Raw genomic sequence first — 124058 nt, 5'->3', positions numbered from 1 at the left:
TCCAAAGTCATATAATTGGGGCTGGGGTCAGATTTTTCACCACCCACCTCCTGGGTAATGAGAGTCACTCTGGGCTGGAAGGGGACAGCAGCAGGCCCAGGCAGGGGTCTGAAGGGGCTGGCTGGATGCCTCTAGGTCACCTTGCACCCCAGAATTCCTCCAGCATCCCCCTTTCCTCAGTGCAGCTCAGGCGGCTTGGCCTGGATCTTGGTGGGATTAGGGAGAGGGGGCGGAAGCCACACCTAGCTCCCATCCCATGGGGCCCGGCCCTTGGGGGCTCCTGGGTCTTTCTTCTCTGTGGGGCCCAAGGGGAAGGCTGGCCCAGGCTGCAGGATCTGGCAGGTTGGGGCAGGAGGGGGCAGAGCCGCCTGCCTGTGGGGCCCTTGGGGGAAGATTTGGGGTGGCATAGAATTCCCCGACTCAGGGCGGGGCCCAGAAGTGGGGTGGGGCACTTGCCACATGGCCTCCTGAGCATCTACAAACAGGACAATGAAGTTCCCAGGGTCTGGTGTCTCCCTGTGGACACACACACACACACACACACAGGCTCATCATTCCAGAAGTAGAAAGGGACCGAATGAAGAGGGGGCACCATCTCCACAGTCCAGAATGCTCCCTTCACACCTCCAGACAAAGCCTCCCACCCAGAACCCCTCCCATCATTAGCTTAACAGGCTCACATTAGGGGAAACGCCTCCTCCATTCTGGCCTCCTGGAATACCTGGGCCAAGACCCCTGACCCCATATAAGCTGTACCCCTGCACGAGGCTCAGCCCACCCCAGCTCATTTAGCATTCCTCTGCCCAAGCTTGGAAGGTCTTCCTGGTGGCCCCAGCCCTTTCTTTTGGTCCCTCTACCTGTGCACCGATGCCCTGGCCCTGAGCGAGCCAGTTTACCCAGGACAGCAGCCACCAGGGATGGGAGCTCTCCAAACTGCCAAGTGATCCTTTGTCATGCATGACAGGGAGGAGTGGGGTGACAGGGCCAGGGTAAGGCCAGGTCAAGTGGCACAGAGCGCGCACAGACACACACCGACACACACACACACACACACACACACACACATTTGCTCGTTCTTCAAACATTCATTGAGTGCCTGCTATGCCAGGTGTTGTTCTGGGCACTGGGGACACAGCAGAGAACAAGCCAGAAAAAAAGTCCCTTCCCTCCTGCAGCTGTCATCTATGGGGAAACACACACAATTAATAGATAGATAGGTATGAAGATATATATATATATATGTAGTCGACCCTTGAACAACATGGGTATGAACTGTGCAGGTCCACTTATATTTGGATTTTTTCAACAAATACTGTAAGTGTATTTTCTTTTCCTTATGATTTTTTAAAAATATATTTTATTGATTTTTTACAGAGAGGAAGGGAGAGAGACAGAGAGTCAGAAACATCGATGAGAAAGAAACATCGATCAGCTGCCTCCTGCACATCTCCTACCGGGGATGTGCCCGCAACCCAGGTACATGCCCTTGACCGGAATCGAATCTGGGACCTTTCAGTCCGCAGGCCGATGCTCTATCCACTGAACCAAACCGGTTTCGGCTCCTTATGATTTTTTAACATTTTTTCTCTAGCTTACTTTATTGTAAGAATACAGTATATTATATATAATATACAAAGTAGGTATTCACTGACATTTATATTATTGATAAGGCTTTTGATTAACAGTAGCCTATTAGTAGTTAAGTTTTGGGGGGAGTGGATTTTTCTACTGCACGGAGAGTTAGAGCCCCAACCCCCATGTTGTTCAAGGGCCAACTGTAGTATGCTGGGTAGTATGTGCTAGGGGGAGAAGAGAAGGGAGCAAAGGAAATGAGGTGTGAGGGGATAGAGGCTAGGTCAGGAAAGGACACCCTGAGGAGGAGGTGACATTTGAACAGACTTGTAGGAGGTGGAGGAGGAGCCATGCAGACACCTGGAGGAAAAGCTCAGGATGAAGGGACTGGCCAGTGCAAAGGCCCTGAGGCAGGAACTCACCTGGAGTATTTGAGAAACAGCCAAAGCCAGGAGACCAGTGTGATGGAAGGGGGAGGGGAGTGGAGTGGAAGAACTGAGTTTCAAATCTTTGCTCTCTGACTTTTTTAAAAAATATTTTTATTGATTTCAGAGAGGAAGGGAGAGGGAGAGAGAGAGATAGAAACATCAGTGATGACAGAGAATCATTGATCGGCTGCCTCCTGCATGTCCCCCACTGGGGATCGAGCCCACAAGCCAGGCATGTGCCCTTTAACCAGAATTGAACCCAGAACCCTTCGGTCCACAGGCCAATGCTCTATCCACTGAGCCAAACTGGCTAGGGCATGCTCCCTGACTTTCTAGCTGAATATCTCTGGCCAGTGATCATGCCTCTCTGAGCCTCAGTTTTTTTTATCTGTAAAATGGGCCTGAAAATGTACAGTTTGTAGTTGTTCCTAGGCTCTGAGGTGAGATGCTCTATGTGCTTTCTCGCTCAGGGCCTAGAGTGGGATAGGAACATAGCTACACCAGATACTTGCAGCCCAGCAGGCCTGGAATGGGGGCAAGCGGGCTGGGTCAAGAGACCCCAACAGACCCAGTCGCCTGGTAGGTCACCCTGGCTCACACACACAGGGCCGCCTGCCGGGCCCCATGGCAACGCTGCACACAGAGACATCAAACAGGCCCTGCCGAGGAAGTCTCACGTCACTGTGGTTAGAGTGGCTCCTCCCAGCCCATCCTGGCTGGCGGCTGTGCTCCTCCTTGCCAGTCAGGGCCCGTGCTCCCGCTCCCGTAGCCCTGGCGACAGGCTGTGTTATGGACTGAGCAGGGATCCCACCACCTGCCCCCTCACTAGGTCACCAGCCACTCCCCACATCCGGAGTAGGACCTTATGTGGTAGCCTCAGCTCACTGTCACTAAGCCTTCCATTCAACCACCCAGACTGGTGCAGCGCATCAGGAAAGCCCTGTCTGCCCATCTACAGAGGGCCAGAGGCGCAGGGACCTGGGGGGACCCCAGCCAGGTGCCTGAAATCCGCAGGGCAGAGTCAGGGTTTTGCCCAGGGGCACAGAAGGGTGACTCAGACAGGAATAGCCCCCAGGCCTGGCCCAGCCAACCAGGGGTGGTGGGGACTGACTCACCACCCACCCAACACCGATGACATCAGGGCCTCGCCGGCCACCCCAACTTGGCAGCAGGCCAGAATGGGGCGCCCAGGAGATGTCACAGGTAGTGGCCCTCTCCCCTCCGACTAGGGCTCGGCAGGCTCTGGGCGAAGGAGGATCCCTCCTGGGGTCTCGCCCCTCATCCCATCCCCCTTTTGCCCGGGGATTTCGGGCCCCAGCCCCTCTGACGTCACTGGGGTTACTATGGCAACTGGCCGAAGTTCCCAAATAAAATTACCGCGGGCGGGTTAAGTTTCCTAGGAGGCAGCAGACGGGTAAACAATGGCGGTGGCAGGCGGGGCGGCGAGGGGCCGTCTCACTCGGCTAGGACCCGGGGGTCCCCCAGGGCCAGGAGCAGGGTCCGGCTCCCCGCCCGAGACCCGAGGGCCCGCGAGCACCCAGGGGATGGTGCACAGCTGGGGGACAGCGAGGCCACCGACGAGATGGGCGGGAGATGGGGGGAGGGGGGCCTGGGAGGGGAGGCTGGGGCGGCAGGGAACAAAGCGGGGACCCGAGGCCGGGGATCCGCCCGGCGCGCACGCCGCCTCCCCCAGCCCACCGCCGGCCTCCAGTCCAGCTGTGGCTGCTCCCAGCTGCCTGACTCCCACATCTGGCAGGCCGCGCGCTCACTTCCTGTCGCCGGGCCGCCAGGAGGGAGGTAAAAATAACCCTCCCCCTCCCACTGCGGCGGGCGCCTTCGGCGGAGACTCCGGCCCGGAGGAGGGCGAGGCCGAGCCGCCGCCGGGGACCGGAGCCCCCGGAGGCCGCCTCCCGTTCCTCCCACTGCCTCTGGAGGAGGGGCGCCAGGGGTGGCACCGATCCCAGGCTGCGCGAGGGGCCTGGGGAGCCGACTGCACTGGGAAGCAAGGCCCCGAACGTGGGCCACCAGGAACCTAGGGACTCGGAGCGCCCCAGCCCCAGTCCCCACACCGCGCTGACCCACAAGCCTGGGGTCCCGTCAGGGGTCACTAACTCACTATACAGACAACCTCCCCCCCCCCAAAAAAAAAAACAAACACCTCTCCGGGCCTCGGCTCACCCATCTATAAAATGGGGATGGCAGTATCCCCTTCCAAGTGCATTTGCTCAATCCTATTGAGCTATCATTTCCACCCCATCCCTGGGGGGGTCCTGAGGCCCCGAGTACTATTGCCAGGTAAAATACAGGCACCCAGTTAAATTTGATTTTCAGATAACAAATTATTTTTAGTACAAGTATCCATGCAGTATTTGGGACATACTTACACTAAATATTTTTTCACTTGTTCTATATCTGAAAATCAAATTTCACTGGGTCTCCTGCATTTTTATTTGCTAAATCTGGCAACCATATCCCTAGGCCACCATCAGCTCCGGCCCGGAAATGCTCCGACAGACAGCTCCCTGGTCCCCTTCCTTCAGGCTTTACCCTTCCACCCATTCTCCAGAGAAAGCCAGTTACATTCATGCACATCCTCCGTCCACCGTGCACTGTGGAAAGCCACCTCCTGGGCCACAAGGCCCTTCTTGTCAGGTCTCTACTTCCTCTCCAACCTCTTTCACATCCACCTGAGCATCCTTCAGGTCCTGGGGCACCACTTCCTCCAGGAAGCCTTCCTTACCTGCCACCATGACCCTCTGATTTTAGACTCTCCAGGAGAGTCTGTCCTCTTCTGTCTCCCTATTCAGCCATGTGAGTGAATTACTCAATCATTTGAATAAAATGAACATTTCTTTTTTTGGTTAATCCTCACCCGAGGATATTTTTTCCATTGACTTTTAGAGAGTGGAAGGGAGGGGTAGAAACAGAGAAACACCGATGTGAGACACTAGTTGCCTCTCGCAGGCACCGAGGTACATGCCCTTGTCCACAATCAAACCTGAGACCCTTCAGTCCGCAGGCTGACACTCTATCCACTGAGCTGGCAACTTCCTTGATGGAGGCCAGGTGAAGGGGGCACATCTTCTGGCCCACCAAGCCCTGGTGCTGGTCCCCGCTCTTTTCCCCACCCCACAGGGTCTGAGGCCCTGGGCTGGCCCTCCTGTGGCCCCCTTAAGGGGTCCTGTGGGCAGCTCGGAGGTGACTATTATGGGGTCCTGGGGGGCCTAGAGTGAAGGGGGACCTCACAGTCTGACAAAGGGCTTGTCATGCCTCTGGAGGGCACAGGCTTCAGCTCCTTTGTCAACAGCCAAAGGCGCCCACTGGGTCCGCACCCTTATACGCCCGGCCAAGCTCCCTCACGGACTTGCCGTTCAGACCCACACGGGGCACGCCCATGGATATGACCATCGCCAAGACGGGAGCTGCACATGGCCCAGACGGGTATGGGAGCCGTCACCCTGCCTGGTTTTAAGTGTGGTGCTCCGCCTCCTTTGGCAAAGGAGTTTGCCTCTCCGTTACTCAGTTTCTCCATCTGTAAACCAGGAATAATACCCGTGAAAGGTCAGGGGGCAAGTGTGAACATGAACACCCATAGGTACACACGTGCAGAACAGGCTGGGACGGAAGGCGCTCCTTGTTGGCTCCTTTGAAGGTGAAAAGCCAAAATCCCCATCACAGCCCTGTGATCGCCTCACCTCAGCAGGTCGTTCCCCCACATCCATCTAGGAGAGTTGGCCCAGCTTCTCAGGGTTCCTCTCACCCCACAGCGAGGGCCCTATGCTGCTGTCCCCTCGCCCTGCGCTGGCCTCCGGAGAGCCAGGAGGGGATCTGGCTTGGCGAGCGACACCCTGTGTTCTCCCCATTGCACCACAGCTGTCTCCTTCACCCTCATCTCTGTGCCCACCGAAACGACAGGCCTGGTCTGAGTCCCTACTCTGGGGAAGGCCACCGGGTCCCGGAGCCTCTTGCCGCTCCCATCCGGCTGGAGGCTCGAACCTGGGTCCTTTCGCGCCGCCGGGCCGCCCTGCCCGGCGGCGGTTGCTAGGCAACGCGCTGTTTGTTGGCGTGGGGGGCGGGGCCGGCGCGCGGTGACTCACAGCTGCGTGATGCGGTGGGCGCCGCGCCCGGCAGCCTGGCGGGCGTCCCGAATCCAGCCGGCCCGGCGGCTGGAGGGGCCCGGTGGCGGGGGCGCTCCAGCTCCCAAGTGGGCGTCGAGGCCCGTGGGGAAGCGGCGGACAAAGCCCGGGCTCCCGGGTTCCGGGGCTCCGTTTGAACCCCCGCCCGGCCTCTCCCTCCGGTTCTGAGACTTAGCCTCAGGGAGCTGGCTGCTCCTCGGGGAGATGGGCGCGCATTGCGTGCTGCAGGAGCCCTTCACTGGGGCGCCGGGCAGTCGGCATTGCGATCCAGGTACACGCGGGGCAGCAGCTCCTGCTTGCCCCGACTCTGAGTTTGATCTCCAGCGTCTTTGGGCAAACGCCATAGCCTCGCCGAGCGTCAGTTTCCCTGTCTGCTGAAAGGAGGCGGCAACGGCGCCCTGCCTCTCAGGTGGTTTGAAGATTCTGTGAATCAATAGTGAGACGAGCAATGCCTGTCACAGCTGAGCACCAGGGCTCTGCCCCCCACCAAAGAGGGGGGGAGTGTGGGAAGTTTTATCCCTGGTCCGAACCCTATAGAGCAAGGAGGGCAGGCAGGGCGGTCGCCCCTGGAAATGGGTGCGGGTCATAGGACCATGGAAGGGTGGCATGCACGTGGCTTCCGAGGCCTTGTCCTGAAGCCGGGTCTGGCAGCACCTGCTGCGGGCGAGCGGCGGGAGGGGGAGGGAGGCCTGGCCGTGAGTCACCACCCAGCAATGAGGCCTGAGTCACGCAGGGCGGGGTCCCCCCCGCAACCCCCCCAGCCATTCCCACAAAGGTCCTTTGAGAAGAGCTCTGAACTGCCCATCCCAGCCCTTAGGCCCTCTGCGGGGTGGGCTGTGGGTCCAAGGTCCTGCTGGGCTGCTTGGCGCTGGCCTGCTTCCGCCATGTCTGTGAAAAGTCACCACGAGCAGCCCAGCGTCCCCAGGGAGGGGGCTTCCAGGCAGCCTGAGTCACTGGGGGCCGGCAGAGGGTCACACGCATGCAGTGGGCAAATTGAGTCAGGCAGCCCGGGAAGCCAGGCAGGCGGGGGCCCCTGGAATCAGGCTTTGTAGACGCCCCAGAAAGAGCCACCATTCTTCCCATCGGGAGCCTGCCACTCCTGCAGCGACTGCTGACAAGAAAAAAGGCGCGGTGTGGGGCGGGGGCTCAACTGGCCACCTCTCCCTGGCTTTCCCACCCCTCCTCGCCTACCCCGGGGCCTTCTCCCCATCTTAGCTGTCCCTCTTTTTTTCCTTGTTTTGTTAATCCTCACTGGAGGATATTTTTTCCATTTATTTTAGACAGAATGGAAGGGAGAGGGAGGGGGAGAGGGGAGAGAGAGAGAGAAACATTGATGTGAGAGAGCCACAACAATTGGTTGCCTTCCCCACGAGTGGTGCAACCCAGGTAAGTGCTCTTGACCTGAATGAAACCCAAGACCCTTGGGTTGGAGGAGCAACGCCCCAACCATTGAGTCACACAGGCCAGGGCTTAGCTGTCCCTCTTGAGCTTGGTGTGGAAGGGACAGCAGGGTGGGCACCAGGAGAGTAAGGCCGGGCCGCAAAACTTAGGTCTGCACCAAAACAGTAGTCAGGATTAAGTATTTTATAACAGCTTTATTGAGATAAAATTTACATACCATATAACTGACCTACTTAAAATACAGAATTCAATGTTTTTAGTATATTCAGAGTTGTGCAACCATCCCCACAATCAATTTTTTGAATATATATATATATTTTATTGATTACAGAGAGGAAGGGAGAGGGAGAGAGATAGAAACATCAATGATGAGAGAGAATCATCCATCGGTTGCCTCCTGCATGCCCCCTACTGGAGATCAAAACCCAGGCATGTGCCCTTGACTGGAATTGAACATGGCACCCTTCAGTCCACAGGCTGACGCTCTATCCACTGAGCCAAACCGGCCAGGGCCCCATAATCAATTTTAAAAGCGTTTTCATCACCCCCCGCCAAAAGAAAAACCTGGTATCCACTGATGTTCACTCCCCATATTCCCCATTGTCCCCCAACCCCTGGCACCCCTAATCCACTTTGTCTCTATGTATGAATGGACTCGTACAATGTGCCTTATGACTAGCTTCATTTACGTTTCAAGGTTCATTCATGTGGTGGCCTGTCTCATTATTTCATTCCTTTTTATTGCCAAATAATATACACCCCACATTTTAAAAAATCCATTCATTAGTGAATAGATGTTTGGGTTGTTTCCTTTTTGGGGCTAATATGAATAATGCTGCTGTGAACATTCCGGTACAAGTTTTTATAGGGGAGATTCCATATTATTTGAGTGCAATGTTTTCGAAAATCAAAATTATTGCGAAAAATCCAGATTGAACAAAATATCAAGTTTTTAAATAAAGGCAGGATTTGAGAGGGCTGGGATTAGGGAGAGGTGAATGAGGTGAGTCATACAAACGCAAAATCAGGTTCTGTCTAGACCTGCACATTCCAGTGAATTTGTCACATGGCTACCGAGCACTCAAAATGTGGCTCGTCCAAATTGAGAGATGTTGTAAGTATACATTTTTTTAAAAGAATGTGAAATCTCTCATTGATACTTTTTATCTTGATTGCATGTTGTAATGAGGCTATTTTGGATACAGTGGGGGTAAGTCAAATATTAATATTTGTTTTACCTCTTACTTTCTACTTTTTTTTTTAAATGCATTTATTTGAGCAAAAAGGAGCTGGAGCTTGGGAAACAGATTTGGGTAGCAACCTAAATTGTGTTTCCTACTTTTCACTTTTTTAAAAAATATAGTTTTGATTTCAGAGAGGAAGGGAGAGGGAGAAAGAGAGAGAAATATCAATGATGAGAGACAATCATTGATCGGCTCCCTCCTGCACGCCCCCTACTGGGGGTCCAGCCCACAACCCGGGCATGTGCCCCTGACTGGAATCAAACTCGGGACCCTTAGTCAGAAGGCCAACGCTCTATCCACTGAGCCAAACCAGCTAGGGCTCTACTTTTCACTTTTAAAAATTTATTATTATTGATTTGAGAGAGAGAAACATCGATTTATTGTTCCACTTATTTATGATTCATTGGTTGCTGCTTGTATGTGCCCTGACTGGAGATAGAACCCACAACCGGGCACATCAGGATGGCACTCTAACCCAGTGGTCGGCAAACTCATTAGTCAACAGAGCCAAATATCAACAGCACAACGATTGAAATTTCTTTTGAGATCCAATTTTTTTAAACTTACACTATAAAGGTAGGTACATTGTTATTAACTTAATTAGGGTACTCCTAAGGCTTAGGAAGAGCCACACTCAAGGGGCCAAAGAGCCGCGTGTGGCTCGAGAGCCGCAGTTTGCCGACCACGGCTCTAACCAATTGAGCTACCTGGCCAGGGCCATCTATCTTTTACTTTTTAAAATGTGGCTACTGCCCTGACCGGTTTGGCTCAGTGGATAGAGCGTCAGCCTGAGGACTCAAGGGTCCCAGGTTCGATTCCAGTCAAGGGCATGTACCTTGGTTGTGGGCACATCCCCAGCTGGGGGTGTGCAGGAGGTGCTGATCGATGTTCCTCTCTCATCGGTGTTTTCAACTCTCTATCTCCCTTCCTCTCTATAAAAAAATCAATAAAGTACATTTTTTAAAATGTGGCTACTAAAAATTTTTTTAAATGATTTTATTGACTTTAGAGAGAGAGGAAGGGGGAGAGAGAGAAGCATGATGAGAAAGAAACATGGATCAGTTGCCTCCTGCACACACCCAACTGGGGATTAAGCCCCAAACCTGGGCATGTGCCCTGACTGGGAATCAAACCAGTGACCTCGTGGTGCATGGGATGGCACTCAACCACTGAGCCACACCAGCCAGGGCTCTTTTTACTTCTTCTTCTTCTTCTTCTTCTTCTTCTTTTTTTAATACATTTCACTGATTTCTACAGAGAGGAAGGGAGAGGGACAGAGAGCTAGAAACATCAATCAGCTGCCTCCAGCACACCCCCCACTGGGGATGTGCCGGCAACCAAGGTACATGCCCCTGACTGGAATTGAACCCGGGACCCTTCAGTCCGCAGGCCGACGCTCTATCCCTGAGCCAAACCAGTCAGGGCTACTTTTTTTTTTTTTATGTGTGTGTGTGTGTGTTTTTTTTTCTATATTGATTAAGGTATTACATATGTGTCTTTATTCCCCCATTGCTCCCACCACCCCCCTGCTCATGCCCTCACCCCCCTGGTGTCTGTGTCCATTGGTTATGCTTATATGCATGCATAGAAATCCTTTGGTTGATCTCTCCCCCTTACCCCTACCCTCCCTACTAAAAGATTTTTAAATGACACACATGGCGGCTGGCATTTCTGGTTCATGATGACTTCTGGAGCGTGCTGTGCTAGGCTCGCTGCCTCTGTTCCCTTCTTCCCCATGTTCTCCTCAGGTGGCCACGTGACCCCACCACTGGCACCAAGCTGTCCAGTCAGACCCCCTTTCTCAATCATTGCTGCCCTCAACCTTTATGTAGTATCTGCCGCCTCTGCCCACTTCCTCCTTGGCCTTGGGACACTGTGTTCTCCTAATGGCCCTCCCCCTCCTCAGGCTTTTTAAAAAATCAAATGCCTCTCAAATGCTATTCTCAGGGGGCACAGCTTTGGCCACCACGTTCTGATGACCCCCCTCTCCAAACATCTACTCCCTGGTGTCCCACAGGTGCCTCCAAGTCAGCCTGCCTCACCTTTCCTCCTCGGTTCCTCAGCCCCCACATGTGGTCCGTCTCTGAGACCTGTAAGCCCTACTTCCTGAAGCTGTTCATGCCTACCTGTCCCCCAAGTTCCTGCCCTTCTCTTCTGGACAGCCACACTGGTCTCCCCACTTGCCCTCAGTGGCTGCCAAGACCCTCACCTCCTCCAGAAGCTTTCTCTGATTACACCCTATCCCCCAGACTGTTCCCCATGCCTCCCCTGTACACTCTCATGCTTCTGGCTCTCAGCCCTGAATGCTCTTCATTGCACTCAACGAGCTATGTGACGGCCCCCATCAGACAGTGACTGGCAGGTGCCACGCCTACTTTGTTCCCCAGCGTGCCAGGAACATGGTCGTTATCAATAGGTTGATGCCATGAATATTGTCCGAGGCTCTGCTCTCGGTGAATAATAGTGATCAGGACAAAGCCTCCTGCTCTTGCCCTGGCCAGTTTGGCTAGGTGGACAGAGCGTCGGCCTGTGGACTAAGGGGTCCCAGGTTTGATTCCGGTCAAGGGCACATGCCTGGGTTGCAGGCTAGGTCCCTGGTGGGGGGTGTGCAGGAGGCAGCTGATCAAAGACTCTCATCATTAATGTTTCTATTTCTCCCTTTCCCTTCCTCTCTGAAAGCAATAAAAATATATTTTTAAAAAAACAAAAAAGCTTCCTGCTCTGGAGGAGCTGACATGTGAGTAGAGGAGACAGACAAGAAACAAGATATGCAATCAAATATATATAGTGTGGTCAAAGGCAATAGGGCAATGGAAAAAAATAAAGCAAGAAGGTACAACTTTAAATGGGGGGCGGGTCTCACTGAGGAGGTGATATCTTTTTTTTTTTTTTAAATATATTTCATTGATTTTTTACAGAGAGGAAGGGAGAAGGAGAGTTAGAAACATCGATGGGAGAGAAACATCGATCAGCTGCCTCCTGCACACCTCCCACTGGGGATGTGCCCGCAACCAAGGTACATGCCCTTGACCAGAATCGAACCTGGGACCCCTCAGTCCACAGGCTGACGCTCTATCCACTGAGCCAAACCGGCTAGGGCAGGAGGTGATATCTGAGCAGAGACCTGAAGGAAGTGAGGGAGGCAGCCATGTGGGTATCTGAGGGAAGAGAGTCCCTGTTAGAACAGCCAGTGCAAAAGCGCTGAGGTTAGGCTGCGAACGCCTGGTGTGTCTGAGGGACAATGAGCAAGTCCATGTGGTTGGAACAGAGTGAGTGAGAGAGTAGAGGAGGTGAGGGCAGGGAGTGAATGGGTAAAGGGCAGGGTTGTGGGGAGGACTTGAGCTTTCGGAGTGAGTGACATTGGAGCCGGGGAAGATTCTGAGCAGAGGAAGGACGCCTTCTGGCGAGGTTGTTCCCAGAGGCCCTCGCATTCGCTGTGGGGAGCAGGCTGTGTGAGGTTGAGGCCGGAAGGGCATGGAAGTGGTAACTGCACTGGTCCAGGAAAGCTGATGGGGGCTTGGAACAGGGTGGAGGCCCGGAGAGGGGACCATTTAGATTCCTTAGAAGAGACAGTAACTGAGTTTGTTCATGGATTGCATTTGTTAAGAAAGGTTTTGGGCCTGGCAGGTGTGGCTCAGTGGTTGAGCATCGTCCCATGCACCAAGAGGTTGCTGGTTCGATTCCGGGTCAGGGCACCTGCCCGGGTTGGGGTTGTGGTCTTGATCCCCAGTTCAGGGGGTGCAGGAGGCAGCTGATGGATGTTTCTATCTCTCCCTCCCTCCCCCTCCCTTCCTCTTTCTGTAAAAATCAATAAAAAACCTTTTTTTAAAAAGGAAACATATGTAATACTCTTTGTAATACTTTAAGCAATAAAAAAATTTAAAAAAAAAACATTAAAAAAAAGAAGGAGAAAAAGAAAAAAGGTTTTGGCCCCGGCAGCTGGAAGGCTGGAGCTGCCATTTCCGGAGCCGGGAAGATGGCTGGAGAGGCTGGTTTGTGGTTGAAGGAATGAGCTTTCAGCCCGGAGCCTCACATTGTCCTGAAGTGTCCCTGCCCAGACTCCAGTGGGCTGCGGAGGAAGGGGGCCTCACAGCCTGGGCCCTGCCTGCCTGAGGTTTCTCCGAGTGTGCAAACTACAAACACATCTGGACACGCACAGGCCCCAGGACCCAGCACACCCACCCGTGGTCACCGTCTTGGGGGCTTCGGGGGCTTCGGCTCTGGTTGACAGAACTGAGAAGGGCCTTTGGTTCACATACCCGCAGGGCCACCATCTGGGTCCCTAAGGGGACCCCAGAGGGGACTGGAGGTGACACAGGGCTGGAGCTCGCTAGGGGAGAGGTTCAGGAAGAGCCGCTGCTGAGTCACAGCGGTGGGTCCCCTATGAGTCAGCACTGGCAGGGGCCCCAGGGACTGGGGGCTGGGGCGAGCAGTTCCCACGCCCAAAGGAACCAGGCTGCTGGGGCAGCGGGGGAAGCCCTCCGGTCCCGGGCTAGGCTCAGAGGGGATAGTCCGAGGACTCGGGTTTGGAGCACTGACCACTGGGCGGGGCTCCAGAAATTCTCTCTCCTAGTCTGACCCGGTTCAGGAATGCAGAGGCTGCCCACCCAGCCGATGTGTTGCAGCAGTAAGGAGCTGAGCTAGACGGTACGAGGCACCTCGTGCGAGTGAGGCGTTTGTGGGGACATTCGTTCTAGGGGATTCTATTTAAGAAGAGCTCCTTCCTTCTGGGGCCGGTGCATTTGGGCAGTGGACATTCCAGCCTGGGGGTCCAGGCAGCGTCCTCAGCTTCTGTGCTGTGGCGGGGGTGGCGGGAGGAAGAGGGAGCGGAGAGGCTGTCCGCCCCCACAGCGGGGAGGAAGGACTCTGGCGTTTGCTGCCCCCTGCTGGTAGCCGTGGGAAGCACAGTGGACAGAAGAGACGGCGGAGTGTTTTTTTGTGTTTTTTTTTTTCAGGCCCATCCAAGAGCGAAGATGCGGAAAGGCCTCGCACAGAATCCCAGCTTTCAGGCTGTGCCACCTTGGGCAAGGGTGTGCCACCCTCTGGGCCTCACTTGTCCACTTCGTTGGGCTGCTGGGCAAGAGTCCAAGATGACTGGGAATGAATGAATGTAGTATATTCCAGAGCAACCCCCTTTCCCTTTTCAGTTTGAAGGGAGAAGGCACAGGAGGAACAATAACCCTGACCCCACCCAAGGAGGCTCAATTACTATTTACTCCCATCCTCTCCCTTACAGCTACCCCCCCCCTCCAGAAATTATACTCCATTTTTTTGGGGGGGGGGGTGTTAGGTACAGAGTAAGGCTGGACCCTAGTCTGGGGTCCTGGGCCCATCATTCTCCTAGGCCAGCTGGCTTTCTGGGCTGAGACCTGAAGGAAGGGAGCAGGGCATATAGGGAAAGCGGGCTTGTCAAGGAGAAAGTGAGGCAGGACTGTGGTGAGGGGGTTGAACCGAAGAGACACAGCCAGGTGGAGCATGACCAGGCTCCCCACAAAGGTTTAAAGCTGGGTTTAGGGGGAGGGGCTCAACAGCTTCTTTGACCCTCCGCCCCCCCTCAGCTGGGGGAAGGAGATGAACAGAATGAGAAATCCCACAACTCAGCCCTAGCCAATGGGAGGCCCTGCCTGGCACCACGGTCTGCTGTGAGGTGACCTCCCTCCACCAGCCTGTGGTGTAGGCAGGGCCTGTGTGTGTGTGTTGGGAAGTATGTGGGAGAATCTGTATGTGGTTCCCTGAATGGAATGTCTGCCAGTGTAGGAACCCTGCTGTGTTTCTGTGCACCTTGTGTATGTGAATGTGGGCTCAGAATAAGCGTCTCTGATTGATCAGGAGAGCCCCAAGTCATGGACAAGTGCCTAGTGCGCCTCCTGTGTGTGGCCTGTGCACCGGGCCAGTGCGTGCCTACTCGATGGTCCCAGGTACATGTCCCCAAGCGTCCTTTTGTGTGTATTAGCAAAGAGCCCTGTGGACCTGAGGTTTTGTGGGTGTGAGTATTGGTTCTTTGAATTCTAGGTGCTTCTGCCCTTGAACATGAGTGGTTGTGCATATGTTTGTGTGTCTGTGAACTTTGTGGGTCTGCGTGTGCCCCTGAGACTGTGCCTGGCATGTCTCTATGGGTGTGTTCCTGTTCTGTGTACTAGTATACTAGTATATCCACATGTTGTGTCTATGTATGTTGGGGTATTGTATGTCCAGGTGTTCCCAAGACTGTGCATCTGGTGGGTGGGAGGTATGTGGATTCAATGTATATCCCTTTGTGTCTGTGTATCTCGTGTGTGCTGTGTGGGCATCTACGTGTCTGTGACCATTCCTGTGAGTCTGTGTATGTGTGCGTCAGTGTTTTCTGCACGTGCCCCTGGATTCCTCTCTGTACATTTCAGTTCTGAGGTCCTTCCTCCTGCCCCTTGGATGTAGTGTCTGTATCTTGCACGTGTATGCTTGCCCTTAATGTGTGTGGCTTGGTTTTATGGACATTCCCGTGTAATCAGTGCCTCAGTGCCCCTGCATGTCCCGCCACGCCCTCCCGTGAGTGTGCGTCTCACAGCCCCTTGCATGCCCTTCCCTGTGTTTGAGGTCTGCGTGCCTTTGTGCGCCTGTGCTCCCCATTCGCTTTAGAGGCCCGGGTGCGTCCCGGTCCTTGCCTGTGCCCGTTTGCGCCCCCGTGTCCCCTGCGCGGGCCCCAGGAGCTGCGTCCTGGCGCCCCGTGGGCATCCCCGCGTGCGTCCCGGTGCGCCTGGCGGGAAGACTCAGAGCGCACACGGCCGCGGCTGGTGGACCCACCGCCCGACGCGGTGCAGGGAGGAGGGCGGGGGCGGCGGCGGCGGGGAGCGCGGGCACGTCACCGAGACAGACTGGCGGGCGGGCCGGCGGGAGGCGGTGGCCCCGGGTTCGAGCCGGCGCCGGAGCCCCGCGAACGCCTCCCCCTGCCCGGGGCCTGGGAAGCCCCCGCCCAGCCCCGGAGCCGCCGACATGCAATTTCCCGTGCCGGAGTCTTGGCTCGGGGGGGCTTTTCCGGGCGGGTTTTGGAAACAAGAGGGGACACGCGGCGGCGGCCCAAAGCGAGGTGAGCGCGGGCGCCGGGCGGGCCGGGGGCTGCCCGCGGGTTCGGGGCGCGGCGGGGCGGGGAGGAGGTGGGACCGGGCCGCAGCCCCCTGGCGCACCTGCTGCCGGCCCGGGGCGGGGGTCCCGGCCTCTGCGGCCCGGCCCTCCATTGTTGCGGCGGCTGGGGAAGGGGGGCGGGGAGGCCCCAGCGGCATCTCTGCTTGCCTTCCCCGAGCAGGGGCTCGGAGAGGACTGGACCCCCCCGCCGCCCCGCAGGGGGAGAGGCACTCAGGTCCCCGCGCCGGGGTCGCCCGCGGTGGGGGGAGGGCCGGCGAGGTGCCCCCGAAGGGAGGGGACGCACGGTGAGGGGCGTAGGGACCTCGGGCCGCCTGACACCTGACCGCCCGGAGGCCCGGAGACAGGGCGGGGGCGAGCTTTGTTCTTGGGGACGCGGAGCGCGTGGGGATCTCGCAGATGCGGGGCTGGTAGAGGCTCCGTCCCAGCGCGCGCGTTGGCTCGGGAGGGCGCCCGGGCCAAGTTCATGGGCGCGCGGGCCTGCGCGGACCCTGCGGAGACCGACCCCCGCGGGGGCCCTGCTCGGGCCTGGCTGCGGCCACGGCGGGGCTGCGGCGGCCTCCTCGTGCTCCCGGCCAGTCTGTCAGTACCGGCGGTGGCTGCAGGGTATTTACTGGGGCCAAGGTTTGCTAACAGGAACACGCCCTCCAAAACTGGCCCTAAAAAGGAAAAATGGCCCCGAATCCCCTGCTGGGGAGTCCTTTTAAAGCGACAGGGACCCTTTCCCGGGAACGGCCCTAGAAGGCCTGCTGGGGGTGGAGGATGGGAAGACCTCTCTCTCATGGACTGATGGGAGCTGTGAAGTACCCCCACACCCCTGGACAGCCCACAGATGCATGTACAGGGCCACAGTTATATTCCCACATCACTGATGAAGAACCCCAAATTCACACACTCCACACGGACAGGACATACAGCATCCTCATTACTCACAACACCTGCAGGAACGCTGATACACACATGCACACACACATCACCCACAATAACACTGCCACATGGGCGCACACATCACCCAGCGATGGGACATCCTGTGAAAACACTGCCACATAGGAAAATGCAGCCACCCCTGACGGTGGCCGTGGCATAGGCACGGCCTTGCATATAACACACTTCTCTACCACACACACAGACACTGGGATGGGCACCCACCGCTGTCACCCAGGATGTACAGACATACAGCATCCCCATCCTCAGATCAACTGCAGATGTTACACACCCTGACAGAAGTACAGACAGACACATAGACATGGACATGCATGTGCCTGCCCAAGCAAAGACACACCCACAGCCACCCAGTCATCCAGGCAACCTGACACACACACACACACACACACACAGATGGTACCAGGACTGTACAGATGCTGATATCAGGTTATATTAATCTAGACAGACACACAGATAACATAGCAACACATGCTGACACCTGGTTGCCCATGGTAAAACGATCCTCCTAGACACCCATTATGACACTGTCACCCACAAACAGATCTGAACCTTCCAATAATACCTACACCCATAGTCACCTACCCTAACACTTGGTTATACACCTGGACACCTGCAATAATACACACAGACAGAGACAGTAACATATGCACCATGACACACACAGATCTACAGGGAAAATGACACAGGGACACTCAGAAATCCAGTCACCTGGATGGCCATAATTCCAGTGCCTGTTTAGTGAGCATCTGTTATGTACCAGGCACCATTCTAGTGCTGGCGTACAAGAATCAAAACCCCTGCCTCTTAGAGCTGACATTTTAGTAAGAGAGGTAAGGGGCCCAACAGTTGGATGACACACAAACTACAGTCACCCTCAGGGACACTAACATATGCCAGACACCCATGTACACTGGCTCACACATCGACCTGCAATTACCCACAATTAGCCTGACACGCACTCAGTCACACAGACATCCATACACAAATAAGCCCCCAGGAGCATCAACACACGCCTGATATACACACAACTGGCACAAGAGACAGCTGCTCATTATCTCACACACACACACACACACACACACACACACGCGGATTTACAGACACCCATAGACATCCAGAATTGCCCACCTGAATAGCTTGGACCCCAAAACCAGGGCAGCTCCCCAGTAACAGGCCCATAGGCAGCTGCTGCCTGTGTTTTCAGATTGAACCCACCTGACCTAGACACAGGGTTGCCCCGCACCCAGAGTCACAGAAGCGCCTAAATTTCCCATCAACCGGCCCCAGGCCCTAACCCTGGAGAAGAGGCTTCTTGCCTACCCCAGCCCCGGTGGGCTTGGGGAAGAAGTTGGGCTCCTGGCCCTCTGGCCACCCCAGGTCTGGGTGAGACAGACGAGCCCTTTGTCTGAGGACCCCGCATGAAAAGGCCTGAGCAGCCAGAGGAAGCCGGGGCTGGCCTGGCGATGGCAGAGTGGGAACCTGAGAGACCATGCAGCTGTGAGGGAAAAGAGGAGCCCCCTGCCCGCCGTCTACACAGTCTGGGCCATCAGCCGGACCCCACTTGGGAACCCCCATGTGTGCTGTCACCGTACCCTCATAAGGGGCTCTTTGTCTGCCAGGCCCTGACTGCCTCCTCCCCCATGTTCCCCACAGGTCCATGCACACACACAAGGACATACGCACACTGCACACCGGGACACACACAGGGACACATATGCATGACATACATACAGAGACACTCCCCCTTCTTCAACTTGATGGCAGAGCTGCCTCCATCCATCACCCTCTCAGCTCAGACCCTGACCCCCAGACCTGCACCAGCTGCCCTGCCTTCCTGGAGCTCAGGGTGGGGGTGGGGGTGGGCCTTGGGCCAGTGTGGCTTCTGGAAGGCTCCCCTCACCCCACTCATTCCCAGCCCCCCCCCCCCCCCCCCCAGGTGTGGCAGGGCTGGGGGTTCCAGCAAGAAGAGGAATGAGGGTCAAAATGGCCTGAAGGGCACCCCTGCCTTGCACCAGGGCCTATGGCTGGGAGTGGGAGGAGGCAGCTCCACCCACCCTGCTGGGCTTCAAAGTCAGATGGAGGCCCGATGGGCCCTCCAGAAGGTCTCAGGACACTCGGCAGAGGAACAGTCGGCGCCCACCCCCCACGGTCCAAGTCCAGACAGTGAGACGCAGACGTTGAGGGGGGCAGGCGGACACACAGATCAGGTGTAAAGGGCCAGACAACCACAGGCGGACCCAGACAGCCAGGAACAGGAGCGCTCGCAGAGCGGGAGACCCGGTCAGATACAGGCCGGCCAGGGCACGGGCAGACCCAGACGGGCAGACCCAGACGGACACGGAGGGCGAGGGCGGGAAGCTTCGCAGACCACCGCAGACAAAGGGAGACCTACCGGGGCAGGCCCCAGATAACTCCTCCCCACAGGACGGGGCGCGGCTGGGCTCCTCCCGCCCCGCCCCTCGGCCCGGAGCCACGCCCACCAGCCAGCCCCGCCTTCCTGATGGCCGGGACCTGCCTGTCCCGGCCGATTTGGGGGAAACCCCTTGCAGGGACCTCCCTCTTTGGTAGGTCAAGATCAGTGAGTGCCCTTAGAGCGTCCTTCTGATAAGCCAAGGCTGTGGGTCCCATCTCCCATCAGGGCACATACAAGAAGCACCCAGTGAATGCGTAAGTGGAGCAATAAATCGATGTTTCTCCTGCTCTCTATCAAATCAATTTAAAAACCAACAATTTTACTTAAAAAATAAAAGACCAGTGCCCTCAGGGAAGCCAGGGGAGAGAAGGCACAGGGTGTCTCAGGGGACCCTCAGTGTGGTCAGACCTTTGTATGTGGTCTGATGACCTCGCATTCTAGCTTCATGGTCACCAAGAACAAAGCTTTTGAGGAACCTCAACAGTTGTTACCAGACTCTCAGAGCATCACCTTCCTCATCGGTAAAATGAGTATCCTAATAATAGGGTGATTTATGTAAACAATTATTATTATTATTATTATTATTACTATCTGCCCTCCCAACCCCCCCCCCCCCCCCCCCCCGCCCCAGGGTTCTAGGCATTCCCTCGTTAGGACTACCATCCCCAAGGCAGGAGAAAAGGGGAGGAGCCCGGGCCGCGGCCCACCCACCCCTGAATGGGGTCCTGATGGCTGGGCGGATGGGCCCCTAGGAGGCCCCCCACCTAGCGCTCCCGACAGGGGTGCGAACTTGACTGGACCCCGGCCTGGACGAGAGGCCCGGCTTAGGGGAAAGGGCTTCATGCGTTGGGGAAATTTCATGGGCGAGTCTTGCGGGGGTCGGGCTCCTAGGGGCTCCAGTTTGGGGGCAGGTCCTGTCGGGGCGGAACTTAAGGGGGTTGGGCTCCAACGGGGCGGCCTTGGCGATTCCTAGGATCACAGTCCATGGGAGTCTGGGCAGAAGGGTTTCAGAGGAGGGTCCTAGGGGCGGGCCTCTGTGACCTTGGCCCCCCCCTGGGGCCCACAAAATGTGGGGTGCCACAAGGGTTAGGCTCAGAGGGCGGGGCCTGGGAGGAGGCCTTTAGGGGAGCTGGGCTCTTTGAGGACCTGCTTAGGCGGCAGGTTTTATGGGTTTGAGTTTGGTGGGGGGCTCCATGGGAATCTATATGGGCGGGCTTTAGAAGGAGGGACCTAGGGACTGGCAATATGTGGGGGCCTTAAGGGGGCGAGTCTCCTAGGGAAGGATCTGGGTGGGGTCTCGAGGGAGGGGTTTGAGGGGCTGTGCTGGCTCAGGTCAACTACATCAGGGACATTTCAGGGTCCCTTCAAACTTGGCATATTCGGGGTCCTGATCCTCCTTAGGATATGTCAAGGGGTTCCTTGGGGCGCCACCTTCCCCCGAGTGAAATGGGAGGGGACAGGAAATTTGAAGAAACCTCTCCAGGGCGTCCTCACAGTCTGTGGACCCAGGTGGCGGCACCAGCTCCCTAGAGACTGCGCCTGGGGGCACCGGAGGGATGGGCACCCAACTGTGCGCGGCCCCTGGAGGGAAGGACTGGAAGCCCTTTCTACCGGGAGGAAATGAGGAGGGGGCAGCATCTTGCTGCAGTTGGAGTCCAAGTAGCTGTTTGCCCGCAGTGCGTTACATCACCGAGGGCCAGAGTTCAGATGCCTTGAGACCCTGCAGGAGGGCTCCAGGCGTCCCCTGACATCCTCTCCTTCTCCCCTGTCCAGTGGGCAAGTGGGCAAGTAGGCCAAAGGGCGGGCCTGCATTTGCAAAGTGAAGGATGATGACCCCCAGGGTTTGTTGTGATTCATAAACAATTGTGCCCAGGAACACAGTGAGGCTTGTGGAAGGTATACATTGTATTAAAATGACTTGTTTATCTCTCTGTTGAATGATGCTCCTTCCCAGCTCCACTAGGAATAGTGCCCCCTGGCCTCAGTCTTCCACACTGACAAATGGGCCACATCTGCACCATCTTAAGGCCCTTTTGAGAATGATGTGAGTACATGCATGGAGCAGGGAGCCCAGCATCCGGTATTGCCACATCCATGTAGCAAAACTACATAAACATCTACTGTTACAACTAGTTATATTAATGTCATGCGTTTCCAGGTCATGGAACAGACAGTTGGCACCTACTGTTTGCTTACTTAATGAGTCAATAGGTCCCTCCCTCCCTCACCTCTCTGGTTCCTTGCACCCCACCCTCTACTCTGGGACACCCCACCACCACCACCACCACCACCACCACCAAGAAGTTGCCAAGGGCTTGGGGGAACATTCAACCTGTCGGTGAGTTTGGGCAGCTCAGGCAAACCATCGACCGTTGAGTGGACCCCGAGGCCTGGAAGTGCCGTCCAGCCATCGTGACCCCCCACCTTCCAGATCTGGGGGGCTGGGTCCTACCTGATCACATCCCCTCCTTTAGGCCACAGAGAAAGTCACAATCAACATTCATTGTTGTCGGTGGGTTGTGAGGACGGAGGCCAGACCCACCGAGGGATGAATGTCACTGTGGCTGGGCCACACACAGCCTGAGGGGCGTGGGCTGGGGGACAAGACCCACCATGGGTTCCCCCCAAATTGCTCAGCCTGTACCTTGCCCTGACCGCAGCCTCTCACCACTTGGGAGGGCTGGGGTCTGGGGTCCTAGTGGACACGAGCTGGATTTGGGGAGGAAATCCTGGAGGGGGAGGGGCTGGACAGCTAAAAACCCTTCTGGAAGGGGGTGGTGGGCTCTGCTCCGAGGCTCCATAGACGCTTCTTGGAAGAATAAGTGAATGGGGCCTCTTCTCGGTGTCCAAATCCTGGGCTCAGCTTTCTCACCCTCCTTGTCCACACCCTCCATCGCCCACCTAGCACCTTGGTGCTGCTGATAACTCCCCCTGCATGTCTGTGCCCCACCCGCTGACTCCTGGGCACACTCCATCCTCCTGAGACTGACTGAGGTATCATTTGAGGGAGGGAAGATCAAGACAGGTGAGTGCTGCAGGTCCTCCCATTAGCCCAACCTGGCCTCTGCTCTCCCCAACCTCCCCATTTCACCCCCTCACCACCCCAGGGACAGAACAGGCTGCCTGGCCAGCACCTAGCCTTGGGGGCTCCAATAAGTAGATGGGGGAAGGCAGACTTTTGTGTTAGTCTTTGTGAATAGCCCTAGGGGCAGGTGGCTTCATACCTCAGTTTGTTCATCCATTAAGTGGGGGACAATAGGTGTGAAAACACCCCAAGGCAGACCAGAGCTGGGGGCCGAGGGCCAGATACCATCCCCCTTCCAGGGACATCTGGAGAATCTGCAGGTGTCCCCCGCCCCCCCATTCCCCAAAGGCCCAGGGGCACCTGGCCCTTCCCCCAGTCCAGGGGAAGGAAGAAAGCAATGACTAAGTTACAGGTTAAGTCAATGCTTGTCTTGAGGGCGGGGCTTCCAATACTACCCACCCACCCACCCCAAACCCTGTGGGGCAGGGTGGCAGGTCTCCTCAAAGGAGGGGTTGGGGTAGCCCTCCAAACACCCTCTGGGTGGGGTATGTGGCTCTAAATTGCAGGTGCCCCTTGCAGACTGTGTCCTGTATCCCCCTTGCCCCACTCAGAGACCGAACATCTCCTTGGCAGGTGCATTTACAGGGAGCAGCAGCTAGCCCCCCTGTGACAATGAGAAGTCTCCCACAGGCGATTCCTCCCCCTTCACAATCCCTTGGAGGTATGAGGAGGGAACTGACAGCCCAGACTCCTAGGCTCCAGAGAGGGGAAGGGAGGGGCAGGGAGGAAGTGGAGAAGGACGAGCTTGAGGCAGGCAGGGTTTCTCCTCTCTCTGCCCAGCCATGGGGACCTTCGACCTGTGGACAGATTACCTGGGTTTGGCACGTCTGGTGGGGGCTCTGCGTGGGGAAGAAGAGCCTGAGACCAGGCTGGACCCCCAGCCAGAACCAGTGCCAGCACCAGGGGATCCGAGGTTCAGCCCAGAACCCTCACCAGCTCCAGAACGCTTGTGCTCTTTCTGCAAACACAACGGCGAGTCCCGGGCCATCTACCAGTCCCACGTGCTCAAGGACGAGGCGGGCCGGGTGCTGTGCCCCATCCTTCGAGACTACGTGTGCCCCCAGTGCGGTGCCACTAGAGATCGAGCCCACACCCGCCGCTTCTGCCCGCTCACCGGCCAAGGCTACACCTCTGTCTACAGCTACACCACCCGCAACTCTGCAGGCAAGAAGTTGGCTCGGTCTGACAAGGCGAGGACACAGGACTCCAGTCACCGTAGAGGAGGAGGAGCCAGTGCAGGTGGCTGGGGAAGTCCACTGTGAAGGGGGCATGCCTTTGTTAAGTGGGATTAACCCCAGTACCCACCTCATAGGGTTGGGGTAGAGAATCTGCGTAGGAACCTTAGTATTCTAGAACTGTTGCCCAGGTGGGTCAGCTGGGGCTTGACTTTGCTCTGCAGTCTTGGGAAAGGGACTCTCCCTCTCTGGGCCCTTGGGGGAAATGCCATCCTTTCCCAGGCACAGGCGACCTGGCATGGAAGCCTTGGGGATTAGCAAGCAGTGGGATCTGGGGATAGGCACAGCAAGGGCTTGACAGTGGGTAGCTCTGAGGAGCTGTGTGCTCTGAGAGAAGTTGCTCAGACTCTCTGAACCCTAGCTTCCTTATTTCTTACTCATTTGCTAATAGTTTGTGTGCCTGTTCTATGCCAAGTGCTGGGCTGGGCTAGTGGTGGGCAAGATAGATGGAAGAGCAGCAGTTAAAACACAGGGTGATAGGCACTGAATGAGGGAGTCTAGAGAAAGTACCTGATCCAGATAAGGGGACTCAGGAGGGCTTCCTGGAGGAAGGGACCTCAGGAAGCCTGATTCAGTTTGGTGGAGAGTTGGAAGTGTGGCCAGGCATTGGGGCTTGTTCAGGAACTTAGGGATGGGGAGTGTGTGATTGTGTGGTGGAGGGGGAGGTGTCAGAGACTTGGGGACAAGCCGAAGGGCCTGTAGGGCCTTGTGGGTCACATTAAAGAGCTTGGACTTGGGCAGCAGGGACCCACAGAAGTGGCAAGACCAGGTATGCGTGTTAAGAGTGTGGCTAAGCGGGTGGACCTAGGGGTGGATTTGAGAGTGGTGAAAGCAGCTGGTTTTCCAGGCAGAGGTGTCCGAGGCAGGTAAGAGGGAATGGCCCAGGGCCCAGGGAAAGGTCAGGCTGGAGGGGAGTTTGCTATGTGGGGGCAGCCCCGTACAGCAACGGGGGCTGTAGCTTAGGCGCGAGCTGCCCTGGAGCCTCCCCAAGGTCCAAGCTCAGTCTCCTCACCTGCATGGCCCCCCACTCTGATCTTGCTCATCAAATGTGGGTCTCACTTCACAAGTTTGTTTGGGATGAGGCCTGAGCAGCTGCATTTCTAAGCAGCTCCCCAGGAGGTGGCCACGCTGCCAGGCCACAGACCATGCAGGCTTTGAGTAGCTTGGGCTTCAATGACAGCAGTTATCAGAAGAGATGCAAAAGACCTCAGCTCCAGTGGGGTTTTAAGGACAGATCCATTTCAGCGACTTTCTGGGGTAGTCAGCCAACAGAGGGGGTTCTTTTTTAAAAAAATTATTGATTTTAGAGAGAGGAAGGCAGAGTGAGAGAGACAAAAAAGAAACATCAATGTGAGAGAGAAACATCGACTGGTTGCCTCCTGCACACACCCCAACTGGGGGTCAAACCCACAACCTGGCTGGACCCCCAGCCAGGAATGGAACCCACCACCCTTTGGTGTATGTGGGGACCCTCCAACCAACCGAGCCACACTGGCCAGGGCACGGGAAGGGGTTCTGATGGGTACGCGGGTGGGGACTGCCTCCCATCAGACTGAGCTCCTTGAGCATGGTGAGCGGGAAGGAGGATCCCCAGCCTGTCCCCGCAGCTGCAAAGTGAACATTTTGAAAGAGCGAGCTTGCCTCCAGGAGAAGACAGTATCCCTGTGCGGTTCAGTGAGGTCCAATTTGGTGGCAGGAAGCTGAGGTGACACATGAGATGATGGTGTCAGAATCTTCCTTTTCCCCCTTAATTCTGAGGGAACAGGAACACACCTCCCAGGGTATGGAGTGAAGGGTGAGGGAGACATCCCTGGCGCAAAAGGGCTGCGGGACGCCGGCCTCCCTGGTAACACTCTAGGTATCGCAAATACGGGGTCCCCAGGCCCTACGGCCACGAGGGGGCAGCACCGCAGGACGGAGTGGGGGTTTTTGCACTGTGTCCGTTTCTGGGTCTCATCTGGGCTTGACTTGGTCTAGGAATGTGATTTGGATGCTGTTCCATAACCAGCCTCTGGGTGGCGCCAGAGCCCTGGCTGCCTTGAACTGGTACTTTGGCCACATGAATCATCGCCTATTATTGTTTTTCTCCTCCCCCCTCCGCTTTTGAAACTCAGGTTCCAAAGGTGCCAGGAAGTCGTCGGGACCTTCGCCCTCTTCCTGCTGCCCCTCCAATTCTGCCTAGAGGGCAGATGTGGGGAGGACGCCCGGGATGCGGTCTTCCCCAAGCCTGGGGACTCCTTGAAGGCTGGATTTTAGGGAAGATGCATCAGGCAAGGACCCTCCCCTGAGCCCCTCCCCCAGCCTGGGCCTTGAATAAGGGAGCAGCGCCTGGAAACACGCCAAAAGAGCCCTGTGAGGAAGGAGGTGGCCCTGGGACAACCTGCCCTCCCTCCCCAACCCTGGGCGCCCAGTCAGCTCTCAATAAATGCTATGAATGGATCAGTGGTCAGATGAGGCTGGTCTTGAGACAGGTTAGTGGGAACAGCTTCCGAGGGGCTGGGGCACCTCTTTTCTCTCCTGGCTGTTAGTCTGCACATGTTCCCGTGATTCCCACTTTTCCCGACTGCTATTTGGATTTCAGTTCACCCCGAGGCTCTGGGGGAGCAGAGAAATGGGAGTGGGCACCATAGGGTGGCTGTGGGGCTTTGAGAGGTGGCTCCTTTCCTGGCACTTCTGGGCATGACTTCTGCTGCTGGCATATTTGGGACTTTTTCTGATGTTTTCAAATGCCCTTTCAGCCACCCATAACATATTGACATGCCAAATAGGTGGAATCTCACACGCTGGGGGTGAGGGCCTGCTATGGGGGTAGAAATGGACAATTAGACCAAGCCTCCCTCACCCCCATTGTCCTCGCCAAGGAGGCCCTCAGTGAATGTTTTCCATCACACCACAATGCCCCCGTGACTTGGGCCATGGAGTCAATATACCAAGCCCTTCTGGGTGGGGGCAAGAATGGGACTATGTTGACTATGCTCTGGGGGGTCAGCTAGTTGAGGCCTTGCCCAGGGGTACTAGGAGGTAATCTGGATCTGCTTGGGCAAGAGCAGGAGATACAAAGCCCTCCCCACCCAGGGACTGTGATCCAGCTCTCCTGGGAAGGGGCTGTGCTCAGAGGAACACCTACCCCTGACTGTCTCCTCCATCACCGGAGGTTGTTTCCCTGGCAGGTGGCAAGTGTCCATCCACATTTCCCTAAGTCAGGATGCTGACCCCATCCCCAACCCACATGGTCTTTCTCCCAGGGATGGGTGGAGGCAGGATTTGGACTTTGCAGGTCCACTCTGCCCTTGAACTGGAACCTGGGGCCACCCAGGAGAGTCTGGGATGGGAGCCTGCCCTTGAAGACAGCCTGCTGCCTAGGCTTGGAGGGGGAGAATGGAGGACAAAAACACCACAGAGGGCAGTCCAAAGGGTCTTCAAATTGAGTTGGGGACACAACATCCCAGGCACTGCCAGCTGCCGCGTACTGCCAAGGGCAGAGCTCCTAGGGCTTGGACACACTGGACAAACCGGCATGTCCTGGCAGGGTCAAGGAAGGAGAGGTGAAAGGGGACCCTGATCTGACTTGCTCCCCTCCTGAATAGTCTCCGAGGGTGTAGGCAGTGGGAGGGGTGCTCTGCCATGGCCCTAGGAGTCTGGATGAGGGAGTCACTGGCAGAGCCACTAATAAAGGGACAGGTCTGGTCCACCTGGTGGTGACCAATTTAATAGAAATAGCTTTTGTTCTGAGAAATGGGTTTGATGACAGTGTCTGGGGCTGCTTCTGATGCTACCTTGGGGCTGTGGTCAGGCTTGTGGGGGATGAGGTGTGCAGTCACCCCTCCTTGACATCCTGTCTTAATAACAACCCCCCAGGACTGCCTCCTTCCAGTCTGGGGCTTCAAAGCAGCTTGTCTCATGGAGAACAGACAGGGCCACTGAGCACTGGAAAAAAACACCTCTCCAGGTGAGTCCTGTGGGCTCACTGCCTCACAGGTGCTGGTGTGGGTGCCTCAGTGGGCCCACACAGCCACCCGCTCCCAGGGAATCCCACACACTTGGAACTCGTGCGGACACCCTGACCTGTGTCCCAGCAATAGCCCTACTTGCCTTCCTAGGGAGGATGAGAAGCAAAAGGAGAAAGAGGCAGTTAGGTTTGTGGGCCGAATATCAAGGAACCCAAAGGCTTCAACCTTCAAACAGCAGGTCCGGGGCTTTGCTAGGGAATCATTTATTAGTGCTCTTCCCAAAATAAATACAATGGAAATCCAGAGAGAGACAAACGCACAACCAACAAAGGGGGCCCTTTTTCCTCCAGGAAAGAAACAAATTCTGAACCTGCCATAACCTCAGCTAAGGAGCCAAAATTTGCAAACCCAGATAAACATCTGGGTGGCTCTGGGCCCTGCTCCTGGGGCCCCAGCCCGCCTCCACTTCCCCCTGCAGCCTCAGCCTCTCGGGGAGCAGGTTCCCTCCCCATACAGACTCCAGAGGGCTGCTGTGGACTCCAGTGGGGCCTCCAGGGTTTCCCAGGGAGGCTGACTTCCAGGTCGGCTAAAGGGCAGTTTCTGGGGCCCACTAGGACCCGCTGGAGCATCTTGGGGGTAACAAAGTACCAGGGGTAACAAAATACCAGGAGCAACATCAGGGACTGAAGGCTTTCCGGGGTCTGCAGGGGGATTGTTGACAGCTCTGTGGCCGGAACATCAGGCACTTCTGGGGCCAGGGTTTGAACAAAACATACATCCATGGGAGGGGTAAGCCCTGCACACAGTCCCCCAGCTTCCCCATTCAGAAGCATCTACAAATCCCGCCAGGGTTGCTCCCCTTGAGGGAGAGCCCTAGCCCCCTTTGATGTGTAGGGCATGGGGGCTTTCCCTGCAGGCTTTGCCTTCCGGTAGTTGAGGCGCTTGAATGCTTCCAGGTCCCGGTGGACATTCATGATCAGCCGGCTGTAGGAAAATGCTGGTTTGACTATGAAGCAGAGCAAGACACACCCACACTCCTGCTTGCACATTCTCACAGAGGCTCACACACTCTCAGACACACATGCACAATCAGAATCAACCTGTTACAGAGTGGACCACGGACTGTCCCAGGCCCTCTCTAGAACCTAACAAGTCTGTAAAGGATGAATCTATGACGTAATAGGTGAGAGCCCAGGAGGAGTGACACTTTTTGGAGGCCCTTTGATGGGAGGTCTGGGCGGCTGTAGGGGGCCTCCTTCTTGCTGCCACACTGGTTTTCCTATCCCACTGCCTGTCCTATCCACCCCTCTTACTTCAGGTTGGAGAGTTCAATAATGAGGCCGCGCATGGTATCTGTTGCGTCCTCCATCCTGGTGGCTTCACGGGGCTTGATCCCCTTGTGGGCACTGGAGGGAAAGGAAGATAAGAGGCCTGACCTCAGCAGGCAGCTCCACCAAACACCATTCTGGGGGCTTTCGCTGGGCCTTCAGCTGTCTGCTTTCCCAGATATTAAGCTACTGCGGGCAGAGCTCTGATGGCCAACCCATCTGGATCGATTGCCAAAAGCACACCCAGAATCCAGCCACCTCTCCCCACCAGTCTCCCCAGGCCCCCAGCTCCTACGCCTACAGCTTGTCTCCCATGCAGTATGGGGTGGAGGGCTGTGAAAATGGTCACTGCACCATCTGCTGGCCCCTCCAGACCCCATCCCCTCCCTCTCGTCCCTGCCCTCCCTCCAGCCACAAGATGAATTCCTGGCCTTTCCCTGAGCACCTCTTAGGGCTCTGGAATGTTCTCTCCCAAATGTCTCCTTCTTGAGGGGGGTTGGGGAAATACTTTCCTGATCACCGAGTTAAAATTTCAACCTCTTCCCCACTGACTTTTTCTCCCTAACACTCTGCCATCTGCTTATCTAATTTGCTCCTCTCACCCTGCCTGCCCCACCCAATGTGCAGTAGATGGTGGCTTCATGTTTTGTCCTGTCCCACGCTGCCTGCCCAGTGCCCAGTGCCCAGTGCCCAGAGCAGTTTCTGGAAGAGCCGGCACTGGATGGTGTTAACCTCTATGGGAGGGGTGGATGTGCCACAGCACCCACTGTATCTAACGTGTGGCCTGCGGGTGCTGGCAGAGGGTCGTCCTCCTGGCTTCCAGTCAACAGCTTTCCCCAAATCATACCAGACCCTGGCATGGCAACACCTCCTAGTCTTTCACTGCAGGATCTCTGTTCTGCTCCACCTGCTGCTGTCACCCAAGATGGCTGGCTGACCTGGGCCTTAGCTTCTTTTGGGTCTTACTCACCATGGGCCATCACCCCAGGCCCTGCCCTGGGGGTCTTCCAGATGTCAATGTGGGGTCACATCACCCAGCAAGGATATCAGACTCAGACACGATTCTCCCTCCTCTTTGCTCAAACAATGGTGGGGCCATTTTGACTGAATGGCCTCTGGTACTTGTGCAGGGTGTGTGTGTGTGTGTGTGTGTGTGTGTATCACTAGTACAACAGGTACTAGTGACAAAGCTTATGCAAGGGAAGAAGGCAAAACATGCTACCTTATCCCTGGAGGAGGAGAGGGGGAGGAGGGGGGGGAGGGAAAGAAAAACTCACCCAGGGCTGCACCCCTAGTCCCTCCTCCACACTTGCTAGACAGAAACAGAAGCTTGGCCATAAATAATTGATAAGGCACCGCCTCTGCAGAGAGGCCTGTAACAGGAGAGGATGGCCACCCAGTGCTTTCCCCGGCAGGGCCGGGAGAAAGGACTGGAGGGAGATGACAGACTGTGAGAGCCTCTGGAGTAAGGGGAGAGGACACCCTCGTCCCACACACGCACACTCCTCAGGTGGAGGGACAGTGCACCCAGTGGCCTGCCCTGGGGCACAGAGCCAAGTGGGAAGTGAGGAGACAAACCAGGTCAGACCCTGGAGGGCCCACCCTGGGCCAGAACTGGGACCGCCCAAGATCGGCCCGGTCAAGGTTCTTAGCCGTTTCACTCTGAGGAGATTCAGGGAAAGTTCTGGACCTTTTCTCCAGAAAAATGCACACACTGAATTCAAACAACGCACAGAACCAGGGGCACCATCAGGGGTCCAGGGAGAGATGCTTGTTTGGGTGCTGATGGCTGGTGACCAGTTCTCCACCTGTGGGGAGCCGGGGACACACGCAGTTTGAAGGACAGGGCTCAGCTGCCTTACTGGATTGAGGAAAGCGAGGCCCAGTGAGGGAGAGCCAGGCCCCCTCATCAGCAAAATGGGAGCTCACAGGGCTGGGGCGGGGGGTGGAGATCATGGCAGCTCAGTGCCAGGAAGGCAGTGACACTCCCTCTCTAAAGGGAAGACCCCCTAGATGAGGGTCCTGGGGTGGCCTCCCACCGGGCCTACCTTGGCTGAGACTCGATGAGGGGGCCTCCTTCGGTACTCAGGCTGGTGCCAGGCCAGCAAGGGCCCACCCCGCTCCCTGCAGGAAACTGGAAAGAGAGCACACGTGTGAATAGTTACCCTGCACAGGAAAGGAAAGGAAAGTCACACAGGAAACGTCTGTGCCCCTGGGCCACGGCAGGAATACCGAGGCTGGAACTCCTGGAGGAAAAGTGGTTAGACCTGGGGGCCACCAGCTGGGCTGCTCTTGCCATCACCCCTCAGAAAGAGAGCAGACAGGGAACCACGGGGCCTGACCCTGCTGCCCTCTCCTGGGCCTGCACCTTCCAACAAGCTGCCCTATGCCTGGGGGGCTCCATCCACACATTCTCTGTGCATCCTGCAGTAGAAAGGCACAGAGAGGGCCCCTCGGTGCAGTGACTGTAGCAAGGTGGGCATCAGTGTTGAAGGGAAGAGGTCAGCCAGATAAGCCACACATTTTATGTCAGGAAAAGATCTTGCAAATCTATTGCAAAGGAAAAATTCATAATTAATAGGGGAGAGAGCCAAATAACTGGGAGAAGCTTAAGTCTCTAAATATCGACAGTGGTTTAATTTTTGTGGAAAATGTCAGGCTCAATCATGGGGTGACATGTGTCCCATGGAAAGAGGAAAGAGGCCAGGGGTGGGGGTGGGGGGCAGCAGCTAGCCCAGAGCCTCTTTTAAGGAGACCGAAGTCTTGGGGTTGGAAAGGGGCCTGTTCTAGGGACATCCTCTCCCCTGATGGGGTGGGGACAGGGTGAAGGGTTGAGCTACACTAGCAAAGAAGTACCTGAAAAACTGCCTGTAGCCAGTGGTTCTCACCTGGGGATGACTCCATCCCCAGGAGACACTTCACAATGTCTGGGGACATTCTTGGTTGTCACGACTGGGGAAGAAGGTGCTACTGGCATCTGGGTGGAGGCCAGAGATGCTACTCAACATGCTACAGAGCACAGGACAGTCCCCACCACCAGAACGAGCTGGCCCTGAAGGCCAGCAGTGCCAGTTGGGGTCTCTGCTGTAGACAATAATACAGTGTCTTCCAGCATCTGGCTATTTCATGCAGGCAACTCTGACTTAAAAGACCACATATTCACCAAACTCATTGCACTGTTCCTGGCCATGGGAATATTCTCTCACCCACCAGGATTGTGTAAATGTCGGTCACAACAAAAGTGTTCCTGAACATGCCAGGGTCAGAGCTGTAAGCCCCTGAAAGGGACCTGGGACTCAGCTTTGATGCTCCTTTGATGCAGCGGTGTACGGAGGCTCCACAGCTCTGGGGTGAGTTCATGTCCCAAGGGAGCTGTTGTAGAAGAAAACACCAGTTCCTGTGAGGGGACCTGGGTTTGAAGCTGGTCAGTCACCGCTGTGTAACCTCTGAGTCTCTGAGTGGCTTCACCTGATGCGGCGCCCACCACCATACCTGGTGAGGCTGCCCTCCCTCCATCTGTGCTGCACCTAAGTGTCCCTGCCCACCTGGCCTTCCTGCCAAGGGCTATCAGAATCTTCCCATGAGAATTTGCTTGTGGCTGGGTCACCCCAACTTGTTCAGGAACGCCCAATATCTAAACGAAACTTGTCTGGGCGTTGGCAGCCTTGTCAAGGCAGCGCCTACTCCCCTGGAGCACCTGTCAGGTCTGACCACCTGGCTGTCTGCCCAGGTCCCCCCCCCCCCCCCCCCCCCCCCCCACTGCTGACTCCCAAGTGCGCAGTCACTGGCAGCCTGTCCGGAAGGGCTCGCTCTTTTGCCTGCTGGCTGCCACCAAATGTCCCACCTGCTTCCCCAGCTTTCTCCCTTAGCCACTGCCCAAGAGGCCAGAGACTGGGAGTAACTTAGACGGCATTTCCTTCCGAGTGAGGAGTTTGCACTTTTCAAGAAACAAGGCTCCAATTCTAAAATTTCAGCTGTTCCCAGGAGATCGTGTTCCAACTCTGCACTGTGACCTACTTTCCATGATCTTGCTCATCTGGTGATCATGAGACAGGTGCAGGAGGAGCCAGGGCCGGGCGGCCCAGGGAGGGCCAGGTCTGAAATCACCTCACAGGTGAGCACTGTGGAGGGCCAAAATGCAGTGGAGACCACATATGCTCAACCCAGTCACTCTCCCTTCGCCCTCAGAACAGCTGGCTTTCTTCAGCTGGGCACCCGATGAGATCCTGTGCTTGTTTTGGAGCTGTGTCACATGCAGACTCTATAAGTTCCAAAATGAAAAGGTACAAAAATGCTCACTCTGGCCCTAGCTGGTTTGGCTCAGTGGATATAGAGTGTTGGCCTGTGGACTGAAGGGTCCCAGGTTCAATTCCGGTCAGGGGTGATTCTGGTCAGAGGCGGGCTCGATCCCCAGTGGGCGTGCAGAAGGCAGCCAATCAGTGATTTTCTCGCATCATTGATGTTTCTATCTCTCCCTTCTTCTCTGCAGTCAATAAAAATATATATATTTTAAAAATTCTCACTCTGGGAGAGGTAGGCGGGAAGAGTGCTACTGAAAACCTCAGGGGGGCAGGGACCATGTAGGCTCTTGACAAGTATGTATTAAATACATTTTTTGGGGAAAAAATCATAACAGGGACAGCTGAAAAAACAGGCCATCGTTTGTAAAGGGAGTTGGACTCCACATTCTGGGATGGGGTGGCTGAGGCATAGCTGTAGAATCAGGACAATCCGGATGCAGACCCAGGCTCCTCCCCTCCTGGCTGTGTCACCTCTGGCAGGTGCCCAACCCAGTGTGTGGAAAGAGAACCGAGAACCACCTACCTCTCAGAGCACCACTGCAAAGCACTTAGCCCAGGCTCAGGTGTGCCACCAGCCAGGGACATGGAGCCTACCCTGGGAGCAGGGCTCAAGCAAGCCTGCTGCCTTCCCTGACAGGTGAACGCCAGGGCTGGCAGAGGCTCATTGGGCAGCTTTCCCACTGCCTGTCATGCAGGCAGCCCCCAGCATAAAATCAAAATTCCATACATATGTTTGGCACAGGCCCCTCATAGAAAAGCAGGTCTTTCTTTCTGGAAAATCACAGACTCCACACATCCACTGAAGTTGCAACTCAGACCCCCTAGACTCGTCTGCCATATAAACAGACTACCACACGCCCCATCTTCCCCCACCATTGGGTGGTTTGGACGAGAGCCTGTGGATACTGGCACCTGTTCTGGGATGGTCTGGCTGTAACTTAAAAGGAAGCTCTTACCTGCTCAGGTGGGGCTTCTAAGTTGAGGGCTTCCAGGGCATCCTGTATCTGGCTGTCTGGCAGGAAGTCGAGTTCCAAGGCGGCCTGGTCTGCAGGGTCAGGATGCTTGGGCTGGCCTGCTGGGCCTGCAGGGGCATCTGGGCTGCCCTGGTGGGCCCTGGCATCCGGGGGAGGACCAACCACTGTTTCTCTGTGCAATGGTGGAACAGAGGCTCCAAGGGACGGACTGAACCCCCCAAAGTCTTGTTCATGGCTCTGGCCACCTAATTCGGCTGCCTTTTCACCTGAGGGCTGTGACAACAAAGACAGCGTACACACACCTCCCAGCCCTTCTTGATCCAGGTCTGGTACCTGTGTCTGACCAACAACTGGGTCAATTTCCGAGGCTACAGGACTGGAACATCCAGCACCTATTGAGGGCTCTTGGGTCTCATGAGCCAGAACCAGGGAGGCTGCAGGGCCCCTGGAGACATCACCAGGGGAGTCGGCCTCCCACCCTTCCTCTCCTCTGCTTTCTGTAGTCTCCCCAGCGAGAGGCAGGCCTGTGAGCAGGGCCCCGCTATGGCCTCCATCAGGGGCCTTCCCGCTGGGAGAGGCAGGTGCCTGGGTGTTAGCCTTCTCATCTGGCCCCATCAACTCCAGAGCCCTCTGTTCTGACTTGGTGGGGTCTGTGACCACATCTGTGATGACACTGATCCTAAGGGAGGAGTGTCTGGGGCTGCTACAGCTCCCTCCTGCTTCCTTGCCAACCCTGCTGAGTATCTGCAGGGGGTCAGGTGGGGCCTGGGCTGCAGATCCAGGCTCTGAGCCCTGAGTGACCAGGCCTAGGATGCTGTCTCCTTTCTCCTGGTCAGTCCCTGTTCCCCCTTGGACACCTTCCTCCTGTGGGACTCCTTGGTCTAGCTCCTTCTCCTCAGCACCACTGCTTGGCAGATGCCCTTTCTGGCTGAGATCATCTGGAATCCTACCCCCCTCTGTGCTTCCAGCATCTGGCAAATTGGTCCCTTGTTTCAATAGACAGTCCTGGCTGGCACTCTCTGAAACCAAGGGCACCATCCCCCATTCTGAAGAAATGTCATAGGAGACCTCAGGCTGAGAATCCCCCCTGCTGGACACAGGTGTTACAGCGTTTTGGACACTGTGCTCGGAGTGGGTGCCATCTGTTTGCGTCCGGTCTCCTGGCTCCCAGGCCTCCAAGATAGTGAGCTCTGGGGACTCCTGCCATGACTGGCTTCCTGCCTGCTGGGCACTGGGCTCTGGTGGTGTCTCCTGTGTAGAGAGAAAGACTCAGCCTCAGGCCTTCAATAACCAACCACTCTGAAGATTTTTCTAGTTGTTACTGCCCCTGTACAAAGTCTCAGACGCTGTGCAGACCACTGAAGGGATCAGTACAGTAATTCCCTCTTATCCATGGGGGATGCATTCCAAGACCAGTGGATGCCTGAAACTGCAGATAGTACTGAACCCTGTAAATACTATGTTTTTTCCTATAAATACATGCCTATGATAAAGTTATATTTTAAATTAGACACCATAAGAGATTAACAACAATAATTAATGATAAAATAGGACAATTATAACAGTATACTGTAATAAAAGTTATATGAATGGCTTTGAGGCCATTACTGAGTAAAATAAAGGTCACGTGAATACAAACACTGTGATACCACAGCAGTCAATCTGATAACGCAGACAGCTACTGAGTGACTCATGGGAAGGGAGCATATGCAGGGTGGAGCCACTGGACAAAGGGATGATTCATGTCCCAGGCAGGACGGTGTGAGATTTCATCACATTACTCAGGACGGCATGCAATTTAAAACTTATGAATTGTTTATTTCTGGATTTTCTATTTAATATTTTTTTGGAAGTGGTTGACCACAGGTTAACTAAAACCATGGACAGTGAAAGCACGGAAAAGGGGGGACTACTTACTAGTACACGGCAGAGCTTTGTGCCAGAGGCTGGAGGGTAACCGGAAGCCCAGGAATCCTTCCTTCCCACATTCCCTTCTCCCCACCAGGCATGTGGAGATCAAGGACATACTAGTAAAACTCAAGGGGGTCTGTGGATGACACTAATGTCAATTGCCTGGCCTGGAGATGAACCATACTTATGTAAGAGTCACCACTTGGGAAACTCGGGGAGGAAATACAGGGCTTCTCTGTGCTGTTTTGTTGTTAAATTGTGGTATGATGCACACAATGTAAGATTCACCATCTTAACCATGTTTTGTTGTTGTTGATCATCACCTGAGGAGGATATTTTTCCATTGATTTTTAGAGAGTGGAAGAGAGGGGGAGAGACAGAGAGAGAGAAACATCAATATTAGAGACATATCAATTGGTTGCCTCCCACATGAGCCCCAATCGGGGCTGGGGATCAAGCCTGCAACTGAGGTATGTGCCCTTGACCGGAATCGAACCCAGGACCCTTCGGTCAGTGGGTCAATGCTCTAGTCACTGAGCAAAACCAGCTAGGGCACTATCTTAACCATTTTTAAGTGCACAGTTCAGTGGCATTAAGTAAATTCACACTCGCATGCAACCATCATCATCACCCATCCCCAGAACTCTTCACCTTGTACAATTGAAGTTCTATCCCCATTAAACACTAAGTCCCCATCCCCCTCTCTCCAGCCCCTCATGGCCTCCACACTACTGTCGTTAGAAGTTTGACTAATCTAGGGACCTTATGTAAGGGGAATTGTATGACATTTGTTGCCTTGTGACTGGCTTATTTTGTTAGCATAATGTCCCCAGGTTCATCTGTGTTGTAGCATGCAGCAGTATATCCTTCCTTTGTAAGGGTGAATAATATTCCATTGAGTGGATATGCAACATTCTGTTTATCCCATTCATTCATCCATCAATGGGTCCATACTGTTTTTTGCAACTTCCTATAAATCTCTAATTATTTCAAGATAAACTGTTTAAAAGGTGGGAGATGACCAGAGCAGGCTCAGAGAGTATGGTTCCAGCTGGGACATAGATGGAGTACCATCCTTAGGTAGATGGCAGCTCGATCCTTCTAGGTGCTCAAGCCTAAACCTGTGGAGTCACTGCAGCCCAGATTGCCCCTGACTGTAGATGCATGTATCTGACATTCCCACCTGGCATTTCCTGGTCACCTCCAATGTGACACAACCAACACCAGCTCCTGAGCATCCCCTCAGAGTCTCCCTGTCTCAACTAGCAGCAACTCCATCCTTCAAGCTATTCAGCCCCTAACAATGGAGTCAACCCAATATCTCCCTTCCTTTCACCCCCATGCCATCATCTCTCCCTTCAAATTGAACTGCAAATAAATTCGATACCTAGGGACTGAGGTTTGCATCCAGGATGCCTACAGAGAGCAGCTGCTCCCCCGCTTCTTTTGTAGTTATCAGTGCTGGGAGGGGAGACACCTTCTCAATAACCTTTCCACACAGTAGGGCAAATATTTCTAGGAGAGGGTCTGCATTGCAAATGTCAGACCACTGAAGGTCACAGCATGTCTATAGGGCTTCAATGAAGCCACCGGCCACCAGACCGCTGAGTTACATACAGCCTTTTCAGCATCAACAGCAAAGCTATCACCCCTACTTTTTTTTAAATTAAACTTTTTGTAAGATCATTGCAAATTCTTGTGCAGTTGTGAGAAATAATGTGAAAAGATCCTTTGTGCTCCTCACCCGGTTTGCCCCAATGGTAACATCTTATATAACCAAAGTACAGTATCACAACCAGGGTGTTGAAATTGATCAAGTCCCCCACCTTATTCGGCTCTCCCATTCGAGTATGTGTATTAAGTTCTATACGGTTCTCTCACTGGTGGAGGCTGTGTATCCACTCTGAGAGTTAAGATATTGAAAAGTTGCAAAACAAAGATTCCTGGTACTGCCATTTGCAGCCACACTCACTTCTCTCCCATGTTGTGACCTCCCCGCCCCTCCCCCTGCCTCGTATCCAACTGCTGGCAACCTCTAGTCCACCCTACATGTCTATGATCTTTGTCATTTCAATAATGTTCTGTAAATGGAACCCTATAGCAAATAACCTTTTGGGACTGGCTATTCCTACTCCATGTAATGCTCTGCAGATCCATCCATGTGGTTGCCTGTGTCACTACTTTGCTCCTTTTTTTATTGTTGAGTTGTGTTCACGGTGTAGACAGACCATGGTTTGTTCAACCATTCACCAGTTGAAAGATATCAAGGGTGTTCCCAACTAAGGCTGGTTACAAACGCAGTTGCTGGCATTCCCACCACTCACTTGTTCTGGGGCCTGTGTTACCAGACAGTGTCAGCGCTGGAGCTCACAGTGGCAAGGATAAGAGAGCACACTGTGAGACCCCCCACAGCCCCAACTTGCCCAAAAGCTACTGAGAAGCAAAGGAGTTCAGGGACAGAACATGGGCTGCCTTTCTGAGTTTTCTTTTTTAATCCTCACCGGAGGTTATGTTTTTATTGATTTTTAGAGAGGGAGGGAAGGAGGGAGGGAGGGAGAGAGAGAGAAAGAGAGGAAACATGATCAGTTGCTTTCTGCATGGCATGCACCCTGACAGGGGATGAACCCACAAACTAGGTATGTGCCCTGACTGGGAATTGAACCTGCAATCTTTTGGTGTTTGGGATGACACTCCAACCAACTGAGCAGCAACTGGTCAGGATTGCCTTTCTGAGTTTTCTAATTTTCACGCAATGTGGGCAAGAGGGCTCTTGGCTCCAGCACTCTGATATGGGCACAGCTGTCCTGAGTACCTCTCACAGGCCTGGGAGCTGCCTGCATAGCACCTGCAGTCCAGAGACATCTGTAGTGCAATGTGCTGAAAATGGGGTGTGGAGAGGTGCAGATCTAGCCATTACCAAAAACAAAAACAAAACCAAGGTTAAACTCAGCTGCCAAGGCTTGGCCAAGAAGCTGCCCATCTATGGGGCTCAGCCTGCTGATTTTAGGGTCTTACCAAGCTAAAGGCCCCACTCCCGAGGTCCTCTTCCCTCGTAGCAGCTAGTCTTGTCACTGCCTTCTTGGGTTTTGCAAACTGCGGGACAAACCTCCTGTCTGAGTTCTGTACCTGATACAACAAGAACAAAGCAGCAATAAATATAAGGGAAGAATGAGGTCTAAGAAAGAAAACAAATACCAAAACCGGTTTCATTCTTGTCTCAAACCTGGCCTATGCCCTCTAGCCCCAGGGCAAACAGCCCATTGGCCACGAGGATGAACAGAGGCAGGAGCTCCAGCCTAAGGGAGGCGGCTGCTTTCTGCTCACAGGGGAAGCTACAGAACAGGCTCACCTGGGAAGGAGGAAAGGGGATTGGCTCCTTTTCTGGTTGCGAGAGGCTCCTGGAAGGAGCTCCAGCTTCCTTGTCCAGAGAGCTGGGTGGAGAAAGACAAAACAAGAGGTTCTGAAATCACCCAAGACTTTCAGTGCACCTAGTGGGACAGAGAATGAAGTCCAAGGGCAAAGCAGTGCTCAGAGTCTCCCAGAAGGGAGGACCTGGAGCACCTTCTTGCTGAGAGAGGGTGGGATGGAGGGGAGCAGTGAGCTAGGGAACATTTGACTCTAAGAAGGGTGCGGAGTCCCACATCTAGAATCGAAGCTGCCTGCTGTGGCAGCACTTCACCCTTATAATCCCAGGAATCGGCTCCTCAGGTAAGAACAGGAATTCTCATTTGCACTGACACTCCTGCCTCCAACTCTGCAAATTCTAAGGGAATTTGTAGATATGAGAAACACAGTGTCAAAAGAAACAGGAGTATTCTTAATTGCCAAAACGTGATGGCCTCCAGTACGTAAATGAAATGGTACAACCAGAAAATGGAATATTATTCAGCACTAAAAAGAACTGAGCCCTGGCCAAGTGGGTCAGTTGGTTGGAGTGTCGTCCTATGCACGAAAGGTTTTGGGTTCGATTCCCAGTTCGGGCACATATCTGAGTTACAGGTTTGATCCCCAGTAGGGGCATGTATGGGAGGCAACCAATCAATGTTTCTCTTTCTCCCTTCCTCTTTCTCTCAAATCAACAAACATATTCTCTGGTGAGGATAAAATAAATAAAATAAAATAAATGAGCTATCAAGCCATGAAAAGACATAGAGGAAACTTAAATGCACATTACTAAGAGAAAGAAGCCAATTTGAAAGGCCACATATTGTATGATTCCAACTACATGAAATTCTATAAAAGGCAAACTATGGAGAAGTAAAAAGACCAGTGGTGCCCTAGCCGGTTTGCTCAGTGGATAGCGCGTAGGCCTGTGGACTGAAGGGTACCGGGTTCAATTCTGGTCAAGGGCATATGCCCAGGTTGCGGGCTCGATCCCCAGTAGGGGGCGTGCAGGAGACAGCTGATCCATGACTCTCTCTCATCATTGACGTTTCTCTCTCTCTCTCCCTCTCCTTTTCTCTCTGAAATCAATAAAAATATATTATATATATTAAAAAAAGACCAGTAGTTGCCAGGATCAGGGGGAGAGATGAACAGTCTCTCAGAGCACAGGGGATTTTTAGGGCAGTGAAAATACTCTGTATGATACTATAGTGGTAGATACATGTCTTTATACATTTGTCCAAACCCATAGGATGTATACCAAGAGTGAACACTAAAGTAAACTATATACTTTGGTTGATGATATGTCAGTGTAGGTTCATCTTTGGTTAAAAAAATAAAAAGTACTATTCTGGTGAGTGATGGTGATAATGGGGGAGGCTATGCATGTGTGAGGCAAGGGGTATGTGAGGAATTTCTGTCTTCCTCTCAAATCTTTGTAAACCAAAGTGCTCTGAAATTTTTTTGTTTACATTCTCATCTGAGGATATGTTTTTTATTGATTTGACAGAGAGAGAGAGAGAGAGAGAGAGAGAGAGAGATATCAATCGGTTGCCTCCCATACATGCCCTGACAGGATTGAACCTGCAGCCTAGGTATGTGCTCTGACCAGGAATCAAACCTGCAACCTTTGTTGGCATATGGGACGATGCTCCAATCAACTGAGCCATCCGGCCAGGGCTAAAAATAAAATCTTTTAAAAAACATTGGTGAGACTATGTTTATCTTATATAATAAAACCTTAATATGCAAATCAACAGAACAGTGGAATGACCAGTCACTATGATGAGCACTGACCACCAGGGGGCAGATGCTCAACGCAAGAGCTTCCCCCTGGTGGTCAGTGCCTGGGGGAGCGCCGCTCAGCCAGAAGCCAGGCTCACAGCTGGAGAGTGCAGCAGCTCACAGCTGGCAAGTGCAGTGGTGGTGGTGGGAGCCTCTCCTGCTTCCACTGCAGGCGGGCGGTAAGGAGCGAGGGGTCCCGGACTGCGAGAGGGCTCAGACTGGGCTGAGGGAACCCCACAGTGCACAAAATTTCGTGCACCGGGCCTTTAGTATTATAATAATTGTGGAGATATACATGTATAATTTTTTAAAAAAAGACCAAAATCTGGAACCAAAATTTCATATGATTTCAACTCTGGAAGTGGAACAGGAAGAAGCATGAAGATATGCTAATGGGCTTGAATTGTGCCAGCAGAGGTTCCAGAGACAGAGTAAGTCTAGATACTGATAGTAGGAGTCTGTTCTGAGCCACCTACCTGGAGGCCTCCTGTCCTGATTCCTCCCCACTCCGCTCTGTAGAGGGAACAGGTCCTGAACTGCCTTTTGACTCTTCAGGATGACCCAAAGGGCCAAACTGGAAACTCTGAGGGTCCCCGTCAGGGTCTCCGAGCCTTGGGTGCTTTGGGGGTTTTGGTGGACGAATTCCTTCTCCTGGTTTAGAGAAAAGGAAGACAATGGGGTAGAGGATGCCAGGAGCATGCACTTCCATGGCTGACAACCAAACCTGGAGAGGCCACTGCTGCAGTGTGAGCAGGCTTGTTCCAAGGACAGGAAACCACTGCTCTGACACTTGCCTGGAAAGCGAGAGATGGGACGGAACCTTATCCAGGTGGGACCTAGGAGCTTATGTGGCTACGGGACTCCAAAGCTTTTTACCTGTGGACTGGTCATGATTGAGGCTGAATCCTGAGTTGGCCTGATTTGGCTCTAAACCACAGAAGACAAAACCCAGCTGACTGCTTTTCTGGGGAAGTGGTGAGAGGTGTGTACTGGCTCCTTTGGTCTCAGCTCAAACATCCCTGCAGAGGGGCCATTCCCTAACTTTTCTATAGAGCATTCCCTGTCAGGCCCATGCTGTTTTTGTTGACTTCAAAGCTTTTCTGCAAGAATCAATGTACTGGGTCCTTTCTGTCTTGCCCACTACAACGTGCTCCATGCAAGGAGTGGCCTTGTCTATCTCACTCTCTGCTGAGTCTCAAGTGCCCAGAAGAGCATCTAGTGATCAATAAATACTTGGTAGATGATTGAATAAACATGTAGAAAATACACATCACTTTCCAGGAAATGCAGATACAACTACATGGTGTACCACTCTAGTTTTCTGTGATGCCTGAAAATATCCACCCTGGGAAAACTTGGACCCAGAGTGATTAAGCGCTAAGGAACTGATGTCTCAGCTGCCACTTATTTCCTTGTATCTCTGCAATACCTTCTCCGTCACTGAGAGCAATTTAGAGCCTAAAGGTACTTTTAAAAATATATAGATTTTATTAATTTTCACAGAGAGGAAGGGAGAGGGATAGAGAGAAACATTGATGAGACAGAAACATCGATTAGCTACCTCTTGCACGCCCCCTACTGGGGATTGAGCCCAAAACCAAGGTACATGCCCTTGACTGGAATCGAAACTGGGACCCTTCAGTCCACGGGCCAATGTTCTATCCACTGAGCTAAACCGGTTAGGGCCTAAAGGTATTTATTAACATCTCTTTGTTGGATAAAAGAAACTCCCTTACACATAAATTGCCAATTGTTGCTGGTTTGTGAAACGTCCCCAAATCTGGGCCCAACTGAATCATTTATTTAATGAACAAATAATAATGGTTGACTCTGGTGAGCTCCAGGACAGACACTGTCCTAAGAACTTGGGTGTGTTATGATAAAACTTCAAGGTAGGGTCCTGTTCTGCCCATTTTACACATGAGAAAGCACAGGTACAGAAGGCCACGGAATCCAGAACGGGATCCAGGCACCCAACTCCAAAGTCTGCACACTTAAGTGTACTTCGGCATTTACTGAGTGCCTACTATGTACCGTGCTTCTGACCAGGCAGTGAAGACAAAAGGACAAACCAGACATAGGCCTGATCTTCCTGGAGTTCAGTCACGTAGACCCTTTCCAACCTCAGCTCCTTACACCCACTGACATAAACCCATTGAATAAGCCCCCACCCCCTTTCTCCCAATGCCAATTGCTAGGGTCCACCTCAGCATTCACTCAACTGTGTGCACTCCACTCGACCACAGCAACTTTCCTATAATTTCTTCTAATTCTGTTATGGTTCGTGTGTGCCCATTCAGAACTATAACCCACTGCTGTGTATTTGATTAGCTCTCTCCATGAGAAGCATTTTTCTTTTTTTTCTTGACTTGACCTTGAAGGTGTGGAGGGGAGGCACTAAGTCTGCTGTACCTTTTGATCTCGTGCTTGATCTGCCTCTTCTCAGGTGCCCACCCCAATGCTGCACACAGAGCAACGCTCCAATGAGTTTCTTACACAAACATATTCCTACCTTGTGGTCTGCCAGAAAACACAAAATACAGCAGCTTCATTTATTTGTTTTTTTTAAGATGCCCAAACACTAGCTTTCTTTGCTAATCTAATGGACATTTATACCAAATAAGAAGCAAAAATATCAACAGAAGTGAAGAGCCTCTCATTTCCTTCCTGTGATCTGTTCCCACAGGACTAATATAAGAAAAAACTAAGGCAGAACCTTGTTTTCAACACCAAAGGCCAAAAAGATGTTGGAAGGGAAAGGGCTCCTTTCACCATCTGCCAGAATTGTCTTCCTCTCTCCCCACCCCATCCAAGGCATACAGAAACAGCTGGGCCAACCCCGGGGTTCAATGAGCTGGGGGTCCACAGCCAAGAGAGGCCCCAAATGACTTGCTGTGGGTGGGCTTGGCTGTCCCCAGCTTCCCCCTCTGAGGTCAGAGAAATTCTCATGTCCCAAGCAGCCTATTGCTCATCTCTACACAAAATATTTCAATCTGTTGATAATTTATTTTTGGTCCCACATTTTGAGAGGAAAAAAAATGAATGTTACTCTCCAACTTCATTAAGCACTAAGTAAAGAAGTTATTGTTAAACTTTTAAGAAATTTGAGTTACCTTAGACAATAGACAGCGAAATCAAACTATGCTATGTAATACTTGTGTTTAATGAGGAAATTTTATATGTATATGGACAAGTGAAGATGGTCCCAATATACCATGAAGTAAAAAACAAAGGTTGGCCCTAATCGGTTTGGCTCAGTGGATAGAGCATCGGCCTGCGAACTGAAGGGTCCCAGGTTCGATTCCAGTCAAGGGCATGTACCTTGGTTGCAGGCACATCCCCAGTTGGGGGTGTGCAGGAGGCAGCTGATCAATGTTTTTCTCTCATCGATGTTTCTAACTCTCTATTCCTCTCCCTTCCTCTCTGTTAAAAAATCAATAAAATATATATTTTTAAAAAGGTTGCATATCAATGTGCGATGACGCTATCTATATATATAAAAGCCTAATATTTTAAGTGTCCGACCATACGACTGTTCTACCAGTCACTATGACATGCACTGACCACCGGGGGCAGACACTCCGATAGGTAGGTTAGCTTGCTGCTGGGGTCCAGTTGATCAGGACTGGGCAAGATGGGCTGGACATGCCTTGGAGCCCTCCCGTGGTTCCTCTCTAGCCTATAAAATATTTCTTCTAACTAATTTCCTTTCAATGTGCACAAATATGTGCACCGGGCCTCTAGTTTCCCAATAAAAACACTATATTTTTGTATGTGAAGGAAAAGTTTGGAAGAAGTAGTATACTCAGGTTCATTTCCTGTTTTTTTGTTTTTTTTTTTACTTTTTTAATGTTTTAAATTTTTATTGATTTCAGAGAGGAAGGGAGAGGGAGAGACAGAAACATCAATGATGAGAGAGAATCATTGATTAGCTGCCTTCTGCATGCTCCACAGTGGGGATCGAGCCCACAACCTGGGCATGTGCCCTTGACCGGAATTGAACCGGGGACCCTTCAGTCCACAGGCTGATGCTCTATCTACTGAGTAAAACCGGCTAGGGCCTATTTGTTGTTGTTTTTAAATCCTCACCTAAGGATATATGTTTTTGATTTTTAGAGAGAGAAGAAGGGGGAGGGGAAGAGAGAAAGAGAGAGAGAGAAACACTGGTTGCCTCTCATACCAGCCCAGTTTGATCTGGGGATCAAACCACAACCAGGATTTGAACCCTCAACTTTTTGGTGTAGGGGACAACACTCCTATCAACTGAGTTACCTGGCCAGGACATTTCCTATTTTTATTTTTATTTTTGTTTGTTTTTTAAATGCTGTACTATATGATTGATCCTTGGCCTGTGGTTTTGCTGGATGTTAACATAGGGGAATAAAGTCTGGAAGGACAATCATAATAGTAGCATATATTTGCGTATTACCTAGGGTCTCTTCTTGGTGCATTACAAACACTAATCCAGCCCTGGCCGGTGTGGCTCGGTGGATAGAGCATCGGCCCTGGCACTGAAGGGTGGTAGGTTCAATTCCTGGTCAAGGACAGCACTTGGGTTGCAGGTTTGATATTCAGCCCAGTCAGGGGCAGGTGTGGGAGGCAACCAATCCATGTGCCCCTCTCACATCAATGTTTCTCCCCCCTCCCTCTGCTCACTCCCTTCCACTCTCTCTAAAAATCAATGGAAAAAAATATCCTAAGGATATTTTGTAAGGATAACAAAAGTAAACAACAAATACTAATCCACATCTGAGCTCTCAGGCAGGTTCTTTACCTTATCACCACTGACATCTGAGGTTGGATCGCTCTGTGTTGTGGGGGCTGTCGTGCACATCCTATGACTTTGAGCAGCATCCTGGCCTAGACCCACTAAACGCCAGGACCACCCCTCCCACACACACCAACTGTGAAAACCCAAAATGTCTCTAGACATCGCCAACTTCCTCTGCAGGGCAAATGCCTCCCCCCACCAGGCTGAGAATCACTGTTCTAAAGAAAAGGAGAGGCGCTCTATGACCCCCTCGTTGCAGAAGGGGGAAAGTGAGGCATGCAGCACGTCACCTGCCCCACACGGAGCAGCAGAGCGGGCGGAACGCAGGGTTTTGGTCTGACTGTGAAGCGCGTAGCCACACACCAGAGGGCCTTGCAACACGCCACGCTCACGCTCCGTTCAGGAACAGTCTCTGGCGTGGGCTTGCATGGGGGTTGCACCCCTGCCACAAAGCCGGGGGCCCTGCCCCCCCCCCTCCCGGCTGTAGAACCCGCCAGAGGCTGGAGGAAGCCCAAAGCTTTCACTTTCCACTGGATGCACTCTTCCATCATTTATACTTTTTTTTACCAGCAGGTATTAAATTATTTTTTTTAAAGGAGCTTGGTGTGGTCACTTTAGCATCTCCGCAATTAATAAGCCCAAATTCCTACGAAGAGCAGAAAGGGCCATAAAGAGATCAACTTGAATATCCAGATACCTGGGGTCCGCAGCTTCTTCCGCTTACTCATGTTATCCCTCCCTGAGAAACCTGAAAATGAGCAGAATTCCATCGTTACAAGCAGTCCCTGCCCCCGATGCAGACGCAGGGCCATGGGCTGAGGGGAGAAGCCACCCCATCCCCCATCTTGGCCCGCGGGCCGCCTGCCCTGAGGGGTCAGTTGGGCCCCCGGAGGACGCAGGTGGGAGTCGCGGCCCCCGGCCAGGCCTGGTGGGGAGGAGCTCAAACCTCCTCCGCTGCGGAGGGCACCGAGGGAGCTGCCGGGCTGCCCAGGGTCACCGAGGGAGCTGCCGGGCTGCCCAGGGTCGGGGCGCGCCTGGAGGGACCGGGAGGGACGACCTCAGTGGGATTTCTCCGGCCGCCTGTGTGCCGCTCCTCCCTCCGGCCCGGTCTCCGGAACCTTCTAGAAAAGCTGTTTTCAACCTGTGGGTCGCGACCCCTTTGGCGGTCGAACGACCCTTTCACAGGGGTCGCCTAAGACCACCCTGCATATCAGATATTTACATTACGCTTCATAACAGTAGCAACATTACAGTTATGAAGTAGCAACGAAAATGATTTTATGGTTGGGTCACAACATGAGGAACTGTATTTAAAGGGCCGTATTTAGAATCTAGAGACACGCGAGGGCTTTGGGGGGGATCCTGGGAGTCCTTCAGAGTCACCAGGTGACTTCAGAGGGGCCTTGGGGGGCGCTTCAAGGGCTGGACGTGGGGCCTTCGGGGGGCGCTGGGCCTTGAGGGGACGGGAGCGACTACAGGGCAATTCCTTCCACCCTCGGGGTCCGGATGAGCCCAAACTGACCTGAGCCAGAGAAGTTGTTGAGAAACCTCTGTCCTTATCAGGAACTGGGAAGGTCTGCCTGGAGCGGGTGGGGGACACCTAGGTTAAATTATATGCGTGAAATATTCTGGAGAAAATAAAAGATAATCTGGTCCCTCTCAGAGGCCGGGCAGCCCTCCGGGAGGGTCTGGAGCTGAAGGGCCAGGAGGCCTGAGGCCCGAGGCTTGTGGAATGGCTTCTGGCAACTAGGCCCACACTAACCCACGGCGGCCACCGAAATGTGAGGAACGCCCAGACCCAGACCGCCGCGCGGGGCGAAGTGAACCCTGCGGCCACGGCCACCCTCACGCCTGAGCGCGCTCTACCTCTTTCCCGCGCACTGCGAGGCCCAGTCCCGCGCATGCGCGGCGCCAGCTTCGGCCGCTCACACCCACTCACGCCCCGCCTCTTTCCCGGACCACTCGTGGCACCACCCACCGCCCCGCAACGCGCACGCGCGCTTACGCACTGACTTTCGGGAGTTGTAGTTTCAATGCGGCGGGCCCCGCAAGTCCAGTGGCCGCGCTCCGGTGCCGCGGTGCCCAAGGGACGAGGCGGAAGTAGGGTGACCACCCCAGGGACCGCGGACGCTGGGTCGGCGGTCGCGGGGCGCCGGCGAGGGGCGCAGGGCTCTGGAAGGGCGCGTGCGCGGCCATAGGCCCCGGGGGAGGAGGCAGGGCAAGGCCAGGCGAGGGGGCCGTGGTCTGGGCATCTAGCTTGGAAGATGCACAAGAGGAAGGGAACCCCGGGACCCCCGGGCCGAGGCGCCGCCGCCGCCCGCCAGGTGAGTCTGTACCCCGCGGCCCCGCCGAAGGAACCGTCCCCACCCCTCAGGGAACCTGATCTCCACCCCCCAGGTGAGCTACGGTCCCCGCCCCCCAAGTGCGGTTCGACCCCCCAAAGTGCGGCCTACTGGACCTGGCTCCCCAGCTCCTGGCGCCCCGCCCTAGCTCAGGGCCACCTGTTGCCACACAGCCCCAGTAGGGGAGGGGAAGGCCTCGACTTGGGATACGGACAGGTACTGCTCCCCTGACCGGAGCAGCTTTGAACCCTCCCATCAGCCAGGCCAGGTCAGACTCTTTTTATCCCCATTATAAGGATGAGGACACCGAGGCCCAGAAAGGTAAAGACACCTGGCCAAGGTCATGGGGATTAACAGGTTGGCCAGAGCTAAGTGCAAATCCAGAGCTGCTGCCGTGAGCCCACAGGACTGTGGCTGGGTCCCTTCTCCTGCTCTCCCATCTCCTCTGTCCCAGGCACCCGAGAGTTTGATTTTTCTCAGCTTTGTTGGAAGGAACCCAGGACATTGCTTAGTACCCAGGTGTTAGAGTCTGGCCAACCTGAAGTTCCCTCCTAACCCCTGCACATTGGATACTTGGCCTCACAGCTCTCAGCCTCAGTTTCCTTGTCTGTAAAACGGAGGCCCTAAGAGTCCCTGTGTCATAGGACAGGTGTGAAAATTCATTGGAATAGTTTATGGTAAGTGCTAGAACATAGCACTCAGTAAATATTATTGTCATTGTTCATAGTATTAGAAGGAGCCATACATAATTGCCAATATTGGGTCATTTTTGATCCACAGAAAGGGCAGTTTTGTATAGTTCATTCTAATATTATCATGTCAAGATGGGTCATTAACCAGGATAGGATAGGATAGGATAGGATAGGAAAGGAAAGGAAAGGATAGGAAAATGGTCTGTTACATAGCAAAGACCCCACTTTCAAAGTCGTGTTACTGTCAGGGCTTCTATTTACTTTTTATTTTATTTTTTTTAATCCTCATCTGAGGGTATTTTTCCACTGATTTTTAGAGAGAGTGGAAGAGAGAGGGAAAGACAGAGAGAAATATCAATGTGAGAGAAACACATCGATTGGTTGCCTCCTGCACGAGCCCCTACCAGGGCCCGAGTAGGGAGGAGCCTGCAACCGAGGTATGTGCCCTTGACCAAAATCGAACCCGGGACCTTTCGGTCCACAGGCCGATGCTCTAGCCACTGAGCCAAACCGGCTAGGGCAGGGCTTCCTGCATGACCCCCTCTGCTGAGGATGCTGGAAGGAAAAGCCCAGGTGTGCAGAATGGCTGTGCTTTGGGCAGGGTGTGAGGCCTGTTTTCCCTACTGATTTCTGCAAGCAGCAAATCTTGGGTGTGGACTCGGAGCAGGGAACTGGGTCTCTCCGAGTGCCCTTTGCCCCATGTTGATCTATGCCAGGGGACCTGGCCATCTTGAGACACCTGTTGCATTCTGGGCCTGTTCCAGACTTCTGACACTCCCCAGGGAAATGGCTTTTGCCACAAGGCCTGGGCTCCCTTCCTCCCAAGGGGACCCTGGGTCAATCATGGCTAGGCGTGGTGCATCCCAAGGTCTGACTGGACTCTTTTCTGTTCCCACAGCTGGGTCTGCTGGTTGATCTCTCCCCGGATGGCCTGATGATCCCTGAGGATGGAGTTAACCATGAGGAACTGGAGGCTGAGTTCTTGGCTTTGGTTGGGGGCCAGCCTCAAACCCTGGAGAAGCTCCGAGGCAAAGGTGAGGCTCTCAGTCCATCCCTGGAACATTTACCGAGCTCCACTGTGGGCCAGGCTCAGAGCTGGGTGCTGGGAAGACGGGGGAAAGGAGACAGAGAAAGTCCCTGCCCTCCTGAAACCCACAGGTCTGGGTTAAAGGTTAAGCTACCAACTCTGTACCCAGAGTGAGGGTTCAATCCCAGCTCAGCCACTTACTGGCTGTGACTTCATGAGTCCCAGCACCTGTGTGGGCCTCAGTTTCCCCATTTATAAAATGGGAATAAACCTCACTTACAGGAATTAATCGCCTAGTGTTCTTAAAGCACTTAACACAGGTCCTGGTGAGTCGTCCAACCCACTGTCCCATGGTCGGGGCTGCTATGGGGGAAGCACAGAGCATTGGAAGACACCTATGAACTGGGAGGGGATTCTTGGAGGAGGCACGCATAATGGGGAGGGCCACCTGAAGAGGTGGGGAGCACTTCTGGGAGGAGTCACAGCACATGCAAATGCCTTGGGGGAGATGGTATTGGGCAGAGGATTCTAAAGTGGTCCAGTGGGGCTGGAGCCCAGACAGCAGACATAGCCTTTACACTTTTTTTTTTTTTTTTAAATATTTTTTATTGATTTTTTATAGAGAGGAAGGGAGAGAGATAGAGAGTTAGAAACATCGATGAGAGAGAAACATCGATCAGCCGCCTCCCGCACATCCCCCACTGGGGATGCGCCCGCAACCCAGGTACATGCCCTCGACCGGAATCGAACCTGGGACCTTTCAGTCCGCAGGCCGACGCTCTATCCACTGAGCCAAACCGGTTTCGGCCCTTTACACTTTTTAGCTAATTCAATTGATCCTCATTATCATAAATTCTTTTTTTTTTTTTAATATATTTTATTGATTTTCTACAGAGAGGAAGGGAGAGAGAGAGAGAGTTAGAAACATCGATGAGAGAGGAACATCGATCAGCTGCCTCCTGCACATCTCCCACTGGGGATGTGCCCGCAACCCAGGTACATGCCCTTGACCGGAATCGAACCTGGGACCCTTCAGTCCGCAAGCCGATGCTCCATCCACTGAGCCAAACCGGTTTCGGCCATTATCATAAATTCTGTAATTGTGAATTCATCTACTGGCTAATTCTTGGACATACACAGAGCCACAAAAAGTTTGAGTCACCCAACTTGCCCAGTGTCGCACAGTGAGAAAGTTCCAGAGCCAGTGTTTGAACTCAGGCTTCATAAGGAAGGGATAAGGCTGGTGAGGTCTTGGGAGCGGGATTGTGCCGGCTGGATCTAGAGCAGTGGGTGCCATGGAAGTGCCAGGAGGGAGACATGCTGCCCCATTGCCTGCTACCCTATTCTCTGGGGCTGTGGGTGACTGGGATGGGAGGCTGGGGACTCTTGAAGGATCCCGGTCCACCTGGCGCCTCCCCCTGCTGCCAGGTCCCTTGCCCATGGAGGCCATTGAGAAGATGGCCAGCTTGTGCATGAGAGACCCGGATGAGGAGGAGGAGGAGGTGACAGACGAGGAGGATGTGGAAGCTGATGATGACCTGCTGGTGAGTGTCCAGAGTGGGGTAGGAGGGTTCCTCCCAGTGTTGCCCCATCCATTGGGCCCCATGCAAGCCTCTGGCCTTGTGTCCCTGCAGGCGGAACTTAATGAGGTCCTTGGGGAGGAGCAGAAGACTTCGGAATCCCACCCTCCTGTGGCCCAGGTATATCTCTGACAACTCTGTTCCCTATAGCCCGGGGTTCAAGGCTTTCCCTTGAACCGCTTAGCCATGTGACCTCAGGCAGATGATGGGACACTTCTGAGCCCCAGTTCTCTATACTAGGAAAGGGTATGATCATTTCTGTCCCTCCCAGGTGGGGGCAACTGGCCCAGGGGTGACATGGCTGGTGTGCAGTAGGCCCTCAACCAAGGACACCTTCAGGGTGGGCCGAGTTGGGTCACCACCCACCCACGCCATGCCCCTGGCCCCTCCCACAGCCAAAAGCCACAGCCCCCAGCCCAGGGTTGGAGGCCACCTTGCAGGAGAGGCTGGCCCTCTACCAGACAGCGATTGAAAGTGCTAGGCAAGCCGGAGACAGTGCCAAGGTGCGGCGCTATGAGCGGGGACTTAAGGTGAGTGGGCAGACAGGAGGGTGCTGGGACCCCACCACTGCCCCTGCACTCAGCTCTGTGCTCTTCCCAAACCCACATTTACACCTTCTTCCAGACACTGGAAAACCTGCTGGCCTCCGTCCGGAAGGGCAATGCCATTGACGAAGAGGACATCCCACCACCCGTTGCTGTGGGGAAGGGCCCAGCAGCCACCTCGAGCCACACTCCTGCACCCACCCTGCCAGGCTCTATGAACCTGCCGGCCCCAGAACCCAGGGTCCCAGTGGAGGGCCCTCCTTCCACTGCCCCAGCCTCGTCACTGGGCTTGGCTAAGCCCCAGCTGCCCCCAGGTAGGCTGGGAGCAGGGATGTTGACATGGGCTGTCGGAGGATATATTCAGTGGTTGGCCCCTCTATGAGGGTTTAGGCCAGTGATGGCGAACCTATGATACGCGTGTCAGAAGTGACACGCGAACTCATTTTTTTGGTTGATTTTTCTTTGTTAAATGGCATTTAAATATATAAAATAAATATCAAAAATATAAATCTTTGTTTTACTATGGTTGCAAATATAAAAAAATTTCTATATGTGACACGGCACCAGAGTTAAGTTAGGGTTTTTCAAAATGCTGACACGCCGAGCTCAAAAGGTTTGCCGTCACTGGTTTAGGCCCTGTACTGGTTGCTCGATATTATAAACACTTCTTCCTTTCCGAGGTCTGCATGCCTCTGCAGTTCATGAATACCTTTTTTTCGTGTGTGGTGGTAGTAAAATATATATCACATACCATGTGCCATTTTAATCGTAATTCAGTGTAATTAAGTAGCGTTACGCAACCATCACCTCAATTTTCCAAACTTCACCCCAAACCGAAACTCTGTCCCCATTAAACACTAACTCCCCATCTCCATCTCCCTCCCCCAGCTCCTAGTGACCTCTATTCTGCTTTCTGTCTATGAATTTGCTCTTCTAGATATTTCATATAAGTAGAACCATACACTATTTGTCCTTTGCTGTCTGGTTTCTTTCACTCCGGATAACATTGCAGTTTGTATCAGAACTTGATTCCTTTTTAGGGCTGAATAACATTCCCACATACAGAGTTTTAAGTGGATAATTCTCAAGCACTCAGCTTGTCTGTCTTTTCTACTAAAACTCACCTGGCTGGAGGATCCACCTACCTGGAGGTTTTTCTTCTCAACCTCCCCGTCTGGGGTCGCCCTCCTTCCACTATAGGAAAGGAGTACACAACCTCTCCCTTCTAGAACCTGAACTCTGGGCTCTGCTCCAGGGGCGAACGCTCCCAGATAGGAACCAATCAGATGGTATAAAAGGATGGCCTGGGGTTGAGAATGTGAACATGGGGTCTTTAATTCCTTCAGTGGCCAGGCTGGTCTCTAAGACATTGTTTTTGGTGAAGGACTATTGGAAATTGTCACCTGGAATTCTTGGTTGAAAGCACCCCAAATTTTTCACGATGGGGTTTTTGGCATATAGGTTGGCAGGGGTTAGGAGAATTGGGGTGTGATGTGGCAATAACAAGACTCTGTCTCTTCCCATCTATTTTTTGGTGTGAAGCAGGTTTCTCTACACTTTAAAAAAGGAAAAAATAAAGTAGGAAAGGAATGAATGGGAATCAGGAGCTAAATGTTAGGAGGTGGATCCAGCCTTTACTGTGTCAGCAAGAGGTACCTTGCCAATAAAATTTTACCCTTGGTTTGTAAAGGTATTTATCAGAAAGCTAGAGGTATTTATACTACGCTCAATTACGTGCTAAATATAATTGTAACAGTAATTCAACCCCAGGAGAAAATTTTTTAATGCCGAGAGAGATTTGCGATAATAAATCAATCAAATATCAAGGTGTTTAGGTTCAACCTGTACACACCTTCTCAGGCGAGTGCCCTCAATCTTAAAGCCCTGGGTCCAGTTGTCAGTATGGAAAAGCACAACCCAGGCTGTTTCCCAGGTGTTTCTAGGATTTGTGGTCACTGGGTGGTGTATCTGTTGTGCTTTGTTTTTTGTTGTTGTTTGTTTTGTAAATATATTTTTATTTATTTCAGAGAGGAAAGAGAGAGAGAGATAGAAACATCAATGATAAGAGATAATCATCGATCGGCTGCCTCCTGCATGCCCCACAGGGGATCCAGCCTGCAACCTGGGCATGTGCCCTGACCAGAATCGAACGGTGACCTCCTGCTTCATAGGTCGACGCTCAACCACTGAGCCACGCCAGCTGGGTTTGTGCTTTGGTTTTTTATACCAACAACTTACCGATTACTTTCAATCTAGAGATACTTCCTCTGAAAACATATTCAGCCTATTATTTGAAACTAACTAAATTGCTGTTTAAAAAGCAGTTTAGCCCTGGCTGGTTTGGCTTAGTGGATAGAGCCTTGGCCTGTGGACTGAAAGGTCCCGGGTTCGATTCCAGTCAAAGGGCACATGCCTGGGTTGCTGGCTTGATCCCCAGTGGGGGGCGTGCAGGAGGTGGCCCATCGATGATTCTCTCTCATAATTGATTTCTCCTTCTCCCGTCCTCTCTGAAATCAATTAAAATATCTTTAAAAAAATAAATAAAAGCAGTTTAATCCTCTGTTTCCCAACTTTACCAACTCACCACATAAGTGTGTTTTGGTTACAAATGTATGATAGATAGGGTGGTCAAAAAAGGCTCTCAAGTCCCCACATAGGTAATGTTAGGATTAAATTCTGTGGGGGGCGTGGATAGAAAGAAGAGAAGAAGTATGAAATTTCCAACTGCTAAAAGCGAACCCTGGTAAATGTTTTATAAGTAAATGTTGGTATATACTCAAAAGAATTGAAAGCAGAGACATGAAGAGATATTTGCACACCCATGTTCATAGCAGCATGATTAAAAGGTAGAAGCAACCCAAGTGTCTATTGGTAGATGGATGGATAAACAAAACACTATATCTGTACAATGAAGTATTATGCAGCCTTAAAAAGGAAGGACATTCTTGCCCTGGCCAGGTGGCTCTGTTGGTTGGAGTGTCACATCATACACCAAAAGGTGGCAGGTTCGACTGGGGTCAGGGCCCATACCTAGGTTGCAAGTTTGATCCCTGGTTGGGCCACATATGGGAGGCAACTGATGGATGTTTCTCTCTCCTTCTCTCCCTCTCCCCACCTCCATCCCCCGCCCCCTTCCCTCTCCCTCTCTCTATAAAAATCAGTAAAAAAATACCCTCAGGTGAGGATTTAAAAAGTAAAGTAAAATAAATAAAAAAGGACATGCTAACACATGCTACAATGTGGATGAACCTTTTGGATGTTATGCTGGATGAAATAAGCCAGTCATGTAAGAATAAATACTGTCTGATTCTACTTATGTGAGGAATCAAATTCATAGAGACAGAATGGTGGGTGCCAGGGTTTGGGAGAGGAGGAATGGGGAGTTAGTGTTTAATGGGGACAGAATTTCACTTTGGAAAGATGGAAATGTTCTGTTCTGTGGATGGATGGTGGTGATGGCTGCACGACAAATGGATGCACTTAATGCCACTGAACTGTATACTTGGAAATGGTTAAGATGGTGGATTTTGCCTTATTTGTATTCTGTCATATTTTTAAAAAATTAAAAAGTGGATATTGATGAGTTCCAAATCACCATAGTACAGTGGTTCTCAACCTCTGGCCCTTTAAATACAGTTCCTCATGTTGTGACCCGACCATAAAATTATTTTCATTGCTACTTCATAACTGTAATGTTGCTACTGTTATGAAAGGTAATGTAAATATCTGATATGCAGAGTGGTCTTAGGCGACCCCTGTGAAAGGGTCGTTCTACCGCCAAAGGGGTCATGACCCACAGGTTGAGAATTGCTGCCATAGTAGTTAAAATATGTTAGGCTTAAAAGAGTGGTGCAATGCTTTTCTTTTTCGAATGTAAATATTTGCAAGATACTGGGAATGACAACGTTAGCCACTTTTGAAACCTAAGATGAAAAAATTTTAGATGTCAGCTTAAAAATGCTTAACGGTACATCAAATTTTCCAAAAAATTTGGGGCACAAAACAGCAATGGCTCTGGAGCCTGCTAGGCCTAAGCTGAGTCCCCACCATGCTGTGTGACCTTGGGGAGACAGCATCCCCTCTCTGAGCCTCAGTTCTCACATCTATAAAATGAGCCTAAGAACAGTTTTTGCTGTGAGGATAGAAATGGTCTGTGTGCTCTTCTCCCTGCCAGGTCCCTGCAGCACTGGCCCCTTGGCTCAGTTGCAGAGCCGCCAACGTGAGTACAAGCTGGCCGCCCTTCATGCCAAGCAGCAGGGAGATACCTCCGCTGCCACCAGATACTTCCGTGTGGCCAAGGTGTGTCCAGACTGAACGACAGTGTCGTATGGAAAGGACGGGATGCTTCCAACATTACATGGTGGCAAAGAACGTGGGCTCTAGAGTCAGACTCACCTAAATTCGAATTCTGGCTTGATCAGTCCCTAGGTGTCATTTGTGGCACCGCTTAAAACCTTGGTTTACCCTTCCTGTGAAATGGTCCTAAGTGTGAGAAGAGGCTTAAGAAAGGAGGGACAAAGGAAGGGGCAGAACTGGGAGTCCTCTGTCACATGGCAGGGCATGGAGGCTCCCCACAGGGACCTGGCTCCAGCTCCAGCCGCTCCTGACCCCCTTCCTTCTCACAGAGCTTTGATGCTGTCTTGGAGGCCCTGAGCCGCGGGGAGCCTGTGGATTTGTCCCGCTTGCCCCCTCCACCTGGTAAGGACCCCACCTGCCCACCTTCCAGGACTATTGGAGGCTTCCACTGACTTCCTGATATTGCCGCCCCTTTTGGTCAGGCTCGGAGACCCGCTCAGGCCACACCAGCCTGGGGGTAGGGGCGGCCACAAGCAAGCCCCTCATTGCACTGGACTTCTCTGCCCCCAGACCAGCTGCCCCAAGACCCACCATCACCGCCACCGCAGCCTCCGGCTCCCACCACGGTGCCGTCCACACCAGGTAGGCTCCTGGGACTTTGGGCGGGCAGGCGGGCCAGGGCAAGACACTCCCCTTCCTCCCCTTCCAAGACTCTTAACCCTGCCCCCACCCTCATTGGGCCCAGAGGTTCCCCCACCCCCAAGGACTCTCCTGGAAGCACTGGAACAGCGGATGGAGCGATACCACGTGGCCGCAGCCCAGGCTAAGACCAAAGGGGACCAGCGGAAGGCTCGCATGCATGAGCGCATTGTCAAGGTGGATGGGGGCTGAGTGGGTGGGTGGGTGGGCAGCACCTGGAGACCGTGCCAAGGGAATCCTAATACCTGTGTCCCCCACAGCAATACCAAGATGCCATTCGAGCCCACAAGGCTGGCCGAGCTGTGGATGTTGCTGAACTGCCAGTGCCCCCAGGTAGGCCCTGCCCCTCCCTCCAGCCTCTGAGCCTTTGCAGGTGCTATTCCTTCTGACTGTACAGGCTCAGGAAGTTGATTGCGACACATTCAGGAATTCTGCAAGCTTCTTAGGCAATTGGTAGCTTAAAATCAGTATAGTTGGCGTGTTTACACCTTGGAACTTGGCCAACACTAAAAATCAGGGGGTTTTATTTGAAGAGCCTGTTGGCTAGCCCACTGCTGTCTGATCTTTCCTTTTCTTCTTTGTTTGACTCACTCCTCCCTAGTCATCAGCTCTTCAGCTTTATAGATACCTACTCAACCTCCCATTACCCCTCCCCCCCCTCCCCCCAGTGAGTTGGAGGCCTCCTTTGGGTTCTCAGAGCTGCCTGTGCATCTCTGCTGAGAGCAATGATCTCTCTGCACTTTGGCCCCCCAGGAGTCCCCCCAGGCCCAGGACCAACCCTTGCACCCAACACAGCACCTTACAGTGTTGCTTGTTGGAGTCAGGTCCAGGGTCAGGCGAGAGGAGCCAAGAGACAAGAGGGAGGTTGACATGGTCTGGTGTCTACACCAAACCACTAGCATCTTCTTCCTGCATTTAAAGTGGATTCAAAGACCCAAGGCTCCTTTGGATCGGGTGGAACCCACCTCTCCACCATTATGGCACAGGTTTCTCTCTCCTGACCGGGCTCTGACTGGCCTCCCAGGCTTTCTCCCTATCCAGGGCCTAGAGGCCTCCGAGTCCACCCAGCCGAGCCTGGTGGGGGTCCTGGAGACTGCTATGAAGCTGGCAAACCAGGACGAAGGCCCAGAAGACGAAGAGGATGAGGAGCCTAAGAAGGTATGAGGGGCTGGGTTCTTGGGGTGAGGCAGGGAGTGATAGCAAAGTAAATCCTGACAATCCCAATCTTGAGCTAGAACAGCAGTTCTCAACCTGTGGGTCGCGACCCCTTTGGGGGTCAAACGACCCTTTCACAGGGGTTGCCTAAGACCATCGGAAAACACATACATAATTACATATTGTTTTTGTGATTAATCACTATGCTTTAATTATGTTCAATTTGTAACAATGAAAATACATCCTGCATATCAGATATTTAAATTACGATTCATAACAGTAGCAAAATTACAGTTATGAAGTAGCAACGAAAATAATTTTATGGTTGGGGGTCACCACAACATGAGGAACTGTATTAAAGGGTGGTGGCATTAGGAAGGTTGAGAACCACTGAGCTGGAAAAAACTGGCCTCGTTTCTTGGCCCCACCACTTCCTGATCATGTGGCCATGGGCAAGTCATTTTGTTCTCTGGGCCTCAGTCTCCTCTTCTATAAAGTGGGCATAGTCCTAGTCCCTATCTTTCAAAGCTGTTGCAAAGATTCAAGGAGAACAGGACTGTATGTTGTATTTAGTGCTGAGGAAACAGAAATTAAGCTGGTCACTATTGTCAGTGTCAGGCCCTGACTACTTGGGGAGTGGCCTCATCATAGGTGCTGGAAAAGCTCTGACTTTCTCTCTGTCCTCGGCAGCCCAACAGCCCTGCGGCCCCCACAGCCCAGCCCAAAGCCCCACCCTCAAAGGCACCCCAACCAGGATCCACCTCAGCAGCTAAAGCAGCCCCCAAAGGCACATCCAACAGAGGTAGGTGCCCCCTCCCCACCCTGCCTGTCACCGGGCCACAGGCTGGGCAGCACCCACAGATGCCCCTGTGCCCACAGCTCAGCAGCAGTTGGCCTTTCTGGAGGGCCGAAAAAAGCAGCTTTTGCAGGCTGCATTGCGAGCCAAGCAGAAGAACGACGTGGAGGGAGCCAAGATGCACTTGCGCCAGGCCAAGGGGCTGGAGCCCATGCTGGAGGCCTCACGCAACGGGCTGCCTGTGGATATCACCAAGGTGAAACCTCTGGGCCGGCTAGACCTTCCCAGGTGCTCATCTGTTGGGCTATGGCCAAAAGCAGCCATGTGACTTGGAATATATTAGTCAGGATGCAGATTAAGCTGCTGTAACAAACAGGCTCTTCCTAAGAGACTGGTTAAACAAGACAGATGCTTATGTTTCTTGTATGTAACACTCAGGGTGCTCTGGGCTCTGAAAGATAAAGCCCTTTAGAGCCCAGGTTCTTTCCATTTTGTTGTTCTGCTGCATCTGAGGAGGTTGTCATTGTGCATGTGGTCCAAGTGGACCACTAATCTGTCTGCATCCCGTCCATGGGAAGTCATGAGGGAGGAAAATTGCAGGCCAAGAAGTTTCCTCTAAAGGAAGTGGCATGGAATTGTCATCACTACTGCTCACCTCCCATTGCCCAGAACTGAGTCACATGGCTGCACCTAGCTGCAAGGGAAGCTGAGACATGTCTCTTGCGGGGCGGCCATGTACCCAGTCAGAACTCCATTATTAGGGAAGAGGGTATGGATCAGATTTGGGGGAAGTAGTTAATATATTTGCCACTTTGGTCAGGACCATACACCTCTCTCTAGCATCACTTTTTTCTCTGGGGAAGGAAGCAGGGACAGGGGCCAAAGCAGTGGTCAGGGAAGGCCTCTCCAAAAAGAGATTAGGGCAGGCCCCTCTCCATGAGCCTTGTCTTTCCCAGGTGCCACCCGCCCCTGTCAACAAGGATGACTTCACCCTGGTCCAGCGGCCTGGCCCTGGTCTGTCTCAGGATTCTATCCGGCGCTATGGTGAACTCACCAAGCTCATAAGGCAGCAGCATGAGGTGAGCGGGCCCCAGGACTGGGTCAGCAGGGCTCCCCCAGGCTCATGGCCCCTCAACCTTCCCTTCACTGTCTTCTGCCTCACCAGATGTGTCTGAACCATTCTAACCAGTTCACTCACTTGGGCAACATTGCCGAAACCAGCAAGTAAGTGCCCCCATGCCCACCTCTGCCTGATGTGTGCACCCCCAGCCTGCCCCTGGGACCAGGGATCTGAGCAGAGCCCTCTTATGGCAGATTTGAGAATCTAGCAGAGGACTGTAAGCGGAGCATGGAGACTCTGAAGCAGGCCTTCGCCCGGGGTCTCCCCACGCCCTCTGCCCGCTTTGAGCAGAGAACCTTCAGCGTCATCAAGTAAGGCCCCAATGGCCCCTGGCCCAGATGCCCCTTTGAGGATGGGTTTGCCCTCCCCAGAAGCCGGTGGAGGACTTGCCTCTGGAGGAGAGTTTGGGTGGGTGGTGGGAGCATAGCACACTCAAGGGTCCTGAGACAGGCATGAGGTGTGAGTGAAGGATGGCAAGTGAGGGGGTGTTAACAGTGACACCCCGTGGAAACAGTGCAGAGGTGTGTCCTGTCAGGGGCCCGTGGGATGGCAGTTGATGGTCCTGCTTCAGTTAAGTGTTCCCACACCTGGATAGTTGCGGTAATTGCTCCCCTTATAGAAGTTAGGTGCAACCTCTGGGGTAACCTAGGAGAACCACCTAGGAAAATCCACACCGTTTACCCTGGCTTTCCCACGTCTGCATGGCCTGGCTCCTAGTCATTTCCTTTCTGTCTGTTGTCCCTAGTTGGCTCACCTCCTGCCACACAGACCTCTTTTTGGTCCCTCAGACACACCAACCATGTTCCCACCCAGGGCCTTCACCCCAGCGGTGTGCCCTGCCCAGACTGTGTTCCCCATTAGCATCTCCATGAAGCAGCTCTATGCAGCAGCTTCTTGACATTCAGCATCACCTATGATGTCACCTGAGGGGCCCTCCTGAGCACATTTCAGTCTTTCCCCTATTTTAATTCTTTGCAGAGTTGCTTTATTTCTTTATTCATTGGGCATTTTTCCACTCAGTCAGCTCAGGTTCCATGAGCACAGAGATGGGTCTCATTTACTTCTGTATCCCCAGCATCAAGACCAGCGTGATCAAGAACACAGGCTGGCACATAGTAGGGCCTCCAGAAATATTGTTAAATGAAGGGAAGGTCCCCAAGCCATGAGGTCAGACTGGCACTTAGTAGGTACTCAAGTAATGCCAAATGAAGAGAAGGCCTATAGCAGCTAGGGCACTGGCTGGCACATAGTAGGTACTCAAGTGATGCCAAATGAAGAGAAGGCCTATAGCAGCTAGGGCACTGGCTGGCACATAGTAGGAGCCTCCTGAAATACTGTTAAATGAAGAGAAGGTGCCACAGCAGTGAGGCCACTGACATGCAAAGCAGGTACTAAATAAATGTGTGCAAACTAAAGAAAATACCCAAAAGTTAGTCGTTGGCAGAATTGGACAGAGAACTCTAGTTTGTCTAATTCTAAAACTGGAGCTCAGGAGCTGAGACACCCCCAAAGGCAGTGCGGGGTTCCCTACCCGTGCTGAAGGAAAAGGTGGGGGGGCAGTGAGGTTGAGGTTCCTCTGTCTCCCCACCTGCCCTCCTGGAAGGATCTTCCCAGACCTCAGCAGCAATGACATGCTCCTGTTCATCGTGAAGTGCATCAACTTGCCCACACCTCCAGGTGAGGGGGCGCCAGGCAGGGGTCAGGGCTCTGGGGACCACCTCTGCCCAGCTGTGACCTTTGTTTGTCCACAGGGCTGTCCCCTGGTGATCTGGATGTCTTCGTTCGGTTCGATTTCCCCTATCCCAATGTGGTATGTGGAGAGCCAGAGAGAGATGGGCTCGAGCCCCATCAGGATGGGAAGTGGGTTGGGCAGGGGTCCCAGGCCAGGCCCCAGGCCCTGAGCTTGCCTGCCCCTTGACTGGTCCCAGGAAGAAGCTCAGAAAGACAAGACCAGCGTGATCAAGAATACAGACTCCCCTGGTAATTCATGGACAACAGGTACCCCCTGCCCTCTGCAGAAATAACACGAGACGATAGCTGACCCCTCCCTCCTTCCCTGGGCAGAGTTCAAGGAGCAGTTCAAACTCTGCATCAACCGCAGCCACCGAGGCTTCCGAAGGGCGATCCAGACCAAAGGCATCAAGTTCGAAGTGGTCCATAAGGGGTGAGCTGGGGGGTCAGGCACTGCATGGGCTCTGAGGGAGGGGAAGCTACCCTGGGCCAACCGTCCTGTGTCCCCTCACATACATAGGGGCCTGTTCAAGACCGACCGGGTCCTGGGCACAGCCCAGCTGAAGCTGGATGCCTTGGAGACAGCATGTGAGGTCCGGGAGATCCTTGAGGTAAGAGGTGACATTAATGCAGTGTTCCATTATGGCCACGTCATCATTAACAGTACTCAGATGCTCCCTGCCCTGAGCCTCCCAAGGGTCCTCTCTGCTGACCCAGCCCCTCCCCTGGGAGTCGAAGACCTCCTGACTCCCAGCCCCTAATACTTCCAGCACCTGTTCCATTATGACCAGCTGGTATCTCAGTCTCACCCATGGGCTCATATTTTGGAAATCACCTTGGTTCTCCCTGATCCCAGCCCTGGGACTCCAGCCGCTGCCTGCTTCCCAGCAGCCTCCCCTTATGCCCACCCAGGTCCTGGATGGTCGCCGGCCCACAGGGGGACGGCTAGAAGTGATGGTCCGGATTCGAGAGCCACTGACAGCCCAGCAGTTGGAGACAGTGACTGAGAGATGGCTGGTCATTGACCCCGTGCCAGCAGCTGTGCCCACAGTGAGACCCCCGCCCAGCAGCAACCCCAGGGCGGGAGGCTGGGTAAAAGGGGAGCCAAGACTCACAACACTGGTTTTGTCCTCTGAAGCAGGTTGCTGGGCCTAAAGGGAAGGCTCCTCTCATGCCTGCCCCTGCAAGGGAGCCAGGAAACAGGTAGGTGGCTGAGCCAGGCCGTGCTGGAAAGAGCCCCTCTCTTCCCATCTCAGTCCTTCCTGGACAATATCTCATCAGGCACGAATTGGAGCATGTCCTTCCCCCCTTTAAAACCTTTCCTGGCTCCCTTTCTGGAGGATCCAGTTTAAACTCCTCAGCTTGAGTGTTAAGGTCTTTTTGATCTGACCATTGTGAATACTAGTATATCCAGCCTTCTCTCCCCCACTTCCTCCTGTTGGTTCATGGCTATGCCTAGTTTTCACTGTCCTCTTGGCGTCTATGTTACAATGCCCGGAGCACCTCTACCTCTACACTTGTTCCCTATTCTTCTGCCCAACTCTGACTCCTATGGGTCCCAAATCGGCTGTCATCTCCAGGAAGCCCTCTCTGACTGCCTGGCACAGCCATTGCAGTGGCCTGTGTATACAGTTGCCTGAGTGAACATCATTGCCACTAGGGTGTAGGCTGAGCAACATTGTGGTGGGCCTGACTTGTTTCCTAGTACCTAATGTGTCAAATTAATGGAGTCAGGGATGAGGGGTCCTTGTAGACCCTCATGCCTATCCCCACCCCATAGATCTGCCCGGCCCCTGCATAGCCTTAGCGTGCTGGCCTTCGACCAAGAGCGTCTGGAGCGGAAGGTGAGTGCCCACCCACTGGGCTTGGTGGGGCAGGATTGTGGGGTCTGCAGGCTCAAGCAGGGCCCTCTCAGCCCCCTTTGTACCCCATTCCCTCAGATCCTGGCCCTCAGGCAGGCACGGCGGCCAGTGCCCCCGGAGGTGGCCCAGCAGTACCAGGACATCATGCATCGCAGCCAGTGGCAGAGGGCACAGCTGGAGCAGGGGGGCCCAGGCATCCGGCGAGGTGGGGGCTCAGGGACAGGCACAGGGGGGAGGGGCAGTGGCAGTGGCCCCATTCTGACCCCCTCCCACCCTCAGAATACATGGCCCAGCTGGAGCATCAGCTGCAGTTCTACACAGAGGCTGCTCGGCGCCTAGGCAACGAGGGCAGCAGGGTGAGCCGGGTGGAGTTCGGGTGGTCACTGGGGGACTGGGGCTGCCAGGGGCTTCCCACTGACTACCCTTTGGATCCCCAGGAAGCTGCAAAGGAGGCGCTCTACAGGCGGAACCTGGTTGAGAATGAGGTGAGCAGCTCAAGTGTTGGGGTGGGGGTGGGCAGCTGTGGCCATGGCCCCCCTGACCCCTGTGGACTTCTGCAGCTGCAGCGGCTCCGCAGGTGAGGGGCCAACGGGGCTGGCCGCCCTGGAGATCTGGGAGCAGGCTCCTCCCTGGTGCCGGGAGGAGCTGACATGGCCACGGCTTCCGACCAGACAAGCAGACAATCAGCGGACAATCGGTTCTGGATGGATTCGTCCCCTGCTGGGCCCACCCAGCCTGGCCAGAGCCTCCCTGGCAGGGGGCATCAGGGATGGTGCCTACCAGCCAGCCTGTGCCCCTGGCCTGTTCCGGAGGTGGAAGAGTGGCTAGGACCAAGCCCTGAGAGCCCCTGTAAGCACTTTACTCCCTGTCCCTCCCCAGCCTTAATCCTTAAGCCCTCCCACACCCAAAGAAGCCTCTGAGAGCAGCCAGAACCTGGCTGGCTCCCCAGAGGGGTGCCCTGGCCCAGCTAGGCCCCAGGGTTGACACACAGAATAAACAGCCAGGGCCACTCCCGGCTCTCCATCTTGCCTTTGTTTCTTGCCCTCAGTGGCCGCTTTGGGTCTTCCCCCCCACATACCTTCCCCAGGGGTAGTAGAAGGGAAGGTGCCTGGCGGGAGGAGTGTCCGCAAAGGATGTGTTCTTGCAAGTGAAAGCCCATGCATCTGTTGGGGGTCTGGCTGCCTGAGGGCGCCTGCCCTACCATGCATTTACTCTTCACGTATAAACCCAGATATGCCCAGTGGCCTTGGGTATATCTGGGTTTAGAGGTGTGGTCAGGCCATACGTGGTGGTGCTTGGTGACCCATGGGGTTCTCAGGGCCTCAGAATCCAGCCCTGCCACTCATTAGCCACGGGACCTGGACCAAATTGCCTGATCCACTTAGCATCCTACAGCCTGAGTTTCCCCCACTGGATATAGGGATGGTGAGAGCCCTTCCTGTCCCACAACGTGAAGGGCACCTGATTGGTGGTGAGTGCTCGAAAGAATTAGGCTTTATTGTTGCTGTCTCCATCTGTGCGGGACCTGGCCAGCAGGGTCACCTGATGTGTGAGCTGCATGGCTCGGTCCCTCCCTCCGTGTGAGGTGCTCCAGCCTTTTAGCCAGCACTGGTCAGGTGGGCTTAGCCCGGAGGCCTGGGAGAGATGGGTTGAGGCCCCAGGTGGGTACTGTCTCCTTAGTCCACAGCCCGGCCGAACCCCTTAGGTCAGGGGCACCCTGCCCGTGGCTGCCGTGATGCCGTGGATGGCAGCTGGATCAGGACCTGCTCAGGGTTACCCGTCGTGTCCACCATGCACAGGTGTGGGAGGCCCAGAAAGGCCTCAGGTGCAATGCTGGTCATGTGAAGCCTGTTGGCCCTGAACCAAGAGGCAAGCATGAGGGCAGGTGCAAGGGAAGGGGCCATAACCACCCTGACCCGCTGGGCCTACTGAGGTCCCCACAGCCCACCATGGCCCTCCCTGCCCATGTGGACCTGCCCGGCTGCCCTGAGGGCACCTGAGGAAGAGGGCGCGCAGGCTGGGTGTGCTGAGGAAGGCTTCGGGGCCCACGTGGCTGATGCGGTTGCTCTGCAGGTGCAGCTCCTCAAGGGCCTCGGGCAGGTCGGGAGGCACGAAGGACAGCTGGTTGTGGCTGAGGTCCAGCACCTGGGCAGGTGGGCAGAGACGCCCCATGATGGCTCTAGGCCCCGGGTCATCTGCTCAGCTAAGCCCCAAACCACTCTCCTCCCCTGCATGCCCAGCCCAGTCCTGCCCCTTCTCCTGGCCCTTTTCGAGGCTGCTGAAATCCTCCCCTTGGCAGAGGTAAACTGAGTCCTTTCTGGGGCAGGCCCTGTTATAGATGCTAGGGGCACAGACAAGTTCCCACCTACTGTGGGAGAGACTGATTCAATTAGCCATTCATGGAGATGGCACTTAATCCACATTCTCATGCCCTTCTAACACTGTCGTTTACTTATGTTTGTTATTGATTGCTTTCTCCCTAGGCAGGGCGTTTATGCCAGAGCCAGGAGCTGTCACTGTGGCCCCCCCAGAACAGTGCCTGACACTCACAGATGCTTTAAACTCTGGGATTAATAGTGGTGAGGAGCTAGAGGCCACGGTGTTTACTGAGGTGATAGAGGGGGTGTCTCAGAGGACTAGGGGGCAGGGACAGCACAGCCAAAGGCCTGGAAGCTGAATCTGTCTTATTTACCCCAGGGCTAGCCCCCCATGGGGGGCTCTTTTTGTGGTATCATCCAAGGGCCTTGTAGAGGAGGACCTGGGCTAGCAGGGGATGGAAGGGCCATGGGGACAGTCAGCGTGGCTAACCAGCCAACCTCTGACCTGGAGGGCCTGCAGCTCATGCCAGGTGCCAGGCTCAATGTCGCCCACTCGGAGTCGGTTATGTGCCAGGCTGAGCTCTCGCAGCTGGTCCAGGCCGGCCAGTGGCTCGGGCTCTAGAGCCCGCAACTGGTTGCGCTGCAGCCGCAGGGTGTGCAGGCCAGTGGGTAGACCAGAGGGCACCCGAGTCAGCTGGTTGCCGGCCAGGTCAAGGCTGCGTAGGGCACGCAGCCGGCGGAAGGCCCGATGGTGCACGCGGGCACTGACCAGGTGGTTGTAAGCCAGGTTGAGCTCGGCCAGGCGTGGTGTGGCTGCCAAGTCTCGGGCACCCAGTGCGGCCACACGGTTGTGGGGCAGCACCAGGGACCGCAGGCGTCGGGGCAGCGCCAGGGGCACACGCTCCAGCCTGTTCCCATAGACATGCAGCGTGTGCAGGCCCCGCAGAGGCCGCAGCGCCCCTGCCGGCAGCCCTGCTGCCCCCAGCCGGTTGTGCTGGAGCAGCAGGTAGCACAGTCCCCGTGCCCCACGAAGCCGGGCTGCCTCCACCTGCTGGATGTGGTTCCGGCCCAGGTGCAGCACGGTCAGGGTGCGAGGCAGGCCGGCAGGCACCGCGGCCAGCTGATTGTGGGACAGGTCCAGGTACTCCAGGCGGTGCAGTTTGCTGGTGGGAGAGGGGACTGGCGTCGGTCTGGGCACCCGGCCTCGTGGACCAGGTGGTCTTGGGTGGAGGGCAGAAGGGCTGACGAGTGGTACTGAGATGTCAGCTGGAAATTCCAACTTTGGGGTGGTGAGTTGAGAGATCTGGGTGGGAGGTGAACTTGGGGTGATCAAGGCAGGTTCTGGCCTGAGGGTTAGAGGTGGGGATGACCAGGACGGAATTCTGGGTCCAGATCTGCATGCGGCAGCTGTGATGTTGGATAACAAGATGGGAGCACAAGGTAGTTGGTAGTGAGGGTGGCTCCGGTGCTGGGCTGAGCTGGTGCACAGTGAGTGCTCACCAATGAGGCCGTGGGGTAGGAGTGATGCACAGGAGAGGACAGAGGGTGGCGGCCCCAGGCTCTGAATCCTCAGCCCCTACTCCCAGCACAAAGCTGTACCCCATCCCACCTGTCCCAAGCCCCACCTGAAGGTGGTGGCATCCAGGCCACTGTCTGTCAGCTGGTTATGTTGGAGGTAGAGCTCACGGAGGTGGGTCTGGCGGCTCAGGGCTCCTCGGGGTACCTTGGAGATGAGGTTGTTCTGGGAAGGGAGGAGAGAGTGAAGCGCAGGGTCCGGAATAGAGGGCAGTGGAGAGCCACAGAAGGCTCTTGAGTAAGGGAGTGATGGAGGAGGAGCTGACTTTAGCAAGGCTGCTCAGAGCACTTGTGACCCACTTGTGCCAGTGGTGGAGACTCAGAGAAAGATACTGCTGACAGCTGGAATTTTAAGGGGACAGAGGGGTCTTCCAGGAGAGAGGTAAAGGGGGTCGGGTGGCAGGGGGTGAGGGGGGGAGGTAAAGTGAAGGAGGGGCACCTGCAGGTGGAGCCGCTCCAGAGAGGGTGGCAGGCTGGGCGGCAGGTAGCTGAGCCGGTTGTTGGAGAGGCTAAGGGTGGTGACAGCCTCAGAGCCGTGGAAGGCATCGGGGGGCAGGCCGGCGTTGCTCAGGTGGTTGTTGTGGAGGTACACGGACCTGAGGGGAGCCAGGCTGCGGCCACCCCCAGGCTCCCCACCACTCCCCTCTGCACCCCAGCTCAGGGCTGCCTTCAGTGTGCGTGAGAGTGTGTGTGTGTGTGTGTGTGTGTGTTTCTCCAGACAGAGCATCCAGGGTCCTGTCTCCCCCAGACCCCCCATGGCAGGCTCATGACCTCCCTCAGACCCAGGGGAGGGGTGGCCTAGGCATGCCTGAGGCCTGGAGGGCCCCAGATGGACCAGGGGCTACCTGAGCGCCGGCTTCTCCCCAAAGGTGAGTGGGAAGATCTCCGTCACTTGGTTGGCAGCCAGATCCGCTACTCGGAGGGAACGAGGCAGAAACTGGGGGGCCACCGAGAGCTGTGGGAGCACAGTGTGCTGGTCCTGGTAGCACCTTCCAGCCCCTGCTGTTCCCTCTCTGCACTCTGCTGTGTGACTGGCTGGGGTGGGGTGGGGAGTTGGGTGGGCAGCTCACCTTGTTGTGGGCCACGTAGAAATGCTGCAGCTGGGTGAGGGACTCAAAGGCCTCGTCGGGCAGGCCTGGGAGCAGAGTGGGTATTGAGGGGACCCCAGGCCTGGGAGAGGGGAGGGGGCAGGGGGAGTCTGTGCTCCCAGCTGCCCCAGGGCTCCTGGCCTGGGACTGGCAGAGGCTCCTCCAGGCACCCCCTCCCAGTCCACAAAAGCCGCAGCCCCCCCCTCCCCACCCCCATCCCCTGAGTTTCCATCCTGCTCAGCAAAGGGCAGTTCTGGGAAGTGCCGCAGAGCTGCCCACAGACCCAGCGTGGGGGAGGGAGAGGGCTGCTGGGGCCAAGCCAGGGAGGGCAGCCTCCTGTGTTCCCCCTCACCCTCAGAGGAGATGAGATTGTTGTGCAGATTGAGGGTTCGAAGACCACTGAGGCGGGACAGCTCATTGTAGGGGAGCTCCTGCAGCTGGTTGTTCTGGGGAGGGGCATTCACACCCCTGACCCGGATGACCCTGAGCCCTCAACAAAAGCCCCCAGCCCTGGTTCTCAGCTTCCCATCAGCCTAAGCAGGAGAGCCCCAACACCCCATTGCCCCCAGAGTTGATCCCAAATGCCTCATCACCCCTTAGCCAAAAGCACTTTAATCCGAAATACCCCATCCACCCCTATAGTTGACTCCTGACACCCATCACCTTCACCCCAGACAACCCCATAACTGTCAAGATTTTGACTCCCTGACACCCCCAAACTCTCAGCCCCTCCCACATCCAATATCTATACCCCACCTCCAGCACCAGGGCCAACTTCCATCAGTGCCAATACCCACACGCCCACTGCCTCACCCCTGCATAAGGACCCCACACCGTCACTCAATTCCAGCACTTCCCATGCTCGTCCCACTTCACCCCACCCTGTAATGTCCCCCCCTCACCTGCAGGGAGAGGTGCTGAGCCTCCCTGGTGATGTTGTGGGGGAACAGCCACAGGTCCAGGCCATCGCAGTCCACGGTGTCAGCCCGGGGGCAGGAGCAGCGCAGGGGGCAGGCCCGGGGCGGGGGCTGCGAGCTCTCCCCCATGTGGGGGAAAGCAGGGTCCTCCATGCCGGGGGTAGTTGGGGGGCCCAGCAGCAGCAGGAGCAGCAGCAGCAGGCTCAGCCGCTGGGAGTGGAGGGACAGGTCAGGGTGTAGCCAGGTTGGGCACCCTGTCGCCATGGTGACAGGAGCATCCCAGGCCGGCCTCACCCTCATACCTTCCCCCACCCCACCTCACCATAGCCAGCCCCAGTTCAGCTGTCTTGCCCGAACTGCCGACCAGGGCTTCCTAATGGAAACCAGGCGGTCACCTCCTGGAGCCTCTGCTGTGGCCGCCACCGCCCCCCATCTCCTGGCACAGGCCACCCTCCCTGCAGGCTGTTCCCCCGGGGCTCAAGAGCGCTGGCCTACCCCCTTGCCTGCTTTGGGGAGGGTGGGTGGGCTGATGGATGGGGTGGGGAGAAAAGGCCAGCCTGTCCTCTTGGCTCCCCACCCCCACCCCCCCAGCTCTGCTTGCGTAACCTCCGCCAGCTTGGGCCGGGCTACGGGAGCAAGGAATGTTTGGGGGAAAGCTAAGATTCACCCTGTCTGGTATTTGGGCCAACCACAGGAGTAGGGGTGGAGGCAAAGGAGTGGGGGATGCTTCAGGCCACAGAAGGGTCCCCAAGGACCTGAGGCTGGCGGGGAGGGGTCAGGGCAGGCCTGGGCTCAGCCTGCTAAGCCCAGACACCAACCTGGAGGCTCTCAGCCAGGCCTGCTCTCCGGGCTCCTCCCCCCACCAGCTGGCCTCACTGGCAGTCACACCCCTCCTCACCCAAAATGGCCACAGCCGCCGCTGCCTGGAAGGAAATTACACGTGTGGAGGCACCAGCCTGGCGGTTAAGGATGTGCACTCAGGGCCAGCCTGCCTGGGCTTGAACCTGGGCTCGGGCTCCTCTCTGGGGCTCGGTTTCCCACTCTGCAGTGGAGGAAAGGTGGCCTCACCTCCCAGGATGGGTGTGAGGGTTAAGGGAGGGCATGCCTATGAAGTGGGAAGACAGTCCCCGCACATGGTGTGTGCCACCGGGTGAGGCAGGCAGGCAGCAGCAGAGCAAGGACGATGGGCCAGGTGCAGAAGGCCACCAGGGCAGGACACCAGGAGCCCGGCAACGGGCAAAACTGGGACAACAAGGACCTCCCCCAGGATAAGCTTCCTCCCCTGGCGTCGCGGGTTAGATCCCCTGACCTTTCATATTGCTGGCCAGAGACTTGGACCTTCCCTTGACCTTTCCTCCCCTGACGCGTTGCCAGTTACGTGGTAGACCCCTTTGGAGGAGGAGCAAGGGATCAAAGAATGGCCTCATGCGACTCCCATGCGGGCCCTTGCACAACCTCCCCCATAAGCATTAACCCCCAGGGATAACATCTGGATCTCAGTTGTGTCTCAGCCCCAGGCCCAGAAAAGCAGCAAGGCCAGGTGGGGTGACACCATGGCTGACTTTAGGACCAGCTGCCAGGAGTAATGACTCCCTCCCCTGGCACCGACCAATAGAGACCATGACCCTGAAAGGACACACCTGGAAAAGCTGGTGAATATTCTCATTGAGATCTTCCCCTGAGACCTCCCCTAAGATCCCTGCCTTTGGAGAGGGGAGAAAAGGCCCAGGCAGAGGACCCAGCTCACCTCTATCCCACACTCTCCACCGCGCCTGTGCCTTCCCCCCCCTCCCCCCCCCAGCACCACGCCCTTTCTCTGGAACACACCTGCACCTCCCCGCTCCTTACCCCAGGCACATGCATCCTTGCTTGCTTCCTCCTAAGTTCCTAGGGCCCTTCTTTAACCTCTGTAACTTGTTTCCTGCGCCCATGTAGCCCAGCTGGCTCACTTCTTCCACAGCTCACTTCTTCTACCTCTGTCACTTTCTAAATAAACTTCTGCTTGTATTTGAGTCTTGGCTCTGAATGCTTTCTTAACCAGAACTCAACTACTGAGGTGACTGAACTGAGGTCCAATTGCTGGTAACATTCTGGTGCCATTTTGCCGCAAATAGTCTGGTCCCTGAGACATGCCACTTACCAGTGGGGTGACTTCAGACAAGTTATTTTTCTGCCCCAACCCCAGCTTTCCCACACCTAAAATGAGGGTTGTCACAGGCAAAACCAGTAACACACAGATGTTCTAAGACCACATCTGACCCTCCCAAGCCCTCAGCGGCTGAGGCGATGGCTGCATGAAGGGCATGAAGGAGGTAGGGATCCCTGGAAGCAGAGCTTGAGACAAGGATTGTGTGTGTGTTTGTCTCGGAAAAGGAAGCTTCAGGGAAGCGGGAAGGTGACAGAAAGAAGGAAGGAAGGGAGCAGTCAATAATAAGTTATCACTGGGGTTATCAACTTGCCTGGATCTTGCCAGTCTTAGCACTCAAAGTCCTGTTACCCAGAAAACCTTTAGTCCTGGGCAAACTGGGGTGATTGGTTGCTATTGTTATCAACACATTCCCGCCATAGACAACTGGGGGCTCACTCCCACTGGGGAACACTAGGAGATTGTGTAGGACACACACCTGAGAGTCACCCACCTGAGGGCAATGGAACTGGGATATTGATCCTGTACTTCCCTCCATCTATCACTGATGGAGGGCTGCCCCCGAGGGGCCTGAATTCTGCTGCACTTTGGATAGAGCAGGCTCTAGTCCTAAAGAGATACAGGTGCCTGATGGTGAGGCCCGAGGGCATGAAAGGCCCCAGATAGCACCTGCTAGGAGGCTATGGGGTCCAGCCATGGGGAGTTGGCAGTGAAGTGCATCAGGTGGGTGGTAAGAAGGGAGCAAGATGTAGGAGAACCCTGGCTAGTGTTGCTCAGTGGTTGGAGCATCAGCCCAAGCACCAATAGGTCTCAGGTTCAATTCCCTGTCAAGAGCATGTACCTGGGTTTCAGGTTTGCTCCCCCCCCCACACCCCCCCATGTAAGGGCATGTGCAGGAGGCAACTGGTCGGCCAATGTGTCTCTCTCACATCAATGTTTCTTCTCTCTCTCTCTCTCTCCCCTCCCACCTCTGGTTTAACAACAAAAAAGACATGGGAGAATGGTGGAAAGAGAGGGTCTCTGTATTATTATTCTTCCTTCCACAAAGAAGGAAACTTAAACCCAAAGAGGTAGTCATTTGCCCACATTTCTGAGGACTGTGTAGCCTTGTGTATGGGGACCTCAGGCTGGGGCAGGTCTTAGCCTTAACCAGAGAGAACAACAAACCTCACTCCAAGTTCTCCATGTGGGACTGATGGCCACTAGTTGGAACATTGTGTAGCAGAATAATATAGCCAGTCCCAGTGAGCTACTGAGCTATCACCGCATGGATCCTGGTCCCAGGGAAGCAGCAATGCCAGCCAAGCTGTTTGAGTTTCTGGCAGGCCTCCTTCATTTGCTAAGTACGGAGAACCCAAACCAAACTAACTAATGCAAACAACATTTATTGACTCATGAACAAAATATTGGGGGAGAGGTTCTTCAGGTATAGTTGAATCCAGGGGCTCAAATGATATCTTACTATGGATTCTCTCTCTACCTCTCTGCTCACCAGCAGGCCGCTCTGTGTGATCCAGCTTTAGTTCAGATGAAAGCGACAAGCTTGAATTTCAATGGCCTAGCTTTGGTCACCTGTCCATCTGGAACCAGTACCTGTAGCCAGAAGGATAGAATGTGTGATTGGTTAGGAACCTTACCAACCTATATAATAAAAGCCTAATATGCAAATTGACCGAACGGTGGAATGACTGGTCGCTATGACACTCACTGAACACCAGAGGGCAGACGCTCAATGCAGGAGCTGACTCCAGGTGGTCAGTGCACTCCCACAGGGGGAATGCCCCTCATCCAGAAGCCAGGTTCACAGGAGGCGAGTACAGCAGCAGTGGCGAGGGGTCCCAGATTGTGAGAGTCCCGGGCTGAGAGAGGGCACAGGCTGCGCTGAGGGATGCCCCCCGCCCCACCTCCCCACCCAGTGCACGAATCTCGTGCACCGGGCCTCTAGTTAATCTTTTTTTTTTTTCTCCCGCCCCCCGCCCCCCACCCGGGCCACTCTCGCTCACCTGCACACTCTCTCATTTCTAGTTAATCTTATAAATAACCCACTGGGCTTATCTCCCTGGAACAAACTCCTCTTCCTTTACTCAACCCAGTCCAGCCCAATTGTGTCCTGCCCGGTCCTGCCTTGCCCAGCTAAGCAGGGAGTTCTGTAGGGAAAGAGATGTAGTGTGGTCAACTAAATATTGATCCTGGAACAATTAGCATTTAGTATGCCTTTATGAAATGCATGCAGAATTGTCTGTATGTGTGGGAAGATTTGCATGGGAAGGGGGTGTTAATGTCTCACTTCACCTTAGGCACTGATCTAAGAGTAGGAAGGACTGTTGAATCAGGGGCAGCTATTGCAGCAATCTGATCTCATTTTTGTTGCAGTGAGGCTGGGGGTGGGGGGAGTGTTGATGTAGGAGGGAGCAAGAGGCTGATGGGAAGTGTAGTCTTCCAATTAGAATAGAAAAGGAGAGGTCAATTCAGAACCAGTTAATGACCTTAAGGCTGACCTTTGGCACACCCCTGCTTATCCTCTGATGGCATCCAACCTTAAGACACGGGGTAAGACCCAACCTCTTAATCAGCCTTCATCCAGCCGATAAGCCTTATAGGATCTGGACCCAATCCATAAAATCACTGAAATTTAGCTGGGCATAGGCTGCCTGGAATAAAAGAATTACATTTCTGCCCTAGCTAGTTTGGCTCGTGGATAGAGCGTCAGCCTGCGGACTGAAGGGTCCCGGGTTCGATTCTGGTCAAGGGCACATGCCCAGAGTTGTGGGCTCAATCCCCAGTGGGGGGCGTGCAGGAGGCAGCTGATCAATAATTCTCTCTCATCATTGATGTTTCTATCTCTCTTTCCCTCTCCCTTTCTCTCTGAATCAATAATATACGTATATATAAAATAGTTCTCTTAAAAAATAAAGAATTACATTTCCCAGCCTCCCTTGTAGCTAGGTGTGGGCTCTAAGCAGAAGTGGTATGGACAACTTTGAAGAAAAGGGATGCCTTTATCCTTCCTACTGAACATAGATGTGATGGCTGGAACTCCATTAGCCATTTGGGCCATGACATCAACCTGGGAATAAAGGCCTTGAATGATGGAGCAATAAGATAGAAGCAACCTGAGTCTCACATACCATGGGAAGCTATGTCATCCTTGGACTAACCAGTGTTTTGATCACCACCTATTTACCCTGTTGGTGAAGGAGGGATCACATGCCCTAAACAGTACAAAATAGCCAAACACATGACATCTAACACTGGATAGATGAGATCATTATCAGTTTATTAGTTACATATACTCACAGCTCAGGGGAGAACACTGCACACCATGCAAAGACAAGTGGAGGTGGTACACTCTGAAGCAGAGTTGAGAAGCAGGGACTGTGGGAGGCAAGCTTTGTAGTGACAAAAGGGTTGGGTGACCTCTGCTTCCCAAGGCAGGATGTGATTGGTTCTTCAGGATTATTTCTCAGGCTAGCAGAGAGGTGAAAGCCACTAGGTTGAGTACCAGATGGGATGAAGCTGGTCTGGCTGAGAGAGGAACTAACCATGTGGGGAGACTTTCCCACTGATTGAGGGGGAATGTCTGATAAAAGTAAGGAAACTCATGGTTAGGGCTTTGGAGCCCTGTGAGGCTCAATGCACACCGAATGTGAGGCCTCTCAGCTCGCCCCAGTCATCTTGAGCATGAGAGGAATCCGATCTGACATCTCTCTTGTTTAAGCCACTGTTTCTCTTTTTAAAAAAAAAAACAAAAAAAAACCCGGAATCTAATCCTAATGGATACAGGGGATAGCCACAGAGTTGAGAGTTGAAGCCACAGCATGGATGACATTACTCAAGGAGAAAGGATAGAATGAAAAGGGAGACCCTTGAGGAATGCTGATGCTCAAGAGGAGGGTGGAAAAGATCAGGCGAGGGCCATGGAGATGGAGCACAAGAAAGAGATGAGGAACCTGAAAGTATCTGGTAAAACTGAAAATGTACCTGTCATGTACTTGGGATGGTTAATTGTATATATCAAATAATAAAAGCGTAATATGCAAAATGACCGAATGACCAAACAGCAGAATGACCATCCGGACGACCATGCTATGACACCCACTGGCGCCAGGCCAGCCAAGGTGGGTGCCATGTGATTGGTTGGGGGGCCTTGCCATCGCCTCACGATTGCCCTGCAGAGGGAGGCCCAGGCCACCGGCCAATCAATCGGGGGGCTCCACAATTGCCTCAAAGTGGGAGGCCCAGGCCACCCTCTGTGGGGCAATCAATCTGGAGGCTCCGTGGAATCAGGGAACTGGGGAGAAGGGGTGTGTGTGTGGTGGCAAACATGGGGAATGCCAGGCCAAGGTGGGTATGGGTGGGGGGCGGGGCTGGGGCTGCAAAAGCCAGGGCTGTGAAGCCAGCATCCAGGGGAAGGAAGGCCTACACTTGCACAAATTTCGTGCATCGGGCCTCCAGTTATATTATAAAATTACTAGAGGCCCAGTGCATGACATTTGTGCAGTTGTGTGGGGGGGTTTCCTTCAGCCCGGCCTGAGCCCTTTTGCAGTTCAGGAGCCATCCGGGGATCTCTGACTGATGGCTTAGGCCCGCTCTCACAGGGAGTGGGCCTAAGCCGGCAGTTGGACATCCTTAGTGCTGCTGACAAGGCGGGAGAGGCTCCTGCCACCGCCACTGCGCTTGCCAGCCTTGTGCCAGTTTCTGGCTGAGTGGCACTCCCCCTGTGGGAGCGCGCTGACCACCAGGGGGCAGCTCCTGCATTGAGCGTCTGCCCCCTGGTGGTCAGTGCGCATCATAGCGACCAGTGAATCTGCCATTCAGTCGATTTGCATATTATTCTTTTATTATATAGGATATTGGGTCACAGGGTACCCGGATTAAACATTATTTTTGGGTATGTCTGGATGAGATTAGCATTTGAATCAGTAGACTCAGTAGGCTGTCCCCCCAATGTGGATGGGCATCATCCAATCCATCGAGGGCCTGAGTAGAACAAAAAGTGGAGGAAGGAGAAATTCACTCCCTTTTCCTTCCTGCCTGCCTGCTGAGCGGGGACATGGTCTTCTCCTGCCTTCAGACTGGGATTTATACCATTGGTTCCCCTGGTTCTCAGGCCTTCAGGCTTGAAGTGGAATTACACCACCAGCTTTCCTGGGTTTCCAGCTTGCAGACAGCAGATCCTGGGACATATTATGTTGTAATAAACTCATCATAAGCTGAAAATATTATAGGTCGAAAATGCATTTAATACACCTTACCTGCCAAACATCATAGCTTAGCCTGGCCTACCTTGCATGTGCTCAGAACACTAACATTAGCCTATAGTAGGGCAAAACCATCTCACTGCCACTAAACATCACAACAGAGTATTGTACCACATACCACCAGACCGGGAAAAGATCAAAATTCAAAATCTGAAGTCCAGTTCCTACTGAATGCATGTTGCTTTCGCGCCATCATGAAGTTGAAAAATCATATGCTGAACTATCATAAGTCAGGGACCATCTGTATATATCTCACTGGTTCTGTTTCACATGTGTATTAGGCAGGCGAGATCATTCTGTCTAACAAAAGACCCCAAAGGTCAGTGCCTGACATTAGAGTCTGTCGTCCATATGACACAATCACCACAGATCGGCAGGGTTTCCGAGCCACATAGGCACCAGTTGGACAGAGGCTGGAGCAGCCTCCGCAGCTGCTGGTGCAGTGGGAGAGACAGAGGAGACTCCCACGTCAGCTTCAGTGTTTCCAGCCGGAAGTCCCACACAACCCTTCCGCCGTTTCATTGGCCAGGTCACGGACACGTGGTCCTGCCTGACCACAAGGGATAGAGACGTGAAGGCATGGGGTTTGGGAGGAGCAGGTGGAATATTTGGAGTATTACTCTCTGTGACACTCAAGGACCAGCAATCTAGTCTTTCTGGAAAAACTTTTACATAGCCTCCAACAGATATTTACAAGGATGTGCCTCCAGCCTCACTTATTAGAGTGAAAATTCTCTCTTGCCCTATATCCCACGGCTCACAATTTCACTTCATGATCAATGAACATGCGTTGAGTAAGCAAATGAAAAAAAAAAAAAGTCCCATAAGAGGGGAATAGAATGTGTCCTATGAAAATAATAAAGAACCAGCTCTAGGCTGTACAAGGGATTTGATTTACACATATTGTGTTAGTTTCCTCAGGCTGTCGTAATAAATGACCACAGACTGGGTGCCTTAAACCAGCAGACACGTATTCGTTTCAGAAGTTTAAGGTGTGTTTTATTTGTGAAGGCTAGAAGTCCAAAGTCAAGGTGTTGGCAGAGCTGGTTCTTTCTGGAGGCGCGTTCCTTGCTTCTCTTCCAGTTTCTGGTGGCTGCTGGCAATTAGTGATGTTCCTGGGCTTGTGGCTGTTACTCCAAACTCTGCCTCAGTTTTCATGAGGCCTTTTCCTGTGTGTGTGTGTGTGTGTGTGTGTGTGTGTGTGTGTATTTCCTCTTCTGTCTCTTATAAAGACATTGGTCATTGGATATAGGGCCTAAGTGGTTAATCCAGAAAAATCTCATCTCAAGATCTTTAACTTAATTACATCTTCCCCCCCCCAATAAGGTCATATTTACATGTGTTGGGGGTTAGGACATCAGCATCTCTTTTTGTGGGTTGCCATTCAAACCACAACATTGGTTGATCTGAGTAGAGCTCATCTTAGGAGGAAAAAAAAAGTTACAGAGTGAGGCTAACAATTTTGATTATTTTTATAAGTTAAAAAAGATATTGGGTGTCTCTGGGGGAAGAACTGAGTGGCTGGGGCTGGGTGCACAGTGGGGCTTGCCATCATATATCCGTGTGTATCTGTTGAATTAAAAAACTTGATTGAGGTATACAGGACATACAATAAAATGAAAATATTTAATACTTATTAAATAGTAAAATATTTGATATTTAAATGAATCAAAACTCATCATTCCAAAACTCCACATGTATGTACCCACAAAACCATCAGCATAATTGTGATAGTGAAAATTGTCAGCCTTTTCTCCATCCACTTCACCCCCAACCCCAAGAAAATAGCTGGATGCCTTGGCTGGTTTTGCTCAGTGGTTAGAGCCTCGTCCTGCAGACTGAAGGGTCCCGGGTTCAATTCCAGTCAAGGGCACATGCCCACATTGCTGGCTCAATCCCCACTGGGGGTCGTGCAGGAGGTGGCTGATCCATGGTTCTCTCTTCATTGATGTTTCTCTCTCTCTCTCTCTCTTTCTCTCTGAAATCAATAAAAATACATTAAAAGAAAAAAAGAAAGAAACCAGCTGGAACAGAACACAGTGGCCTGTCCAAGAAAGGGTGGTCCCTTTCCCTTCATTTAATTATTCAATCATGCCGAAACCGGTTTGGCTCAGTGGATACAGCGTTGACCTGCGGACTGAAAGGTCCCAGGTTCGATTCCGGTCAAAGGGCATGTACCTTGGTTGCGGGCACATTCCCAGTGGGAGATGTGCAGGAGGCAGCTGATCGATGTTTCTCTCTCATCGATGTTTCTAACTCTCTATCTCTCTCCCTTCCTCTCTGTAAAAAATCAATAATATATATTTTTTAAAAAATTATTCAATCACTAGAGGCCCGGTACATGAAATACGTGCACAGTAGGGTCCTTAGGCCTGGCCGGTGATAAGGGCCAAGCAGGGCCCTCTGGCTGTCAGCTGGGGCCTTTCTTCGTTCCGCACCGCTCCCTGTTGGTCAGTGCACATCATAGCAAGCAATCAAACTCCCGGTCTCCCAGTTGAACTCCTGAGGGGACACTTTGCACATTAGCCTTTTATATACAGGCAGTCCTCGGGTTACGTTGGACTCGACATACGTTGTTTCGTGATTACGTCGCCATCTCCCATTTTTTTATTTAAAAAAAAGTTCCGTCATTTCAACGTATGTACATATGTGCTTTATGTTTTTTATTATTTATTTACCACAAGTAAAGGTCAGGAATTGTTATCTTTCTTTTAAATTTTTTTTTACTGTTTCACTTCACTACTGCTGTGTATGTGCTCCATGTGAGTGATGTAGGTGCTTTTGTAGGTGGGTTCCTACCTACGGCAAAAATTGCGTTACGTCGCACCGTAGGAACGGATCTCCGGCGTAACCTGAGGACCTACTGTATATAGATTTATACCATATGGACTCCTGGGTATTTAATTCTTTGGATCACAATGATCTTTTAAAACTCGAATCAGATTCCATCATCTTCTACTAAAACTTTCCAGAGGCTTCCCTTTATATTTGAGTAAAATCCAAGTGCCTTGCTTTTCTACAAGCCCCTTGCACTCTTTTTTTAAAAAAAAAAATGTTTTAATTGATTTTTAAAGAGAGGAAGGGAAAGATAGAAACACTAATGAGAGAGAGAAACATTATTGATCAGCTGCCTCTTGCACGTTCCCCACTGGGGATTGAGCTCACAACCCAGGTATGTGCCCTGACTGGGAATTGAACCAGTGACCTCTTGGTTTATGGGTCGACACTCAACCACTGAGCCACAACAGCTGGGTGCCCATACACTCTTTACCTGCTTCCTGGTCCTTGTCTGTTTTCCTTGCTCATTCCTGCTCTGGCCCAACTGGCCTTGTTGCACTCTCTCAGTTATACCACCCTCACTCCCCTGAAACCATTGTCATTGTTGGAATATTCCTTGTCCTCACTTTCACAGAACCCCTCTCTGACTGCCCTAAGTAGCGTTCTTCCTACCTGAAATAAGAAATGTATTTCCCTGTTTATCATCTGTCTTGTTCACTGCTGTCTGTATGCGCTGCGTTTAGAACATAGTAGGTGCTCAATAAATATTTGTTGAATAAATGAAAGCTAGGCTGGAAGAATAAGGAGAGTGAGATCCATTCACTTCCACTCTGATTATAGTCACACTAGCTAGCTTGCATCTGAAATATGCATATGCCAGATAGTCAGGGGCACTACACTGTAAGTCTTGGTTTCATCATGTGTAAAATGAAGATATGAGGACCAAAACTGTTGCAAAGATTAAATGAACACACACTCAGATGATACTCAGCAGACATGCAACTATTATTAGTATCATGTGTAAAATGTACATACAATTGTTGTGAGCTCAGAACAGTGTCTGGCACATGTAAAGGGCTATATAAGCTATTGATGCTATCATCACTATCATCATCATCACACCAGGCCGGGCCCTCATCTAAAAGATGCTTTAATTGAATCTCATTGTGGTTTTGACCCTGGGTGCTCGCCAGACTTCCTCGCTGACATCTCTGGGCTGGGGATTCAGGCCCTTGTGGACCACAGGCTCCTATCGCTCCGCCCACGGGCCTAAACCGCCCCCGGTCTCCATAGAAACCCACCAGCCACGGAGGGGCGTGACGCCATCGAGACGGACAGGGGCCTTCGCCTATCGAGTCAAAGTCATCTCGGTGTGAGGCACAAACGGGACCTCTGACTGGTGCGTCCTTGCAGGAAGGCGGGAATACATCGATAACCGCGGGAGCCGTACCGTACCTACCAATCAGTGGCCGAGGTGGCTGTGATGGACAGACATAGAGGGAAGAGGCCCGGCGTTTGGGCTTTTACCCAACCAGAGGTCCACAATCTCGTGAAAAGGCCAATAAGGAGGCGGCGGGGGTGGGGCGAAGAGGCCGGTTGCTCCGGAAGTGGAGGGAGGGGATGAAAATGGCGCCCAGCTCGAAATCGGAGCGGAACAGCGGGGCCGGGAGTGGTGGCGGCGGCACCGGCGGCGCCGGGGGGAAGCGGACAGCGGGGCGGCGGCGGGAGCACGTACTCAAGCAGCTGGAGCGGGTCAAGGTGAGGCCCAGAGTCTGGATGGGGCGCGCCTGAGGGTGCGGAAGAGGGACGAGGGAAGCGGAGGGAGGGCGTTTGCGGGGTGAGGGGTTGTGGGCGGAGTCCCGGGTAGGGGGCTCGGAGGGAGGGAGTGGGGCGGCGCCCCGGGGAGAAGGCTTGGATGCGGGGGCCGTGTCGGGGCTGGGATGGAGGCGTGGGAGGCGGGGCACCGCGACGGGGCTGGGATGGAGGCGCCGCCGGAGGAGTGGGGAGGAAGGGGGCGATCGGGGTTAGACTCCTCCAGGGCCCTCCTCCCGCGGCCCCTCCGGTGTGGAGTCTTCGCGCCCCCTCGGCAGAGCCCTCGCTGCCGGCTTCGCGCTTCCTCCGCTCGGTGCTGCTCTCCGTGTTCTGCTCTGGCCACACGGAGCTGGGAGCTGCTGTACCTGCTGCCGCCTCCCCTGCCGAACGGGAGGCGGCTCCCCGGTCTCCCCCCCTCGGACGGGGGCCACCTGAGCAGGGCTTTCCCTCCGCCATCAGACTGCACCTTTCCAGGGGGCCGGGGTCTCCGCCCCATCCGTCTGGGGGCTGGGAGGGCAGAGGGTTGTGAACGCGGCCAGGCCAGCCGCAGCGGGGCCGCGGGGTCCGGGCTGTGTCGCTGTGGACGGGGTGTGCCTGGTGCCTCGTCTGCGAGGCCGGGAGCTCCGTGAGGCCGGCGGCGTCTCCCCGTTGGGACTGGAGCTCCCGGGGCCGAGACGGTCTCCGCCCTTAGCCTGGGAGCTCCCGGGGCTGGGCTGTGCCTCCGCCCTTGGCCTGGGAGCTCCCTGGATGGGTATCTGGGTATCGAGTCTTCCTTGTCGGCCTGGGCCTTGCAGGGCTGATCCTTCAGACCAGGGTCTCCTGGAGGGCTGGGCTGGGTGCCCCTCCCGTCAGCAGGCTCCCCAGACCGCTGTCTCTCTGCCATTAGAGTGGACTTTCTTGAGGGAGGACTGTTCATCCCCTATCGGACGGGTAGCAGGACCCAGGGTGCCCAGGTCACCTTGTACCCCTCTTTCCTGGTTGAAGTGTTTGAGATGAGGGAGTGGGTTAAAGGGGACTAAGCTAAGTGAGAAGGGGAATCAGGAAGGACTTGGGTCACTGGTCAGCCCCAGTCCCACCCTCTTATCTGCCTCAGTTGGTCCCCTGCTGAGGCCACAGCTGTCCCAAGGGGCCTGAGCACCCCACGTGTAGGCTAGTGGGTTGAGGACAGGTGAGTGCCGTTGGTCAAGCCCCCGGCCAGCCTTCTTAGCAGTTTGGGACGCCCACTGCTCCGTGTGCCATGAGGTGCCTTCAGGAAGGCAGCCAGGTGGCTGGCAGATGTGGGCAGGGGTGACTGGGGGACCTCCCTGGGGGAACGGGATGATGCCAGTGCTGTCCTCAGAGTCTGGGGCCTTGGCAAGAGGGACCCTGAGGCTGAAGAAGGGTGGGTCTGGGAGGGTGGCCCGGGTCCCTGGTGAGGAGGGCGGCTCCAGGGAAGTCCAGCTTACCTATCTCCCCGAGCCAATCCCACCTTCCAGAGCTTGGACCACCCTTGGTGGTGATGGTGGGCGGGGTGTGGGCCTGCGTTCAGTGCTGCTCTTCCTTGGGTGAGGGGCCTGGGGGACTGCAGGTGGCCTCTGTCCAATGGTGCCTCAAGAGTCCTGGCCGCCCCTTCCCCAGATCAGTGGGCAGCTCTCCCCTCGACTCTTCCGGAAGCTGCCACCCAGGGTGTGCGTCTCCCTTAAGAGCATCGTGGACGAGGACTTCCTCTATGCAGGGTGAGGCCAAGGCCGGGCAGGGGGGTGGCTGGGTGGGGTGACAGGCTGGCCCTGACCTGGCCCATCTGCCCTGTGCCCCGCCAGACATATCTTCCTGGGCTTTTCCAAGTGCGGCCGGTACGTGCTCTCCTACACCAGCAGCAGTGGAGACGACGACTTCTCCTTCTACATCTACCACCTGTACTGGTGGGAGTTCAACGTGCACAGCAAGCTCAAGCTGGTAGGGCCAGGCTCGGCGCACAGCAGCGTGCCCCCCCCCCCGCCCCAGGTCATTGCCACCCCTCTGAGCCTCAGTTTCCTTCTTCAGAAAATGGAGATAGTGTGCTCATTGGGTCAAGGCTCATGTTAGGTCAAACCACATGAAATTGCCATTGTTAGAGATGAAAACGGGTAAATAGCGGTAATTTTATGAGGTTCAACTCAGCATATACAGTCCATAGAACTCAGGGTCTACAGCTCAAGCCAGGGGGATCCAGCAGCTTTGTTATGACCAAGTGGGTTGCCACACTGGCTTTAGCCCTGACCTTGACTCCCCCAACCCCATCCCTACTCCAGGTGTGGGGGGTGCTGTTACCCCAGTTTACACATGAGCTCAATGGGGTGGATAGGGCTTGGAAACCAATGCGTCTGGCCGAGTCCCCTCTGCTGGGACAGGGCTTCCTGGGCACATCCAGCCCTGGATCCAGCCTGTTTCCCCCACTTGTGGACTGTCTCCCCAGCCTGTCCTCAAGAAGGCAGAGGGGTGCAGGCTGGAGGCTGCTTGGGACTCCCTGGCCTGAGACACCACCAGAGGGGTGCTTCTGCCGGCCTCCATTCCCGCCCAGCGTGCTCTCGGGTGGGCTCCTGTGGACCTCTGTCCGCTCTGACCCTGCACTGACACAAACGTGCCCCTCAGATCCGGCAGGTGCGGCTCTTCCAGGATGAGGAGATCTATAGTGACCTGTACCTGACTGTGTGTGAGTGGCCCAGCGATGCCTCCAAGGTCATCGTCTTTGGCTTCAAGTGAGACTCGAAGATGGGGAGGCTGAGGTTGGCTAGGGGAGGGCACACGGACCAGGCAGCTGAGGCTGTGCTTGCCCCCAGCACCCGCTCAGCAAATGGGATGCTCATGAACATGATGATGATGAGTGACGAGAACCACCGAGACATCTACATCAGCACGGTGGCTGTGCCACCATCAGGCCGCTGTGCCGCCTGCCAGGAAGCCAGCCGGGCCCATCCAGGTGAGGGGCTTGGGGGCTTCAGAGCTCAGGCCACCTGCTTCCTTACTCCAGGGTGGCGACTGAGCCCATGGGTATGTGTTACTGCAGGTGACCCAAGCGCGCAGTGCCTGCAACATGGCTTCATGCTGCACACCAAGTACCAGGTGGTGTACCCCTTCCCCACCTTCCAGCCCGCCTTTCAGCTCAAGAAGGACCAGGTGGTACTGCTCAACACCAGCTACTCCCTGGTGGCCTGTGCTGTCTCAGTCCACTCGGCAGGTAGGCTCCCAGGTGTGATGACAGTCACAGCATCTGCTGTGAGCCCTGTCAGGTCAGTCCTGTCACTACCTTATGTGACAGGAAGAAACTGAGGCTTGGAGAGGTGCCTCATCCACGGTCACCCAGCCACAGAGTGGGAGTGCTCGGATCCAGACCCAGTCTCACCCCAGCAGTGTCCTCTCGAACAGTGGGCCTGGCATGTTCCCGTGTCTGTGTCCACTACAGCCGCCACCAGTAGAAACATGAAAGTGGCCCATGTGACCAAGGAACTGAGTGTTTGACTAATTTTAGTTATGTTTAAAGTCACATTTGGGCCCGGCCGGTGTGGCTCAGTGGTTGGTGTCGGCCTCTGAACCAGGAGATCACAGTTTGATTCCCAGTCAGGGTACATGCCTGGGTTGCGGGCTCAATCCCCAGTGTGGGGCATGCAGGAGGCAGCCGATCAGTGATTCTCATCTTGATGTTTCTATCTCTCTCTCCCTCTCCATTCCTCTCTGAAATCAATAAAAACTTTTTTTTTTTTTAAAAAAGGAATGTCACATTTGGCCCGCAGCTATCATGCTGGACCACATAGTACTGCCTTCTCAAAAGGAGAACTGTTCATTCAAAACTTTAGGGAGTGGTGAGTGGACAGAGGGCCCTCCTACATCGTTGGTAATCAGAAGGACCAGTGAAAATCAGAAGGTGATGTCCCTTGACAGAGTGGCAGTCGTTAGAAAGCTGGGTAATGCCACTGACTTCTGGCTAGTGGAGCCCTGGTGGCTTTCCCCCGCACTCCCAGGGCTGCGTGGCAACAGAGTGTGACGTAGGCCCAGCAGCCCTGCGCCTGGGCATATCCAAAGCTGTGGTGGTGGGAGCTGGGGGCCACCTGGTGTCCATTCCTGGGGATGTAGGAGGCAACAATAGGGTGGATCCACAGACGCAGTGTGAGCTCCAGTATCCTGTCCAGGGAGCATATCTCAAAGTCATTTGCAAATGCAAAAGAAATACAAGCTCTATAACCGAATAACACACATAAATTAGAAATGTTTCAATTTTGCAAGAATGCAGTCAAATAAAAAAGTGCCCGCTAACTATGTTAAAAGGGTCGCCCTGGGGCAGGAGACTGTGGGCGTGAAGAGTGGCCTAAGTGTCTAAAACGGCCTCTCCCTCATACCTTTCCCGTCCTCCTTCCTCTTCCCCTCAGGCCCGTTACCTTTGCCTCTCTCTCTCCTAAGCTCCAAAGACCCTTGTTTCCTGAGCCTGTGCAACCCCGCTGGCTCCCTTTACTACCTCTGTAACTTTCTAAACAAACTTTCTCTTAGCATTTGGAAAAAGAAAATGGAGCCCACAAACTAGCCAGGACCAGGGCATCTTGTGTCTGGGCCCGTCAGAGGCCTCCCACCCCTGCTCTGGTCACCTGTGCCCATGTGGGCGAGGCCCAGCCCTGGTTAAGCTGCAATCCTCTAATGAGCCTGTCCTGGGTGGGGCTCCCTGCCCTCATGGTGTGGGTCCTGTTGGGAAGGACCATGTCAGACAGGACTCAGCCATGTGCACCAGCCACGGGAGGGGCACTGTCACTGATGTCTAAACACTCATCTCACCAGAGGAGGGTATTTTCAGGGAGTTTTGACTTGGCCACTTTCTGGTGGACAGGAGTGCATTGATGGACTCGAATGACCTTGTGGTGTGGTCCTGGACAAGCTTCTCTGAACTGAGAAGAACCACCCCACCCATCCCACCCTCCACCCCTTTTGCTGCTGGGGGCGGGTTCCAAAGGAGATGGTGCAGGCTGGGCACAGGGCCTGGCCTTGGTGCTGCTTAGTTCAGTGAGTGGTGGGGCTCTCGATGCTGGGCCGCCGGTCTGGCTCACTGGGGAGGATGGAGCGTAGTAAACTCTCAAACTTATGTGGCTTTTAAAAAAATCTTCACCCGAGGATGTGTGTTTTGTTTTATTTTTTGGTTAGAAAAAATATTATTATTTATTTTAGAGAGAGAGGAAGGGGGGAGAGAGTGAGAAACGATCACTTGCCCCAGCGGGGATCAAACCTAGGTATGTGCCCTGACCAGGAATCGAACCTGCCACCTTTTGGTATATGGAACGATGCTCTAGTCGACTGAGCTACCCTGCCAGGGCGTGGCTTTTTGTGTTTGTTTTTTGTTTTAAAGTTTTATTGATTTTTAGAGAGAGAGGAAGGGAGAAGGAGAAAGAGATACTCAACGTAAGAGCATTCAGCTGCCTCCTGCACGTGCCCCAACCCAGGACCAAATCCGCAACCCGGGTGTGTGCCTTGACTGGGAATTGAACCGGCATCCTTTCCAAACCGAGCCACATGGGCCAGGGCTGTTTTCCTTTTATTTATTTATTTTTTTATGTGGCTTTTATCTGCTGTCACCGTAGACTGTCAGCTCCTTTTCTGTCTTGTTCACTCGTGTCCTCGGTGTGTGGCATACAGTAGATGCTCACGAATCATAGAATGAACGTGTTCCTGTGCATATACATATAAGAGAGAGGCCTTTTAAAACTCTTCTGGGTGTTTCATACAGATCATAGAGCATAGGCTTTTTTAGAACCTCCCAGGGTGGGAGAGAGGCCTGCACTTGAGCTTTTGTTTTGACTTTGGCTCACCCCAACACCTACATCTCTTTTTATATTCCAGGCGATAGCAGCTTCTGCCAAATCCTGTATGACCATACCACCTACCCTCCGGCCCCTCCCAGCCCCCCTGGGCCCCAGAGCCCAGAGGTGCCCCCGGCCCTCCCCAGCCTCTGTCCCGAAGTGGCTCCAACCCGTCCCTCGGGGGTCCCTGAGCCCTCACCCGCCATCGCCAAAGCCAAGGAGTTTGTGGCCGACATCTTCCGCAGGGCCAAAGAGGCCAAGGGTGGGGCCTCAGAGGAAGCTCGGCCACTCTCCCACACGGGGCCCTCCGGCAGCTGCTGCCGCCCATCCTCTGAGCCTGTAGCCCCAGGTGGGGAGGTAGCACCCCAGGACAGCCCCCCTGCAGCGGAGGAGCCAGCCCCTGAGCCTGGCTATGTCAACTACACGAAGCTGTATTACGTGCTGGGGTCCGGCGAAGGGACAGAGCCAGAGGATGGTGAGCAGGGAGTCCACCCAGCAGGCAGGGCCCCGAGCATGGGAGGCTGGTCCGGAGTGGGCCTCAGGCCTGCCACCACCCCTACCCCCTCTTCCTGCCCCTTCAGAGTTCGAGGATGACAAGATCTCCCTGCCTTTTGTGGTGACCGATCTCCGTGGCCGAAGTCTGAGGCCCATGCGGGAGCGGGCTTCTGTACAGGTAGGTGCTGGCAGCAGACAGAACCAGGGGCAGCCCCAGGGAGCCTGCTAGGGTAGTGCTGGGCACAGTCCTCCCTCTACCCCTCCGCCACTGCCCACAGGGTCAGTACCTGACAGTGGAGCAGCTCACGCTGGACTTTGAGTATGTTATCAATGAAGTCATCCGCCATGATGCCACCTGGGGCCACCAGTTCTGTTCCTTCAGCGACTATGACATCGTCATCCTGGAGGTGGGCCCAGGAGTGGGACAAAGCGGGTTCCGGACCTCTCTGCTCTGATGGTCATCCTCAGTAGCTGTCACCATCCACCCCTCGTCCCCTAGGTCTGCCCTGAAACCAACCAGGTCCTGATCAACATTGGCCTGCTGCTCCTGGCATTCCCATCCCCAACTGAGGAAGGCCAGCTCCGGTGAGTGGGCAGGGGGCCACACTGAGACCCTTCCATGTAGGAGAGTGGGGATGTGAGGAGACTGCCCTTAGCCCCCAAACTTGGGTCAGGTACTCTGTTATTGCTCCAAAGACAAAGCCCCTTGAGGCAGCCTGGGTCCTCGTTCATGGACGTGGTGGTCCCACCCCTTTCTCCTCTGTTTTCCACCTGCCTGCAGACCAAAGACCTATCATACCAGCCTCAAGGTGGCATGGGACCTCAACACGGGCATCTTCGTGACAGTCAGTGTGGGCGATCTCATTGAAGTCAAAGGGCAGACCAGGTAAGGCTGGGCTGAGGCCAGGGCCTGGGGTGGGTGCCAGAGTGATGAGATCCCTCACCCTTTTGCCCTCAGCGGCAGTGTCTGGAGCTCATACCGCAAGAGTTGTGTGGACATGGTCATGAAGTGGCTGGTGCCCGAGAGCAGCGGCCGCTACATCAACAGGATGACTAACGAGGCACTGCACAAAGGTAGGCACTATGACCAATGATAGTAGGACGGGGTTATCCCAGTGCCAGGCAGGCCTGGAGGAGACCTTGACTCCTGTGCTGCTGAATGGACGAGCACGATGGCTGTGCTAGTGGATGGCGCGGAAGAGGGGTGAGGGGAGGGAGGGCAGCCTAGCCAGGCATGCTGGGGGGCCAGCTCAGGGCATGGCAGGTGTGGCACCGGAGACCTCCAGCCAGTTGCTTATTTATTCAGCAGACATTTATTGGGTGGCTGCAGGCAGGAGGCAGAGCTAACACAGCAGGGTCCCTGCCTTCCAGAACCTTCTGGGCCCAAATCAGGTCTAGGAAAGAGGGAAACTCATCTCACAGCTGGGCCTTCAGAGACTCCTCTGTCCCAACCCTTCCCCACAGGGTGCTCACTGAAGGTTCTGGCAGACAGCGAGCGATACACATGGATTGTGCTGTGAGGGTCTGGCCCGCCTGGACACTGACTCCAACTACCTCCGCGGCCTGGGAGCTGGCCGCCTTCCTGGCAGCCTCTTCTTGGTTGGCTGGCCACCCAACGACCGCCACTAGTGTTAGGCTGTGGGAAGGGGGCTGGGCGGGGCAGCCCCTGGTGGCCTGAGAGTCTGGATGCTTCTTATTTATGCCTATTTAAGTTGGGAAGGGGCAGAGGGAGGGAGTCCCCTGCCCCACCAGCCTCGAGTGCCTGCCTTTATCCTGCACGGGGCATGGGTCTTTGCTCCTTGTGTATTTTCCCCTTCCCAGGTTACAGGTGTGGACATTGCCCCCTGGGAAGCTGAACAGACCCTGATTCCTGCCCCCAGCCTCTCCGACCTGAGATGGCCAACATTGTGGTCAACCCCCGCCCCCCCCGTTACTCCTCTTCATGTAATAAATGTTTTATTTCTGAACCTGAGTTCCCTTTCCTGCGATCAGGGCAGCTGGAGCCCCAAGGTCCTCGTGTCCTCATCCCAGCCCCCGGCAAGGCCCTCAAGTCAGCAGTAGCCAAATATCACAGCGGAATTTATTGTTTTAAGAAAGACTACAAAAAGGTAGAAAACGCTTGGCACACTAGACTACCACACTTTCACTGCTGGGAGGGAGGCCAGAGGGCATGGAGGGGAGTGGGCGACCACCCCAAAAGCTTGCAGCACTGCGGAGCACACAAAATAGTGATTTTTATACAATAGGTCAGGTTTTTTTCTTTTTTTGTGTGTGATTTTTGCCATAAACACCTATCTCACAGGTTGAAAACACTGAGAAAACCGAACAGATAAGGCCATGATGGTTGGAAAAAAACCCAAGTTACCGACTCCGCTTGGGCGGCACTCACAAATCGCACAATAGTCATGTGGGGGGCGGGCACACGGCAGGGAGAAGCACGGAGGTTCCATTACAAACCAACCAGCGGCAGGATTGGTGGGGGAAATGGGGGGTGGTCTTGGATCTGAGCGAGCGGAGCCCAGGCCTTGAGGGCAGGCTACTTCTGGGCCCTGCTGCCCGCAGCAGGCCCCTCTGGGCTCCGGCACCAGGCCCAGCCCACTGCTCTTTGGAAGCTGGAGGCAGTGCCCCCTGCAGCCTTCCCTAGAGCCAGGCTGCCTTCCCCAGAGCTAGGCCGGGCAGTGCCCCCCTCTAGGGCTGTGGGGCAAGGGAGAACCCAGCTCTGGAGAAGATGCGACACCCACGGCTTTAATTGCACTTATACCAAGGAGGAGGGAGCAGTGGGGTTGCTGGGGAAGGGGTCCCGGGGCTGCTGCTGACAGTGGGGGATCCCTAGGTGATGCCCACCTGTGCCCACCCGGGGCTCAGGGCTGGGCCCAGGACAGGCTGTGCAAAGCCAGCGAGCTGAATAAGTTAACAGGGGAGGGGGCCTGCCTGCCTGCCCCCTGAGGGGGGAGGAGGGAGAGGCTGCTGCCTTCTGGGTCAAGGGGCCAGGCTGCTGCCCCAAAGGGCACCTGGGCACAGCGGCGGGTTCCTTAAGGCACGTCTTTTGTGTCAGTTTGCAGCTGTGGCTTTACCCGGCCCTGTGATTGTGCCGGTCCTGTCGGGGGTGGGACCCCCTTGACTTCCCTGTCTGGGAGGCCCCCTCCCCACCCTGGCCAAGGCTGGAGTGGGAAAAGCGAAGCCACAGGAGCTGTGAGGGACCCTGGAGTGGAGGGGCGGAGGGGGCGGGCGGGGCGGGACAGGGGGGGCTGCGGGCTTAGCTGGAAGGCAGCGCCTGCACGAAGAGGCCGCGTGTGTCTGTCCGAGCAAGCTTGGTCGGAGGCTCCAGAGCCTCGGGGCCCAGCGCAGGAGAGGGAGACTCGCTGCCCGCCGCCAGCGAGATGTCCTGTGGCAGTTCATCCTCACTCTCCTCCTCCTCTTCCTCCTCCTCGTCTGGGAAACAGGAACCAGAACCACTCAGTGCAGGGCGCTGCGTCCCCAGCCCCCTGCTGCAGGTGTTCCTTCACCCCAGCCCGCGGCCTGCCCCATCCCAGACTTGGGCCCTGGGCGGGGACAAGCCTCGCCTACCTTTGTCTGGGTCTAGGGGGTTCAGCGAGGTGGCCAGGTTGGCGAACTGGAAGGAGGGGAGAGGAAAAAAGGTGAGGGTCCCGCCAAGGGGTGCCCCGCCCGCACCCTCGGCGCTCCCTGCGCACCTCGCCCATGACGGCGATGGGGGTCTCTCCCTTGGCCTGAGCCACTCGGTGCTCGATCAGGTAGTACATGTACTCATCGTAGAGCAGCCGGATGAGGTGGAAGGAGCCGAAGCTGGCCGCGCTGCGCAGGGTCAGGTCCCGAATCACCATGGAGCTGGGGCAGCAGCGGGGAGGAGGAGTGAGGCCGGTTCCGCCCCTCCACTGCAGGATCCAGCAAGCCCAGCTACCCTAGCCCCGTCCTCCCCCCCCCCCCCCCCCCCCCGTCCCCGCCAGGCTTCTGTGGGGTGTGCACCAGTAAGAGTGGAAGGCCCTAGCTCCCCCGCCCCCGCCCCCCAAGACATCTGTCTTCATACAAGACCACCTAAGCCCCCTTTGGCCCCGCCCCTCCCGGATCCCGCCCCTCCAGGCGCACCTGTAGAAGGACCACTTGAGGAGGAAGAGCTTGGCGGCCTTGGGAAAGCCGGTGCTGCCCTGGTAGGGCTTGAGCACCTGACTCACGACGCCATCCAGCCAGGCCGCCCACTGCTCCAATGAGTTCTGCTGCTGAAGCGTCACCTTGAAGTCCTGCTCCAGCCGCTGCACTACTCGGTCCTCGCAGCGGCACACCCACGAGGCCTGCTCCTGGGCACAGTGGGAGGGCGTCCCCCGACTCAGCCGCCGATCCAGGCTCACCCAGCCTGGCTTTACTCACCTGCCCTGCCCTGTGCTCACCTGCACGTTGGCGAAGTCCACTCGGTTGAGGTCGCTCAGCATCTGATTGATCTGCGCCGTGTTCTGCAGCACAGCGCGTGCCGCCTGCGCCAAGTGGTTAAGCGATGTGTACCGCCGCAGCGTCTGCGCAAAGGCGCCAGCAGCTGCCACCTGGGGGCGAGGGGAGGAGGGGCTTGTGGCTTCCGCGGAACCCACACCCACTGCAACCTCTCTGAGCCCTTTTCTTCTCCTAAGTAGGATGGGGGTATATCTCATTGCTTTTGTTGGGAGAGCAAGAGGTTGGAAATTTCGAATTTTGGGTATCCACCCACCTAAAGCATGGCCCCCCCCCCCCCAAATCAATGGTTTATACCTGACCACCGTTATTATTATTATGAAAGGACACAACAGAAAATCTGAGTGCACTGCCCAGAAAGGGCATAGCTTCAATAAATTTCATTCTATTATGTTTTTACTATTCCAGTGAATGTCAGCTCCACAAGGTGAAGTTTGGTTCATCTTGGTCACTGTTGTGCTGCCAGCACTAAGAACCACGCTGGGCATACAGTAGGCACTTAACAAATGTGTTTAATCAATGAATGAATACATGAGTCCTGCCAGTTCTGAAGTGCTTCCCCCTGGATCCAGCTTCTACTCTCTCCCCACAGGCCCCCAGCCCTGCCTGTGTCGGGCGTATCCAGGGGTGGTTTTTTAGACATCAGTTCTGTTTAGCTGCCTTGTTAGCATTTTACGAAAAGAAAAAAAACACTTTGTTTTTCCTTCTTTGCTCAAGAGCAAGCACATACCATCCAATTCCTCACATCTAAGTAGTGGGTGATGTGTAGCATTGATAAAGAGGCTATTGTTCTGTTTCTTTATCAGTGTAACTCTCTTTTTTAAAGATTTTATCTATTTCTGAACACTTAAAGCACTTTCTGTTGAGGTTGTCTGAAGAAAACTACTTCAAGTTTGCAGTTTGTGTGTGTGTGTGTGTGTGTGTTTTAATTCCTCACGGGAGGACATGCTCAATGATTTCAGAGAGAGGGGAAGAGAGAAAGATAGATGTGAGAGAGAAACATCCTTGAGTTGCCTCCCGAATGCACGCAGCCCGGGAATCTAACCTACCACCTTTCTGTATAAAGGATGACACTCTCACCAACTAAGCCACACTGCCCAGGGCTGCAGTTGGTTTTTAAGATTCTGTGTTGTGAGGTATTGTTTCAGAAATGGGCAACTGAGGAAGCTAGTTTGTAAAAACAATGCCCAAAGCTCACTCCCAGGGGACAGGCAGGGGGATAAATCTTATTGCCTTTTTGGGCAGCGGTACTGAGACCCAGCCTGGAGCTCCCAGACCTTGGCCCTGCAGCCGGGAGGAAGGAGCTAGGCTGAACCCAGGCTGGCCCCTCACCCTCACCTTCACCCGCAACATCTCCTCAGGGATGTTCACCATGGCATGAGTGAGCCAGCTTTCCAGGCTCTTGGCAAAGTTCCGGATTGCTTGGGTCAAGGCACCTGTGGGTGGCAGTGGGAGCTGATGAGGACTGAGGGGTGGGGGACAGGGAGTGGGGTTGAGGGGGCAGCAGCAGTGCACTCACTGGGGATGGGCCGCAGCACGTCAGGGATAAGGATTTCCACCAGGCCCTGGTATAGCACGTTGTCACAGTGCTTGGTCCACTGCAGCACTGGCTCGAACTTGGACAGCAGCACCAAGCTGGCCTTGGGCAGCCGCTTCTCAGCCTCGTCGTGCCTGCAGACACCCCGTCTTGAGTCAGGAAGGTGCTCCCTGCCTCTGTCTAACCCTTAAGGTCAGGCTGACATAGGCTCAGTGCCCCCAGGGTCCGGTGGGTCTTATACTTTGCATACTGGGACACAGGCACCCACCTACCCACTGCAGGGAAGACATGATTCAGTGGGGCACCCCATCCCATGCACTCAGTGTCAGACCTATACACACTCTGGAGGGGGCTCAGAAGGCCATGTTTACCTCACCAACTGCAGGAGCCAGGCAGGCACCCCCATTCCTGCAAGATGCCTGAGGTCCAGCCACCCCAGCTCTGGTACTGACTCACAAAGTCCTCCCCTTCCTCCCCTCCTCCCCGCTCTCTCCCAGGGACTCACACGGCCAGCGGTGGTGCCTCACTGGACTGGTTGAGGTTGTACCTCCAGAAGGTTTTCCACAGCGTCTCCACCAGGGTGAACTGCAGGTTCACCATGACGTCAACGATGGCCTATTGGGGAGGCCGGGCATTCAGGGTCATTGGTGGACAGCGTGGCCCTCCCTCACCCCACCTGCCTGCCAGGCGCCCTACCTCACAGTGTTCCCGGTATAGGACCTGGAAGGCCTTGATGTCCCCAGGCCCGATGCCCTCGGGCAGCACTTTGCCCTGGATGTCAAGCTCTGAGAAGTCAGGGAGGCTCCTCGAGGCATCTGGGGGCAGGAAGGGACACCATGAGGCCCTTTGTCCCCTACCTGCCTGTCTCCTTGGAGCCTCATCCTGGGATCTGATTAAGTGGTTACCACTTTCCTACCAAGTGGGAGTCCCCCCTGTGCAGTGGGGGATGACAAGGCTCAGGGAGGGCAAGTGAACCAGCTGGGACCACAAACCCTGACCCAGGCCCCGGCCCATAGGCCAGGGGGCTCTCACCCAGGAACTGCTGGTACTGCTGGACCTGGGCGCTGATGTCTGACAGCCCGGTGGCCTGCTGTGGCCCCACGGCCACACCGTTGGTCATGCCCTCCATCTTCTGGATGGGCTTGAGCCTGGGGGAGAAGGGGTGGGCGGGGCAATTGGGTGGGGGTCAGCCAGAACACCCTTTTTCACCCATCAGTGCAGGGTCCAGCTTGCCCTCTTACCTCTGCTTTTGTGAGAAGGGCTGGCCTCGCATAGCCATGTGCTGTTGGTCCTCCATCAGCCGCAGCAGAGGCGAGCTGGCCTTGATGCGCAGGCCATAGTAGTGGTACTTGGAGTTGCCCCTGAGAGTGAGGTGGAAGGTGAGGGCTGGGCTGGGGAGGCCACTAGTCATCCACCGGGAGCTTCATATCATACCCGCTTGGGGGCCAGAGAGAGCCCACAGCGGGGAGACACATTCCACAGCAAAGACTTGTTGACCACTAGTCATAAGAACATGCTAGGTGCTGTTCTGAGCTCCGAGCACATACAAATCGACCTGCTCCTCATCCCTATCCTATGACGATTGCCTGGACAGGTGAGGAAATAGAGGCATAGAGAAATGCAGCACTTTGCTCAAGGTTATGAGGTGATGCTGAAGCTGGGAACTGGAACCGAGATGCATGCATAGGCCCAGGGGTTGCCAAAGAGAGGCAGGGAAGGGTGGGTTCGTGGAATGGCTCCCTGTTCCTTCCTGTGTGAATTCAATGACTCGAGCCTTGATAAAGCACTGACTGTGTGCAGCCCCTGCACTGGCAAGATGTATGCATTTCAACATCGGAAGACAGATAAGAAACAAGGGAAGTAACATAAAAGGCATGTTGGACAATGGGAAGTACTAAGGAGAAAAAGTAAGCAGGGAAGGGTGAAAGGTAAGAGTGTCAGAGAGGTAGAGAAAGGCTGCAGTTTAAGGGGACTCAAGGTTGTTTGAGTTGAGGTGGGGAAAAGCACACAAGGCAGAAGGCACAGCTGGTGCAAAGGCCCTGGGGTGGAAAGCTGTACAGAGGCCAGTGGGGCTGGAGGGGAGTGAGCAAGGGCATGAGAGAGGTAATTGAGGCCCGGGATAACTTGCAGTGGGGTGGTCCTTGTGGCTATCAGGGGAAGGTGGCCCCACCTGGTGCCCAGACGGCGGGTGCGCAAGCCCATGAAGACAGAGCGGATGAGCTTGCCAAAGGAGGCGGCATTGACGGGCTCCAGCTTCTGCTCCTGGCAGTGCAGTAGGTAGTGGCAGTAGAGGGTGCTCCGTGGCAGACTCACGCCCTCGGCCGTCTCATAGTTGTCCAGGAGCCACTGGACCTGGGGCCAGGTGGAGATGGAAGAGTGCTAAGCATTGCTACAGTATCAGCCCTTATCCATGGTTTTGCTTTTTGCAGTTTCAGCTACCCAAGGTCAACCACAGTCCAAAATATTCAATTTCCCCAGCCATCAACACTGTCTGCTCCTGACATCCAACCATTGACAATGTCATGGCTCAATGATCCAGGATCACTGAAGTGACATGTCACAAAGTCAGCAGTAGCCTAAGACACTATGTCACATATGTCATTCACTTCACTTCATCTCATCATGTAGGCACTGCATCAGCTCTCATCATCACAAGAAGAGTGAGTATAATACAATAAGATATTTTGAGAGAGTCCATATTCACATAACTTTTATTACAACATATTGTTATAATTATTCTATTTTATTATAAGTTGTTGTTGTTAATCTCTGACTGTGCCTTTAAACTAAACTTTATCATAGGTATGTGTATGTAGGAATAAACACGGTATATGTAGGGTTCAGGCATCCACTGGGGTCTTGGAATGAATCCCCCATGGGTAAGGTGGTAGTACTCATTGTTTAGTGCTCTCTGTACCAATTTCCTTTTTTTTTTTTTTTTTTTAAATATTTTATTGATTCTTCACAGAGAGGAAGGGAGAGAGACAGAGAGCCAGAAATATCGATGAGAGAGAAACATTGATTAGCTGTCTCCCGCACATCTCCCACTGGGGATGTGCCCACAACCCAGGCACATGCCCTTGACCGGAATCGAACCCGGGACCCTTCAGTCCACAGGCCGACGCTCTGTCCACTGAGCCAAACCGGTTTTGGCCCAATTTCCAATTGTGAACCTGACAACCACGATGTAGGGCATATCCTATCACAATGACCCATGGGAATTCTCTAGAACCAGACTGTCTAATATCGTCACTATCAGCTACATATAGCTATGTAAATACAAATTTAACTTATGCTAAGTGGAAAAAGCAATGTCAAAAGGTCACAGGCAGTAAGATTCCATTCATAGACATTCTCAAAATGACAATATAGATATGGGGAACAGATCCGTGGTTGCAGAGGGTTAGGGATGTGGGGAGGGAGGAGGGCGCCATGACTAGGAAGGGTTAGCATGAGGGAGACCTCTGTGGTGCTGAAACAGTTCTGCATCTTGACTGTGGTAGTGGTTTCCAAATCTACACACACAGCAGCAGACACCCACGCTACAGCAATGCTGGCTGCCTCTGGATACTGTACTGCAGTTATGTCAAACGTAACGCGTGGGGGTAACCTGGGGAAGGGCGCATGGGATATCTCTACTATTTTTGCAGTTTCCTGTGACTCTAAAATTGTATCAAAATAGTTTAAAGAAAGCAACTCAACTCAGTTCCTTGGTGACCCCACCAAATTTCAAGTGCTTAATAGCCACATGTGGCCAGAGGCCTCTGTAGTGAGCATTTATATCACCAGAGAACGTCCTATTGGACAGCACTCCTCTATCAGCATGTCTGCAAACTGTGGGCGAGGACCCATTAGGGGATCATTAAGTTGGTTAGTGGGTCACACCAGCATTAAGGAAAACTAGACTAGCCCTGGCTGGGTAGCTCAGTTGGTCAGAACACTGTCCCAATACATCAAGGTTGCGTGTTCGATCCCCAGTCAAGACACATACGAGAAAAAAACCAATGAATGCATAAATAAGTGGAACAATTGATGTTTCTCTCTCTCTTCCTTCCTCCCTCTCGCTCTGAAATCAATAACTAAAAAAAAAAAAAAGAAAAAAAAGAAAAAAAGAAAAGAAAACTAGACTAGAAGTAAGGGTATGTAAGGGAGGTCCCTACCTTCTGAGAAAGTGTCCATCTGAGTTATGTGGTCCACAATGGGTCACCATGCACGTGGACAGTAGTTAAAAAAGTGGGGAAGCCCCTTGGTTGGGGTGACTCAGCGATTAGAGTGTCAGCCCTCACACCAGAGTCACGGGTTCAATTCCTGGTCAAGGGCACATACCTGGGTTGCAGGTTTGATCCCCCGTTGGGGAGTGTATGGGAGGCAACCAATTGATGCTTCTCTCTCACATGGATGTTTCTCTCTCTACCCCCCGCCTCTCCTTCCCTTCCACTCTCTCTAAAAAAAAATCAATAGAAAAAATATCCTCAAGTGAGGATTAACAACAAAAACGGGGGAAGACATCACTCCGGACCCCTGTGCTCTGTGAGGACAGGGGCCACCCATAATTACCAGGCCCTGACCCAGCCATGGTAACAGAGCTGATGGGGGCCCATTGGCATTGGGACCCAAGGCTGCCCAAGTGATTGCATACAGCCACCTCTTGGCAGAGGGAGGTATCTCAGTGCTGTCCAGATGCACAAAGAACCTTGCTCAGGGCAGCTCCCCGCATGATGGTGCCTGCCTCTCCCTCTCCTTGCTATCTATCTGCTACTATCAATTATAATCAGAGTGACACTTCTTGAGGTACCACTCTAAGAGCTTCATGCACATTAGTTGAGGCTCAGAGGGACTGAATAACTTGTCTAAGGCCAAACAGTGATCATTCAATCCTGAGCCATCTTCATCTGAGCACTATGGTGCCAGGTTACCTAGGTGTCTGAGGGGTCTCACCACCCGCCTCCTCAGGGGCCAGGGCTGGTACTTACAGTGGCTGGTGAGGCACGGGTGGTATGGGAGTAGGACTGGCTGGCACTGCCCAGCATGTAGCCACCTTGGATCACGTAGGTGCCTGCTCCGCCGCTGCTGCCGCTGCTGCCTCCACCACTGCCCCCGCCACTGGCTCCATTGCCACCACTGCCACCGTTGCTGCTGTTGCTGGCCCCGCCCCCGCTGCTGGTAGGGCTGGCGACAACCTGGCTGCCAGACACGTACATGGGCACGGAGCCACTGCTGGCCACTGCCTGGGAGGTGGCAGGCGTGCTGACCTGGGCAGCCGTGCCTGCAGCCTCATAGTAGCTGGTGCCCGTGGTTTGCGTGTACAGCGGTGTCTCGGGGTAGGGGTAGGTGCTGGAGCGGCTGAGAACGAAGCAGAAGGAGGGGAGTCAGGGGCAAGAGCTGGGGAACGAGGGGCATGAAGGAGGGAGTTCCTATAGGTGTGGGCTTCCAGGATTGGAGCAAGAAGCCACAGCCTAAGTGTCAGACCAGGCACCACCCCCAGTGCTTCATGAGCAAATTTTCATTGAATCCACATGGGAGCCCCCAGCTCACAGGTGAGGAAGCTAAAACAAAAGGGCTACATGCCCAGCGAGTGGCTCAGATGGGAGTGCCAGCCCATCCTGTACACCAAAAGGTTGTGAGTTCAATTCCCAGTCAGGGCACATACCTAGGTTGCAGGTTCGATCCCTGGTTGGGGAGTGTATGGGAGGCAACTGATTTATATTTCTGTCTCACATTGATGTTTTTCTCTCTCCTTTCCTCTCTCTCTCTAAAACAAATCAATAAAAAACCATATCCTCAGGTGAGGATAAAAACAAACAACTGCCTCCCAAAGTTTCTTTTTTATAAAAAAGGTCTAGTTAACTTGCAACAGGCCACATACTTCATTCTATCAAGAAAAAATTTATTGAGCACTTACTGTACGCTAGGACAGTACTGTACTAGGCACTGTAGACCCACAGTGTGTGAGACAAAAAAGGGCCCCACCTAGGAGAGTTAATGATCTAGTGGGGGAGCCAGAAAAGAAGCCTAATGCAAAGGTAAATTGAGGGTACTGTATCAGGTGGTACGTGCCCCGGAGAACAAGACGGGAAGGGGGTGCTGAACAAAGGGAGGCTGGCTCTACTTCTAAATCCAGTGGCCACCCTGAGTGCAGATGCGTTTTTTGTGTGTGGATCCAGCAACCTATTCTGCCCTGGAGAGTTCTCCAGCGATCCCAGGACCTGCCTCAGAAGATGCTGGCTCAAAGGGGTGGAGAGGGGTTGGGTGGGGGCACCTCTCTCACTGTCTCACTCGACATCATTGGACATAGTTTTCATTTTTGAGCCCTCCCAACAATTAGTGATTTAAAATAACATTAAATTTTACAAGTCCAGAAAGATAGGAAGGCCAGTATGGGAAGCCCTGGCTTAGAAGGTGCTGTTGGAGCCATCTCATGAAGGAAGCAGGAGAGGAAGCCTTGCTGCTCTCTTGCAGCCTTGCAAATTGTAGCAAGAGAGTAAAAATGACTGGGTTTATCTTCAGTGGGCTGTTAAGTAAAAGGCGATGGAATCCTACATAGGGGTGAGAGGAGGAGGGTGGAGGAGGAAGCTCTCATGATCCTGCCAAAGGACAAGTTCTATAACGTTCCATTAGGTGAACAAAAGAGGGAATGGTGCAGATGGTGTGTTGGTAAGAGAGGGGAGATTAAGGTGAATTTCTTATCTACGTCTGCCATCTGTATGCCATCCATAGGGGCCCCTGGGGGCAGCCCGGAGAGGGAGTTGGTGGGTCCAAGAGTGGTAAGAGGCTAACCACTGAGGTGAGTGGCCCTGCCATCAGACACCTGGATGCAGATCTTGATCAAATGCCCACATCTACCAAATGAGTGACACCGAGAGTGGTGACCTGAGCTGGCACTAGCAAGTGTTCACACATTCCCGTGGCAGGGACCACAGCCAGGACCAGTCCAGTTCCCCACATGCATCACTTATTCCAAAAAAAATATTGCATCTATTTGCTGAATGACTGACTGAATGAATGTGTGCATCTCTGGTATTGGCCTGGACAGGGACAGAGGCACAGAGGCTGTGGCTTTTACTAGGGCAGGGATCAAGGCCCATCAAGAGCTGGGAATCCAGGAATGAGCCACTATGAGGAAGAGACAGAAGATTCAGTGCCCCAAGAACTTCATATAGCAAAACAACCTGATGGTAAAACGGACCACATGGAATCACACATACTATAATCACAGAGGGAAGAATTCAAACAGAAGCAAGGGACAGACACTACCAGGGGAAGCAGATGGAGCCACCCTGCGACCCCAGGCCTGACTCATGGCTCAGCTCTGATTCTCACATCCTAGTGGCCCTTGGGGCCTGTCTCCTCTCTACAAGGTCCCCCTGTGGTCCCTGCCAGCACTGGTTAAATGCACAGCTAGGAGGCTGGCAGCGTTAGAATTACATCAGTAGAACTGTGAGGTAGCTGGATGCCATGAATCATGACTCAGGTGCTGGGGCCATGCCCCTGAGGGTAGCCACAGCATCATGACCCAGGGACCACCAGCGTCATGCCCACAGGGAAAGGTGGCAGAGATAGAAGGAAAAAATTAGAAAAATGCAAAGAAAACCTAATGAAACTTCTAAAAACTGAAGCAACAATAACTATAGTCCTGGAATTGTTACTATGGGGGATGGAAGAGGGAAGGTGGCATGTAGAGGATCCTGGGCTGGGGCTAGGGCATGCCTGGGGCACATCTACTTGTGACATGTATTTATGTGCCATGCGCAGTCCCAGGGAGTGGAAGTCACCTATGTGTCAGCTGGGTGGGGTCTGGCTTTGTTGTTCATGCTATGTCTGTACAGTGGAGTATTCACAGTGTTGAAAGAGGGTAACCGGGCCCCATATGAGCAAATAGGGGGCAAGATTTGAGCTACACATTGAGGAAAGAAATAAGGGCTAGAACATGCTGCCTCTATTTCTGAACAAAGAAAGGGTGGTTTCTATTCTCAGATTATCTCTGGGAGGAAACAAAAAAATGGGTCAGAGTGCCCGCCCTGGGCAAGGTGGGGGTTAAGGAGTGAAGGCAATTTCCTTTTCACTGTTTAACATTCCATGTTCCTTAGAAATTTTTATCTTGTAAAATTTTTAATTAAAAATTGTTTTTGTAGGAGGCTAAAAACCAGGCCCATCTGACTCCAAAGCCCAGGTTATGCTGGATCCCTTCCCCAACTACAGGGTCCTCCCTGCTTCACCTTTGCCTGTGGCTGCTGGCTGCCCCTGGGGAGCACCCACCATCTGTCTGTCACCTGAGGCCTTGAGGGCCGGCTGGTCCCCTGAGGACTGAGACTGGGCCCTCCAGTCCTGGGGGTCCCGAGCAGACCTATGATCCTAATCCTGTCTCCCCCCCCAGCTTTCCCCCGACTCACATGGCACTGGTCGTGTAGCTGGCGTCACCGCCCTCCACATACTGCACTTGGCTGGAGTACACATGTGGGACAGGTACCTGCTGGAGCTGCTGCACCTGCCGCGGGACAAAGAGCATGCAGAGGGTCAAGAGGTGAACCAGCTCCTCCTCCTCTGCCCCTGAAAGGCTAGTGGCAACCCAGCCTCCCCGGTCACCTGGCTCCCAGGCTGGCAGGCTGCACTTCTGGGCTCTCTGAACACACAATAAACAGGACCAGGAGTCAGAGCCCAGGAGCTGCGGCCTCTGCCAGGGCTGGGAATCAGGCAGAGCTGTGTCAGAAGCTAGGACTCTGCTCCACTTGGGGACAGCAAGGGTGGGGCCTGAGGCGGGACAAACAGAGGGAAGCCCAGACAGGTTCTACTGTGGGTGTGAAAGCTGGACCCCAGGGGCAGAGCCAACCACTGGGACAAGGCTGTCGCTAAAGCCAGAGCCTGGAACTACAGACAGGGCCTCATGGATGGAGTCTGCACTAGGGACTGACCCCTGGTTTGCAGGGGTGGGACCTGGAAATCTAATACGGGATTTAGGGGCAGAGACAGGGTTCGGGAGTGGGGCCCAGTTTGTAGGATGGAACTTGGAACTTCCCACAGGGCCTTAGGGGCGGGGCTTACATACCCCACCCCTATGTGGGGCGGAGCCTGGGACCTGGAACTGGCTTTGGGGAGGGAGTCAAAGGTGGGTCCCCAAGACTGGCTGGCCTGAGGGGGTGTCCAGGGCCTAAGGGGCCGGGCGCAGGCCGGGGCCAGCGGAACCCGCCCCCGCCCGCCCCTTGTCCCTCCACCTACTTTGAGGGCCGTGGCAGCCGTGCCGAACACTAGCACCTGGGGGACTCTCTGGATCCTGACCCTCTGGTCGGGGCTGGCTGGGGCCGGGAGCCCAGGCAGTGGCTCGAGGACCACTTTCTGCTGCGGCAGGAGCAGGTGTGGGGGCAGCACGCCCACCAGCTCCACCCACTGCTCAGCGCCCGGATCGTAATGGGGCGGCAGCAGCTCAGGGCTGCCTAGCTGCGGGGCCTCGCCGCTGCACGCGGGTTGGAGCGACGGTGGCTCCGGGGCCAGCGCGCCAGGCCCGGGCCCGGGCGTGGGCGGCCGGGGTGGCGGCTCCGGTGGCGGCGTGGGCCTGCGCTCTCGCTGCTCTGCCTTCCTAGCGGGAAACTGACTGCCTGAGCTCTGGAGGACAAACAGAGACACTGTGGGGTAACCAGGGCTTCAGGCCTCCGCCCACCGGGATGCTGAGCTCGCGCAGCAGCCCCACCAGATCCCTGCGCCGCGTCTCCGGGAGATGGGACCCCAGATTATTCTCAGCAAAACCTGGGCCCTGAAATGCCAGGTGCCAGGGAAGGGGAAGCCCACAGCCAGAGGTGGAGCCCAGTGTGGGGCTAGGCCCTTAGGACCCCAGGGGGCGCTCTATTCCCTCCCTGCGGCCTGAGCCGCCTGCAACCCTCCCCGGTACAGCCCAGGACCAGCCCCAGTCTGCCCAGATGTAGGTGGGGGAGCTATAGTACCTCTTGAGCCACATGAACTGGCTGGAGCCCCTGCACCGTGAGTGGCTGCACAGGGCTGGCTTTGGGTGCCTGCGGAGTGGCCTGGACCACAGACCTCTGGGGAGGGAAAAGGGAATCAGACCATGGTGATAATGGCAATGATGGTGGCAAACCCATCCCTAAGCACCCACCCCCGGCCCATATGCACTCATATAAGCCTGGGAGCAGCCTGGTAAGAAAGAGGCCACCTTCTCCAACTTCTCACAGCCGGCCCTGCACCAAGTGCCTTCCAGGTTCATTACCACATTGACCCTGGGCACTGTCCCAGGTGTGGAATCCAGGCTCAGCAAGGCAAGGCTGAGGGGAAGTGACAAGGCTGAGAGATGAACTAGAAACTGGCTGAGGGAGTCCCTGCTCTCTGGCTCCCCTCCCTTCAGGCTTATCCCACTCTCCCATGTCCAGGATTCCAGTCCTCACTTCCATGCTATGGTGGGGGTTCAGGTATCACCTTCAGGGCACAGTGAGGGACAGAAGCTGGGGTGGGGTGGGGAAGTGATGAGTCGTGGGGCATAGACTCAAACCCAGGTCTGGATATTCAGAAGGGCTGTGGTGCCAGGCAGAATATCTGTGATTCCTTTGGGGTACAGTTCTGCTTCCTTTGGGGAGAGGATCTATGCTTTTATCGGGTTTCTGAGGGTTGGGAATGCACCAGTGTCAGTGATAACAACCAGATGACAGACAACCCTCACCTCTCACCTAACCTGCCCTGGGTACCATGGCTGGTGGCTCAGAGTACCACCTCCTCCAGAATGCTGGAAACAGATTGGAGGCTAGGGCTTCTCCCTGAGTCTCTTAGGAGTGAGCCAGGACTTGGCCTTGGGGCTCCTGCAGGCAAATCGGCCCAAAGAGGTCAAAGTTGTTTCTCAAAGTTGTTTCTAGCGCCTGCTCAGGGTTAGGTGCCTCCCACAGGACCACATTTCATCCTCACAGCAGCTCCAACCACACTGACCCTAAGCCCCAGGACAGAAGCCATTATTTAGAGTAGGGTGCTGGGTCTGGAGAGAGGCAGAAGCGCTTGCCAAAGTTCCCGGTGGCAGGACTCCCATCTGCCCAGCTCTCACAGCCCTAGAAGGCTACAGAGGCTGCCTGGCCAGGACCCCTCGCCCCAGCTGCCGCCCGCCTTGGCCTGGCACCTCTTGGGTGACAGGGACACTCTGCTGGACGCCGTGGACCTGCAGCTGCTGTGGCACCGTGCCCGTGGGGGCCCCAGCCGTCTTGCTGGAGGAGCTGTTGGCCTGCACTGGCGACCGCTACAAGGAAAGAAAACACGGAGTGATGCCTGATAATACCCTTCTCAGGAGGGCTATCCCCAAGAGCTGTTGGGGGCGGCAACAGCCAGCGGGGGCATGTCCCAACCACCTACACTGGTAACCGGCTGCATTCTGTGCACCCAAATGCCTAGTCCTGGCCACAAGCTGGCCACTACTGGGTACGGCTGGCGATTCAGCCCAGAGGTGCTGGTGAGCAGACCCATCTTCCCCAGTGAAGATAGCTGGACTCCAGCCTCAGCCCAGGCCATCTGCTGCCTCCATAACTGGAGAGGCCGCAGCCCTGAGGTAAGGAAAGACAACCTAATTTCCAGATATGCTGAGGCACAGATGGCAATGGACATGCCCCAGAGCTACGCAGCTATGAGTGGTGGCACCGGGCACTGCCCCCGGGTAAGCTGGTTACAGAGCCCCTGTGAGCTCTGGGCCATGCTGGTATCATTAGCTACTTTATATGTAGAAAACGCTGGGCACAGAAGGCTCTGAGGGCCTTCCCAGAGTCCTCCAGGAGAAAATGGCTGAGCTAGGGAATCTGAACCCAAGCTCCTAATGTGGACACCCATGCTCCAGCCCCATGGCCTGCCTACCTGCTTCTAACACTCTTGAAGATATTTGGGGGTCCCCAGATCCCACCCTGTGGTCTGAGGAAGTGCCTCTACCCAGCCTGTAGAGGGCAGAGGGGCCTACTTTGCCTCCTGCGATGCATTCCTGAGCTGGAGCTGAGGCCCATCTCAACTCGGGTGGGGGAGGAAACTAACTCCTCCTGAAGGTGGCAGGATCAGGAATCGGGCAGCCAAGCCACCCTGCCTGGGGTCAAAGAGGGTATCAGAGCTGGGGGTGGAGAGGGCTGGAGGATTCTGGAGAGCAAGTAGGCTTAGGAGGGGGGGCGGGAGCTCCAAGTATACTATGGGATACATGCCTAACCTGGGGAGAAGGTAGTGGGGAGGGTAGCTGACAGAGCCACCACCTACCTCAGGGGGTGAGTGCACCTGCTGGGTGCCATGCACTGTCAGGGAGACTTGGCCTGCTTTGACGCCCGGGGCTGTGCTCTGCACTACCAGCCGCTGCGTGGGGAGAGCCTGGAGCCGGGAGGAAGAAGCACCACAGTTCACTGATGACAATCTGCACAGTTTTAATGAGCATTAACGCGCATCTGTGTTGAGCCAGACAACATCCCAGTGCTGCATGCTTAGCTCACGGAATCTCCCAGACCAACCCCGATGCAGCACAGTCCTTATCCCCACTTTGGAGGTTGACAGTGAGGCTCAGTACAGCAACTGTGCTTGCCTGAGGTCTTGGAGCCCATAAGCAGCAGAGCCAGGGTTTGTGTCCAGGGAGTTTCACCCCTGAACCTGACAGGACTGTGCTGGTCTGTACGGAGGCCGGCATGCCACCTATAGCCTTCCAGGGGACAGAGCAGAGCCCTTGCAGTCCCTGTGCTGCCTACAGGCTGTCGGCACCTAAACTGGCCTTGGGTTCTCTGCTTGGGGACCAGCTGGACCTGCAAGCCACCTTTCTGACTGCCAATCGTAGTTCTTTCTGTTAAGGTAATTTGTGCGGCTCCTCCTTCCCTGATGAGCCCTAACAGTCTCACCGGCTGGAAGCAGTGGGTGGGGCAGCCCCTATATGGGCTCATGTCCTAGATGCTGGCGAGGGCAGATCCCCGAAGGCTATCAAGGGCTGGTTCTGCACCCTGGGAAGGCTGTGAGGGTCAGGGCCAGACATGACAGACTTACCTGCGGGGGCACAGAGATGTTGGTGAGCTGGAGGGGTGACATGTGGCCTGGCTTGGTCTGCACACTTGTCTGGACCAGCAGCCGCTGCGGGGGCAAAAAGGAAAGCCCTGAGTCGTGCTGACTTCCCCATGAGGACCAGCCCAGGTGGTTGGAGGGGCAGCTGAAATGAACATCTTGATAAGGACAGGTAAGCAGATGGCTCTGGCACTGGATCAGGGTGGGAAGGCCAGGTACCCTTAGCCACAGCCCCACTGCCTCCCTCATGTGCCCTACCCACCTGGCCCTGGGAAGGGGTGTGTCCTACCTGCTGGGTTCCTTGCACCTGCTGAACCACCTGAGTGGGGACTCCAGTCTGGCTGGCCGTAGAGCCTGGGCTGGCCTCTGACACAGTCTCACTGGCCCGCATGGCACCTTCTGGGAGGAGGAGTCATAGGGTCTGCTCTGCCTCTGCCCCTGCTCCCACCCTGAGCCTGAGCCCATGTGGATGGGATGATACAATCTGAGGCAGACCCTTGATGGGGCCAGGCCTCTGCAAGAGTCCTGCCTGCCCCCTGGTCAGCCCTGCCCATGTTCATTGGGGTGGAGGCCAGAAGCAGCCCCACCCCCACCCTCCTTATCCACAGCCAGACTGGAAGGGGTAACCAGAAAGCCATGATGCAGTGGAGGCCTGGAGGGCCGAACCCCCTTTTCCCAACAGACAGGACTTGTAGCCAGGCAGTGACTGGCCTCCCACCTCGGTAGCCCTGGAAGGAAGAGGTGCTGCAGCCACCTTCCCTGAAATGGCCTGTGGCTTCCCAGGAATTGCAGCTGATTAGAGTGGTCCCAGAAGACCTTGTAGGCCAGTGGCTGAGAGCCCCCTCCCTCTCCACGGTCCCAGCCTTTCTGTCCTCAGTGGAGTGGGGGCAGGCTGGTACTCACGCTGAAGGGCAGCTGAGAAGAGGCAATCATAGAACATGGTGCCCCCTCACCGTCTGTCCCCCACTCCTGTGTCCAGGGGAGCCTGCCCTGTGCTCCTCACTCCTGGCCCACCTCTTCGGAAACAGCAGGGCTCGAGGGCAGGTTTATTATACCTGCAACCTTGGAGAGCTAATCCCCCCAGTGGAAGCAGAGCTCCCAGCTGCCCTCTTGGAATAAACACTCCCCTCCCAGCAGGTGTGGCCAAGCAGGGCCTCCTAGGGGCTGGGGCTGGGGCTGGGACTGCACTGCACGGACAGGAGGGAGGCTGGTACCCAGAGATACTATCAGACCGGCACAGGTAGAGTTTCATGCACATTTCACTGAGTGATTAACAAGAGCTGGGGGTGAGGGCAGGGAGGGTGAAGTGTTCCTGAAAGGTGTGGGCTGGGAGACCCTCACCCCAGCCAGGAAGCCACTTATCCTGCCCCTCTGTGTGGCCTGATTTGCTCCCAACAGTTCCAGAGGTTGGGGTGGGGCTGGGGGCACACGTGTGCCTGCCCTCTAATGTGCTGCCACAAGCAGCCAAGGTCCCAGCCCCACTTCCTGGGCCCCCTGGCAAGATGGGGCGGGGGGAGGGGGGAGGGTGGACAAGGAGGGCTAGGACTAATTCTAGTGCTTCTGGTGCCCCAGGAGCTGCACTAGGGTCTTCCTGGGCAGCTGGAGATGGAAGGAACTTTTATTACCCCTAATTTCAGATAAGGCTACAGAGACTGGAAGAAAGAAACTGACTTGGCCGAGGTCACCCGGCAGGGAACAGGCAGGCCCATGTCTGTGCCCACATGAATCTCACGCTATGCATGGAACTCCGAGTCGTAGGTCACACCTGGGCGAGGCCCCATGGGCAGTGGTGTGCAGACTCAGGCATGTGGGTACAGGGGCCTATGGGGACAACACAAGGTCCAGAGCATCCCAGGGTGGGACTCAGCCTCCGCAGCAAGGAGCTGGGCCTTGGTTATGTGGAAATACCAGGAGAAGGGCCCAGCCAGAGCAAAAGGGCTATCCCAGGTAGATGCAAGAACCTCAGGGGCCAAGTCTGGAGCAGAGCACATGAATGTTTGTGTTAGGTAGTGGGGAGTAGTGGCCAGATGTGGGAGGCGGTATTGGGGGAAGCCTCCCATTGGTCACATTTGGGGCCGGCATTAGGATAACCCCAGGCCTGCTTGGCCAGCTGCCTCTGCAGCCAGTTCCAGAAAGCATGGATTCCTGTTTTGCTGGAATCTTTCCTGAGCTGTGAGGGAGGAGGCCCTCCCTGAGAGGCCCCCCTGGAAGAAACCTGAGAAAACCCTGAGTCACGTGAGGAGCCCAGCACACCTGGGTGTCTGTGGAGCCCAGCCCAAGGGATGATGCCCAACCAAGGAGGCCTGTGGCAGGTTTGGCCTGGCGCGGAGTGGGCAGTGAGTTGTAGGGGGTGGGAGGGCTGGTCTCCGACACTTTCTAGGCCCAGAGGCTCTGATGAAAACGCCAAGGCTGATCCTCGAGCGGGACCCTCAGAATATCAGACATCTGCCTGGGACAGGGAAGCCTGGGAAGCAGTCTTGCCCGTCTCCTGTGCCTGGGGTGGCCCCCAGGCTGGGACAAAGGAAGATGAGCAGGTAAGGTGTCAGAGTCTATTCCTCGGATGAGGGGCTTCCTGTGCGGCCCCTGTCTGCCTGTGTCTTGCCTAAGGTGTGTGTGTCGGGGAGTGGGGAGTCTGAGAGCGTTTGCATCTGTCTATCTGCCATCTCCATTCTAGGCATGTGCATGAGATCAGGGAGGGCCCCACTGTCTCAAGACTCTAGTCAGGCAGTGGCAGCTGATTTCCTGTCCCTCAGTCTGGTGAGTATCTCATCTTCCCTGGACCCTGCACTTCCCCTTCAAGACCTATTCATACCTCCAATGCCATGAGCTACTTGGGGGAAGCTGAGAGGCCCATTCCCCACGGACAATAGATGGGGTAGTGTGGCCCTCTCCCTCCTAGTCCTTGGCTCCCAGGGATGATTTCAGTCAGGAGAACTTGGGGGAGGGGGACCTCTAGGCCTCTGCTCCTCCCATGGTCCTGGGTCCCTTGTCGGTCCTGACCTCGGTGAAGAAACCACACCCCCCACCCTCCATGCCCCTCTCCCAGGCACAAGTCTTTGGGACTCCCAAGGACTCCAAGTGAGAGAGAAGCAGGGAAGAGAAGCTGGACATGGTCCCTGCTTCAGGCTAGCCCCATCCCTGGCAGGCAGGCTTGGTTCCACTGTCCTGGGGACACTGCCAGGACCCACAGAGCCCTCTTTCCACCTCGAGTTTCTGGCAAGAGTCTGGTGGCCTCTGAAGATGGGATTCATGGATCTAGAAGATGGTTTCTGAGCAGAGAAACTTGAGCTGCTTTACCATCACCTCCAAAGTCACCTTAGGGCAGAGCCCATGAGGACAGAGTTGGATGACCTGCCTTCTGGTGCCGCCTTGGCTGGCTGCCAGCCTAGGCTCCAAGTCTGGGTCCAGGCGCTTCCCTGCCCCCTCCCTGAAACTCCCTGGGTCCCTGGTCAGCTCAGATTGCTTCTGGCCCTGGAGGAGCCCCAGGCACCTTGCTGCATTTGCTGGTGTCACTTACAGCTCCACCTCCCTACCCCAGGACTGGCTCACATGGCCCAGAGGCCACCCTTAGATACAAAGAGACACTAACCTGGAAGAAGGTCACAGTAGACCCCCTAGGAAATCACTGCAAGGGGATGGGGGAGGGGTCGACAGAGCAGCAAGTGCAGTTGCAGGGTGCTAGCCAACCTCCCCTTCCTCAGAACAGATCTAGGAAACATCACCCAGACACCCTTCTGGGGATAGCTCACTCCTGCCAGATTCAGGAGCAGCAGAAGAAAGAAATCTCCTAAGACCACTGTAAAAGATGATTAAGCCACTGCCAAAGAAGGGATCCCAAGAGTCATGCCAATAGCCGAGAGCGCCCTGCAGCACGGTGGGAGGACTGGGGGGCACCTCCCCAGCCCCACAGCTAGTAAGAGTCCTGCTGAGACCCAAGAGACCATGCATAACCTTGACCTCTAAGCACAGGGCCTCCGTGTGGGTAGTTCCAGGAAGAACTGGAGGAGCTGGAGGAACGGAGGGGAACAGAGGGGATGGGCTGGGATTTGGGGAGTTCTGGGGCCTGGAGTTGTGCGCCCATTCTAGACCCTTGCTCTAGAGACCCTAGATTAGAAGGCAGCTAAAGCCAGCACCCAGGAGGTCCAGAGCCAAGCAATGCCCTGGAGCTGAGCAAAGCCCTCCACCTGTGCCAAGGAAGGTCTCCCACCTGCTCTTGGTGGCTCAGGGGCTGACCAGTTGTGAGGGCTGCACGGGGTCAGGCCAGCATTCATGTGGGCGTTCACCGACCATTCCACCGAGACTCAGTAGACAGAGCTCCGCCCTCACAGATAATGGAGGCAGATGTCACCACTGTCATCACTACAGGTGGTGATATTAAGAAAAACAAAGCAAAGTAAAGAGACAAGGAGTGAGAGTGCCCGTGAGGTGGTATGGGCGTCAGGGAGTTGGCATCTGAGCAGAGACTGGAAAAACAGGAGGGATGAAACTCCAGAAGATCTAGGGTGGAGTGCTCCAGGCAGAGAGCACTGAGAGTGCAAAGGCCCTGAGGCTGGACCGAGCCTGGTGGGTTTGTAGAGCTGCAGGTAGGCCAGTGAGGCTAGAGCAAGGGTTTGAGAGCACAGTGGGACCAGGTGGGGCCGAGCATCCAGCAGAATTTGCAGGCCAGGGTTAGGAGGTTGGGTGCTCATTGCAGGGGCACAGCAAGTGTGGAAAGTTTAAAGCTCTTTCCTATGGGAGGGGCCCAAAGGAGCAGATGTCCTAGGACCCAGAAAGCCCGGGCCAGGGTTTCTCAGAGAGTGCCCAAGGTCACCTGCCTTGGAATCAGCTAGGTTGAGCTGGAATGTTAAGGGACCTATGACTATTGTCAATAGGCTCCCACTAGCTGCTGTAGGGGGAGGACTGTGAAGGGTGAGGGTGGAAGCTGGACCATGCTGGGGGCCACGGAGGCAGGAGAGATGGCTGGATTTAGGAGGGGGAGCCAAGAGGCCTTGCTTGCTGGAGGATGGGTAAGAGGAATCAAAGCTGACCCGGGTCTGGGGGTGGTGTTTATGAGGACGAGGAAGGCTCAAAGGAGGGCAGGTTTGAATTGGGGGGAATCCAGAGTTCCATTTGGCCATGGTGACTTGAGAGGCCTATTCAACCGAGTAGATGGTCAGAGGAAGCTGGACATAGGATCCTGGGGTTCCGGGCTGTGGCCCAGGGCACAGACCTCAATATGGGTATTGTCAGCATACAGGTGGCATTAAAAGCAGAGACATTAGACAAGGCCCCAATGAAGGATGAGTCACTGGAGTGAAGAGGAGGCCCCAGATCTGATGAGGTCATTGCTGATGAGGCCAGAGAGATGAGAAGGAAGCAGCAAAGGGGACAGAGAAGGAGTGGCAGGGAGGTGGGTGGAGACCAGGGCCAGAGGGCATCTCTGGGAGGAAAGGTATGGGTGACTGGGGAGAGAGCTTGGGGTAAGGAAGGAAAGACAAATCCTTTGAGAAATTCTGACTTAAAGGGAAGACACTAGTGGCAGCTGGAGGGGATGCAGGGCCTAGGGGTAGGGGTCCTGGTTAAAATGGGAGCTGTTCCATCTTTGTGGGCAGGTGAGAAAGAATGCAAGATAGGGATCGAAGGACGAGGCTGAGATGGCAGGAGCAAGTCACAGAGGGGGCGGCCTGGACAGGTGAAGCTGGTGGATGAGGTGGAGCTGGGAGGCTGGCTGGGGGAGGGGATGGGGTCCTTCTCATCACATGATGACACCCTGTCCCCAGTGCGGTCAGCAGCAGGGTCAGGGGTCAAGAATGCAGAGAGGAAGGTGATAGAGGTTAGGGGGCAGAGGGGAAGTGGGTTTCTCGGACAGTGGGGGGTATGCTAGTGAGAAGATGTAGCAGGATTGCTGGGCAGCACTGAGAACCCACCAGAGATCTGTGGCCTGGAAACCCTGGCCATGCCCATGGCCTGGCCTCAACCCAGTGTGCTCCGCATGGCTCTCATGTACCATCCCTCCACACCATCTGTGTGGTAAAGCGCCAATGCTCTGAGCTCCTGCGTGCCCCACCCCCTGGCCCTCTCTGGGGACACTGACACTGCCAGGAATCTCCAGGATGCTGCCCAGGGCCCCGGCTGCATCTGTCCTAGTCCCATGGAGTCATGTCAATTGCCACATATTTAACTATCATCTATGGTCCTAAACTCAGTCTTGATCTGCTCCTTCCACAGCCCCCAGAATGCACTGTGACCCCCTGCCACTTCCTTTTTCACGCCAAAAGATCTGGGCCAGCCTCAACTGGGAGTTTTGCTGCATCCTCCCCCCTCCTCAGAGCACACTGGAAACCACTAACAACGCCCAGTCCTGGTCTGAGCTATACACTTCCCCTCAGGGGAGTGACCGCCTCTGAACCCTCTGCTCTGGGTTCCCTCTGCCCGGTCTGGCCTTGTCCTGATAAGACTGGGGTGTGGGTGAGATGCTCTAGGAAGGCTGTACAGGTGCCATGACCCAAGTTTCCTGGTCATTTGCTCTGTGGCTTTAAGGGGTGGGCACAGTGAGAAACAGGAACTCTTGGCTACATACTCTTGAACTTGTCCAGCCAAGAGCCCTGCTTGGCCCAAGTCCTGCCAAAAATGAAATGAGAACGGAGGGAGGTGATGCCTTCAGGCCCTCCAGCCAATCTCCCTGAAGTGCCCCCACCTCACACACATCCCCTGAGCGCATGAAACCATTAGGAACCTTTTCTGGATGAGGAAACTGAGGCAGGGCAGCCAAGGCGCTGGTGCGCAGTGAGGCCAGGACCACTGCACAGCGGCCTCCTCTCCAGCAGATGTTTATGAACTTTAATTCCACTGCCCAATCCTTTCTTCAAGTGACATCTCACTTGGGGATAGACAGAAACAGCTCTTAAAGCTGCCCTGGTGGGGAGGAGTCGGGGGCACAGAGGCCTCCCTGTCTGGCCTGGTAACTCCTTCCCCAAGTCTCACCTGGGAATCCTGGAGAGTTTGAAAGCTGCCACCCTGATAACAGGCACAGTAAGTGACAGCCCTCACTGGCAGGATGCTCCCCAAAGCTCCTCTTGGAGTTGTTTAAAGAGCACCCTGGCCCCACACACATGTCCACTTACCAGAGACGGTGACCACGATGTACTGCTGGGACACTGAGGACGGGGCAGGTGTGCCCGCTGGCTGTGAGGGCGTGGGGGCAGCCGGCAGCTCCGTCACATACTGCTTCTGGCTGCCCGGTGGCTGTGCCTGGGGCTGGGGGCTCTGCAGCTCGGTGACGTACTGAGGCTGGGGGGTGGTGGCAGTGGCAGGTGGCTGAGGGGGCTGGGGTGCCGCTGATGGCGGTGGCTGGGGCTGGGCCTGTGGCGGCTGGGAGGGTTGCGGGGTTGCCTGTAGCTCAGTAACGTACGCCTGTGTTGCCATGCCAACAGTGGGGAAAATGATAATAAATAAGGCTTTTTTTTCTTCCTTGGGAAGAAGGGGAGGGGGGGAAGAGGAAAAAAAGAAACAACAAAAGAAGGAAAAACAAAAATTAATCTACAGGCAGAGGAAGCCAGGGACAGCTCCTGGCTCCCTAGAGACACATTTGGGTTCATCACTGACTTAATTAAATACCGAGGCTGGCGGCCAAATGTAACCAACCCATCACTACAGAGGCACTGGGTATGGACCGAGGCGGGTCTGCACCTCTTCCACTTAGCCCTGCCCAGGACTCCTGTCTCCTTCTGTCCCAGCCCCTGGTGCCTGGGGGACCCCTGTGCCAGGAGGAACTCAGTTGGGCCCTCACCCAGGGACCAATGGTACAGTGCTCTGAGGGTTCCTACAGGCTGGGCACTGTGCTTTACATTATTTCATTTTAAACTGTGCAACAATCACATCTGGGTTTGGGTTCAGAATGCCAGATGAGGAGCAGAGGCTCAGAGAGGTTAAAGGTTACAGAGCTTGCCCCAGGCCACAGAGCGTGGAAGCAGCAAGGCTGAACCCTGGGTGCTCTGAGCACTTGACTAATCAGCAAATTGCTGGAAAGGACAGTCTTGGGTCAAGTTGTCTGTCAGCCAGCCCATGCTAGCTTCCGATGTGCCCACCATCTGGGCTTGGATTCTTTTTTTTTTTTTTTAAATATTTTTATTGATTTTTTATAGAGAGGAAGGGAGAGAGATAGAGAGTTAGAAACATCAATGAGAGAGAAACATCGATCAGCTGCCTCCTGCACATCCCCCACTGGGGATGTGCCCGCAACCCAGGTACATGCCCTTGACCGGAATCGAACCTGGGACCTTTCAGTCCGCAGGCCGACGCTCTATCCACTGAGCCAAACCGGTTTCGGCTGGGCTTGGATTCTTGGCTGGGTATCATTCCCAGTGGGGTACCAGAAAGGTCCACACCCCCTTCCCCAAACTGCTTATGGCCACAGAAGCTATCAGGCCTTTGCCTGAGGCAGTTATAGGTGAACACACCAGATGTGAGCTTATCATGGAAAGAGTGCCCTCTGGGCCACAGGGCAGGCCCAGCAGCCACTGCTACTTCTGAGGCCCCTCTGACTAGGCAGAGGCAGCCTTTCTGGCTGCTAACCGGTCATGGTTCCTCTCCCAGATGCCAGGCTAGGCAAGGCATCCCTCTTGCCAGACTGCCTCAGCAGGGGATGGGCCGGGAGTTTCTGCCCCCCATCTCCCAAGGCACCCCATCCCCAGCTCCTGAGCATCTAAGATCAGTGGAACAAATGCTTGAGTGGTTCAGAGGTAAAGCTCCAGCCCCACACCTTCATGGCCCTGCCCCGCCTTGCCCCTGGATTTCAGTTTGACAACCCTGCCTGAGATTCCCTCTTGCAGTCTGGCAAGAAGATGCCTTGCCTAGCCCGGCATCTGGGAGAGGAACCATGACCGGTTAGCAGCCAGAAAGGCTGCCTCTGCCTAGTCAGAGGGGCCTCAGAAGTAGCAGTGGCTGCTGGGCCTGTCCTGTGGCCCAGAGGGCACTCTCTCCATAATAAGCTCACATCTGGTGTATTCACCATTCTTAAAAATCCTTAAGAATGGGATTTTTAAGGGGAAAGAGGAGAAAAACAACTGCTGCTCCGTGAGGAGAAGCCCCAGGAGCTCTTTGCTGTGATCGCCTCCTCACAGCCGCCTAGTGAAGGAGGAGCCACCATGCCCATTTTACAGATGAGCAAAGCTAGGCTCTGGGGTGAGCTGCTGAAGGTTGTGCAGCAACAGGGAGTGAAGGAGTTGTTGAATCCAGGTCTCTCTGGTCTCCAGATGCCCTTGTAGCCCCCAGCCCTACTCAGGGAGCCGGGTTCATTTATTTCTCACAATCAGTAGATTTTCAGGTCAGGAGGCCTGAGGGAACCCTCTCCCTCCTCCCCTCCCCTTCACCCCTTGCTCCCAGAGGTTAGCCACCTGCCCTGGGCCCCTGTTAAAGCAGCAGAAATGGTGAGCAGGGAGCGCACCTGAGCAGCCTGAGGGATGCCGGGCAGGACAATGGTTTCCCTTTATTTCCCTTCCTCGGACCCAAGAGCTGTCCGAGCCAGGACTTGAACTTGGCTATCTCCTAGCCGTGTGACTTGAAAAAGAGCCTCCCCTCCCTGGGCCTCCAGTGTCCCGTCTATAAAATGGGAGGACGGCAGGACTACAAGGCAGGGTGGCTGAGGAGTTCAGTCTGGTCGAGTGGGCAAGCTTGGCCAAGCACCCAGCACAGAATAAGCACTTAGGAAATGGCTCTGGTCCATATCATTACCCAGGACCCTCTAACAAAGCTTCAGGAAAGAGGAAGAGCCGCCAGGTCCTGCCTCTTGGCCGTGGAGCACAAAGGAAAAGGGGCTTCTGTCTGCACTTGGGTGTGCCCACTTGCTGGGCTTAGGGTAGGCTGGGGAGGAGCTGTAGGGCTCCGCTGGCTGGCATAGGCAGAGCTGGCAGAGCCCTGGGGCTACCTTACCTACCAGGCCAGGTCATTAGGGACAGAGGGGCAGAGGCAGTTGGGGAGCTGTCCACTGGGCACTGCGGATGGGTGGCCAGTCTCAGTGTTTCCCTGCTGGTAACTCAGGCAGCCTGGGGAGCTTGCCCACCTGGAGAGGCAAGAGGCCGCTGTCTGCCACACACATGGCCTCCACCCTCCAGCCTCCACCCTCCCCAGACTCCTTCCTGCCATCATTAGAGAGGTCACCTCCCAGGGGTTCCTCACACCATTAAGTCCAAACTCTGGCCTAGCTCTCGTGCTCAAGGTACTATAGCAAATCATCACCCAACTGCCTTGTGGCAGACCCACATCGACCGACATGAACCATGGCCTGTCTCCTAATTCATGAACATATGACTGACCTGTTTCCCCATCTGTCACCTGGGTGTGATGAGAACAGCCGATTCATAGGGCTGTTGTAAAAATCTGATGAGATCAGCCTAGCACCCAATGAACACTGAGAAATGGAAGCTGCTATTTTTTAAAAATTTTTAAATTGATTTTAGAGAGAGAGGAAGGGAAAGGGGGAGAGATAAAAACATCAATGGGCTGCCTCCTGCATACCTCACACTGGGGATCAAGCCTGCATTCCGGGTACATCCCCCAACCGGAAATCGAACCAGTGACTTCCTGGTGCATGGGATGATGTTCAACCCATTGAGCCACACTGGCCAGGCTGGAAGCTGCTATTATTATTCATTCAGCAAATGTCTGTGCCTGGTGTGGACGGAGGGTAAGGAGACAGGCACCATTCTCCAGCACTTGGAAGGAGGCCCTGAGGGGGAACCCGATTCTGATGTCATCAGCATCACTTGGAGCTAGGTAAATTCAGGTTCCCAGGCCCTGCTGCCCAGAGTCTGGGATGGCCCTGAAGTCTGTTGCTTGAGCTACCCCACCCCTGGATGATTCTGAGGCAGGTAGTCCTGGGGGAACTTTTTGAGTAATCCTGGCCTGGGCTTTCTCAGCCCTAGGAGAGCTCGTCCTTTGTGGCCTTCCCACCAGAAAAAGGCTTTAAAAGCTCCACACACTCTGTTGGTTTCTTCTCCTTGAGATACAAAACCTGAAGACCTCATCCCTTCCACTCAGGGACAGGAGGAGGAGGCAATGAGGGACAAAAGGCTGAGTTCAGGGGAGGGGGGTAGGAGAATGGATAAAACAGTTCAATCAACTTTTATATTGGAGGCCTTCTCAGAACTGTTATTGTCAGTCTCCAGGAGGGGCTATACAGGATGCCAAATGTCCCATAATTATTGGCCAGGGAATGCTTTTTTTTCCTTCATTTGTGGATGACCGGGTTAAGCAGAGTTATTTAGGATGTTCCCTAAAGAGGAATAAGTCACAAATGTCTACACAGCATGAGGCATTCCTCATCTCTTGATGGAGAAAAGCACATGAAACAAAGGAATAACTAAGCAAATCTACTCCTTGGCAATGAAACTACCAAGAAAAACACCAATGGCTGCACCTGTCTTCAAAGGCAACAGCTATGTTTTTGGAGAATGACTCTAGATCAGGGCCAGACAGTCAATGTTTTTGGCTTTGTGAGCAGACAGTCTCTGTTGTAATGACTCAGCTCTGCTATTATAGTGTAAAAGCAACCATAGATGATATGTAAACAAGTGTGGCTCTGTGCCAATAAAACTTTATTTCTAGACATTGAGATTGAATTTCATATAATTTTCATGTCATGACATATTATCAGTTGTCTTTTGATTCCCCCTCCGCCCCCAGCCCCAATCATTTAAGAATGTAAAAATCATCCTTAGCTCATGGGCCATACAAAAACAGGTGGTGTCCTTAGCTGGTGGCCTGTTTTGGACACCAGATCCTATAACCAAATGTTTTACATCTTAGATGAGGCCCTTCCAAGGAAAGGGAAAGAAAACTCACCCTCCTCATCTATAGAATGGCTTCAATAAGGAACTTACAGGGGATGGGGAAATTAACTATAATGATGTAGGTTGCCCTCATTCTCTATACCCCGTTAATTTCTAAGACTTGTCAATAATTCTTCCAAAATATATCCTAAGGCTGGGCACTTCTCTCCATCTTCATCAACACCATGCAAGTCTGAGCTGCCATCATCTCTTGCCTGGATCCCTGCCACAGCCTTGTCACTAGCTCCTGGCTTCACTCTTACCTCTATAATCTGTAAGGTCCCTTGAAAATACAAACACTATTCACAAGGCTCCAAGGCTCCCCATCACAGAGAAGGTAAAATTCAGAGCCCTTCCCATGACCTATAGGGTCCTGTGGGATCTGCCCCTCTAGTCCCTGCCTTTCTCACTCGGGATGTTTTAGCCACAATATCTCTCATTCCTAAAATGCTCCAGCCATCCTCCAGCTTCAAGACTTTTGCACCAGCTCTTCCCCCTATAACAGTGATGGCGAACCTCTGACACCTCTGACACGCGAACTCATTTTTTTGGTTGATTTTTCTTTGTTAAATGGCATTTAAATATATAAAATAAATATCAAAAATATAAATCTTTGTTTTACTATGGCTGCAAATATCAAAAAATTTCTAGATGTGACACGGCACCAGAGTTAAGTTAGGGTTTTTCAAAATGCTGACACGCCGAGCTCAAAAGGTTCGCCATCACTGCCCTATAAGTATGCTCTCCTCACCTCCACCTCCATCATTGGCTCCTTTTTTTCATTCAGGTCCCAGCTCATTTGTCACCTTCTTATATTTCAAGTCTCCCTCCCCCTAGCACTCTGGAACACATACTCCTGTTTTTTGATTCCTAGCCCTGTATTTCTCTGTTTGTTTATTTCCTTACTCATAATTGCTCTTCCCTCATAACACCAAGGGCAGAGATCTTGCCAACCTTGTCCATCACTCCAACCCCAGCTCCTAGACCACAGTGGGGGCTCAACTTTTACTGTCAAATGAGTGTCCGTGGGCTGGGGACACACTGCTAGTGAATGTCAAAAGCCAGTTAGAGCCCTGGCTGGTTTGGCTCAGTGGATAGAGTGTCGGTCTGTGGACTGAAAGGTCCCAGGTTCGATTCCGGTCAAGGGCTTGTACCTTGCTTTTGGGCACATCCCCAGTACAGGGTGTGCAGGAGGCAGCTCATCAATGTTTCTCTCTCATCGATGTTTCTAACTCTCTATCCCTCTCCCTTCCCCTCTGTAAAAAAAATCAATAAAATATATTTTTTTAAAAAAAGAAAAGCCAGTTAGAATTTACTAATTGGTGAGACTTTGTGAAAAAGTTATTGCTGCCCTGGCCAGTGCGGCTCTGCAGTTAGAGCATCAGCCAGAGCACTGGAGGGTTATGGGTTTAATTCCCGGTCAAGGGCACGTATCTAGGTTTTGGGTTCACTCCTTAGCCCCGATCAGGGTGCATGCAGGAGGCAACCAAACCATGGACACATTGATGTCTGTCTATCTGTCTCTCTCCCCCTCCTTCTACTTTCTCTAAAAAAAAAAAAAAAGAAAGAAAGAAAAAGAAAAAGTTACTGCCTTCTGCCAGCAGCAGGCTTGTGTTACACAGGTGGATGATGCCTCCTGGTCCAGAATGAGCCCCTAGATCAGGAAGAACATATACTGTGCGGTTGTTACCTGTAGGCCACGTTCCTGGTGCCTGGCCCATCCTCTATCCTCAGCCCCAAAATGCTAGGGGGTGTATGGGGAGGGGAGGGCAAGGACCTCAGCTCCAGAAATACCCTTCCCACGATATCCACACCCCCAGCTTACTCAGCTGACTCCTGGAAAGCTTGGGGTTGAGTGGGGGCCCGGGGCCAGGGACAATTTTTATTTCTGGCTACTCTCCTAAAGCCAGAGAAGGGCCTTAGGAGAGTAGTCCTGGCATCCAGCTCCTGAGATCCCTGTCACCAGCCCCACAGCCCAGCAAGCGAATCAACCTTTCAAGCCACTAGGCTCTCACCCCATTCAAAACGATAAAAATAAATGCAAACAGTGTAATTCTGAGGGCTGAGCAGGAAGTGACAATCATAATAGTAACAGCTAACATAATTTGAGCAATTACTGTGTATTTGATGCTCAACTTGTAATCTCTCATGGAACCCACAGCACAGTAACATGAGATTAAAATCATTACCAATGATCACTGGCCCCCAGCTCAGATAGGAGGAAACTGGAGACAAGAGAAGTTAAGTATCTTGCCCAAGAGCAAAGCTAGAAAGCAAATTGATTGTTTCAAGGACAAGCAAACCAAACCAGTGTTCCTACCATAGTCAAATGACTTTCTGGGCTTGAGCCCTTTAAATGTAAAAGTTGCCCAGCCAGCATGGCTCAGTGGTTGAGTGTCGACCTATAAACCAGGAGGTCACAGGTTCGAGTCCAGATCAGGGCACATGCCCAGGTTGTGGGCTCAATCCCCAGTAGGGAGCGTACAGGAGGCAGCTGATCAATGATTCTCTCTCATCATTGATGTTTCTATCTCTCTCTCCCTCTCCCTTCCTCTCTGAAATCAATAAAAGTATATATTTAAGAAATAAATGTAAAGTTATGGGAGGTGGGTGACAGTCAAGAGTAGATAATCAGAATCATCTCTTTCTGCTCAAAATTTGCTTTTCTAATAGGTGGTGATCTTTCTGGCAATTTGGTTATTTCTAGATTTTTACTGAAAATTTTCTAACCTTCAAGGGGTCTTACACCAACTCTCAGAGGGCCTGGCCGAGGAAAACTCCCTGCAGAAGTGAACCCCCTGCCCTAGCCTCATCTTAAATTCTCGGGGGGGGGGGGGGGGGGGGGGAGTTTTGGGAGAGCCTGAAATTCGACCCTTCTCCTTGAAGTTTGATTGATTTTAAAAGTGGCAGTTTGGCCCTGGCTGGTGTGGCTCAGTGTGGTGAGCGTCATCCTGTGCACCGAAAACTCACTGGTTCGATTTCCAGTCAGGGTACATCCTAGGTTGCGGGTTTGATCCCTGGTTGGAGTGCTGATGGGAGGCAGCCGATTGATGTTTCTCTCTCTCCCCCCTCTTCCTGCCTCTCTTAAAAAAATGAAAAATCAGCCCTAGCCGGTTTGGCTCAGTGGATAGAGCTTCGGCCTGCGGACTCAAGGGTCCCAGGTTCGATTCCGGTCAAGGGCATGTACCTTGGTTGTGGGCACATCCCCAGTGGGGAGTGTGCAGGAGGCAGCTGATCGATGTTTCTCTCTCATCGATGTTTCTAACTATCTCTCTCCCTTCCTCTCTGTAAAAAATCAATAAAATATATTTTTAAAAAATGAAAAATCAATAAAAACCTATTAAAAAAGATTTTTTAAAGAAGTGGCAGTTTGCACATAGCCACTCAGCTCTGCTGATGTTAAACTCCAAAGCAAGATGGAGGCTAGGGAAAGTGGACTTGGCCTGGCTGGCTTAAAAAAAATTCTTCTCCAAGCTGGCAGCTCTTGTCGTCTGGCAAAGCAGTCCCTCGATTCTCCTCTAACAAATGTGGAACACTCACTTCCCCTTCCCTCTGACCTCGGTGACCACTCCCTCCTGCCCACGTGGCCCTGAGGCTGGTACCTCCTCAGTAACATGTGACCCAACTGACACCAACTTGATTGACACAAAAACATGTGTCTCGCCAAGAGAAGAAGCGTAATAAATCTAAGAAACTTCCTCAGGCACCATTTGCTACCCGTTCCCAGAAAGGGAGACCAGGATGGGCAGAACAGCTAGGAATGGTCCCACCTGGTCTAAGACAGCAGCCCCCAGAGAGGCAATCAAGTTTCTGTTCCTCTAACTCATTCAAGATCACTCTTCCCTACCATCAGCTTCGATTTTTGCAAATCAAATCTTCCAGGCTAAAGCCATCCTCCCAGCCCACAGCTTCTCCCTGAAACTGCCTCCTCTCAGAGAGAAGGCAGATTTCGGAGGAAACTGCAGGGGTGAAATTGAAACTAGCTAATAGTTAATCTATCAAACACATTCAGAAACAGTAGATGGGGTAAAAGTTCAAAGATGAATCCTAGAGAAAGTCATGAAAAGAATTAGGAATCCTTGAAATGCAAAAAAAAAAAGGGGGGGTTCTCCCCATTTTACAGGATGAAAAACTGAGGACTCAGCAGCTATGGCTGGCACTGAGTCCTGGGGACAACTAGGGGGGTGCTAAAGAGAAAAGGCACAGGTGGCCTACCACCGCTTGGGAGAGCGGTAAGGCCCCGCGACAACTGCCCCACCCGGTTCCAGGGTGCACAGGACGGCCCCGCCTACACCTTAAGGCTTGGCCCCGCCCACCGACCTCGGCCCCGCCTCGCTCCTCCTTAGCTCCTATTGGCCCAACCTCCCCAGGCCCGCCCCTCCACACCTCCTAATATATAAAAGCCCCCCGCTGGGGCCCATCGACCTCCGCTCGCCGTGGGCCAGCGAGCGCCCGCCCCTCGCGGGGGCCGGGCTGCGGGGCCTAGGGCGGGTGGTGTCGCCCCAGCTGGGCCCCGGCCCCCCTCCCCCACGGCCCCGACTGTCGCCGCCATTTTGACCGTCCGCCCCTTCCCCCGGGACTATGATTACAGCGACACCCGCCGCCGGAGCCCCGCCGTCCTCCCCGGCCCGCCACCCGGCCGTCCGGGTTACCTTGGCTTCTCCCCACTTCTGTCCGCAGAAGGGCTTTCCAGAGGTCTCGGAGGCGATGTTGGGAGGGGGACAGAACGTGCCGGGGTCCCCGGGCTGGGTCGGGGATCGGGGTGGGGGTGGGGGTCGGCCGGGCGGTTGTTGTTGTTGACTCGCGTTGCCGGGTTGCTTGGTCGCCACGACTACCGTGGCTATGGCGCCTCCGTTTCCCTCACCGGGGCAACTGTTGCTACCCACCCTACTTACGTCACGGGCAAGGGCGGGGTCCCGGGTGATTGGCGACGCCGGGAGGAGTGATTGGACAGTGCTGGGCCCTGCTGCTAAGCTATTGGTCCTAAAGCACGCTTTTCAACACCCTCTTGACTTTCCGGCGATCTGATTAATCGGCAGGAATGTCCATCAAAGGAAACTGAACCCTCAAAGGTAGCCGAGCCCGTCATTCCCGCAAGGAAGCAGCGGCTAAGAATAAAGGGGTGGGGCCTATGGCTTGCGGCTGTAAAACTGCCCTCTGTTTCGACTAAAAGGACGTCAATCTCCCCTAAAGGTTTGCCGCGCTCTCTAACCGGAGGCCGCGAGCATGCGCAGCACGCAAGGCTAGCTGGGAGTGG

The 124058-nt window shown here is 54.3% G+C and overlaps 6 protein-coding genes across 13 annotated transcripts; 3 read left to right on the top strand and 3 right to left on the bottom strand.

Annotated features, from left to right (window-relative positions):
* The first annotated feature begins 23122 nt into the window (after window positions 1-23122).
* NANOS3 (nanos C2HC-type zinc finger 3) lies at window positions 23123-26006 on the top strand. The gene is made up of 2 exons (XM_070413993.1): window positions 23123-23579; window positions 25690-26006. Exons 1-2 carry the CDS (start codon window positions 23123-23125, stop codon window positions 25755-25757), a joined length of 525 nt encoding a protein of 174 aa, XP_070270094.1. The 3' UTR covers window positions 25758-26006.
* A 1778-nt stretch (window positions 26007-27784) lies between these two features.
* Window positions 27785-47862, bottom strand: BRME1 (break repair meiotic recombinase recruitment factor 1). 2 transcript variants are annotated; one of them, XM_070413992.1, is made up of 9 exons: window positions 47846-47862; window positions 46677-46727; window positions 41685-41859; window positions 39389-39470; window positions 39055-39165; window positions 34111-35379; window positions 30902-30987; window positions 28839-28931; window positions 27785-28509 (listed from the first exon to the last, which is right to left on the bottom strand). In XM_070413992.1, exons 2-9 carry the CDS (start codon window positions 46705-46707, stop codon window positions 28359-28361), a joined length of 1998 nt encoding a protein of 665 aa, XP_070270093.1. In that variant the 5' UTR covers window positions 46708-46727; window positions 47846-47862; the 3' UTR covers window positions 27785-28358. The 2 variants fall into 2 exon arrangements, with proteins under 2 accessions (XP_070270093.1, XP_070270092.1); XM_070413991.1 differs by lacking the exon at window positions 47846-47862 and adding an exon at window positions 47502-47839.
* Window positions 47863-48009: 147 nt separating this feature from the next.
* CC2D1A (coiled-coil and C2 domain containing 1A) lies at window positions 48010-64851 on the top strand. 4 transcript variants are annotated; one of them, XM_070416194.1, is made up of 29 exons: window positions 48010-48303; window positions 49912-50047; window positions 51469-51584; window positions 51675-51740; window positions 52016-52150; window positions 52245-52479; window positions 56340-56464; window positions 56791-56863; window positions 57032-57103; window positions 57207-57337; window positions 57421-57493; window positions 58185-58318; window positions 59006-59117; window positions 59195-59367; window positions 60068-60190; window positions 60277-60335; window positions 60426-60542; window positions 61835-61908; window positions 61983-62041; window positions 62160-62211; window positions 62296-62395; window positions 62483-62573; window positions 62875-63012; window positions 63104-63165; window positions 63743-63806; window positions 63903-64029; window positions 64104-64180; window positions 64262-64309; window positions 64385-64851. In XM_070416194.1, exons 1-29 carry the CDS (start codon window positions 48244-48246, stop codon window positions 64403-64405), a joined length of 2853 nt encoding a protein of 950 aa, XP_070272295.1. In that variant the 5' UTR covers window positions 48010-48243; the 3' UTR covers window positions 64406-64851. The 4 variants fall into 4 exon arrangements, with proteins under 4 accessions (XP_070272295.1, XP_070272293.1, XP_070272296.1 ...); XM_070416192.1 differs by having other exon boundaries at window positions 63101-63165; XM_070416195.1 differs by having other exon boundaries at window positions 63101-63165; window positions 63878-64029.
* Window positions 64852-66453: 1602 nt separating this feature from the next.
* Window positions 66454-69782, bottom strand: PODNL1 (podocan like 1). The gene is made up of 6 exons (XM_070413990.1): window positions 69708-69782; window positions 69158-69251; window positions 68563-68672; window positions 68157-68313; window positions 67768-67883; window positions 66454-67305 (listed from the first exon to the last, which is right to left on the bottom strand). The coding sequence occupies exons 1-6, from the start codon at window positions 69770-69772 to the stop codon at window positions 66588-66590; spliced, it is 1260 nt and encodes a 419-aa protein (XP_070270091.1). The 5' UTR covers window positions 69773-69782; the 3' UTR covers window positions 66454-66587.
* An 11751-nt stretch (window positions 69783-81533) lies between these two features.
* Window positions 81534-89976, top strand: DCAF15 (DDB1 and CUL4 associated factor 15). Its single transcript, XM_070416191.1, has 13 exons — window positions 81534-81665; window positions 83337-83434; window positions 83519-83654; window positions 84330-84436; window positions 84518-84657; window positions 84745-84915; window positions 87555-87989; window positions 88096-88187; window positions 88288-88416; window positions 88509-88594; window positions 88791-88895; window positions 88968-89083; window positions 89474-89976. Exons 1-13 carry the CDS (start codon window positions 81534-81536, stop codon window positions 89527-89529), a joined length of 1803 nt encoding a protein of 600 aa, XP_070272292.1. The 3' UTR covers window positions 89530-89976.
* Window positions 89977-90077: 101 nt separating this feature from the next.
* On the bottom strand, window positions 90078-123661 carry RFX1 (regulatory factor X1). Of its 4 annotated transcripts, XM_070416187.1 has the most exons (22): window positions 123454-123661; window positions 114098-114443; window positions 107284-107393; window positions 106980-107063; window positions 106215-106322; window positions 105109-105225; window positions 103937-104032; window positions 103218-103601; window positions 102395-102489; window positions 98978-99347; window positions 96175-96356; window positions 95246-95365; window positions 95037-95152; window positions 94701-94819; window positions 94510-94619; window positions 93987-94138; window positions 93806-93903; window positions 92413-92562; window positions 92114-92322; window positions 91702-91855; window positions 91577-91622; window positions 90078-91441 (listed from the first exon to the last, which is right to left on the bottom strand). In XM_070416187.1, exons 2-22 carry the CDS (start codon window positions 114396-114398, stop codon window positions 91266-91268), a joined length of 3297 nt encoding a protein of 1098 aa, XP_070272288.1. In that variant the 5' UTR covers window positions 114399-114443; window positions 123454-123661; the 3' UTR covers window positions 90078-91265. The 4 variants fall into 4 exon arrangements, with proteins under 4 accessions (XP_070272288.1, XP_070272289.1, XP_070272290.1 ...); XM_070416188.1 differs by lacking the exon at window positions 103218-103601 and having other exon boundaries at window positions 114098-114439; XM_070416189.1 differs by lacking the exons at window positions 103218-103601; window positions 103937-104032 and having other exon boundaries at window positions 114098-114439.
* Window positions 123662-124058: the final 397 nt, after the last annotated feature.

The sequence above is a fragment of the Myotis yumanensis genome, unplaced genomic scaffold (genome assembly GCF_028538775.1).
Source record: "Myotis yumanensis isolate MYYU_CA2020_CCGP unplaced genomic scaffold, mMyoYum1.0.hap1 SCAF_5, whole genome shotgun sequence".
In the NCBI taxonomy this organism is placed as follows: domain Eukaryota; kingdom Metazoa; phylum Chordata; class Mammalia; order Chiroptera; family Vespertilionidae; genus Myotis; species Myotis yumanensis.
The sequence above is the reverse complement of the archived record's forward strand: the minus strand, read 5'-3'. Positions and strand labels throughout refer to the sequence as shown.

Bases quoted from the DNA above. Each gene is read 5' to 3' on its own strand.
- RFX1 (XM_070416187.1), bottom strand. From the start codon at position 114,398: ATGGCAACACAGGCGTACGTTACTGAGCTACAGGCAACCCCGCAACCC. The intron at 107,394-114,097 runs GTAAGTGGACAT...TCCTCCTCCCAG, and splicing joins CATCGTGGTCACCGTCTCTG to AAGGTGCCATGCGGGCCAGT. The intron at 102,490-103,217 runs GTAGGTGGAGGG...GTCCCGCGGCAG, and splicing joins CGGCTGCCACGGCCCTCAAA to GTGCAGCAGCTCCAGCAGGT.
- NANOS3 (XM_070413993.1), top strand. From the start codon at position 23,123: ATGGGGACCTTCGACCTGTGGACAGATTACCTGGGTTTGGCACGTCTG. The intron at 23,580-25,689 runs GTGGCTGGGGAA...TTTGAAACTCAG, and splicing joins AGGAGGAGGAGCCAGTGCAG to GTTCCAAAGGTGCCAGGAAG.
- BRME1 (XM_070413992.1), bottom strand. From the start codon at position 46,707: ATGAGTAAGCGGAAGAAGCTGCGGACCCCAG. The intron at 35,380-39,054 runs GTAAGACCCTAA...CTCTCTACACAG, and splicing joins GGAGTGGGGCCTTTAGCTTG to GAGACACCACCAGAGCCCAG. The intron at 28,932-30,901 runs GTAGGCCCGGTG...CTTTCCCTCCAG, and splicing joins CTCATCGAGTCTCAGCCAAG to TGCCCACAAGGGGATCAAGC.
- PODNL1 (XM_070413990.1), bottom strand. From the start codon at position 69,772: ATGGCCTGGACCTGTGGCTGTTCCCCCACAACATCACCAGGGAGGCTC. The intron at 68,673-69,157 runs GTGAGGGGGAAC...GTGCTCCCACAG, and splicing joins CAATCTCATCTCCTCTGAGG to CTCTCGGTGGCCCCCCAGTT. The intron at 67,306-67,767 runs GTGGGGCTTGGG...CTCTCCCACCAG, and splicing joins CTGGATGCCACCACCTTCAG to CAAACTGCACCGCCTGGAGT.
- DCAF15 (XM_070416191.1), top strand. From the start codon at position 81,534: ATGGCGCCCAGCTCGAAATCGGAGCGGAACAGCGGGGCCGGGAGTGGT. The intron at 84,658-84,744 runs GTGAGGGGCTTG...GTGTTACTGCAG, and splicing joins AGCCAGCCGGGCCCATCCAG to GTGACCCAAGCGCGCAGTGC. The intron at 88,595-88,790 runs GTGAGTGGGCAG...ACCTGCCTGCAG, and splicing joins ACTGAGGAAGGCCAGCTCCG to ACCAAAGACCTATCATACCA.
- CC2D1A (XM_070416192.1), top strand. From the start codon at position 48,244: ATGCACAAGAGGAAGGGAACCCCGGGACCCCCGGGCCGAGGCGCCGCC. The intron at 61,909-61,982 runs GTGAGGGGGCGC...GTTTGTCCACAG, and splicing joins CAACTTGCCCACACCTCCAG to GGCTGTCCCCTGGTGATCTG. The intron at 62,396-62,482 runs GTGAGCTGGGGG...TCACATACATAG, and splicing joins TTCGAAGTGGTCCATAAGGG to GGGCCTGTTCAAGACCGACC.